Raw genomic sequence first — 121,896 nt, forward strand, 5'->3', positions numbered from 1 at the left:
AGCCTTCTAAGGGTTTCACTGTTGAGGAACATTCTCACTTTTGGATGGGATGCATTCATTGATGTGTATGATCCCTGGATGACTGACAGGGGGCACTGTATTGAAGCCACAGTGCAGCCGTCTTTGCACTCCTCAATTGTAAACAAGTATTTTGGAAGCTATAGAAATGCACTTATTAATGTCTACATTCGTTTTGACGCATTTATTCTATTACAGACAACATAATTCATACTTTTAAATTATATTAGGTGAGCTAAAAAGAATGGAAAAAATATAAACATTTTCCTTAAAGTATATCTTTTTTTGAGATTACTAAAGTTACTGTCCCCAACAAAAATACTAAAATATGTAATTTTGTCCTTGAAACATTTAATTGAAAGACTGTAGAATTCCATTCATTCCTACGGAGGGATTCTCCTACTAGGCAGTGGTGTAAAGTACGTAAGTAAAAATATTTTAAAGTACCACTTAAGTCGTTTATTTGGGTAACTTTACTATTTATATTTTTGACTACCTTTACTTCACTACATTCCCTAACAAAATATTGTACTTTTTACTCCGTACATTTTCCTTGACAACCAAAAGTACTTGTTACATTTTGAATGCTTAGTAGGACAGGAAAATAGTCAAATTCACGCACTCATCAACAGAACATCTCTGGTCATCCCTACTGCCTCTGATCTGGCGGACTCACTAAACACACATGCTTCGTTTGTAGATTATGTCTGAATGTTGGAGTGTGCCCGTGGCTTTCTGTAAATTAAAAAAAAATTAAAAAAATGGTGCTATCTGGTTTTGTCACGGTTGTCGTAGGAAGGAGCGGACCAAAGTGCAGCGTGTGTGTGTCATTCCACATTTTATTTTCACTGTGAAACTATGCAATACATATAAATAAACTGAATAACAAACCGTGGCGCAGAGGTGAAACATACACTAACTCAAAAACAATCTCCCACAAACCCAGGTGGAAAAAACACCTACTTAAGTATGATCTCCAATTAGAGACAACGAGGACCAGCTGCCTCTAATTGGAGATCATTCCAAACAAAACCCAACATAGAAATACAAAAACTAGAACATAACGTAGAAAATCTAAACTAGAAAAAAAACCTGTCACGCCCTGACCTACTCTACCATAGAAAATAACATCCTTCTATGGTCAGGACGTGACAGGTTTGCTTAATATAAGGAATTTGAAACAGTTCATACTTCTACTTTTGATACTTAAGTATATTTTAAACCAAATACTTTTATACTTTTACTCAAGTAGTATTTTACTGGGTGATTTTACTTGAGTAATTTTTTATTAAGGTATCTTTACTTTTACTCAAGTATGATTGTTGGGTACTTTTTCTACCACTGCTACTAGGTAGTGCCAAAATGGCCTACCGGTGGCTTCAAAGCCTCTCAATGGCCAATATACAGCATCAGCAATCCAGGGTTTATATATGTCATTGGATGCATCAGTGCAATTAGTTATTTATCGCAGTAATTAAAGCTGGGATATGTAACTTTTTGGGTGACCTGACCAAATTCCCATAGAAATGTGAGTTATAGATCTCTCATTCACATTGAAAGCAAGTCGAAGAAGCAGTAGATCTGTTCTCTGTTCGCTATTTCTATGCTTCCCGTTCTTAAGGTTTGTTTTCACATCTTTCACTTTCGGTTTTGTACACCAGCTTCAAAAATCTTAAAATACAATATTGTTTGTTATTGTACCATCTAACAGCGGTTTAGATGGTACAATGATTCTCTACATTACAATGATTCTCTACATAAACTGAAATTAGGTGAACTATTCCGCATAGTGCACCTTTAAGGCGTCATGTCAACATTTACCCATCTGTACAACATGCTCGAAATAACTACGACTTTGAACGGGCCCAAATTGGTTGACACTGACATCACGTCAGTGTGCAAAATCTAGACATGAGAGATTGCTGCAAAAGCAACAAAGTGCTGTAGACAAGACACACATGTTAACACAGGAAATAGAAAGTAAGTTTTACTTGCAATTTGTTTAACTTTTTTGTATACATTAATTTTGGACAATTTCACACAGGTAGTTAACTAGCTAGTTAGCATTTGCCAGCTAGCTAGCCTTGTGTTGGCTAGCTAATTAACTGTAGCTAGCTAGCTAACGTTTGTTTTTCTGGCATTTTTGTTAGGCCTACTAACTAACTTTAGCTAGCTAGTTAATGTTAGTTACCATCTACAGAATACACTTTCCATGCAATCTGTTGTGTTTTTTGGGATTAGCAAGTTAAGTAGCTAGTCAAGGTTAGAAAACTAACTACTTAAAGATGGCAAATAGTTATGTGTTAGTAGTGTTAGCAAGCACTATTATTGCTAGCAGGATAACACAACAACTAGCTAAGTAGCAGGCCTAACATATAGCAATCATTATGATGATAACTAGTATAGGGTCATGCAAATTGTCATAGCTACATTCTTCTTTATTTATAACACAAGGTTTCAGACTACAGGATGGGGAAATGCTTACAACAAAGAAACAGTTGAAGACAGAGTTGATTATTTCTATTGTTACTTGTCATGTTAAAAAGGGAAGAAAAAGACAATCCAGAGTGCGCTCAGCTCTGGCCGTTCCTAAATTCAGAGCTTTGTCCGATTGTCCATTCCTAAATTCAGTGTTTCACTCGCGGAGCGTTCTGAGCGCACACTGGATGCTCTGGCCGTATGAATGCTCTGAAATTGGAGTAGATTTTGGGGAATTTAGGAATGCACCCCTAGACTACTACTCACCACCACTATAATAGTTATATTTATGTTATTGAGTAGGTCTATATCTTTGTGTAATCTTGTAATTTTCAAAGAAATATAAGGTCTTGTTACATGTTGCAATAAAGTTGACTAATGGAGAAGCTCACCTTTTGTTTGTAGGTATTTTGACTTGGTAATGAGTAGTAGGTAATTATATAGAAATTGATCATAGGTAACTTTAAAGTTACACTTAACTCTACACAGGTAAATCCTGTGTTACAACTAGCGACAATGCTTTTGTACGTATGCAGATATTATATGTATTCTTGTCATGTACTAGTGTGTTTATTTTCTCACTTGTATGGTGCTTCCAGAAAGTTTGCAATTAGGGCCAGGTTGTCAGGATGGGTAATGTACTATGTAAGTACACATTAATCACAAGTAAGTATTGACTAGCTTAATCCCATTTAACACCTAGTAATTACATTGTACTTACACAGTTTTTACATGTACTCTGTGGTGTACTTGTGTGTTTATCTTCCCACTTGAGGATGACTCCCACTTTCTTACATTGTTAGCCCAGAAAATCTCAAGTGTTATTATATACAGCTGGGAACAACTATTGGATATTTACCAACATTATGTCCAGGAATTAGACTTTCCTGAAGCAGATCCTTTGTTCGGACCTGCACCCTGGACATGGGATCTTATCCCAGAGGCTGACCCAAAACAACGCAGTCGCCGCAGGAGGGGCAGACGGAGCGGCCTACTGGTCAGACTTAGAAGGCGAGCACACCATCCACCACTTCCGAGCATATTACTCGCCAATGTCCAATCTCTAGATAACAAGGTGGACGAAATTAGGGCACGAGTTGCCTTCCAGAGAGTCATCAGAGAATGTAACATTCCCTGTTTCACGAAAACATGGCTCACTCGGGGTACAGCCACCTGGTTTGTTCACGCATCGCGCAAACAGAAACAAACATCTCTCTGTTAAGAAGAAGGACGGGGGTGTATGCCTTATTAGGTACTGAAGTGCATCTCCTCCTCATGGACTGCACCAGATTAGCCAGTTCTTGCTTTGAGGTGTTACCCTACTCTTCCACCAAGGCACCTGCAAGTTCCCGGACATTTCTGGGGGGGAATGGCCCTAGCCCTCACCCTCCGATCCAACAGGTCCCAGACATGCTCAATGGGATTGAGATCCGGGCTCGTCGCTGGCCATGGCAGAACACTGACATTCCTGTCTTGCAGGAAATCACGCACAGAACGAGCAGTATGTCTGGTGGCACTGTCATGGAGGGTCATGTCAGAATGAGCCTGCAGGAAGGATACCACATGAGGGAGGAGGATGTCTTCCCTGTAATGCACAGCGTTGAGATTGCCTGCAATGACAAGCTCAGTCCGATGATGCTGTGACACACCGCCCCAGACCATGATGGACTCTCCACCTCCAAATCGATCCCGCTCCAGAGTACAGGCCTTGGTGTAACGCTCATTCCTTCGACAATAAACGCGAATCCGACCATCACCCTTGGTGAGACAAAACCGCAACTCATCAGTGAAGAGCACTTTTTGCCAGTCCTGTCTGGTCCAGCAACGGTGGGTTTGTGCCCATAGGTGACGTTGTTGCAGGTGCATGTTCGTTAATTGTTTATGGTTCATTGAACAAGCATGGGAAACAGTGTTTAAACCCTTTACAATGAAGATCTGTGAAGTTATTTGGATTTTTACAAATTATCTTTGAAAGACAGGGTCCTGAAAAAGGGACATTTCTTTTTTTGCTGAGTTTACCTGCCCTCCAGGACATCTACTGCACCCGATGTCACAGGAAGGTCAAAAAGATCATCAAGGACAACAACCACCCGAGCCACTGCCTGTTCACCCCGTTATGATCCAGATGGCGAGGTCAGTACAGGTGCATCAAAGCTGGGACCGAGAGACTGAAAAACAGCTTCTATCTCAAGGCCATCCGACTGTTAAACAGCCATCACTAATCACAGAGTTGCTGCTGCCAACATACAGATTCAAATCTCTGGCCACTTTAATAAATGTAATAAATGGATTTAATAAAGTTATCACTAGTCACTTTAAATAACACCGATTTAATAATGTCTACATATCCTACATTACTCATCTCATATGTATATACTGCATTCTATACCATCTACTGCATCTTGCCTATGCTGCACGGCCATCGCTCTTCCATATATTTATATGTACATATTCTTGTTCATCCATTTACATTTGTGTGTATAAGGTAGTCATTCTGAATTTGTTAGATTACTCGTTAGATATTACTGCACTGTCGGAACTAGAAGCACAAGCATTTCGCTACACTCGCATTAACATCTGCTAACCATGTGTATGTGACCAATAACATGTGATTTGATTTGACTTGACTTAATTTGACTTGAGGATGACACCCGTATGTTAGACCCCAGACAGTGAGGTTGACCTACATCTTATCTGTTTCTGTAAATTCAACCAAGTTAACTCAGATGGTACATTTTTGGGGGGCAAGTGCTGGCAACAACATTGAGAGGAAATTATGAAGTGTGCTTTCACAGGAAGATAATTAGAGCCCATGTAATCTCGGAACACTCAGCATATCTGTCCACAACAGATTACAACCTTGTGATAGTTATTACTGAACCAGATGCAGCTGAGTGAGAAATAAAACACTACATTGGTGAATTTAGTGGAAACTTGCCCATTTGTAACAAGCATGGTGACAAGCACTTGTTGTTACACCTCTGTAATTACAGACTGCAATTACCACCAGTTACATGTTATTACAGTGTAACTATGAGTTATTACAATTAACTACAATGCTTGTTACAGTGTTATTATACATGTAAATACACTGTGATAAGGACCCCTTAAAATGAAGTGTTAGCTAAAAATTTATATATGCCTTCATTTAAAACAAATATAGTCTCTTAGCTTTTATTCAACACCCAATTTTAAATGCTCCTATGAACTTCACATGTTGGTGCTCATGGGTCCTTTGGCATGGAAATTACCCAAACTGAAAATATCTAACATGCAAAATATGATTATTCAAAGCCCTCAGCCTCAAACCTGAATCCCTTGACGTAGATTTTTACCTAGTACCTAGTTGAGCCTCAAGCTGGAGTATCAAGCTCTGTACAATCTAAAATACGACCATCCCATTTGTTTTTCTACAAACCAAATCAACAACAACCCTCCATTTTCGAGGATACGACCTAACATCACAGCACATCACATCACATTGAGGAGACGAGGAAAGATAGACGCTTAATAAATAGAGAGGAATGTATTCTGGGTGTATGTTGTCAGAGCAGAGACCAGAGAGGCATTCCTTCACATAGGGGTTAACAACAGACCAAACAAAGTCTTCTACAGTCAACCATCCTTTATCAGGCGCTCTCCGCGGCATTCTTTACATGTGTTGCCACATAAATGGAACCCTGCAGGCTTCAAGTTGTGCCAGAGCCCCTGCGTGATGAACCGGTGAACCCCTCTATCTGCCTGCATATTCCTGTCAATTGGCTGAGTGGGAGCTAAGTCCTTAGTTTAGCATGGCCATAAAGGGCTGGTGTGGATAGTATAGGTCTCCCCTCAGCTAGCTGCGCTAGTGAAAGGCATAATTAGAGAGGATGGTGATAACTGCAGCTATGGGGCAATGGGAGAATGGGAGAGAGTCATGAGGCTGTACAGCTGAGCTAATAGTGTTACTTTATGGATAAAGTGCTACTGATGGCTGTGTGTACATTCACACATACAAACCTACTTATGTGGATTAGTCATATACACATAATACTCACTTCTACACATTAACACACATACAGCTTGTCCACACAGCACAGCTGCCCTGAAAGCAAGGTTGAACAAGGACAAGTCCAATCTTCATATTGTACATGCAGGCTCACTGGGTCCATCCACTCACACATGTTTTAAAACACAAATAGCTACACTGCACACTGCACACATACTAAACACAGGAATAAATTACCAAGGAGATAGTGGACCCTAATTTCCCCTAAAAATTCTCTCTGGATATGAGCTCAAAGGGGGACCATACATAACCCAACGATAGTGTTTGGTAATATGCTCCAAGGCTCTTTCAAGGCTCTTGCTTGTGCACTGTTGAGAAGGCTAAATGTGAGTACAGAGGTGAAAATGGATGAGATTGTTGCTGCCTCAGTTCAACTGCCAATGCTGAGAGAAAGGTTGTTGAAGTTTATTTCCAGGTGAAAGCTGAATTCAGAGAGTAAATTAAGACAATGATTGATGTGGCTTCATTCAGGCATATTCATTCACTCACCTCTCAAAGGCTGTTTATAAATCACTTAAAGGGAAAGGAAACCTTTCATTTCCCCACCAAATTATCATCAATTTCCATCCAAGTCTAACCAAAGCACTGTGGTGTCATTAGGAACTCTTTTCAACACTGGCAGGCTAAGCTACATTTTTTTTGAAACTACCAAACATCCATAAAGTATCCCCCCATAAATAACAAATAACACCTAACGTTTCTTGTTCTTCAAGTCTGGAACCCATTTTTTGGCATTTTCAGATAACAACTTGAGTAGCACTTTAACGTAGTAGCACAATGACTCCATTCATTAACTGGGCCTGAAATACCATTTCACAGCAGATGCCATCTTTCCACCTGCACGCTAGACGTCGAGTCGAGTAACAGCAATAATACGCATTTAATTGTTTGGGCAGCTTTCATCCATAAATGGCTCAGGTATGTATATTTAGGGTGGGACAAAAAATGCAATAGTGAATTGAAGCAGCAGTTGGTCTGAATCACGAAATTGAGGTCAGATTTATTAAGTCGCTCGAGGGACCTTGCGTCGGTTTTCAGATGAATCGCATTCTTCATACCTGATTATATATATATATATAGACACTCCGTCCTGGCAATGCTATGGCAAACCATCGCAATTAGTGAGGAAACATTTCGTAAAAATGTGATAATTGATAGTTTTCATGACTCCTCCTCATATTAGAGATGTCAAAAAGACAGTTGTGTGCAGAGCGGAGCCAACCCAAACACGTCATTACCCAGGCGGACCCATGGCACTGTCTGATGGCCTCGGCTCGGAGCGTGTCCAACGAATTGACCCTAATACACTGCAGCTGCGAAGGCCATTGCATAATTACAGATAAATGAAGACATCATATATCCTGGATTTCCTGGACAGTGATACCCGAGGTCTGTTAGCATAAAGTCCCACCTTAATTGGTATAAATTGCTAATTGAGATGTGTTTGGAAAAGGGATGACGCCCACAGTTGCCCAGTACAGTATTGCCTGTGAGTTTTGCAATAACCAAGGAGCAATGTGAACAATCCCATGGGCGGCATTCAAACTGATGAGGAACTGGAGGAGGAATGGAACGTCTGGGTGATATAAGGCATTAAATCCGGACTATATCAATATTTAGAATTCTTTCACACGCGAGTCGGGATTACATTGGTTGGGCCTTGCATCCGGTTGTTCCAACTTCCAACCTTTTTGTAAAAGGTTTCATGTGCTGGTTTACTGTACATGTATGCAGCTGTCAAGGGGTTAAAAATAGAGGGTGTAAGAGAAAGGGCCGGTGCCAAAATGAAAACGGACCTCGCCCAGGCCTCTCATCCAACACCTTTCAGCAGATATGAGACACTCACAATTAATCGAGCAGTTCGTCCATAAAGGAATTAACCTTTGGCAGGAAAGGCCAGCTAGGTCACCCGTGATACAAGTCAGTATTTGATGTCCATCCATGTCTGAGGACGTTGGGAGATGACGTGGAAACCGGCCCCTAGGAGCAGCCTTTAAGTATGTTTGGGTTTTGCTAGGGCATTGTGGACAGGAATGGCAGATGGGTGTAATGCCTCTGATTCCAAAGGTTGCAAGTTGAAATCCAACGATAGAAAGTTGTTTTTGATATCTTAGTTTTAAGCCTATCCCAAACCTTAACTCTTACCTTAACCTTAAGATTTTGGAGTTAATGGCTGAACTTGACCCTTACAAATTCAGAGTTAATGCCTAAACCTAACCTTAAACACTTCTAAACAACTTTGAAATTTGACGTTTGAGTTTGAGAAACATGGAAGAACGTCTAGTTCTGACGTGAGACTGTGAGAGCTAGTTGGGTAAGGCGGTGTGTGTCTAATCTCGACACACCTCTGTGACACCAGGCTTCAAAGTGGGACTCTTCAACAGTATGGGTGAGCCCTCTCTGGTCTATCCCTTCGTCATTCGATGTATCTTATCCAACACACACACTCGCGCACAAGCATCAAAACACACACTCTCACACACATGCATACGTGCACAAAGGCACACACACACACACACACACATGCACATCGCCAGTCTACAGTACAGGCATGCACACACACAATCTAGTGGCTCCTAAATGAGCTATCTTTTAGCTTACACAGAACAGCACATTCTAAGAAAAAAAAGGTGCTATCTAGAACCTAAAAGTGTTCTTCGGCTGTCCCCATAGGATAACTATTTGAAGAACCCTTTTTGCTTCCAGGTAGAACCCTTTTTGTTCCAGGTAGAACCCTTTTGGGTTCCATGTAGAGCCCTTTCTACATCGGGTTCTACATGGAACCCAAAAGGGTTCTGCCTGGAACCAGAAAGGGTTATCCTATGGGGACAGCTGAAGAACCCTTTTGGAACCTTTTTTTCTAAATGTACATTGCACTGCAGATGCTGTACTTTGACATAAACATGTTCTCTATAAAAATGAATCCACCTAAAAGATTAGCTCACGCTGTGATCAAACTGGATGATACTGTACCACAGCCAGAAGAGCTGTATATAGAGCCACTAACATTGTATATCCTTACTCAACCAAAGCGCCAAATAGTTGGCTGGGGCATCACTGCGTCACAGTTCAGTGTTTCCAGGCAGAAGTTGGATTTCAGTGGGGTGTTTATCTAGTTGTCGAGGGTGAAAGGAAAGCTGTGGTTATATCACAAGTGGGTGTTAGCCACAATGCTAATGCTGGCTAATACACACACGGGCCTAAAGCAGTCTTAGAAAGCCTTCCATGTGATCCTCTGGCAAAAACATTGCCATAGACACAACACAGATATGAGTGGTACCTATAACAATAAATCCAATACTATAGTATTTCAACATGTAATTTAGATTATATACACTGCTCAAAAAAATAAAGGGAACACTTAAACAACACAATGTAACTCCAAGTCAATCACACTTCTGTGAAATCAAACTGTCCACTTAGGAAGCAACACTGATTGACAATAAATTCCACATGCTGTTGTGCAAATGGAATAGACAACAGGTGGAAATTATAGGCAATTAGCAAGACACCCCCAATAAAGGAGTGGTTCTGCAGGTGGGGACCAGAGACCACTTCTCAGTTCCTATGCTTCCTGGCTGATGTTTTGGTCACTTTTGAATGCTGGCGGTGCTTTCACTCTAGTGGTAGCATGAGACAGAGTCTACAACCCACACAAGTGGCTCAGGTAGTGCAGCTCATCCAGGATGGCACATCAATGCGAGCTGTGGCAAGAAGGTTTGCTGTGTCTGTCAGCGTAGTGTCCAGAGCATGGAGGCGCTACCAGGAGACAGGCCAGTACATCAGGAGACGTGGAGGAGGCCGTAGGAGGGCAACAACCCAGCAGCAGGACTGCTACCTCCGCCTTTGTGCAAGGAGGAGCAGGAGGAGCACTGCCAGAGCCCTGCAAAATGACCTCCAGCAGGCCACAAATGTATATGTGTCTGCTCAAACTGTCAGAAACAGACTCCATGATGGTGGTATGAGGGCCCGACGTCCACAGGTGGGGGTTGTGCTTACAGCCCAACAACGTGCAGGACGTTTGGCATTTGCCAGAGAACACCAAGATTGGCAAATTCGCCACTGGCGCCCTGTGCTCTTCACAGATGAAAGCAGGTTCACACTGAGCACGTGACAGACGTGACAGAGTCTGGAGACGCCGTGGAGAATGTTCTGCTGCCTGCAACATCCTCCGGCATGACCGGTTTGGCGGTGGGTCAGTCATGGTGTGGGGTGGCATTTCTTTGGGGGGCCGCACAGCCCTCCATGTGCTCGCCAGAGGTACCCTGACTGCCATTAGGTACCGAGATGAGATCCTCAGACCCCTTGTGAGACCATATGCTGGTGCGGTTGGCCCTGGGTTCCTCCTAATGCAAGACAATGCTAGACCTCATGTGGCTGGAGTGTGTCAGCAGTTCCTGCAAGAGGAAGGCATTGATGCTATGGACTGGCCCGCCCGTTCCCCAGACCTGAATCCAATTGAGCACATCTGGGACATCATGTTTCGCTCCAGCCACCAATGCCACGTTGCACCACAGACTGTCCAGGAGTTGGCGGATGCTTTAGTCCAGGTCTGGGAGGAGATCCCTCAGGAGACCATCCGCCACCTCATCAGAAGCATGCCCAGGCGTTGTAGGGAGGTCATACAGGCATGTGGAGGCCACACACACTACTGAGCCTCATTTTGACTTGTTTTAAGGACATTACATCAAAGTTGGATCAGCCTGTAGTGTGGTTTTCCACTTTAATTTTGAGTGTGACTCCAAATCCAGACCTCCATGGGTTGATAAATTGGATTTCCATTGATTATTTTTGTGTGATTCTGTTGTCAGCACATTCAACTATGTAAATAAAAAAGTATTTAATAAGATTATTTCATTCATTCAGATCTAGGATGTGTTATTTTAGTGTTCCCTTTATTTTTTTGAGCAGTATATTAAATGTACAGGTAACTGCCAAAATAAAATAAACACCAAAATAAAGTGTTTTAATAGGGCAGAGTGCCACCTCAAGCTGCCAGAACAGCTTCAATGCACCTTGGCATAGAGTCTGAAACGCTATTGGAGGGTTGCAACACCATTATTCTGTGAGAAATTCCCTAATTTAGTGTTTTGTTGATGGTGGTGGAAAACGCTGTCTCAGGCGCCGTTCCAGAATCTCCCATAAGTGTTTAATTGGCTTGAGATCTTGTGACTAAGACACACACACACACACACACATACACACCATTTAAACCCCCTATGCTCCTTTGAGACCCATCTTTCAAAGTCAATGTAATTTCTTCTACTAGCCATGGTAGCAAAAATAACGGGCAACTGGGCATTTTTATACATGACCTTAAGCATGATGGGATCTTTTAATTGCTTTCAAAATACTTTATATCCTCATTTACTCAAGTGTTTCCTTTATTTTGTCAGTTACCTGTTTGTCAACGTAAATAACTACTGTCTTCGGCGTCATCAACTCCTCTATCTAAAAAGTGAAGAGAGAGATGTTAGCGTTTGTGAAGTAGCACTCAGCCGGGGCTTCAGTACTCATCCTAATGTCTTTGAGTCAACAACTGCCATCCTACGACCCCGTTGCCAAATGTGGAGAGAGCAGAGTGGCCAACAAGAAAAATAAGGCTAATTTATTAAGGCTCATTGGCCCCTCCTCAACATGTACACACATAAATGCACAAATGTGCGGACACACACACATACAAACACATACAGCCCCCAAGCTCTGCTACTGAGAATAAACTTTGGTGCCCAACTCTCCTATGAGCTCAGCCTCTCTGTCTCCTTAATCTGCTGGGGCTTACAGAAACAATCACAATACTGGTTTATAGGAAAATCTTGTTTGCATTCTCTCAACCAGATACATAAACTGACATCTGAGCAGCGATGCTGTTTGATTGTTAGCGACAGTGGTGGTACTGTTTTGACGTGAGAAGAAAAGGAGCCGCAGTACCCATGACCATTTATAGTAGAGAAATTGTACAGTACATACACAGTATTATTTTTGTAATGAACAGTGGGGTAATATTTCTGTCAATAGAATAGTTTTGTGTTTTATTCTCCTGATCACCATTTCATGGAGAACAACCTGGTGAACACGCTTCCTTTCTTTTCTTTCCCTTCTTGCATGATGGAGGCCTCAGGGGCAGAGTTACTGTCTTGACTGGTCTTTTTCTCATTCTCCTGTGCATCATCACTACTGCCCACCTCTCCCCTACGCCTCTGCTCCTCCATCTCGCCATTCCTCCTATTCTCCTCTCTCACTTTTTCCTCCACCTTCCCCCACTCCGTCCCTCTCCCTCTCCTCTGGCATGCTATCCTCTTCATCCTCACTCCGTTTATATCGCTTCTCAGTTCTGCCCTCACTCGAACCCCGCTTTCTTTATCCTTCCTCATCTCCTCCCTCTCTTTCCGTACTGCCTCAGTGAGCTTTGCTTCTATAGTCAGGCTCAGCTCCCTCAACACCTTCTCCTCCATCTTCCTTTTCTCTATCCCCATATTTTTCTTCTCCAGACTGTCATGCATTTCTTTCTCCATCGTCTTCTGGAACACCTCAACCTGTCTCTTTATTTCTCTCTGCATCTCCTCCTCCCTCTTTCTGTTCTCTCTCTCCATCGTCTTATCGAAGTTCTCCAGTATTTCTTACTCTCTTCCTCAATGGATTTCTCTCTATCCTCCCGACACTTCCTGTGTTAGTGCAGCTCTTTTACGACTTCTGCCACCTCCCTCTTTTCTGGTTCCAATGTTCCTTCTTTGCTCACGCTGCTCACTTTGCTTTCTCTCTCCTCCATCCTTGTCTGATTTCCTGCCGACTCCTTTCTCAACTCCTCTCTCATCTGTCGCTTCCACACCTCCTCCTCTCGCATTCTCTCTGCTCCATAACTCCACATCTTCTCCTTGTCTTTCATCTCATTTGTCCGTCCTCCCTGATTGGACTCCATCCTTCTTTTTTCCTGCTGTGTCCAATCCAGTTGGAAGTCTTTGATTTTGATCTCAATCTTTTTTCTGTTGGACTCGTTTAACCAGTTCCTCTCTTCCATCTGAAATATCCTCATCCTTTCATCCACACACAGTGGGGCAAAAAAGTATTTAGTCAGCCACCAATTGTGCAAGTTCTCCCACTTAAAAAGATGAGAGAGGCCTGTAATTTTCATCATAGGTACACTTCAACTATGACAGACAAAATGAGAAAAGAAAATCCAGAAAATCACATTGTAGCATTTTTTATGAATTTATTTGCAAATTATGGTGGAAAAAAAGTATTTGGTCAATAACAAAAGTTTATCTCAATACTTTGTTATATACCCTTTGTTGGCAATGACACAGGTCAAACGTTTTCTGTAAGTCTTCACAAGGTTTTCACACACTGCTGCTGGTATTTTGGCCCATTCCTCCATGCAGATCTCCTCTAGAGCAGTGATGTTTTGGGGCTGTCGCTGGGCAACATGGACTTTCAACTCCCTCCAAAGATTTTCTATGGGGTTGAGATCTGGAGACTGGCTAGGCCACTCCAGGACCTTGAAATGCTTCTTACGAAGCCACTCCTTCGTTGCCCGGGCGGTGTGTTTGGGATCATTGTCATGCTGAAAGACCCAGCCACGTTTCATCTTCAATGCCCTTGCTGATGGAAGGAGGTTTTCACTCAAAATCTCACAATACATGGCCCCATTCATTCTTTCCTTTACACGGATCAGTCGTCCTGGTCCCTTTGCAGAAAAACAGCCCCAAAGCATGATGTTTCCACCCCCATGCTTCACAGTAGGTATGGTGTTCTTTGGATGCAACTCAGCATTCTTTGTCCTCCAAACACGACGAGTTGACTTTTTACCAAAAAGTTATATTTTGGTTTCATCTGACCATATGACATTCTCCCAATCCTCTTCTGGATCATCCAAATTCTCTCTAGCAAACTTCAGACGGGCCTGGACATGTACTGCCTTAAGCAGGGGGACACGTCTGGCACTGCAGGATTTGAGTCCCTGGCGGCGTAGTGTGTTACTGATGGTAAGCTTTGTTACTTTGGTCCCAGCTCTCTGCAGGTCATTCACTAGGTCCCCCCGTGTGGTTCTGGGATTTTTGCTCACCATTCTTGTGATCATTTTGACCCCACGGGGTGAGATCTTGCGTGGAGCCCCAGATCGAGGGAGATTATCAGTGGTCTTGTATGTCTTCCATTTCCTAATAATTGCTCCCACAGTCGATTTCTTCAAACCAAGCTGCTTACCTATTGCAGATTCAGTCTTCCCAGCCTGGTGCAGGTCTACAATTTTGTTTCTGGTGTCCTTTGACAGCTCTTTGGTCTTGGCCATAGTGGAGTTTGGAGTGTGACTGTTTGAGGTTGTGGACAGGTGTCTTTTATACTGATAACAAGTTCAAACAGGTGCCATTAATACAGGTAACGAGTGGAGGACAGAGGAGCCTCTTAAAGAAGAAGTTACAGGTCTGTGAGAGCCAGAAATCTTGCTTGTTGGTAGGTGACCAAATACTTATTTTCCACCATAATTTGCAAATAAATTAATAAAAAATCCTACAATGTGATTTTCTGGATTTTTTTTCCTCATTTTGTCTGTCATAGTTGACGTGTACCTATGATGAAAATTACAGGCCTCTCTCATCTTTTTAAGTGGGAGAACTTGCGCAATTGGTGGCTGACTAAATACTTTTTTGCCCCACTGTACATCCTCCACTCCTCCATCTTATCCAAATCCAACATCTCCACTCTGGCCTACAAGATCAAGATTTTTCCATTACTTAGTGACAGTATCAAATCCATATAGGTCCCTAATCCGGTAAAAATTGCCACTATACTTACTATCCAGCCACCCTAGTCAGACTGTTCTCTCTGCTACCGCACGGCAAGTGGTACCGGAGCGCCAAGTCTAGGTCCAAGAGGCTTCTAAAAGCTTCTACCCCCAAGCCATAAGACTCCTGAACAGCTATTCAAATGGCTACCCAGACTATTTGCTTTGCCCCCCTCTTTTACGATGCTGCTACTCTCTGTTATTATCTATGCATAGTCACTTTAATAATTCTACTTACATGTACATATTGCCTCAATCGCCTCAATCACCTCAACACCGGTGCCCCTGCACATTGACTCTGTACCGGTTTCCCCTGTATATAGCTGCTCTTTAATTATTTGATATTCTTATCTCTTACTTTTTAAAGTTTTTTCTTAAAACTGCATTGTTGGTTAAGGGCTTGTAAGTAAGCATTTCATTGTAAGGTATACCTGCTGTACTTGGCGCATGTGACAAAGAAAATTTGATTTGAAATTAGATTTTTTATCAGTCACTCTTATCTACTTGGCTTTATTTGCTTCTGGGGAATCAGCCAAGTATAGGTTTCTGGTAAGACCCAAATGCAGACTGTGTTGAATGAACAATGTTGATTACAGCAGCATTGGCAGGCAAACAACAGGTCAAGGCAGGCAGGGGTCGATAATCCAGAGTAGGGGCAAAGGTACAGGATGGCAGGCAGGCTCTGGAAACAGGAGACAAAGGGCTGTGAGACATGGGTTTACATCTAGACACATGAAATGTAGCAGCAGCAGAGGGGGGTGTAGCAGGAACAGGGGGGAAAGGTCTCGGCTTCCGGGGGTGTAGCCGCGGGGCTATAGCGGCGTGCCAGCGCATCCAGCTTAACATCTTTGGGTACTGGTCGGTTGCGGAAGCAAAGTGGCACGGGCCTTACTGAACACCTCCCTGAGGTCCTGGTACTCTGCGGGAATGGCACAGAGGTTTGGGGCAATTTCCAAGCCCCCAGGAAGACGTCCCGGGGCAGGCAGAGCTGATTTCAGGCAATGAGCATGGCAGAATGGACTCCAGCCCATGATGGCACCAGTAGGCCAGTCAATCGAGGGATTGTGCCGCTGGAGCCAAGAGAATCCCAATACCACAGGAACCTGCATAGACTCAATTAGCAGGAATTGGATCATCTCGCTGTGGTTCCCAGACACTCATAGGTTGATGGGGGTGGTATGGTGGGTGACCCAGCCTATAGAGTGCCCGTCCAGCATTCTAACATTCATGGGAATGGAGAGGGGTTGAGTAGGGATGCCCAACTCGGACGCCAGGGAGAACGTCCATTAGACTCATATCGGCCACCAAGTAGATGAGTATCTGGAGAGACTTGAACTGGTCACCCCACAGCAGGGTGGCATGGAGAAGGGGGCGAGTAGGGGGAGAAGCAACATTATACCCGCCAGAGTACTCATTCCTGCAAATGAGCTAAGTCTCTTGAAGGGACAGGTAGACACATAATGACTGGCAGTACCGCAATACAGACAACTCTGGGTGTTAAGTCTACGTATGCGTTCGGCTGGAGACAGCCTAGCCATACCGAGCTGCATCGGCTGCAAGCTCTTCCTTTACTTCCTCCGATAATCCATGCAGAACGTGTCGAACAGCGCTTCCGGGCTCCAGGCACCCTCTGCTGCTAGCATGCAGAAATCCACCGCATAGTCTGCCACACTGAGGGAGTCCTGCCGAAGCTGGAGTAACTTCCGGGCAGCCTCTCTCCCGGACACCGGAGCCTCAGACTTTTCTTACCTCCGCCACGAATACCTCCAGACAGAGGCAGACGGCGGATAGTTGCTCCCACACCGCCGTGGCCCAGGCGAGTGCCCTCCCGGACATCAGCATAATAATGTACGCTATCCTCGAGCAGTCCGAGGGTAATGAAGAAGGCTGCAGCTCGACAACGAGGGAGCACTGGGAGAGAAAGGCCCGGCAGGTTCTGGAATCTCCATTGTAGCCCTCCGGGGGAGGTAAGTGGGGTTTCCGGGAAAGCCGGGGTGACGGTGATGCTACCAGCCAGGTTACTGAGGGGCTGGGAGGTTACCGTTGTGGTAGGCTGCCTACGGAATTGCTCCCACAATGCGTCCAATGCTAGGTTGTGACGTTCGGCCACATCCTGGAATCCTTTCCATCAGACCGCGAAGCCTGCTGGGTAAGTTATGGCCAGTTCAAACTATCGGGTTTCAGGTTAGATCTAAATGCAGACTGTGTTGAAGTAACAATGTTTATTACAGCAACAGGGGCAGGCAAACGACAGGTCAAGGCAGGCAGGGGTTGATAATCCAGAGTAAGGGCAAAGGTACAGGACGGCAGACAGGCTCAGGGTCAGGGGCAGGTAGAGTAGTCAGGACAGGCAAGGGTCAAAGCCAGGAGGGCGAGAGAAAGAGAGACTAGGGAAAAGCAGGAGTTGAGACAAAACCCTGGTTGACTTGACAAACAAGACAAACTGGCAACAGACAAACAGAGAACACGGGTATAAGTACCCAGGGGATAATGGGGAAGATGGCGACACCTGGAGGGGGGTGGAGACAAGCACAAGGACAGGTGAAACAGATCAGGGCGTTGTCACGGATCACCCCGGTACTGATGCTCATTTTGTTCACCAGTTTCGGAGGTCTACGTCATCGGCTTTCTAGGCTTCACTGAAAGGGATTCATTATCATCAACCCCGGACTGTCTTGTCTGATTACACACACCTGGTTCCCATTTCCCCTGATTAGTATGTTATATATGTGCCCTCTGTTCCCTCTGTCCTTGTCGGTTATTGTTCCCATGTCCGTTGTTTACGACTTCTGCCACCTCCCTCTTTTCTGCAGCCCAGTGTTTTTGTATACGTGTTTGTTTGGGGTGTATTAAAAACCCCTATTGTGTATTCCTGCACCTGTCTCCAAAATCCTTCATACCAGTGTGACAGGCGTGACACCAAGTGTAGCAAGCAAATGCATTCTACCTCTGTGAAAGAACTCTAAAGGATTTGAATTACAACCATATATTTAGAATTTAGTATTAGATTTAGCATTCTATTTCCGTTCAAATATAAATACAGTATTTCCATTGCTCAGCCTGACTTACTATTCTTGGCTTACTTGGCATACTTTGTGTACTTCACTAAATAACCACACACACACACACACACACCTGGCTGTGCTGTTCCATTTCTCTCTCACACCCTCACAGCTGGTAATCTTGTTGTCAGGGTTATTATTAGAGCTGTGGCCCTTGGCTAGCCTTTTATATATCGGTGCTGCTTTCATCAGCCCCATCCTCCCTATTGCTGTTTATCTGTTTGCCCTTAACCTTTTCCCCTATGGCTCCGTTGGCCAATGTTACGCTACTGGAGTATAAAAAACGTTAATAAAAGTTTGAATCTAAGGTCTCATAGATCTAGGTCACCAATGTGCTAATCGCAGCATGACATTGCACTCTAACTGTTATTTTACAGATCTATTACATGTACCTTACATCAACCTGAAGGGTTTATTTTATCTCTTTAGATATTCATGTTGGAGTACAGACAGTTCTACATCAGTGATTCAATATTGTTCTTCTGCATGTGGCAATCACTAGTTATTTGTGTCATGAAGAGGAAAATGCCAGTGTGCAAGAAAATGCCAGTGTGCACAGCATGAAAGATATGAGATAATATATCCATAAGGTTAAACTGGGTTATTGGTTGGACCTGGTGCCTAAACACAACCAACTACATGAAATACATGAATAATACAGTAACCAAATAGCCAGTGGAGGGAGTTTAAAATACATGTTCAATGAAAGCTGAAACATAACCTCCACATTTCTTAGATTTTCACCTCTCTCTGTCAACTCTATTCTTAATGTTCCACTTGTATTCTTAAGTCATTTGTACAGATAGATTTCACCTTGCACAATACTAACCAAGCATGCTAATTTCCCGCTAATGAATGTGGATTCATAATGCAAGACCTGGAATCTGAGATGCGGAAGGCTTTCCTTTTGTTTGCCACATATTTCGGTTTGGGCTCTTTCCAATCACTTATTATGAGGATAGTCCGTCGTTGTAAATACAAATTTGTTCCTAATTGACTTGCCTATAGTTAAATAAATGTTGAATAAAAAAATGACCATGTTCTCAATTGTCAAATGCCATTTTGGTGATCAGCCAACAAAGTAGAACTCTAATTATTGACAGCCTCAAAAAAGATAAGTAATAATGACTGTATAAAATAAATAATTCAAATACTGAGCAATATTGTATGCTCAAATAAATGGGGAAATGATATTATTAAATACTAATAAAATAGCTCAGAGAAAGAGATTTTGTTTAACAAGTAATGTTTACAAGTAAAAAATATTTTCGAACCCCACTGTATGTCTCCACGTCAGGCCCCTCCTGGGCGAGCTAGATGCCGAATTCCTCCGAAGGTACACGTAGGGTTTGAGTCGGCCATTTAGACCCTTTTAGATAGCGCTGACAGTTTGTTCTGACCTGGATTTATGTCTATTTAGTGTTGTAATCCCCTTAAGAGCACTTTAATGCTGTAATCAAGAACATATCACTGTGGCGGGAAGGACGGGGGTAAAAATACGGTAGATTTATCATCTCCTGTGATGTCCCTTATGTGGCATTGCCAAAGAAAGTGTCAGCTTATTCTCAGAGTCTGTCGACCCGCCTACCTGTCACGCCGCCTGCTGAGTTCAGTACATGTCATATGGGGACCTTGGTAGAGCCACTCTGTCATACAGTCAGGTGTGACTCTTGCCTTCACCCATTGTCCTCCTCTTCAGTGCTAACGGGGAAAGTGGCAGTGACAGACGAACCCGGACCCTGGTCCAGAGGAGCTCATCGTTCTGGGCCGTTCTCCATGTGTTGAAAGCTAACTTGGCAACGGGCTTACAGCATATGAAGGTGCTTAGCGCAAGACCTCTCCCACTCTCCCTCACCATGGCAGGACAGGAAGAAAAAAGACCTAGCATGTGAAGAGTATCAGGAGTTGGATGAAGTGTTGAAAGGCTGGCGAGTGTCCAACGGAGTATGAAATGCTCAATATGGTGTGATGTTATAGAAATGCTATAGATGATATACAAGTTTTCATTTTGCGCACATCCGCTGATCATTATATTCAAATTGGGCAATAGTATCTCTTTGGCATGAAATAGTATATCTGACACTAAATAATATCTCTGGCACGATCGCATCTTCTGAAAGACTTGTCTTGTGCTGTGTGGTTGGATAATTAATGATTTAAATTAAGATATGGACCTAGATCAGTAAACCACACGCATCTGCACAATGTTCCATCAAATATAATATTTTCAACAGCTTGTGATGGGTTCACAAAATATTCTTGGTTCATATTGTTTGTAACAATGTTTTATTTTAACACAAACTTGGCTCAGAGTAAGCTTCAACATTACCTTCAACCTTCTCAATACTGGCCCCTTGCTTCACGAACCATGGACATTCAGTAGATTTTTTTGACATTCCAGGAGAATTGGAGTGTTGCCTTCACATCAAATATCACTATGTGTTTTTAAACCCAACTCAAGCTTGGAAGTGATAAACAGAAAAACTTTATAGTAACGACCTTTCAACCCTTTTTTGAACATTGTATTTTGGGAGACATTACCTGTGCCTCGAAAGGCCATAACTCAGTTTCAGCACAACAACTTCCATTGCTACTCAAAAACAAACAAGGAAGTTGGAGGTTTGAGATTACCCCTTGTTGCAGTTATTGTATCAACTGTTTTCAGAACATTGACACCCCAGACGGTTGTGTGGTTAGCGAAAACAAAATGGCTGCCATGTTCCATTATGGTGAGTCATGTTCCATGGCAACAATGTATTGAGTAAAAGTTTCAATACACCATTTACATTTCCTTCAAAGGCACCACAACACCACCTTTACACACAGGAGAAGACCATTGCCGACATGGAGACATATGTTTGTGATGGTAATACACACAGCCAGATTCTGGTTTTGGCTGACTATGAAATCCTTGCTGTTCACTTTATTTATCATAATACTGCTAATGCTGTATTTTTTTGCCTGTCCACAGCCTGAGGTTTGGCATGCCAAAGCCTTCAACAAGAAAAAAAGACAAAACATTGTCCACAAAATCACACTCAGTCTCTGGCTGCATTTCTAATATTTTCCTCTCAATCATCTTATTTCCATCTGAAACAGATTGACATGTTTTACATTAAGTTTGCTGGCTTCTAATCATATCTTTGAAAAGAAAGTCTGACAAAGTCACGAGAAAGTATACAGGGAATTTAAATGATCTGTTTGGAACTTTTTTAATAACTTACTTATTACTACAACTCACCTCCGTCGTCAGTAGTCACAAATCCACACAACCATATGCTGCCCACTGCTTTACTACTTGGCCTAAAAAGGATCTTGAATTTGACTTCACATGGGAATAGAATTCCAGTTGTAACATGCTACTGAATATATTATTAATGGATAGCTGTCTTAATTTAGAAGATCATTATAACAGGCTGATTACAACAACCCAGGGTAATTACTCATAAAGAGCATATTAGAGTTGGAATCCACACTTCTGGCTTTGTCAAATGTTTTCCATGTTAAGTACACATGGGCTTCACTCAGTACAGAGCATCGGGTGGCTGTCACTCAGACACGGTTGAACGAGCAGAGAATGTGCACTCAAGCAGAGAATGTGCGCTAGCCGTGCCCGCCGTCTGCCCATCTGTGAAAACGGGGAAACGACACTGCATGACCGGTCCCCAGTTCTGTAAACTGTTAAAAAACTAGGATCAACAAACAGAACCACCACAGTCAGCAAGCTGGTCAAACCCTGGGTCAGAAAGGTTGCACACCATGTGCTGGTGCTTTTGGCCTCCCTTTATGGAATTTAGTTCTCGTTTTTTTTCTACAAGCTAATAGTGACTTCAGTGCATGACAAGTACATAGACATACACTCAAAGAACCGCTGAAGCCCTTACTCGCCTATCCTGAGGCACAGAGAGAGAGAGGGAGCTCCATTGATTGTGTTTATTGTTGGCCTCCTGACCCATACAACAAAGTGACGTGATGTAAACCATTGGACCACTTCTGGTTTTATTTGATGTGACAGTCTTACAGTAAACATATACTTAGCTTGACAAAGCTTATTCTTGTCCTCCACTTTCCACCCTAAAGACTTGACATGAAATTGATTAGTGCAAATTAGCAACCATGTAAACAGAAATTACATAGATCAAAGTAAAAAATAAATGTGCTTTGATGGGGAAATTGGTGGATTCATTTTTTGTCAGTATGTGAAGAATCGAACACCCCGAAATTGCCTTTTTTCATGTACTACAGTTACTTCACATCGTAAAGCAAAGTGTGGTGGAGGATAGCGAGGTCTGGCTTGTACCACGTTTCAGTGTTCCTGACAGGTGATCCCCTCATATCAAAAAGAGGATAACTTGCTGTTGGCTGAAGACACGTCGAGCTGACTGTTTTATTATTTGCCTTTTTAATACGGAGCTTATGGCCCTACATCAGAAAAGTGTTTAAGGTCCTCGCTAAACTCTGTCACCTCATTGTGTTGCAGATCAGAGAGGCACGCGTCGCCAACCATGACACAATGATCCTTTACAGACCCTTTCCATATTCAGGGACTAAGAGAAAGCAGCTCGGACTTCCCTATGTGGAAATACTGGACTTATGGTACACTTGGGCTCAATGTCCGCCATCTTCTTCTCATCATTTTTAGTTGGGGTCCATAAATGTCTCCCATAATCAGGAAGTCTTGTCAACCTAAGGGAGTGCTGCTGTCAGCAGTGTGTTACAGCATTTATTTATATTGCTTTGACATTACACAACCCGCACACAATCTTAAAGAAGCCTAAACTTAACCTCGCAACAAGAGATAAAAATAATGACTTTGGCTTCTTGGCAAAGAGCTTTAGGAGTACAAGTAGAGATGTGGTCATACCGTATCTAGGCTTTTTTTTCATGAAGGTCTTATCATAGAATAAGCTCATGCCATATCTCTCCTAAATGCATTTGAAAACATCACAGTTTGGCATAGTCCCATGCTTGGCAGAGGTTCTCGGACTATCAGTGCTGTACAATCAGAGATTCAATAGGTGGTCACCACTTCACATGCGTACAAGAAGATAATTCGGTGCAAGAGAGCTTAATTTGGATTTTGCTGAGCACAATTTATCTCAGCAATTGAATGTTGCTTTAATGTTGCTAATCTTGGGTTGCTTTTACACTTTCTGTGTGCTTTTCTGAGAAGTACATGTCCTTTTTGAGGCAGATCAGCTTTTGCTTGTACATATCCAGTTCAAGTGTGCTTCGAGCAGCTTGAGGTTCAGAGCGAGGTTTGTCTCCATTATAATACTGTAGTTTCAGATTTCTGGCTTATTTGGCAAAAGCACTAGAGCTAAAACAATTTATTTTCTCGAAACCTGGTCAGGTCTATTACAGGGCGGGTCATCGATCTGGTGAAGAGAAAGTGAAAACAAAAGCAATACAATCAAATCACTCCGAGTTAACTGCAAGAATGCACAATCGAATTGAAGAGATGTGGAGGAGATGTCAAAAGAGCTCGAGGTAGTGTCAATGATAGCTCACATTGACCGGTGCACGTTTGTAGGGTTACCGTTGTAGATCGGTTCAATGTTACATCAACTGACAAAAAGCACAGTCAATGCAATGAAACTTTCAGAGATCAATCAACCTCAGATGGTAACAGTATAGATGTAGAATCTCAATTTGAGCCAGTTTGCTAACGCAGGAAAATAATCCTGCAGCAACAGGAAATGTGAATTATTATGTGGATTATAATTAATGGACATTTTTGGTAGGGATTGATACATTTTAGTTAAGGCAAGTCAAATCAAATCTAGTCTCTCAAACACACACACGCGCACACACACACACACACACACACACACACACACACACACACACACACACACACACACACACACACACACACACACACACACACACACGTGTGTGTAGGTGGTGTCTCCTGACATAACAGTGTGACACTAATCATTTTCTGCTGTAGGCTTCAAATAAAGGCATGCCATTGAAACGATCCGACGTGCCAGCCAGTCAGCCTTTTAGTGCCTACTCCACCTGTCCCCCTGTACATGGCTATCTAACTGGGTACTATTTTTATACCAGTAGCTATCTCTAATATCACACAGGAATTCGCAGGTCTGGTGCCAGTGGATGGAAAATGTCCAGGCAGGGGAAATAGGAGAGTGGAGGGCCATAGTCTCTGCAGGTGCTTCTATGGATTTAGATCTAGATACAGGAAGAGAAATGCCAAAATAGACTATTGTGGTGAGGACATCTTGGTAGTTGATAAATGTACATGTTATGAAATAATTTGTTCAATTTTTTATGAAAATCTAAGGAATAAGTCATTTGTGCATCTCATAGCCAAAAGTATACCAATAGAGCTAAGGGTTTCTTTATTGTGGCATGTGAGAGTGAGCGGATGTGAGCACAAGCACAATATGTTTTCCACCTTTAGTGAGGCCATGTAAAATAGTTGTTGTGTAAGCAACTAAATATTATAAACAATGAGTTCCACTTTACCTATATATTAATTTGCATTGTATTACCTGATATGTGCCTGTATTCTTCTCTAATTTACCACAAAAACCTTTAAAGAATCCTTCCATTACCCTCATTTCCAGACTACTGCTTCACTATTTCAATGTTTCTACAGTGAGCCATTCAAAAGCAGGTGGGGGTGACTCAATACTACTGAGGATTTGTAAAGTAAGTCAACTGTAAATGGATACAGGATTCATCATCCCACTGTTTGTGTCTGAAAACATGAAAGAGGCTGGCTTTAATTTTATGGGTCACATGGGACTTGGTTGCCATACATGTCGGTCGCCATTTTTTTTCCAGAGAGCAAATATTTACATTTCCAGTCCATAAAACATGATATAAAACAGTAGGTTGTGGTGAGCATTTATCATTTATCTAGCTGGATTACAAGTCACTCCACAGGTGTTTTAGCCTTTGTTTCATACGCAGGTGATTTTGTTTTGTTCACTAGTGAGAAGGGATTGATTTACTGCATTTTCCGTGTTTATGTAAAATTGTCTAAATGTCCCCATTTTTCTTTTTGCATGTCATTTTGTTAAACAAGACATGAGACATGTAAACAGATGTGAACTATATTATCATAAATGAGGGGCTTTGTAAATTAATGTTTCGGGAAGGCTTAACTCGTGGCATTTCAAATAAAAGTTTATTGATGAACAACAACATAAAAACTCCAGAAGATGAATATCATAGCCCTTTGGAAACATTTAATCACATGAGAAAACAAGACTGGAACATCTTACATACAGTGTTTTAATAGAATGATTTTTGAATGAACGTCTTCTTTGGCTTTGCTACAAGAAGTACATTATCTATCGAAGTAGAAGGTATGTTTTCATCAGATCCAAACAGATCTCCAGCAACGTAACCTGGGTAGATGTTACATCAAGCACAAGTAAGATTCATCTGTTGTACATGAGTCCTCATATTGTACGTTTCCTGACAATAAAATAAACTCAGCAAAAAAAAAATGTCCTCTCACTGTCAACTGCGTTTATTTTCAGCAAACTTAACATGTGTAAATATTTGTATGAACATAAGATTCAACAACTGAGACATAAACTGAACAAGTTCCACAGACATGTGACTAACAGAAATTGAATAATGTGTCCCTAAACAAAGGGGGGGGGGTGAAAATCAAAAGTAACAGTCAGTATCTGGTGTGGCCACCAGCTGCATTTAGTACTGCAGTACATCTCCTCCTCATGGACTGCACCAGATTTGCCAGTTCTTGCTTTGAGATGTTACCCCACTCTTCCCCAAGGCACCTGCAAGTTCCCGGACATTTCTGGGGGGAATGGCCCTAGCCCTCACCCTCCGATCCAACAGGTCCCACACATGTTCAATGGGATTGAGATCCGGGCTCTTCGCTGGCCATGGCAGAACACTGACATTCCTGTCTTGCAGGAAATCACGCACAGAACGAGCAGTATGGCTGGTGGCATTGTCATGCTGGAGGGTCATGTCAGGATGAGCCTGCAGGAAGGATACCACATGAGGGTGTCTTCCCTGTAATGCACAGCGTTGAGATTGCCTGCAATGACAACAAGCTCAGTCCGATGATGCTGTGACACACCGCCGCAGACCATGACAGACTCTCCACCTCCAAATCGATCCCGCTCCAGAGTACAGGCCTTGGTGTAACGCTCATTCCTTCGATGATAAACGCGAATCGGACCATCACCCCTGGTGAGACAAAACCGCGACTCGTCAGTGAAGAGCACTTTTTGCCATTCCTGTCTGGTCCAGCGACGGTGGGTTTGTGCCCATAGGCGACGTTGTTGCCGGTGATGTCTGGTGAGGACCTGCCTTACAACAGGCCTACAAGCCCTCAGTCCAGCCTCTCTCAGCCTATTGCGGACAGTCTGAGCACTGATGGAGGAATTGTGCATTCCTGGTGTAACTCGGGCAGTTGTTGTTGCCATCCTGTACCTGTCCCGCAGGTGTAATGTTCGGATGTACCGATCCTGTGCAGGTGTTGTTACACATTGTCTGCCACTGCGAGGACATCAGCTGTCCGTCCTGTCTCCCTGTAGCGCTGTCTTAAGTGTCTCACAGTACGGACATTGCAATTTATTGCCCTGGCCACATCTGCAGTCCTCATGCCTCCTTGCAGCATGCCTAAGGCACATTCACACAGGTGGGCAGGGACCCTGGGCATCTTTATTTTTGTGTTTTTCAGAGTCAGTAGAAAGGCCTCTTTAGTGTCCTAAGTTTTCATAACTGTGACCTTAATTCTGTTCGTGTCTTAACGATCGTTCCACAGGTGCATGTTCATTAAATGTTTATGGTTCATTGAACAAGCATGGGAAACAGTGTTTAAACCCTTTACAATGAAGATCTGTGAAGTTATTTGGATTTTTGAGAATGGATGTTTCTTTTTTACATTGTTTACATTGTGAACATTATTGGACTCCCATTCCCTTCATTAAAATACTACCACGGTGACAGAATCAACAAAACCCTACTCTGTCTGGTGTTGGCTGCATCATACCTCATGATATCTGTAAACAGCCTCCCAACAGGTGATGGCTGGAGCGGATAGGCGGACAGAGAAACAGACTCTGCCCTGTTTAGGCCTTATCAGATTCTCTACTTCCGTCCTTCATGCGTTGGGAGCCAGAGAAGGGAAGTGTACTGCAAGTAAACCTGAAATGTACCTATCCCTATCCCCATTCATCTCAGGGGGTTGATAGACCACCATGTATCATCCTGTGTGTTATGAAAACACAGGCCAGTACTGTCAAGAAAACCAATGCAAGGGTTAACTAGAAGAGGATGAACACACACATGAACTCTATCTGTGGCTAATTGCGTGTGACTTCCATGTTTCAGCACCACTTTGGCGCTTTTATATCCCAGTAAGTGAACCTGATAGGGAACTACATTTGAGTCAGGAACGGTTGGATACTGATTGAATAGACGAAAGACAAAGTACCATAGGTGAACACATTTATTGCTCTCACGTGGGTGATCTCATCCACACTCACACACACACACACACATTCTCTTTGACTTGATGTGTGTTGTTGATTCCACAGGCAGTGTGAGTCCAGAAAATAACCGTGCGATGATGTCATGCTCTTTTCCCATGTTAGAACGACCAGTCCCATTACCGCAGATGAAAATACAACATGACAAATGGCAGCATGCTGGCTGCATTCGAGATTAAGAGTGCAAACATGGCTTGCCATTGGGGAAACTAGAAGAGTAAGTAGAAAGATAGCTGGGCTTGCTGCGTCTGTCTGATGTACAACATCGGCCAATGCTGACGACGACAAAAAGCTTCCTGTCAGTGACTTTGGGGCACATACATCATGACTCGTGTCAAACAGTGGTCCAAGTAGCCAGCTAAAGGAGTTGGGGCTAATTACTGCTGCATTGCTATCTTTTCCCCATAGTGGATCGGGTTGCAAGTTTGACAATGTTGTGGAAGGCTGACAAACACCAGGGACGAAGTATAGTAAGCTACGTAGACACTCACACAGAAGAAACTCGTTGTATTGATGAAGTGGATGAGGTATTTATTCATAGAAAATAATTGATGTTGAAGGTGCACTGAATGAATTCCTACAATTAGGCGGCTACGATTAGGATTTCTTTGTTAGATAAAAAAAAATGTACAGGCAAATTAAGTCTGTTGCGATCAACTGGTTTCAGCTTTCAACAGATGTCAGTTGCACCTCGTGCATGCGGTCCACTACTACAGTAGAATCTTGGGGATGTCTTACCCAAAATGTCACTCCCATTTAATGACAGAGAGCAACAGATCTTAAATGGGACGTTAACTCAATGCAGAGGTATGGGGTGAGGTCCTCTTTACGCAGACCTAGACTGTTGGAGTGTAATCTTTAGAGATCGTCTAATCCATCTTTATGGCCAGTGTATTTGATAGGTCTGCATTAGTTTAGGCCACTGAGCACAGACGCCAGTTCAACGTCTAGTTTTGATTTACATTTGGATAAGTTGTCAATGTGAAATCAACCAAAAATGTAGCCCTGTCATTGGATGTAGGTTAAAAGTTGGGTAAAAAAAAAAACATGACATTCCCTTACGTTGATGACTTTTTGCAAATCCAATCAGTTTTCCACGTTGCTTCAATGTCATCACATTGAATTTTTGGGTTAAATGACACGGAAACAATGTTGATTCAACCAGTTTTTGCCCAGTGGGTGGAAATGGAAGTAAATTTTAGGGGGACATTATTTGCCTTGTTAGGGAGAATGGAGGAGTGTGATTATAATCTTCCGTAAACACTTCTGAAGGGTCTCTCCTCCCTTTGCTTGCCGAGACAACAGCATAGCAGCATTGACCACTTGTTTAAGTACACGCCAGATTAAATAGATTGCAGAAGCTAATGGCCTATAGGGGATCTAAACAAGTTTGCTCTGGAAAGCCAATCACCCTGGAAATGCAGTGATTGTCCACACTTCAGTGAAACACCTTGAGCATTCTCCGACCAAGCAGACCTGCAGACACACATTGTTTAGTGTTAACTCTGTTTTTCAGATTATGGAGCAAAGGAAAGGGTAGCTAGCTGTATGACATGACAGATATCTCTAAGTAGCGCCAAATTCTGCTTGCCTCGCAACAAGCAGCGAAGATCATGTTCTTTGTTTACGCGTTCGTTGGTGCGCAGGGTCAGGCAACCTGTTGATTGCAAATGAAAAGCCAGGCTCGTGTTGCATAAGGTAATTCTATGTGACAAACCTGATCAAATTGATTTGTAAAGAGTCCTATGAATGCTGCAAAAGTTGAAGTATTCAGAGATATGCTTTAGTGTGATAAAGTAGGTACTTGCTCTGTATTGTGAGGGTACATTGCAGAGTGTTGAAGGTGTTGTGTGTACAGGTGCTGTAACAAGCAAGAAGTATAGTTGAATTGGCATGTTAGCATTAGCATGCAAAATTCTGTAGGCTTTTGTAACTTGTTGGTCCTGAAGATGAATGACTACTCAAACTTTTGCTTGCTTTAGCTACAATGCTAAACTGGTTAGCTGTAGGGGCAAGTACGCATGAGGTGACAACTTTTATTTTTACTTCACTACATTCCTAAAGAAAATGATGCACTTTTTACTCCATACATTTTCCCTGACACCCAAAATTACTCCTTACATTTTGAATGCATAGCAGAACAGGAAAATTGTCTAATTTACACACTTATCAAGAGAACATCTCTGATCATCCCTACTGCCTCTTATCTGGCAGACTCAATAAACACATGCTTCATTTGCCAATTATGTTTGAGTGTTGGAGAATGGCCCTGGCAATCTGTAATTTTAAAAAAAACAAGAAAATGTTGCTGTCTGGTTTGCTTTATGTAAGGAATTTGAAATTATTTATAATTTTACTTTTAATTTTAATTTTAGCAATCACATTTTCTTTTGATACTTAAGTATATTTAAAACTTTTACTCAAGTAGTATTTTCCATTCTATTGTCACTTCTAGATTAGACTACTGCAATGCTCTACTTTCCAGCTACCCGGATAAATTAACTTCAGTTAGTGCTGAACACGGCTGCTAGAATCTTGACTAGAACCAAAACATTTGATCATATTACTCCAGTGCTAGCCTCTCTACACTGGCTTCCTGTTAAGGCTAGGGCTTATTTCAAGGTTTTACTGTTAACCTACAAAGCATTACATGGGCTTGCTCCAACCTATCTTTACAATTTGGTCCTGCCGTACATACCTACACGTACACTATGGTCACAAGACGCAAGCCGCCTTATTGTCCCTAGAATTTCTAAGCAAACAGCTGGAGGCAGGGCTTTCTCCTATAGAGCTCCATTTTTATGGAATGGTCTGCCTATCCATGTGAGAGACGCACACTCGGTCTCAACCTTTAAGTCTTTATTGAAGACTCATCTCTTTAGTAGGTCCTATGACTGAGTGTAGTCTGGCCCAGGGGTGTGAAGGTGAACAGAAAGGCACTGGAGCAATGAACCGCCCTTGCTGTCTCTGCCTGGCCGGTTCCCCCTCTTTCCATAGGGATTCTCTGTCTCTACTCCTATTACGGGGGCTGAGTCACTGGCTTACTGGTGCTCTTCCATGTCGTCCCTAGGAGGGGTGCGTCACTTGAGTGGGTTGAGTCACTGACGTGATCTTCCTGTCCAGGTTGGCGCCCCCCTCGGGTTCGTGCCGTGGGGAGATCTTCGTGGGCTATACTCGGCCTTGTCTCAGGGTAGTAAGTTGGTGGTTTAAGATATCCCTCTAGTGGTGTGGGGGCTGTGCTTTGGCAAAGTGGGTGGGGTTATATCCTGCCTGGTTGGCCCTGTCCGGGGGTATCGTCGGACTGGGCCACAGTGTCTCCCGACCCCTCCTGTCTTAGCCTCCAGTATTTATGCTGCAATAGTTTGTGTCGGAGGGCTAGGATCAGTCTGTTATATCTGGAGTATTTCTCCTGTCTTATCCTGTGTCCTGTGTGAATTTAAGTATGCTCCCTCTAACTCTCTCTCTCTCTTTCTCTCTTCTCTCGGAGGACCTGAGCCCTAGGACCATGCTTCAGGACTACCTGGCCTAATGACTCCTTGCTGTCCCCAGTCCACCTGCTGTCCCCAGTCCACCCCAGTCCATCTGCTGCTGCTCCAGTTTAACCTGTTCTGCCTGCGGCTATGGAACCCTGACGTGCTACCTTGTCCCGGACCTCCTGTTTTGGACTCTCTCTCTCTCTAGCGCACCTGCTGTCTCTAACTCTGAATGATCGGCTATGAAAAGCCAACTGACATTTACTCTTGAGGTGCTGACCTGTTGCACCCTCTACAACCACTGTTATTATTATTATTTGACCCTGCTGGTCATCTACTGTATGAACATTTGAACATCTTGGCCATGCTCTGTTATAATCTCCACCCGGCACAGCCAGAAGAGGACTGGCCACCCCTCAGAGCCTGGTTCCTCTCTAGGTTTCTTCCTAGGTTCCTGACTTTCTAGGGAGTTTTTCCTAGCCACCGTGCTTCTACACCTGCATTGCTTGCTGTTTGGGGTTTTAGGCTGGGTTTCTGTACAGCACTCTGTGACATCGGTTGATGTAAAAAGGGCTTTATAAATACATTTGATTGATTGAGGGTGACTTTCACATTTACTTGAGTCATTTTCTATTTAGGTATCTTTACTTTTACTCAAATCCAAAAATGTGATACTTTTTCCAGCACTGCTCATACTTTACATTCCTCCTGTGACATTGCCACATCTGGTCACCGCCAATGACGACGAGAGGAACTAATGCCTCAATCAAGAATTACAATAAAAGACCGCTTTGCGAAAATTGACAAGCATGGACTTTCTTACTTTCTTACCTTTCTTTAAACTTGACCTGAACTTTGCCATCTGGGGAGGATAGAAAGGGAGAACCGGCTGCTCTGACTGCGGACAGCGCCCAGTGCCGGTGTTGAGTTCGGGCTCAAGAGTGGAGGGGATAACTAGGAATGGCAGCCCGCTCGAGTTAATGGCTTGGGGGTGTCACTCTTCGAGCCGTCTCACCCTGATGACATCATCCCTCCAGACATGTGCCATGTTAGGCTGTTTAAAGAATCAGTCAATTCATCTGCTGCAGCAGGAATTAGTCCAAGGGGCTAGGAGGCAGACTAAACATGTTGGTCGGTCTGTCTGTCTGTCACTATCTCTCGTCCGGGGACATGTTATCCATGGTGCAGGCCCAACCTGTGACAAGACGCCCACTTTGTCTCTTGGCTGGTCTTTTCTTTCCGGTGTGTTGAGTGTGTATGCTTCTATTCTTAAGTCGTTTTTTAAATGCACTGCCTTGCAAGGAAATCCGTGAGAGATTGAGCAGCTTAATTCTTTGCCTCTAGGATCTTGGTAAATGAGCTTACATTGTGAGCTCATTGAAATGTAGGCCTTGTTGAAGTACCCCTATGGATTTAGTTGTAGGTGAACAGCTCTCCTCTCTCAGCCTACCACCTTGCATCCCACTGCTGGCTTGCCTCTGACGCTAAGCAGATTCGGTCCTGGTAGGTCCCTGGATGGGAGACCAGATGCTGCTGGAAGTGTTGTTGGAGGGCCAGTAAGGGACACTCTTCCCTCTGGTCTTATGATTGAATCCCAGGGCAGTAAAGGGGACATTGCCCTGCTCAGGGTGCTGTCTTTCGGATGGGATGTTAAACAGGTGTCCAGACTCTCTGTGGTAAAAAAATATCGCATGGCATTTATTGCAAGAATAGAGGTGGTAACCCCGGTGAGTTTCCCCCTTTTTTTTCACCTTTATTTAACCAGGTAGGCTAGCTGAGTACAAGTTCTCATTTACAACTGCAACCTGGCCAAGATAAAGCAAAGCAGTTCGACACTGTCACAGAAATCTTCGTCGTCAGACGATATAGCGAAATCATCGTCGGAGAACGTGGACCAATACGCAGAGGAGTTAGTGCTCATCATCTTAATTTATTAAATGAATGTGAACACGGAGAAAAAACAAGAAAACGAATAAAGACTACTGACAGTTTTACAGGCAGAATAAACGCAGTGCAAAATACAACTACCCACAACCTACCAAACAAACACACACCTACTTATAGGACTCCCAATCAGAGGCAACTAGAAACACCTGCCTCCAATTGAGAGTCCAGCACCCAAAACTACACATAGAAAAACAAACCTAGAACCTATACCAAAACGAATACACCCCACTACACCACACACAAAACCCCACAATACAAAACAAATATACCTCTGCCACGTCCTGACCAAATATAATACAAATAATACCTAAATATTGGTCAGGACGTGACAGACACAAACAATAACACAGAGTTACACATGGAATAAACAAACGTACAGTCAATAACACAATAGAAAAAATCTATATACAGTGTGTGCAAATTAGGTAAGATTAGGGAGGTAAGGCAATAAATAGGCCATAGTGGCGAAGTAATTACAACTGAGCAATTAAACACTGGAGTGTTAGATGTGCAGAAGATGAACGTGCAAGTAATTCATTTTATTGCCATTTACTTTACTATGTAAAGCACTCAGAGTACCTCAGTCGGTAGAAAGGCACTATATAAATCCAATATTATTATTATTATATACTCAAACACATAGCGACTCCCACACACACACACACACACACACACACACACACACACACACACACACACACACACACACACACACACACACAGCTTCATTCCCTAATTCTCACCTCTCAACCGTCAAGTTTGAAAAGTAAAGTCATCACGATGAGGCGTGTTAACACAGCCATTGTGTGTATGCTTTACGGTCCCCTGAGACCACGGTGGGACTCAACTGTGGGTCATTCAGTAGGAGCTCAGAATATGACAGGTCTGCCCTGGACTCCAAACTCCAAACTGGAGAATAATACACTGCTATGACCCGCATTAACACTTGCAATGAATGGCATGGATGCTGGCGCAGGTTCAGCATTGCCATGACAAACCTGGGGATTAGGGGATAATGCCTCTTCAATGTCCTCATAGTGTCAGCACCACAGTGGAGCTCTGAAAGGATTGCGCAACCATGTAATTAATTCAAATTTTCCTTGTTATATACGAAGGGTGTTAAGCTATTGAAGAGGGTCTGAATAAGTTGCTTAAGTCTGTATTGGGCGATAACTCTGAGTTAAATTAAACTCACTTTGTGCATTTTGTAACGGTTATCTTTCTATCATAATATGCCAAGAAAACAATGTGCTATTTATCTATGTAAGAGGCTAATGTGATTTACAGTTGTCATCTGGTCATATGGAGACAACGTAATAATTTTATGGCAATTGAGACTTGTCTTCTACGTATAACCATACTTTTTTATGCAATTTGTACATTTTTCAATCTTGATATTTATAGACAATTCAGTAGTCTCAATGTAGTAATTGTCTTGCATGTATAGTTGTCTTGTGTATGTACACATGCAGTGAAGAAATCAACTGACAACCAATAAATGTTGCTAATTTATTTTTCAAAAGCACAACAGGAGCCAGATTCCAATTTAGAAAAGCTGTATAGCAGCCTTGAAAAACTGACATAATCCAAGCTGTGCTTCATTGTCACAAGTTAGCCGATTATCACATTTTGTCAAAGAAAGTGTTATGTCGAAAGACCCACTTGGGACCGCATCAGTTAACAAAAATGACTGTCGTCCTGTAGCTTTGAAACTGCGTTTGTTTTCTCAATGTTCAATGTTTACATTTCTATGAGAATTCAGATGTGAGATTACACAACTCATTTAAGATGGTGTAAGTACGAACAGCTTGTGTGTTTCCTCCTGTACAACTGCTGCTTGTTGTGAAAAGACACAGACTATGCCAATATGAGCTTAAAGGAGGTTGTTGCTGATATGACAATGTATTTCTGCTTCGTAATTTGATAGTACAAATGTATTGGCATGTAGGCTCACGACTACGTGGCCGCGCACGACTCCAACATCATCAAATTTGCTGACGACACGATGTTGGTTGGCCTGATCACCGACGACGGGACTGCCTATAGGGAGAAGGTCAGTGACCTGGCAATGTGGTGCAGGAAACAGAGGGCGGGGCACACCCCCATCCACATCGAAGGGGTTGCAGTGGAGCGGGTCGAGAGCTTCAAGTTGCTCAGTGTCCACATCACTAAGGAATTATCACGGTTCACACACACCAACACAGTTGTGGAGAAGGCACGACAATGCCTCTTCCCCCTCAGGAGGCTGAAGAGATTCGGCATAGGCCCTCAGATCCTCAAAAGTTCTACACCGCTTGGTATGGCAACTGTTTGGCATCCGACCACAAGACGCTAGAGAGGGTAGTGCATACAGCCCAGTACATCACTGGGGCAGAGATCCCTGCCATCCAGGACCTCTACACCAGGCGGTGTCAGAGGAAGGCCCTACAAATTGTCAAAGACTCCAGCCACCCAAGTCATAAACTGTTCTCCCTGCTACCACATGACAAGCAGTACCGGTACACCACGTCTGGAACAAACAGGACCCTGAACAGACCCCAAGCCATAAGACTGCTAAATAGTTAAATAGTTAAAAAATAGCTACCCGGATTATCTGCATCGACCCTTTTTGCACTAACTCTTTCCTGTATGTACAGTATATAGATATTTTTTTTGATATTTTCCGCTAACCCTACCACCCCTCCCCTAATTGGAGTAAACTAATGGACAACAACACTTAGGCTTCTACTTCCATACATGCTATATACATTTTACGGACACAGTATATTTTACAATAGTTATCTTTTGTTTCTTTTAAAACCCATCCTTCAGCTACCCTCAACCCCTCCCATTTATCCCTGAAGACCATCCAGTTTTGATTTCTATTTACCATATATTTTGCAACTGTGCCGTGATGTTTCACAAAAGTTCTGAACCTTTCTATTCTTATAGTTTCTACAGATTGTACATTTAAGATAAACATTTTTGGTAAGAGTATTGTTGCATTATTGATCAATTGACTATGACTTTTTAAATCATCCAGCAGTGCTATTTGCAGGGTTAGCTCCAGGCAAATGTTGCAATTCTTCAGCCTTTCCTGGACTTGCGAACAAAAACAAGCTACATATGGACAGTACCAAAACAAATGATCTAATGATTCTGTATCTTCACAGTGAAATCTGCAGAGTTGGGGAGGTTGTATCCCCCATATATATATATAACATTCTATTGGTTGCAAGAATGTTGTATAATCATTTAAATTGAAAAACTCAAAGTTTTGTATCCGGTGTCGTTTTGTGTATCAGTTCATAAACCATGTGCCATGGAATCGGTACATTGAAAAACTCTTCCCAACTATTTTGCAATCTATATGGTACAGCTTTTAAAAAAAAATCCTTAAATGAAACAGGTATACTTTTTAATTTGTCACAATTGTTTTAACCACTTTTGGTCTTTAATGCAGGGCCGACAGACAAGTTCCTTACTGTTTCCCTCTTCCAATTTCCTCTTCCATTTTTGAGTAGAGCAGACATTTCCATATATTTTTTATTTTTATCAATTAGTATATTTGAGTTTAACCATAATATTTGTTGTAATATTTGTTCAGTCTTTTCTGTTGGATTCAACTGAAATTGCAACCAACTTTATATGGCTTGTTTTAAAAATAGCGATATTTTGGAGATTATTTCATTTTCAAATAACAGAAAGTAAGAGGTTGTAATATGAATATAGGAAAAAAGGCCAAGTTATGGTACTCATTGTGTATTTATTCCTTGGGTTAATATTTGTTTTATTATTTATATTTTTCTCTCTCTGTGTTGTTGGGAAGGCCCCATAAGTAAGCCTTTCACTATTAGTCTACACCTACTGTTTACGAAGCATGTGAGTAGATTTGATTAGATTAGATTTTAGATGTATGCCTACGTATGTATCAGGGATGGGCTCAATTTAAATTGACGTGAGTCAATTCAGGAACTTAAAATCCCCAAATATTTTTTTGTTCCCAAATAAATAGCTTCTCCTTTTCAATTTATTGAGAAGTTATTGAAAATAGATGACCTTTTTTCTATCATTGAATTGGAATTTCAGTTTACTTCCTGAACTGACTGCCTTCAACCCTGGTATGTATACAGCAGACTGTATGATAGTATATCTTATTTGACAGCATGGCATTTAAGCTAATGTTCATGGCAGTGCAAGTAGTTTTGATTTAATACATTCAATGACTCTCTGCTTCGTTTGGACTTTGTAACAGACGCCAGCAAAGTACGTCAACAGTACCCAGATTTCCCAGAAATGTTTGCACATGCTTTGTGTCTTGGGTAGCCTTGGTTATTCTGGGGATTTGTTATCTTGGGTCTCCTCAATGCATTAATTCACACACCCTTCCTCCCACACTGTGTCCCTACTATGACAGAACACACACACATCACACACACATCGGGGTGGTTTGGACCACAGTGAAGTGATGAGGACCTGGTCATTTGTATCTGTTGATAGCCTGCCCTGAATCCTAGGGATGTCAGGGCACTGTCCATAATAGGGACTTGACTTTTGACCCTGGGCCTTTCACCACAGTATTCCCTTGGCTACCCTTGTTGGCTGCCGATGAAGACATTCCTCCTCTATCTACTCACTCTTGGATTTCGGTTTTGTTTTCCTGAAAACCCAGAGCGCTCTACCAGATTGGAATTTTGACAGCTTTCGCAGAGTTTTGCACCATGTTGTGGCTATTTTTGGTGGGAGGAGAAAAGAACATTAGATATGATATATCCTTTCATTCAATATGATAAAGTATGTAAACATTGAATTCTATTACCACTTAAATGTGATAAAACTACATTTACTAAAAACCAGGGAACGCCTGTGTTATATAGTTGAGGGATGGACAGTGAGAATCCTGTGCTGTCTGTTGTTTACTGTAGTGCAGGGGAGATGGGAACAGACTTGGTGTTTACAGGGGCAGGGCTACCACACAAGCCGCAGGTCACAGAGCTTGTAAACCGATCCTCGCAGTCTGAGCACATCCTCTGTACTGGGGTCCCTTTCTGCCTTACACACACACACACACACAGAGAGAGAGAGAGACTCGTCCATACACACACATTCCTCTGCAGTCTCTGTGAGGGGCAGGCTCAGAGTGTGCTGGAAGCCTGGTGCTGTTCTTTAGTGAGCCTCCCTCCAGTCGTTTAGTCACAGAGGGAAACCAGAGCAGAGACGGAGGAGGAAGAGCAGAGCAGAGACACAAGAGGAGGTCTGACGACACTATCTGTACGCACTGACACTCATATTCAATACATGTAGACATACATGCACATGCTGCGTTGATATAGTGTAAACAAGGATCATCTATATAAACATACAGGTTGTCGTGGTGCAACCCGTGTATGTGGTGAGCCCTGGACGACTGACTTCTGGCTGACTTGTGACCGGACTTATAGCACTCCAGAAGCCCATTACACGCGTGTGTGTGTAAGTGTGTGTAAGCACACCGGCGATGCCCTCCAGACCTTCTCACAGTAGGAGGTCCAGCACGGGGATGGACGACACATGTTCTACATCAACTGGGATCCTTATAGCGCTCTGATTCTACTCCAGCCAAAGGGAATACTGGCCCAAGACTGACCGCTAAACGGAAGAAAATCCAGAATCCAACGATACAAGGACTTTACTTTCAACCTTTCCCCAGGCTGATATGATGTTGTGGAACAAGTTTTCCGGCCACTTGCTTTCCTTGGCAGCCCTGCTGGTGGCAGTAAGCTGTGGTGGGGGGGAGCAGAGAAAAGGGGCAGATGGCAGCGCCAGCAGCACAGGACAGGGTAGCACAGGTGGCATCACGGGTAGCAGCAGTAGTAGTAGTAGTAGTAGTAGTACTAGTAGTGAAAGTAGTAGTGGTAGTAGTAGCAGCAGTAATCGGAGGTACCACAGAGTCCAGCATGGACAGTGCACCTACACCTTTATCCTACCTGAGGGCGATGGCAGCGGAGGGAATTCGTGCCGACAAGGGAAAGCAGCGACGCAGTTTAACAGCGCCAATGCGCTGCAGAGAGACGCTCCACCACTGGAACAGGACTTCGCTTCCCAGAAGATCCAACACCTGGAGCACGTCATGGAAAACTACACTCAGTGGCTGCAGAAGGTAAGTGAGAAGTGGTCACAACTTTAGATGAACACAGGTGTTCTTTTATGTTTACTTTCAGATTTTTCTGGTGTTTTGTGACACCTTTAAAGTTATGTGTGTTTGAGAATGATCTTCTCCGGCTTTCAATTTGAGTTTTCTTGTGGTTGTCTTAATTAATGTCCTTACTGTATTGTCAGGGATACATTCGTGCTCATATTGGCTGGAGCTGTGTTCTACGAATCGTTTAGGGATGGTTTAAGATCTCGGAGAGGATCTTGTATTGATGAATGATCATTATGACAAATGTAAAACGTTGTGAGCAAATCTCATACAGAAGCCTACGATACTGAATGAGGGTCCTATTAATCTGGTGAAAAGCCTTTGTGCGACTGTCACATACCGACAAATAGCCAACATCCATATATAATTTAAATCTACAAAGCTGTTTCATGGCGTAACTGTCTATGTTAACCATTGATCTATTTGTGTAAGATCAGTACTCAATACTTCTCCGAAAATCTCCGTGCTCCCTGAGCAAATTCCAAAGACGTCCAGTTACGTTCCGCGCTGCGTCCGTCAGAAAGTGGTGGTAGTATTATGTTAGTCACCCAGAGTTATCCAGTGTGCTGTCTCTTTAATGACAGGAAACCAATAAAGACCCCTGTGAGAGTGCGAGGGAAGAATGCTCCCTCTATGTACTGCTACCCAGGACTTCTCATTAGTCCAGACTGTAGCATTAGAATACAAAGAAAACAACTTAATGGCATAATCGGATATTTTCAAAGTACATTATATTGATTGATGTACAGAATTTACTAATAGGAAAGACATTAAACTATATATTTTTTATTTTATAAAAGGGGATATTTACTTGTTATTGGGAATGCATCTTCAATTTTCCCTGCTATATCTTTTGCCGTGTATCCATTTTTATTTCAAAGCTCTGTATGCTTTTGAAGGGTAACCTTCAAATTGGATTCTCAACAGGCAAGGGCAGTTTCAAGATTTAAATAGAGGTTAAAGCAAATATGATGTTACAACTGGGTATGGTACAGTATCACGGGAAACATAAATAATGATTTTGCAATGCAGTGCTCAGTGAATACAACTGGGAAAGCAATCAACAAACAAATATACTTCTCATTAGGCTTGCCAAGAATTGTAGACAAGGAAAATAAGCTGCACTCAAATTGAGTGTTGCTAATTTACCGTCTATTAGGGGTTTAAGAGACAGATGCCTGTGGTGCATATGAGTATGTCCAACCTGGTCTCAGAGCATTTTGTATTATTCTGAACGTAAATCTGTGAATTTCATTTAGTATGATATGTTATGTTTGGTATAGTTAACTAAGACAAATGGTTACTTAAGGCAAAAATGAAAGGAGGGTGGTTGGTAGGGGTGGATGGGTTGGTGTACAATACAAATGTCCAGCAACCCAAAGGTTGCGAGTTTGAATCTCATTAGACAACTTTAGTATTTTAGATAATTCGCAACTTTTCAACTACTTACAATTTTTTTTAGCTACTTTGCAACTACTTAGCATGTTAGCTAACCCTTCACCTTAACTTAACCCTAACCTTAACCGTAACCCTACCCTAGCTAACGCTACCTAGAATGTGTAACATATCATACGATTAGCAAATTCCAACATATTGTACATTTTGCAAATTCGCAAGATATTGTACATTTAGCAAATAAGTAGCATACAGTATCAGTCAATAGTTTGGACACACCTACTCATTCAAGGGTTTTTCGTTATTTTTACTATTTTCTACATTGCAGAATAATAGTGAAGACATCAAAACTATGAAATAACACATATGGAATCATGTAGTAAACACAAAAGTGTTAAACAAATCAATAAATATTTTATATTTGAGAGTCTTCAAAGTAGCCACCCTTTGCCTTGATGACAACTTTGCACACTCTTGGCATTCTCTCAACTAGCTTCATGAGGTAGTCACCTGGAATGCATTTAAATTAACAGGTGTGCCTTGTTATGAGTTAATTTGTGGAAATTCTTTCCTTCTTAATGCGTTTGAGCCAGTCATTTGTGTTATGACAAGGTAGAGGTGAATTACAGAAGATAGTCCTATCTGGTAAAAGACCAAGTCCATATTATGGCAAGAACAGCTCAAATAAGCAAAGACAAACGACAGTCCATCATTACTTTAAGACATGAAGGTCAGTCAATATGGAACATTTCAAGGACTTTGAAAGTTTCTTGAAGTACAGTCGCAAAAACCATCAAGCGCTATGATGAAATTGGCTCTCATGAGGACCGCCACAGGAAAGGAAGACCCAGAGTTAACTCTACTGCAGAGGATAAGTTCATTAGAGTTACCAGCCTCAGAAATTGCAGCCCAAATAAATGCTTCACAGAGTTCAAGTAACAGACACAACTCAACATCAACTGTTCAGAGTAGACTGTGTGAATCAGGCCTTCATGGTCGAATTGCTGCAAAGAAACCACTACTAAAGGACACTAATAAGAAGAAAAGACTTGCTTGGACCAAGAAACATGAGCAATGGCCATTAGACCAGTGGAAATCTGTCCATTGAGATGGTTTGGGATGAGTTGGACCGCAGAGTGAAGGAAAAGCAGCCAACAAGTGCTCAGCATATGTGGGAAGTCCTTCAATACTGTTGAATATAATTCCAGGTGAAGCTGGTTGAGAAAATGCCAAGTCTGCAAAGCTGTCATCAAGGCAAAGGGTGGCTACTTTGAAGAATCTAAAATATATTTTGATTAGTTTAACACTTCTTTTGGTTACTACATGATCCCATATGTGTTATTTCATAGTTTTGATGTCTTCACTATTATTCTGTAGAAAATAGCCAAAATAAAGAAAAACACTTGAATGAGTAGGTATGTCCAAATTTTTGACTGGTACTGTATAATAAAAATTGTAAATTGTAACATATCATGCAAAATGGTGGATGGACATCCACAAATGAATACATACCATACGAAACTTACCTACAGAATAATACATACAGAATAATATGAAATGCTCTGAGACCAGGTTGCGCCATCACGTCCTTTTCCTCCAACAAATGAAGACCTGTTATGTATTAGATATTGCAAATAATGAATGAGTCTTTTCATGGTGAGGTGTCATGTTCTTTAGCCTATGAATAATGATTTGTTTGTAAAGTCAGTTAGGTGTTTAAGATCACAAATACGGTTTCACTGTGACGTTAATGAATTGTGAGGTCATCACTGATACCACTTGGCAACTGAATTGCTTTTCTTAGCTTTGAGACTTGAACCCTGTCTCTGAAAAGACAGATTGTCTCTCTGAAATGAATCCATGAATCAAATAAACAAACTCTAAATTCGGAAAAGCAGCTCTGCTGTACTTTTCACAATATTGTGACTCTCCAATGAGATTAGTAAGGCCAATCTATAATGAATTGCTTAAACACGTAATATGTTTATTTTTGTCTGTAAAATGTTGGCACAAAGTGAACAAATAATTTCACATAACACACAGTGGATTGGAGATTACTCTGGAATTGTGGGATTAATTTAAGAGAACGTCATCAATACCCGTTAGCATGCTGTGGCCTCTGCTTATTAGTAAATAGTGTACCCTCTTAAAAGCTATTTGGGAAAGCTTCTCAACAGTTTTACTGCTTTTCATCTAGCTCTGAAACGTTATCTTTTCACTCCTCAGGTTGTGAGAAATAGTCGTTCTTTATAAATTACTCAGCCTTACATTCCAATGAACTGTTGATTGAGTTTGTAGTTAGGAAAGTAGTAGATATGTTATTCCTTCTTACTGTATGCTGTATTTTTTTATGTTTTATTTTTGAACCTTTATTTAACTAGGCAAGTCAGTTAAGAACAAATTATTATTTACAATTTCACTCTAGCAAAGCACAAAGATACAGGTATGTACATATCAATACCCAAAGACATTTTTGGCTTTTGCTCAGAAACAGCACATATCACTATTCATCACTGGGTTTATCTCATATCTGGGAAGAGGAATTTAAATGGTTAAAAACTGCTTTAAAACTTGAAATAGGCTGTGGGTTGTAAATGATTGGTGACCTACAGTATATAAATGAAGAAAAACTACTGGCATGCAAAATATTGTTCAGTGGAGAAAAATCACATCACATACTTAGTACCACGTCTATACATTGTAAAAAAGTATGTTGACTCAAAATACAATTGTAAGGCAACCAGCTGTAATAGGATTGTGAGTTTGCTCAACATTTGGGCATATAACTGAACGAACATACAGTGCCGTCGGAAAGTATTCAGACCCCTTGACCTTTTCCACATTTTGTTACATGACAGCCTTATTTTAAAATCGATTACAGAGTTTTTTCCCCTCTTCAATCTACACACAATACCCCGTAATGACAAAGCAAAAACAGGTTTTCAGAAATGTACTAAAAATAAATTAAATAAATATTACATTTATATAAATATTCAGACCCTTTACTCAGTACTTTGTAAAAGCACCATTGGGTGTGATGCTACAAGCTGGCACACCTGTATTTGGGGAGTTTCTCCCATTCTTCTCCGCAGATCCTCTCAAGCTCTGTCAGGTTGGATGGGGAGCGTCACTGCACAGCTATTTTCAGGTCTCTCCAGAGATGTTTGATCGGGTTCAAGTCCGGGCTCTGGCTGGGCCACTCAAGGACATTCAGAGACTTATCCCGAAGCCACTCCAGCGTTGTCTTGTCTGTGTGCTTAGGGTCGTTGTCCTGTTGAAAGGTGAACCTTTGCCCCAGTCTGAGGTCCTGAGCACTCTAGAGCAGGTTTTCATCAATGATCTCTCTGAACTTTGCTCCGTTCATCTTTCCCTCGATCCTGACTAGTCTCCCAATCCCTGCCGCTGAAAAACATCCCCACAACATTATGCTGCCAGAGCCATGCTTCACCGTAGGGAAGGTGCCAGGTTTCCTCCAGACGTGTCGCTAGGCATTCAGGCCCAAGAGTTCAATCTTGGATTCATCAGACCAGAATATCTTGTTTCTCATGGTCTGAGAGTCCTTTCGGTGCCTTTTGAAAAACTCCAAATGGGCTGTCATGTGCCTTTTACTGAGGAGTGGCTTCCATCTGGCCACTCTACCATAAAGGCCTGATTGGTGGAGTGCTGCAGAGATGGTTGTCCTTCTGGTAGGTTCTCTCATCTCCACAGAGAGCACTGTTAGAGTGACCATCCCTAACCAAAGCCCTTCACTCCCGACTTCTCAGTTTGGCCGGCAGCCAGCTCTATGAAGAGTCTTGGTGGTTCCAAACTTCTTCCATTTAAGAATGATGGAGGCCACTGTATTCTTGGGGACCTTCAATGCTGCAGAAAATGTTTGGTACCCTTCCCCAGATATGTGCCTTGACACAATCCTGTCTCAGAGCTCTACAGACAATTCCTTTGACCTCATGGCTTGGTTTTTGCTCTGACATACACTGTCAAATGTGGGACCTTATATAGACAGCTGTGTGCCTTTCCAAATCATGTCCAATCAATTGAATTTACCACAGGTGGACTCCAATCAAGTTGTAGAAACATCTCAAGGATGATCAATAGAAACAGGATGCACCTGAGCTCAATTTCGATTCTTAAAGCATATGGTCTGAACACACACTGTATGTAAATAAGGTATATCTGCTTTTTATTTTTAATACTTTTTCAAAAATGTCTAAAAACCTGTTTTCACTTTGTTATTATTTGATATTGTATGTAGATTGCTAAGGCTTTTTATTGATTTAATCAATTTTAGAAGAAGACTGTAACGTAACAAAATGTGGAAAAAGTCAAGGGGTCTGAATACTTTCCAAAGGCACTGTACATTCTCATGTTGAATTGAATGTTCACTCAATTTGAGCAGAGCTTGTTGAGTAAACACACTCTAATACATTTGCTCAAATTCTTGTCCTTTTGAAGTCCGCTCAACTCACAGAATAATGCTGATTAAGCAATTGGTTAAATTGGCTTTTTTTTTTTTTACAGTGTAGGCCTACTGTCAGGCCATCCTGTGCAGAAAAGAGTCTGAGTTTAAATCAGACTAAAATTGAATCTCACTGGTTTTTATCTTTGTTCAGTGGACTTCAACACACTATACAGCATACTATAGAAACAGTACTAAATTCTACACTAATGAGACCGTTGGCAGAACTTTTCCACAAATGTAAAAATGTGAGTGTGCGAAAGCATCTGCCATCACCACTAATACCATCGTGTTTCTTCCCTGACACATTTGCGTTCTCTGCAGACCTCTGACATTTTTCATCTGAAGCGGGAAAAATGAAGCGGGAAAAAAAGAAGGAAAAAAACCATGCATCCAGCATGTCTTTAATGCTCTGAAAGAACAACATTCAATAATCTTGTCAACAATAAATCTGATTGATAAGAGAAGTTACAGTAACCAGTTGACACCAACATAAGAAGAATTAGAAGAGACGTTTTACGAGGCAGCCCTAAAGCACACAGTGATAATTCCGCCTAATTATGGACGTGCAGGAACATCAGGATGCAGTTAACATTTTTCATTGGACAGAAGATTAAGTGTCCCAGCCAGTCTATCTATCTTAATCACGTAAGCCTTGACTGCTTGTCGAGAGGAGAGCTGGCCCTAATGCTACACCAGCCACCATGGTGAAAGAATCAACAAAGGATACCACACACACTCCCATGCATGTGCGCTTATGTTGGGGGTAGATGCAGCAAGCAGCTGTTTGGGAAGCATTAGGCTGTCCCAATCATTCCCTCTGTGGAATTATGCTTGGCCCAGGGAAGAGCAGGCACTGATAACATTCCTGCCCAGTCAAAGGTGGCTTCTGTTTGTCCAAATATTACTTCTTCAGCAGACCTGTAAAGAAGGGGGAATTGGATCAGATTGTCTGTGATCTTTGGGTATTTGTTGCTGGAAACTAGCCACTTAATGCATCCCCACTCCAGGCCATTGCTGCAGGGCTTGGGGAAGTGTGCATCGTCAGTTGTAGAGGAAATATCATTAAGGTTGCCTTTAAAAAAACAAAAACATTAAATCATAGTTAAAATTACTTGGGGTGAGATGTTTTGTATCACTCACCTGATCACTTCCAGACGCATTCAACATTTGAAAGATATAAATCACCTACAGGAGAGATACACTCAAGATCCCCTTTCTACTTCCTCAATATTTAAAGGACAACTCAAGTCATTGGAACTTGGACGAAGGTCCATTTTGAGGAGCCAAAAAAAACCTTCTGCTTCTAGGGAGTGAAAGTGATAGATCTTCACACTTTGACTTTAGTGCAGACAGTAGAAAGGGTTTCAAACCAATGTTTCTTCAGTGGGAGGCATTGCCAGAATAAGCTGTTGAACTAAAAAGAGAGACAAAATCAGTGTCCACAGTGCTATCCCTGTGAAATTCCCATTGCTGTGCCTTTAAACTGAACATGGCCATGCTGGTTAGTGTAAATACAGGGGTTAATGGATGTACAACATGGTTAATACAGCAAAAGGCTGAATATTTCTATTCGTATTGCTATTAGAAGGCCACACAGCTTGCCTAAAGAGCCAAGGAAAGACCAAGCTATTTTAGGGGTGACTTCCTCTGTATCAAAGTACATTTTTGCTGATAATGCGGGCCAAAACTAACAATCGGATGATGCATAGATTTAGTGGACATGCAACAGACTGAGAAGCGCTTCCTTCCTGTCCAGCACAAAGCTTGTAAGACCACAAAAATAGCAAAACGCGTTGTTCTATTCTGCTACTGCTTCCATAAATTCATCTTTGCCTCCCTTACACTAGCAGAGAAGGTGAAAAGAGAACAGAGATTTCTTCTCAACATGTCAAGGGAATAAGGAAGTCCATTACGGCAATGCCACAGTATTTCCACATGGATGTGAACACTGAGGCCAACATGGTTAATGTTCTTGATTTTCAGGAAAGGGGCATTTAGTATGTTTGTCACAGTCAATATGGCAGCTCACTTAGTTTCAAACTCTTTTTCCAGGAATCATATTTCATTGTGGTCATCAGCCTCGAAACTGTTAGAACTTTTGATATTGGGCAGAAAAGTCCTTAACTTTATACTACAGTTATGCAACCAAAATTAATGGTGGAGTTAATTTCTCTGTAATGTTACCCACGGTCTGGAGAGGCTCTCTGAGAGGCATCATGGGTACATGTGGTTAAACTTCCTGCATTCGTTTTAATGAATCACTCTCTGGTGGGTACTTTGTGCAGGATTTATCTAGCTTTAATTGCTATATTATTTTTGTATTTGGTAAGGTGTGTCAGGCTTTTGTTATATAACCTTCAAAGACATGTCACTTAGTGCTCTGCACTCACTAGTTTATGTGTTGAATGAATTGAGAATATACTGCATTATGTTTGGGTTTGAATATATTCCTTTCTTAATAATTTCTTAATAATGAGATAAGTAATAAATAATAATATTAATTAATATTAATAATGAGAATATACTGCATTATGTTTGGGTTTGAGTATATTCCTTTCTTAATAATTTCTTAATAATGAGATAAGTAATAAATAATAATATTAATTAATATTAATAATGAGAATATACTGCATTATGTTTGGGTTTGAGTATATTCCTTTCTTAATAATGGAATATTTTTTTCTTCCTGGGATAACCACAGGTATTATAAATAAAGGGCTAGGCGTCCCGTCAGCGGGACACCTGTCGACAATTTCCAGAGAAATTGAAGGGCCGCAATTCAAATAAATAATTATAAAAATGATGGATATTAACATCTAGGTACATACAAGTGTCTTATATCGGTTAAAAGCTTAAATTATTGTTAATCTAACTACATTGTCCGATTTACAATAGGCTTTACAGTGAAAGCATGTCATGTGATTGTTTGAGGACGGCGCCCACGGGCAGATAGGACACTTGGAGGATGAGTCAGGCGCAGGAGACTGAGGTCCGTTTGAACAAACGTAATTTAATACTGCCAAGGGGCAAAATCCACATATAAGGCAGGGTGCACAAAAGTCAAATGACGAGACGGAAGCACCACTCTAAAAGACATCTTAGGAAAAAAAGCACATGGGCGAAGCTTCGGCGGCGCGCCCGAGCGCTGCGACAGCACCGCTCCTACTCCAGCCTCGGACGCGTCCACCTCCACTATGAATGGCAAAGTGGGGTCCGGATGCGCGTCAGTAAACAGAGCCTTCAGACGACTAAAGGCCCTGTCCGCCTCGGCCGTCCACCGCAGCCGCACCGGCCCCCCTTCATCAGTGAGGTAATGGGAGCTGCCACCTGACCAAAGCCCCGGATAAACCTCTGGTAGTAATTAGCAAACCCCAAGAACCGCTGCACCTCCTTCACCGTTCTTGGAGTCGGCCAATTACGCACGGCTGTAACGCGATCACATTCCATCACCACCCTGTTGGTGGGAATACGATATCCCAGAAAAGAGACGGATCGTTTGGAAAACTCACATTTCTCAGCCTTGACGTACAGGTCATGCTCCAGCAGCCGCCCAAGCACTTTGCGCACCAGAGACACATGCTCGGCGCGTGTGGCGGAGTAGATCAGAATGTCATCAATGTAGACCACCACACCCTGACCGAGCAGGTCTCTGAGAACCTCATCTACAATGGGTTGGAAAATGGCGGGAGCATTCTTTAACCCGTACGGCATGACGAGGTACTCATAATGGCCAGATGTGGTACTAAATGCGGTTTTCCACTCATCTCCATCTCGGATACGCACCAGGTTATACGTGCTCCTGAGATTTAGTTTAGTGAAGAAGCGCGCCCCGTGAAAAGACTCCATTGCCGTAGCGATGAGAGGTAGCGGGTAACTGAAACCCACCGTGATGGAATTTAGACCTCTATAATCAATGCACGGGCGCAAACCTCCCTCCTTCTTCTTCACAAAAAAGAAGCTCGAGGAGACGGGTGACTTGGACGGCCAAATATATCCCTGTCTCAAGGATTCAGCGACATATGTCTCCATAGCCGCTGTCTCCTCCTGAGACAGAGGATACACGTGACTCCTAGGAAAGGCTGCGCCAGCCTGGAGGTTTATCACACAATCCCCTCGTCGATGAGGGGGTAATTGAGTCGCCTTCGTTTTACTGATAGTCAAATCGGCATATTCAGAGGGAATGTGCACGGTGGAGACTGGATCTGGACAGGCCGATATGTTCCTCATGACCCCCCCGCGTCACCATGACCAGTGGCACTGTTACCTCCCTCACTTGGCCAGACCCTAGTGGTCGACTATCTAGAGCGTGCACGGGGAAGGGTTGGTCCAGTTTAACCAGGGGAATCCCTAACATATCAGCGACCCTACGGTCCATAAAGCTCCCAGCTGCTCCTGAATCGACTAGTGCCTTATACTGGGAGTGAGGGGAAAACTCAGGAAAACAAACAGAGGCGTACATGTGGTCGACAGGGGGCTCTGGGTGTGGCTGGTGCTGACTCACCTGGGGGGGTCGATGTGGTGCTCTGCCTGCCATCTGAATTCCCGGGAGGACCTCTCCAGCACCGGTCCACAGTGTGTCCTCTATGACCACCGTGGGTGCAGGAGAGGCCCCCCCCTCGGGTCCTCCTAGCAGCAGCCCCTCCTATCTCCATGGGCGTTGGAGTAGGAGGGCTGGGAGGTGGAACGAACAGGCCCCGACTGGAACGTCCCCGTGCAGCCAGCAGGTTGTCCAGCTTGATGGATAAAATCAATCAGCTGGTCCAGGGTGGTTGTATGGTCCCGGCAAGCCAGCTCCCGGCGGACGTCCTCACGTAGACTACACCTGTAGTGGTCAATCAGGGCCCACTCATTCCACCCCGATCCGGCGGCTAGAGTCCGGAACTCCAGGGCAAAGTCCTGAGCGCTCCTCGTCTCCTGCCTCAGGTGAAATAATCGCTCACCTGCCGCCTTGCCCTCCGGGGGATGATCGAATACCGGGTAGTCGTCCTTAGCTAAGTCTGGGCCCTCCCAGACGGTGTTGGCCCATTCCAGGGCTCTACCCGTGAGGCACGAGATGAGGACGCTCACCCTCTCTTCATTGGAGGGAGAGGGCCGGACGGTCGCCAGGTACAGGTCCAACTGTAGCAAAAACCCCTTGCACCCGGTGGCCGTCCCATCAAACTCCCTGGGAGCCATGATCCGGATCCCACTTGTACTGGGTTCGGAGGGTGCCGGTAGGGGCGCAGGGTGATGACTTGGCACTGGTGGGGGTGAGAGAGCGACTCTCTCCCAGCTCTCCAAACGGGCCAGCACCTGGTCCATGGCCGTGCCCAGTCGGTGGAGGAGGCTGGCATGTTGGGAGGCTTGTTCCTCCATTGAAGGTGCTTCGGCTCCTGCTGACTCCATATTTTGGTGCGGGATTCTGTCACGGGCAGATAGAACACTTAGAGGATGAGTCAGGTGCAGGAGACTGAGGTCCGTTTGAACAAACGTAATTTAATACTGCCAAGGGGCAAAATCCACATATAAGGCAGGGTGCACAAAAGTCAAATGAGGAGACGGAAGCACCACTCTAAAAGACAGACGGGGAGCAGCCCGGCAACCCTAATGCCTAAACGATACGTAGCAAAAGCAACTACGTTAAATAATTACAACCCCTACCACACGTAACATAAAACAATCCCGCACGAATCCTAACTAAACACAGACAATCTAAATACCCCCCCACTAATGACAAACACGAAACAGGTGCAACCAAAAACAGACATAACTAACAGACACTGAAACATAGATCGGTGGCAGCTAGTAGGCCGGCGCCGACGACCGCCAAGCACCGCCCGACCGAGGAGAGGCGCCACCTTCTGTGGACGTTGTGACAACATCAAAATAATATTCAACCAGCACAGGCTTCGTAAAATCACAAATAGCGATTAAATATTCATTTACTTTTTGAAAATCTTACTCTGATTTGCAATCCAAAGGGTCCCAGCTATAACATGCACAGTCGTTTTGTTAGATAAAATCCTTCTTTATATCCCAAAAAGTCAGTTTAGTTGGCTCCATCAATTTGAGTCATCCACTTGTTCAACCTGCTGTCACGTTCGTTGTACGAAGGAGACCAAGGCGCAGCATGTGTATCGTTCCACATTTTATTTTAACTGTGAAACTATGCAAGAAATACAAATGAACTACTAAACAAAACAACAAACCGTGATGAAGAGGTGCAACATACACTAACTCAAAATATAATCTCCCACAAACCCAGGTGGGAAAAACAACTACTAAAATATGATCCCCAATTAGATACAACGATGACCAGCTGCCTCTAATTGGAGCTCATCCCAAAACAAAAACATTGAAAAACAGAAACTAGAACCACACAACATAGAAAATGTAAACTAGACAAAACCCTGACCTACTCTACCATAGAAAATAAAAGCTTTCTATGGTCAGGACGTGACACCTGCAGAGAAAGGAATCCAAAAAGCTACCGCTAAACTTTGTTAAAACAAGTCAAAATACGTTTGTATTTAATCCTCAGGTACCCTAAAATGTAATTAAACTATAATACTAAGTATGTTCAATAGAAAAGTAAAATAAGCAAGTGCGCGTCACACGCGCACAGACTGATTTCCAACTCGGACTCCCAGTACCAAAACTCAAAATTATTCCTAGTTTGGGAAGAAACAAGCCTGAAACCTTGAACAAAGACTGTTGACATCTAGTGGAAGCCATAAGAATTGCAATCTGGGAGCTGGAATTGCATATGACCCATAGCTTTCCATTGGAAGAGCATGGGCTCTCTCAACAATAATTCCGTTTGGATCTTCTCCTACCATATCAATTGTATTATGGTCTCATACATTATTTTAATATTTCTGCAAACTTCAAAGTGTTTTCTATCCAATGGTACCAATTATATGCACATCCTGGCTTCTGGGCCTGAGTAACAGGCAGTTTACTTTGGGCACTTCAGTCAGACAGGAAGTGGAGAAAAATAGACCCTAGCTTGAAGAAGTTAAAGTGAGTGTGCTGCAGCATGTCACTCAGGTGATATGGATAATTTTACCATATAGGCCTGTACTGTATATCAGGTAACTAATATTTTCAAACACTTAGTGGCATTTGACCTTGTTTTGAATAAGGGTTAAGTATGACATGCCTGTGAAAGGAATTAACATAAATAATGTTGGGCAAGCAAGTGGAAGTCGTTGTGGTTGTGTTCAGAATTAATACTGTAGCTTGCAAGCATTGCCGAACGTAGTCCATAGTCCAATGCCTTGGCAAATGCCTTTCTATGGCACGGGTGAGTGATTTTGACCCAAATAAAAGATAGTTGACATTTTTATATTGTGGAATTGGAATACTATACAATACTATAAATGTGATTGTTCGGGTCAGTGGTCAAATAAATTCTGCTATCACAGTTTACTACAACATATCATTACTGAATTTGGAATCCAGCTGTGATAAGAATGGCGTATCACTGGTTTCTATTATTTATATATGACATAGGCTATAACTCATGTCAAAATGTTTCTGCCTTGTTAAGTTTCTGTCATCTTTCTCAGAACTTATCCATCGGGTAGCCCGTTCTGGTTCATTTCAGTCCTGTAGAATTCCACCAGGCCCCACAAGAGTCTGCCTTTATATAAATGTATACAGCTTTTTTTCTTCGAGGGACAGCTATCACAGAAAAAAAACATGCAGGCCTATGCTTTCTATTTCTGTTTTACGGCAGGCGGCAGAAAAGAACGAGACCGTTGAGCCGTTGTTTCTTTGTATCTCTTTTCGGGTTCAGCCAATCTTTAAGTTCACTGTAGAGTTTCATCGTCTAGAAATTCCATCGGAATTCTCTTCCATCTGACAATGATTCATCTGAGAGATAAGGCTGACTCCGAGGAGTTGGGGTAAATTCCTGAAGCATCCCCATACACTGCCATTGAGCTCTAATCCCCTTAGAGGTTGTGTCCTACAGATGTTCCATTGTGAGTGGCTGCCTTTGTCTGTCAGCACTGTAGCCACTTGCCAAAGTTCCAAAGGACACCATTTCACCTTATCTGAGAGTTCAGCTTCTTAAACTTTTCCATGATTACAAATCAAAACATCACAATTGGGGATGAAAGAGGGCAATAGAATAGTTTCAGTTGAAGCGGAGAGGCTTTGAATAAATGAACAGAACAGCAGATAAATATCAAGTCATAAAAGCACCCGCCCTGTGGGAAACCGAATGAAGAGAAGCAAGTGAAGGTGGGGAGAGAGGGAAAGAGTGTGGGAGATACTGGGCAACAGATAAACATGTTCACTCCCTCACAACCAGAGTTGGATCTGTAAATGATGAATAGCCGAGTTTTCCCTCTCTTACTCTGCTCTTGTGCCGTTGTTGTCGTATAGTACGTCAGACTTCCATGAGTACTATTTGCAATGACCTCACAAATGTATTTATTCCATGTCTTTGGTGTGGGTGAGGCTTAGGGAAAAGTTGCTTGATGAAGAATTGTTTGTAGTCCATATCTTATGATATATTAACATGCGGTTTGAAACTGCACAATATGGTAGGCCACTCACAACTCCTTCCAGTGCGGTGGGTGGTTTTGTCTTATGTGTGGGACGTGTTTGGGTTTAACAGTTTAAGGCTGTGATCGGCGTGACACCTCATCCACACCTCACACACACACACACACACACACACACACACACACATTATATTAACAGCTCTGGAGAACATCTTAACCTTGTAGAGCACTGTGTTTGCCTTGTCTGGGACCCAAGCCAGGCTTCTCACATTCCACACAATACCAGGGCTGTGGCAGGCAGAGTCAACTGGAGATCGTGTGCTTGCCCCATTCGCTTTTTTTCTCCCCTTATCACATAATATCAGACCTCTGCTTAAAATAGGAGTCAAAGGTCAATCCGCATTACACCCCAATTTTTTAAAGAGAAGAACTGTACTCAATTTAGTCTCAATCACCCTTATAAGAGAGCCCTAGCAGGCTTTGTTGGGTCAGGATAAGACTCTTGTACTATAAAACTGTACGTGTTTTTTTACCTTTATTTAACTAGGCCGGTCAGTTAAGAACAAATTCTTATTTTCAATGACGGCCTACCGGGGAACAGTGGGTTAACTGCCTTGTTCAGGGGCAGAGCGACAGATTTTTACCTTGTCAGCTCAGGGATTCGAACTTGCAACCTTTCGGTTAAGTCCAACGCTCTTACCACTAGGCTACCCTGCCGCCCCTCAGGGATCAACAGATAGTTTCAACAAGAGGTGTAACAGTAGTCGAGGGTAGAAATTCAGAAACTACCAGACTGATGCAGACCACCACCAGAGAGTCACTCAACGAGACAGCCCCGGAACACACGTCTGCAGCTGGAAAACGAATGGAGCTCTAAGCCTGTTAAGTCATAAATGGGTGCAGATGTTTGTATGAGTGGACATATCTGCCAGAGGGAGCTGCAGGCTGAGGTTGTGGGGGTTAATCCTCAGCAGGTCTGGAGGTGCTGTGCTTGGATAGACTGGAGGAGCATGGGATGGGATTCAGTCTGACTAATGGTGGTTTATACTGTAGGTCAGGTGGGATCTGCCTCTGTTACCCCTCAGAACTCATTCACCGAGTTTGAAACGTTATGCATTAAGTTCTCAAACTTCTTAACATATAGTAGTATATGTCATCGTGTCAATCTGCCTGATAATTTACTTTTGTTTTACTTTATTTTACAATTTCTTTCCTTTTTTACTGTTCAGGACATTTCAATAATGTTATATTGCAGGTGACCTCTGCAAGTCACATGTTCTCAATTTAAGAGGAATCTAAAGCATTCAAAAATTGGACTCTCAAATATTACATAATGATGTTGGAGTATTATATTATTTTGCATACTATAATATGGTAACCATAGTCTAGTGCAGGGGTCTCCAACCTTTTCCAGCACGAGAGCTACTTATGTAAAATGAAAAGTAGTGAGCTACTAATTTTTTTCTAGCTTTCAAATAAGCACATTATTTTCTTCTCCTCTCCCCTGCAACTCCTCCCCAGGTCCTTAGTGCACTACTTTCTCTTGTACAGTATGTTTTCTGTCAATATACCTGGTAAAATAATGGTTAATAAACAACTCTAGCCAATAGCATCCATTTTCCCTTCGTTACACTGGTATGAGCTAAGGTCAGCGGCCCTATAAAATCGGAGATTTCTTTTCCCAAATGATACTTTCTCAGTTTAATTTTTACACTCAAAATTACAATTGTTCATACAGAAACAACACAATTGGATGTTCTGAGTCCCTGCCAATGCTTAAATCACATCGGTTTTTATTTAGGTCTGGAAGAAAACTAACACATTTAGATTTTTGAGTGTAATCGCCCTTTAATTGCACATCTGGCCCTTTAATTGTGCATCTAGTGAGTGAGGAATGTGCCTTCTAATGTGCAGGTCTACCGATGGTTCTGTACTGCTGCTGCTCATTTCAAGGTTTGCAAATAACAAATTATATACTTCTGCCAGGTAAGTCTACTTTGCCATTTCATTGATACGGTTTTGGGGAAAGTATTTCTGTCAACCAACCCACAAGAAAGTTGTGACTACATGGATTGATAGACAAACGCGTGCACCACAGACAGACAGGGGCAATATTGCTGTAAATTAATGAGCAAATATTGTGTTAGGTTTGGCTTTTTAAGCCAATAGTGGCAAATCAGGGGTGGGATAATGTCAAAGTTGCGTTAATTAGATAGAAGCTGGGTGCTTGCGGTGTCTAATACTTGTGAGATTTGTTTATGACAGTTTGCAGAGGAACACGTGAAATGGCATGTACTTTCAGAATTGCTTGGCGAGCAAGGCAACTCAGACTTGGGCTGAAAGATACTGGTAGCTCGCAATTGACCTGTTGGAGATCACTGGTCTACTCTAGCGGAAAGAATCCCTACGCATCCCTTATCCTTCAGCTCAGCCTGGGGATAATGCACCTACCCTACTTGTCTTTGGGGTACACTGGTTTCGATCATCTAATCTCTCCCCTACTTGTCACCATGTGTATACACACTTCTTCTGCACTTCAGTCTCAGAAAGCAAAAATAAACAGAGATCCAGCCAGATGAAAGCCTGGGATATGGCGACATTGTGCTGCGTATCCTCTGGGTGTCTGCTGCTCTGCTCTGGGCCCTCAGAGGAGGCAGAGTTGTAAGAGACTGGAGAGGACCACGCTGGGTTATGATGATGTTACAGGGTTCAAACAGAGCTCTACTGTGCAGGTCTGGTTTGGTCTGCCTGGGGATCTTCCATATGATATGACTATGAGATTCCACAGCTCCAAGGGTGGGGTTTTGCTTGAAGGGAACTGCATTCTCTCCATGTTGACATGTAGATTGTAGGTTAGCCAAAGGAAAGTGGGATGAATTAGTCAGTGTTATTACTTTGCAAGACTTGACCTCTGAGTTGTTGGTTAGGATGTGAAACTAGCTATAACACTGCAGAAACATTGGGATATGTGGGATTTGTGACTTTTTTATTATTATAGACATTTCAATCTATGAAAGAGACACACTGCCTCAGCAGTCATTAGCATCCATTTTCCCTTCGTTACACTGCTATGAGCTGAGGTCAAACCAAAGCAGTTCCATCTGGCGAGGGCTACTGTACCTCTTCCTGCTGCTTTGTTTTGATTCCACTGTTGTTCAGCATGCACCGTAACTGAGGAAAAAGGGGCTGTTCCGAGCCACTGCCTCTGCGGCCTCCATGCCATTGACCCCCTGTGCCGCCCCCCCCTTCCGCCCCATACTACCCCGGGGCACGATGACTACCGCTGTCAGCACAGATGCTGGATATCAAAGCCCCCTGTCCAGAGTCCAGACCCACACAGCTACAGATGATACATGGTCCAGTCTCACCCACACTGTGAGATGAGGCAAAGAAGTGCCTCATAATTTAGACCTGATGTAACAGTGTGGCTCGTTGTGTGATGTATACATAGAAAAGAAAGGGGGGGCTTGGGTTTGACTTGGGAGCTTATATAGGTTTTTGGTTTTTGTGAGGGTAACCCTGGATGACTAGAGAATGTATACACTTTCGCCTCTTTAGCGGGATGTTAGTGGGGAAGATAAACATGGACGTGACGCTGAATGTAACAATCGCTGTCATTAAATGGCCATTTATTTGATTAGAAGAGGCAGCATTTCTGATAGATGTTTAGCTGCCTCTGGTGGTGAGGGAATATAGTAGTTATTATTATGTTATGAGAAACCCCTACCATATTCACAAACTTTGAGATTACACACATACAAAATGTATTATGGCTTTCTGGCTATCTTGAGGCAAACCAATGTCTGAAATGTGCTGGAAGAGAGCGAGATACTTTGAATGTTTGGATTTAATCACCCACCTCCCGTGGGTTGGTATTCCTTTGTGTTCTAGGGCTAGGAAGATTGAAACGGCAGTGCCGAAGGGATTACTCAGCCATTATCGGCCACAGTCCCACTTGGATTGAAACCCAGTGGAAACTCTCCCATGTTTGAGAGAATCACTAGCTCAATTCCTCGGAAAATTGCCCTGATACTGGGGGTCCAACTCCTCCGAGCAGAGTTAAATTTGTTTGGTTGTTTGGTTCTCATTCCGCATTCCCATGTCTTGGATGAATGCGTGTTTCCTCTCCCAAACGTCCAGATACACATAATTAATTGGGGTAATTTGAGGGCTTGCTTTGACATAAGAGAGCTCCTTGTAACTCAAGGATTTGTGAAAATATACATCCCTACACAATCACAGCTGCAAAATATTTATTTTCACTCTCGATGAATTCACATGAATGATGCTAAGTAACCTGAGCTCAACAGAAGGAAGCAAACCAGTAAAATATGGTTATTAATATGATAGCCTATAATTCAATTATATGTTGATTAATACACATAGTGAAAATGTTAGACGTATTAATAGACTATTACTGTTCTTAATCTAGTTTTCGGACGGGGTAAAAACACCAATTTATTCCCATTTTTGAGATTCATCAGTGTGTTGCCACTAGAATATGGTCATATAAGATAGCCAAATAATCCTTGTCTAGACCAACTCTACAAATTCATTTTCAGAGTCTTGATTGTAATAACAAACAAACCTTCCACATCACAGTACCCAAATCAAAAAGAGAAAAGTCAACATTTCTGTTGGACAAGATCCCTCCGGCTGTTCGGAGAGGAGAGCTGAAATTCAAAGCAAACACTTTCTCCCTACCTCTTTTCATGTTTTGAGTAAGTTCATGTTTATAAGGCAGGATATCAAAAATTAATTGCTTCTTGGTTATGTTAACTTCTTCTTGTAAAATTGGCTCTTATTTTTGAAGTTTTACTTATCTGTCATTGCCTGTGAAGTGATAGTAGCTTGTTACCTTGGTTGCCGAGGATGTGTTTCGTTTAGTACATGATGCTGACTGTTGAAGACCTTGAATTGATGTCTGAGATTTCTATAAATAGATTGGGATAAATTATTCCAATCACATAAGAATAAATGTAAGACCATATTTCCCAAAAGGAACAGAACAATTTTGGCCATCAGTTTTACTTTTCTCTGGCTTTTTTCCATTTATAAATGTTTCAGCTTTGTCTAGGCTTTATAAACTTTTGAATCTTTAATCTGATTCAAGTTGCGCTAAATGTTACTGTCCATCTACATGATCTATATTTTGTGTTACTAAAACTTACTAAAACATAAATAAATAGCTTTGACTTAATAGTTTGTATTAAGTATTTCACAATCTGCCCTAAAATCTGCCCTGAAATCCTTCAGTCCAAAGAGAAAAAATGTGTTGTCTGATTGATATTTTGATAAACAGTGCTACAGTGTCTGTACTTTTCTCATGATCGTTTTGTTTACATAATTGCACTAACGGATTTTATGTAGGATCTCTCCAGGTATTCCAAGATGCACTGGCTCCTCTGTGCTTGTCCTTCACATAAAAAATGTAAAATGATTCAGGTGCGAGTTGTTACACAACAGTGATAAGTTCCAACCTACACGCACGCCCCATTCCACCACGGCAGGCCACCTTTCCATTCCCAGGTTCAAGCTCCAGAGCTTTGGCAACAGGGCCTTTTCCAGGGTTGCTCCTAGGCTCTGGAACTCCCTCCAGCCATCCGTTACTCTGAGACCATCACCATCTTTCAGTCCCTCCTAAAGCCCCAGCTCTCCCCAATTTTAAAGCGATTCGGTCTTATGTAGCAAAATTTGAAATTGTGTTTTTTACATTGTATAAAGGTAGAGGCTCAGACCTAGAAAAGGGTATATTATACATTACAGTTGAGGAACAATGGCAAAGTAATTCTGCTTTGACCGTTGTTAAACTTGTAACCCCACTTTTGAGAAAATGGACCTTGAATGTTTTGGTACATTTACTGGAGAGCTCTTCTTTGTCACCTATTCAGCATCCTTCACATGCTCTTAAGCCTTAGCCCTCACCCATCTCTTTAAGGATTCACATGCATGACATCAGCAGCCTGGTGGTCCAAAATAGCATAACTGGTGTATTTTAACACCAATAAACCCATCCGTTTAAAAATACATTTTGTATATATCAATCTAGCAAACCAGGCGACTAAACAATGTTTTGGTTTGTTTCTAGCTTGTTAGCTAGCTAACATTAAATTAGCTGACTAGCCAGTTCAAATAATGACCACATCATATAGCTGAAAACATCTTAACTTTCGCTAATTTGTATTCATTATTACAGGAAAATAAACTCACAACAAGATCGTTCTTTACAAGTTAACGGCAAGCCAATTACAAAAAAATAGCTTAACGAAATAAAACCAGGGCATTCTACCAGAAAGTTTTTGAATTTGAACACTGTCTCATTGGCCTAACTTTATATTCTAATTTGACTTTGGTGTGGGTCGTGTTGTTCTTCACATTACCTGTCACGACTTCCACCGAAGTTGGTACCTCTCCTTGTTCGGGCGGCGTCCGAAACAATGTAGCTAACAATGTAGCTAATGTAGCTAATATTAGGCTATAATTAGCAATGCAAATGGCTCTGAGAAACGAATAATAATAATACTACACAGATCATACATGTAATGTTAGCTATCGAGCCAGCTAACATTAGCTAGCTAGCTAACAGAATGGTTTAACTGGCAATGAAAACGACTTTGACAAAATCAGAAACTTATAATATCTGAAAATGTAGCTAGCTAGACTCTCTTACCCGTGGATGAATGCTTCTTCCTTTCTGTCAAGGATGCCATAGTTGCACGGCCTTAGTTTGAAGATGTAACACGGAGACAGGTGTGTTCTTTTTTCGACTTCCTCCGCATATTTGCAATCAAACACCAGAATTCTTTCCATCTCCTTAGCTATCATACTCTGCTTCCACCGGGCATTCCACTAGTTTCAAACCTGTCCTCCAGAAAGTGGAGAGCAACAAAGTTATTCGCAATATCTTTCAAAAAAGCTGTGTTAGAAAGGATTACCTACACATACTGAGTAGCCCTTTGTTATAGACAGAAGCGCGCTACATGGTAGACCAATCCGAACTAATCTCTCGGCATGTCCAGCCCATCCATTATCTCAGCCAATCACGGGAAGGTTCCTATCTTTTTCCGTGGCTAAACCAACTAGGCTTGTAATTTCAACAATTTTATTTGTATTAACAGATGGCATACAAGTTTGTTGTTAAGGCACATAAAAGTTAACATGTTCCATAAGGCATTTCTGCCAAAAAATTGATTTTGATAAAACACATAAATATTTACGTTCAAATGCCTCTCCTGTGAAGTAGTGACGTGTGACATACGCCTAGTTTCTTGAAACGAGTCATATATAAGTCCAATGTATTATTACAATTATTATTATTAAATAAGGTGACAATTTAATAAAGTGAAATAAACTTTATTTGGATGTTTTGTTTATGCATTACATTTTTTAATGTCTGGTAAATGGACCCTGTAAATGGAAGAGAGATGTAGTGTGTTAAATCAAATTGAGAAAATTCTGAAAATGAATTTTCCAAATTAGTTCCTGAAAATGTCAGATATTTACCTATTTCCTTACATGATTTGGGAAGGAAATAATCTTATTAGATTAGTAAATTAAATTGGATAATCTGAATTTGCCAAAACGCATAAAAAAATAGCAACCAATAGGATTTGGAAATTTGGAAATCCTTATTTTCCTTACTGCACAAGAACCTAAATCAGATAGATTTTAGGGAGTTTTGTAAACAAAAGAAAACAGCAAATCTCTAGAAGTCTTCACCAGTGGGCATGATTTTCACTGTTGTGAAAATTTTCAGCCTAGGAGCCTTTGATGGATGGAAAGGGGTGTATGGGCTCTACAGTACTTGCCAAATTACTTTGGGCACTGGTTTTATATGCAATGATTTGGGTTGGGGATGGTTGGTTTGGTTTCAGGTTGTGTACACAAGACTAATTATGTCCTTGGAATAGGATAACGAAACAGCATCCTGACAGAAAGAGAGAGAAGCACAGATGGGAGTTGTGTATCCTGGCAGTAGACTGGTTGGATAGAGTGTGACTCCCATGGGGCTCTGGTCAAAAGTAGTGCACAAACAGAGCGAGAGGCATTGCGTCGCGATTTGATAAATGCCTGGTAGCTAGCCGTGAGGGTAAAGGTTGTAGAGGTTAACTGTGAGTTCAGCCTGAGTTTCTCTCCTAATTCGTATCGTCTCAGTGTCTCACCCACTGTCTCATAGGGACTTACTCTGCCTTCAGAAAGTATTCACACCCCTTTGACTTTTTTCAGATTTTGTTGTGTTACAGCCTTTTTTTGTCACTGGCCACCATTGGTCGGGGGAAATCCAATACATCACATTACTGAGTAACAATCTCCATATTTTCTAGCTTAGAGTGGTGGCTTCATCATGTTATGGGTATGCTTTTAATTGTTAAACGACAGGGGATTTTTCAGGATAAAAAAAGAAACTGAATTGAGCTATGCACAGGCAAAATTCTAGTGGAAAACACGGTTCAGTCTGCTTTCCACCAGACACTGGGAGAATAATTCACCTTTCAGCAGGACAATAACCTAAAACACAAGGCTAAATCTACACTAAAGTTGGTTTAACAAGAAGATAGTGAATGTTCCTGAGTGGCCGAGTTACAGTTTTGACTTAAATCTGGCAAGACCTGAAAATGGTTGTCTAGCAATGATCAACAACGAATTTGACAGAGCTTGAAGAATTCTGAAAACAATAATGGGCAAATGTTGCATAATCTAGATGTGGAAAGCTCTAAAAGACTTACCCAGAAAGACTCACAGCTGTAATCGCTGCCAACGGTGATTCTAACATGTATTGACTCAGGGGGTTTAATACTTATCTAAACAAGATATACAGTATGTGTTTTATTTTTCCTTTTTTGATTTTTTTTTTTACAAATGTTCAAATTTCTCTTCCACTTGGACATTACAGAGCAGTTTGTGTAGATCGCTGACAAAAAAATGTCAGTTAAATCTATTTTAATTCTACTTTGTAACACAACAAAATGTGGAAAAAGTCTAGGGGTGTGAATACTTTCACAAGGCACTGTACTGTACGAACAACCGACTACATTTAGGCTGAAGCTGGGGCAATGAGACAGAGTTCTATCCCATATGTATGCTGTCTATTCAAAATGATATGCAACCTCAATTTACACAACCCACAAAAGTCCTTGGCATTGAGTGAATTAATACCACAGGTTTCAGAGAGCAAATTAATATAGATCCATCTGCACTGACTCCATCTTGCACTGACCCTACACACACTCACTAGACTATATATACACACCATGTTCACATGAACTCACACACACTACATTGACACTCCCACACGAAACCCACACACATTCAAATGCACTACATACGCACACACACACACATAACAAGCACACGCATCCTGACAATACAAATGCACATACATACACATTACACACGCACACTTACACACTTTTACACTTGTCATCTGCTGCTGCTACTCTTTTCTTTATTTTACTCTTATTATTATCTATCCTGATGTCCTGTCACTTTACCCTGCCTTCATGTACATATCTACCTCCAATACCTTATTTTTATCTATCCTGATGCCTAGTCACTTTACCCTGCCTTCATGTACATATCTCCCTCAAATACCTTATTATTATCTATCCTGATACCCAGTCACTTTACCCTGCCTTCATGTACATATCTACCTCAAATACCTTATTATTATCTATCCTGATGCCTAGTCACTTTACCCTGCCTTCATGTACATACCTACCTCTAATACCTTATTATTATCTATCCTGATGCCTAGTCACTTTACCCTGCCTTCATGTACATATCTCCCTCAAATACCTTATTATTATCTATCCTGATGCCTAGTCACTTTACCCTGCCTTCATGTACATATCTACCTCAAATACCTTATTATTATCTATCCTGATGCCTAGTCACTTTACCCTGCCTTCATGTACATATCTACCTCAAATACCTTATTATTATCTATCCTGATACAAAGTCACTTTATCTTGCCTTCATGTACATATCTACCTCAAATACCTTATTATTATCTATCCTGATGCCTAGTCACTTTACCCTGCCTTCATGTACATATCTACCTCAAATACCTTATTATTATCTATCCTGATACAAAGTCACTTTATCTTGCCTTCATGTACATATCTACCTCAAATACCTTATTATTATCTATCCTGATGCCTAGTCACTTTACCCTGCCTTCATGTACATATCTACCTCAAATACCTTATTATTATCTATCCTGATACCCAGTCACTTTACCCTGCCTTCATGTACATATCTACCTCAAATACCTTATTATTATCTATCCTGATACAAAGTCACTTTATCTTGCCTTCATGTACATATCTACCTCAAATACCTTATTATTATCTATCCTGATACAAAGTCACTTTATCTTGCCTTCATGTACATATCTACCTCAAATACCTTATTATTATCTATCCTGATGCCTAGTCACTTTACCCTGCCTTCATGTACATATCTACCTCAAATACCTTATTATTATCTATCCTGATGTCTAGTCACTTTACCCTGCCTTCATGTACATATCTCCCTCAAATACCTTATTATTATCTATCCTGATACCCAGTCACTTTATCCTGCCTTCATGTACATATCTACCTCAAATACCTTATTATTATCTATCCTGATACCCAGTCACTTTATCCTGCCTTCATGTACATATCTACCTCAAATACCTTATTATTATCTATCCTGATGCCTAGTCACTTTACCCTGCCTTCATGTATATATCTACCTCAAATACCTTATTATTATCTATCCTGATGCCTAGTCACTTTACCCTGCCTTCATGTACATATCTACCTCAAATACCTTATTATTATCTATCCTGATGCCTAGTCACTTTACCCAGCCTTCATGTACATATCTACCTCAAATACGTTATTATTATCTATCCTGATGCCTAGTCACTTTACCCTGCCTTCATGTACATATCTACCTCAAATACCTTATTATTATCTATCCTGATGTCTAGTCACTTTACCCTGCCTTCATGTACATATCTCCCTCAAATACCTTATTATTATCTATCCTGATGCCTAGTCACTTTACCCTGCCTTCATGTACATATCTACCTCAAATACCTTATTATTATCTATCCTGATGCCTAGTCACTTTATCTTGCCTTCATGTACATATCTACCTCAAATACCTTATTATTATCTATCCTGATGCCTAGACACTTTATCTTGCCTTCATGTACATATCTACCTCAAATACCTTATTATTATCTATCCTGATACCCAGTCACTTTACCCTGCCTTCATGTACATATCTACCTCAAATACCTTATTATTATCTATCCTGATGCCTAGACACTTTATCTTGCCTTCATGTACATATCTACCGCAAATACTGCACCTCGTACCTTAGCACATTGAGCTGGTACTCCCTAGTTCCATTCTTGTGCATTTTATTTTATTCCTCTTGTGTTACTATTTTACCAAGTTGTATACGGCGCATGTGACAAATAATATTTGATTCAACTTTCGCTGTCGTTTTGGCGATAAGAAGGCGTTAGCACATTTGCTGGCACCGGTCTCAAGATGCCATGTGTTATAGAGTGAGGTGCTAATCGCCGGTAATAGCTCCTTTACCGTATCCATTAAAGGCTTTTCAGATGGTTGGGTCCCGTCAGTGGGAGAGACTACCCCAGACCACCACAGAGCCAGAGATAAGCTAGGCTACAACAGAGCACTACCAGGAAGTTTAAAACAGTCCAGGCCTACTGTCTGTCTTGTAGCGCTGCCTGCAGTGGCTCCCAGCACCACGGCTGTTTAGAAAACAAGCTCTCAAGTCTAACCATGTCCATCCCTCCTCTTGGCTAGAAAGCCTACAAATGTCAACTGTCAGGAAAATGGTAAACATTTTAGCAATCCGTTAGAATGATGTAAGGGAGTATCAGGTTATTTTGCTTCTAGGAACAGCTTGGAAGCCTCTGCTACGATATCAAGAACTTTATGGTCACGTATAGCCATGTGATTTTTTTTAATTTAATTTTTTCGTATAGTCATGTATTGTCTTATGAAACAATAGTGTTCTACTTCACAACATAACCGGTACAGTGGATTGTTTCCTAAATGTTTGCCCTTTTTCAATGATAAACTGTCCCTCTGGTCTGAGCCTCATGTTCCTTGCTTTCGCGCCGTCTTCATTCTGTTCCACACAGCTGAAAACGGAACGTTTTATCATTAACTGTGAGCCGTAGCTCATTTCCCACAGCTCATAAAGCTGCTAAATGACTAAGGCAGGCCTGTACACACAGCTACAGTGGCTTTTGCGACCCACTTAATGCCGCAAAGGAGCCTTGGACGCCGTGGCGAGGGGGTCAGCGTGTCAGGCAGTGTTGTTAGTGAAGCTACGGGCGGTCTAGACGTACCCAAGGCCCTCCAGACCAGAACTCCTTAAACCTTTATGCGTTTTTGTAAAGTAGCAGTTTGGGAAACATAAAGTTCTGTTTATGTGGCTCTCACTTAGCTAACGGCGATTATGTAAAAGGAGGGCAAGATTTAGTGGTTCTCAGAGCAAGGCTATTGTTATTGCACCTTCTGGAATGTCACAAAGAATACATCTTACTTCGTCACCTCGAAAAGCGACGGGAAAAAGAGTTTAATATATGATGTGTCGTTATTTTCATGGGAAGTGGTGTTACATTTGAATTTCTTTCCGGTTTCAAACTGTCAAATGTTTGCGTTTGAACATAGTTAAAGACAGCAAAACGTAGATGCTGTATGAACTTGACAAAGTTTCAGATTGTCTAGATTCGGACACAACGATGAATGGGTTTTTGATAACCCTATTGAGGCAAGAACTTGTGATGATATATTGCTCAAACTGGTCTGCAGGGGAACGAAACATTGCACATAGCAAAATAAAGAAAACAGGCTTGTAAATCTGCTCTGTTTTTCCTTATTATAGATGTACTAACATTTATAACATGTTACGGTAATATAGCATATGTAAGCAATAAGCAATGCGTAAATCAGTCACACAACCCCCATCACCTTTATGCTCAGTGGCTCTGATAATGATACACAGTCTAGGTAAGAGGTTAAACCTGACACCATAGTTATGGCTGACCTCAACTTATTTGGACTGACCCCCAGCTGGTGGGCTGTGTGTGGAGTTTAACCAAGTGCTCCGGCTGCTGCTAAGCCAAGTTGTACCGGTCCCAAACATGGTTCCCCTGACTCGGATAATAGCCCAGATTCCTCTCTATCAAATGTGAATTTCTATTAAAGAATCAGAATGATTAATTGGCCAACAGCTATTTGTATGTTGCATTTAGATGGAGCACGGTGGGTTTCTTTGAGTAGTTTCTATTTGAATTACATTGCTGAATTTGAGTGCATTTTTAGGCTAACTTGTGTTTCTTGTCTGGTCAGATGTCAAGGAGAATCAGACTTTGGCTTTTGGCCAGCTCCGCCTACATATCATGCACTTTTACTTATTTCATCATCGCTTTCCCAATTCCCGACAAGTGTGTGCCTCTCTACTCACTTTCTACCACTGGCAATGAAAGATACTATTTGCTTTATCCTGCTTTCTAATCCTGTGCTGTTCACTGTCTGGAAAAGTTTAGTCAGTTTGCGTTGTGCGAAGAACAGCCAAATAACTTGACACCCACATTGGACTATTTTACTGCTTCCTAAGTGGTATTTTTACATGATGGGGCGTGTTTGTGTAATCTTGTTTCTCCTTGGTACTTTCCGTTTATGACCCTCGCCAGATTGATTCGTGAGTCAAGCACATTCCCTGGGAGACTGGCCGTGAGCGACGAGCTCTGAGTTTTAAGTTTCTGAAGGGCTGCCGGTGTCACTTCCAACGTGGACCTTCCAAGGTGACTTACGTTAGGTGCAAGCAAAGCATATCAGGCAACATTTACACAGGCTGGTATTAACGGATTGGCAAACTGATATAAAGAGTACAGGCTGCATTGAAGCATTGGAGAGTACTACAGTATATCACCACTAAAGGTATAGGTCTCCAAAGATAAATACTTGAATTCTAAGTTGCGCAATGAGCCTGAGGTTATCGATTCAGACTGTTTATTAGCCAGTTCAATACGTTCTAATATTGGTGTTCCTAACTGTGTGGGTTCCAGACTATTCATGTTCCTTCAAAACTTCTTGAACGGAGGTTGGAGGTTTTGTGGGAGGTGAAACTTAGTCTGCTGTACTTCACCACCAAAGGAGCTCTATTGTATCTGAAAGCGGGCCTGAAACAATGCTACGCTTAGCTTTTCTATCAATGCCAAGACAGGGATATTACACCGAAACACTGATTCCAAGTGACAGAGATTTGCCGATGGCTGCTGGGTAGAACGCTGTCACAGTTGTAGAATTGAAAGGAACTGTCTATGCTCTGTCTGTGTTATTGTCTGTTCGCTCTCGGGTTGATCGAAACGTTGAAATCCATTCTTTATATAGGCAAGCAATATGACAGTTGAGTGTTTCCCGTTTTTTGTAAGTGCCAATCTTTTGAATATGTTATACACATTAAAATGACTTCACTCTCCCAGCTCTAATGACCTTGGTCTTCTAACTCTACTGATGCAGGTTCAGCCAAATATATGTATGTTCTTTAGCTTTAGAAAGAGTTTGGTCAGAATTATTGTGTCTAAACCAAATACATCTTCTCCATTTTGTCTCTATTTTGTCATGGGATTGACTTGGCAATTCATTTACTTTTTTGTTCCTCTGCAAACCATTTGTTTTTTTACAACCGTGGGATTAAAAATATGTCAGTTTTGTGCACATGACCCTAAATACAACTGTAATGGAACACATGCATAATAATCATTTAAAGTGGCAATCTGCAGTTGAAACAATAACAAAGCGTTTCCCCCAGCCCTGTTTCAGTTAAAAGCTGAGGGATGGGGCTGGACAAATGTAACCATACGCAAATTCATATACAGAGCAATGGATGCAAGGACTGACCATTCATGATATCAAAAATATAGTTTTAACCATGTTTTGAGGCTATATATGGTGTTTGTCTACATTTACTTTGTTGACAAACATTGGTGTAAAACAAGCTTTCCGGTTCTGATTGGGCATTTTATAAGTTATAATCTTCAAGGTTTAATGGGTACATATCATTAAAGAGTTCAAAAATGTATATACTGTAGCAACTGCTGATTACCACTTTAAGGCTTTACAGTCCGTAAAGTTCAAACTTCCAGAGTCTTTAAAGGTTAAACTAACACTCATACCCTAGCTATAATGGGCGTGATAAACAACAAACCCATCATTCTTCCACTGAAATCTAACATAAGGTTCTGGCATGAGCATGAAAGACTTGCCTGTCCCAGAGCCTGTGCTATCTATGATCGGACTGTGAGTCACTCAGTCATAGCGCAAGCCAGGTCCCTGGGGGCCCCACATGTAAGGCTCCTTCAACCATGTTGTCATAGGGTATCACCGGATATCATTGCTAACGTGACAATTACGAGCGATCTGTACTTTCAGAGGGATGGGAAAATGGAGTGACGTCACAAATGGTTTCTTGAAGCATCTCGCATCAAAATATTTTCCTTCACACTCCACTGAGTAGTGGAGCTTGACTGGTGACGTCTCCATGTGTGCTGTTCTATTCGTTCAACAAGGTGCCTGTGCGCCAGGATTAGTTGCTAAGGGCATTCACAACTAATGTTTGGTACTGGTTGATGCGTTCCTGAAAATGCCCTAGTAGAGAGTGAGCTCAGAAGGGCTAATGTCAGATTGATGTTTGAGTAGATTACTCATGTGACGGGCCGAACTTCACAGCGTGTGCATGAACCGATGCTGATGGTTAATTTGCGTGAACAATCTATTCAGACACTGCCTCGGCCTTGTCATCCGTTCACTTCTCGAGATAAGGGATGAAAGAGTGCTTTCAAGATTAGCACCAGTGAGTATCGGGCCATCTCTGTCTCCTCCTTCCTTAGCTAATGACCTACATCTGGATCCACCTAGATTCTGAAGCTCATTCTTCACTGGGGATTTTTTGTTCACATTATGTGGTGGAAAGACACAATCAACTCAGTTGATCTACTGTATGACATAGAGATGCTGATAAGAAAGCCTTTGAAATGTCCACCTGAGGGAATATTACAATGATAACAGAACATATGACATTTTTATCGTGATCAATGTCGAGGGTATCCATTTGTCATGGATGTTCTTTCTTTCGACTATAGAGTAATTGAATGCTGATGTGTCATTTCTTACGAGTGTTACCTGTTTTCACGTCTTGAATGTGTCCGTGTCGAACAACTCCCTTGTTCAAGTGTTGATTGTTATGACCCGTCTCTCAATTGTCACTGTTTTCAACCGTATCTCTAATTTGTGGTGTATGTATGATTTGTAGCGTCTGTTAATCCTCTGCTGCTCGTGTTTTTTTCAACCTACCCCAGTTACTGGCCATCTGTTATAGTCTGTTTCATGCTCTGTGTCTCATCCATCCTCTCACAAATGATCTCTATACGTTGGGTGTTTCAGATTGAGAACTACATCAAGGAGAGCATGAAGACAGAGATGGCCCAGCTGCAGCAGAGTGCCGTTCACAACCACACGGCCGCCATGTTGGAGATGGGCACCAACCTCCTATCCAAGACGGCCGAGCAGACGCGCAAGCTAACGGATGTGGAGACGCAGGTAATATATCCCTCCCAACCTTATCGCACTCCCATTGGGATCCATCTCACGCACCGTTGACTCAGCTATTCCACATTAAACCGCCCCAAAAAGGCAACGGGGGAACTGGCCAAAGAAAATATGGATGACGCTCTCTTTATGTGATACAGTAAGCATACTGTATGTATGTTTAAGTTTTCAACGTCTCTTGATATCTGGGGTAGCTTTAGAAGGAAGAGAACAAGAGTAGCACTTGTGGGGGTTGATTTTTGCTGATGTGCAAAAAAAAAGAAAGGTGCACTAAGGAAAATCACTGCCTTCATATATGCAACTGAGTATTACCATGTGTCAGAAGAACAACCTCTCTTTATGCAAAACCTATACTTTATTACCTCTTCCTAAAGAGGACATGATGATTTATAGTTTACCTATATTTTGTTTCGCTGGAACACCTCTATGAGGCCGGATACCGCTAACCTATTTCTGTCTTGGGACAGGTTCTGAATCAAACCTCCAGACTAGAGATTCAACTGCTTGAGAACTCCCTGTCCACCAACAAGCTGGAGAAGCAGCTCATGGTGCAGACCAATGAGATCAGCAAGCTCCACGACAAGAACGGGTAAAATGTGCAATAAGACACCCCATCCCCTGATGTATAACAGTATGAAGTGCATGAGGCTATATTTTCCTACATAATCTTTTCTTTGAAAGTTGCACTTTAATGATGTTGCAATGGGAGCAATCGAATGTGGCTTTTGGATGACTTTTCAGAGTCCTGTTTGTTGATTGGTCCGGTGGGACTGTCTCTCATTGTCCGTTTAAAAGCTCCCTCCCGTCCCCAGTGCTCACTGTAAATACAGTAACACAGCTGTACTGAATTCTTCCATTAATATGCCTTCTGAAAAAAAAACGACCTCTACTGATCCCTATGTTTGAGAGCTGCACTCAAAGTTCATAGACATGGATTCCTTTACTGAGAGAAATTTGCAAACGCTTGTGCAATTATGAAATCACCGACCATTTAATTTTCATTTAGTTCTGAATTTGTTAATCAATTCCACGTAAGACTATATTATAATAATTATAATTTTAAAATGGAAGACCATTGGATACAGTTAAGGTTTACGTTAATCTACATAGTGTATGATAAAATGTATGTATGTGTATTGTCCGTATACAACTCATGGTAACTGAATCCACTGACATAAACATTTGCATTTCCATGACAGTCTGGGCGTAATATATATACAATGCATTCGGAAAGTATTCAGACCCCATCACTTTTTCCACATTTTGTTACGTTACAGCCTTATAATAAAATTGATTAAATTGTTTTCCCCACTCATCAATCTACACACAATACCTCATAATGACAAAGCAAAAACAGGTTTTTAGAAATGTTTGCAAATGTAGAAAAATTAAAATAAACTGAAATATCACATTTACATAAGTAATCAGACCCTTAACTCAGTACTTTGTTGGACCACCTTTGGGAGCGATTACAGCCTAGTCTTTTTGGGTGTGACGCTACAAGCTTGGCACACCTGTATTTGAGGAGCTTCTCCCATTCTTCTCTGCAGATCCTCTCAAGCTCTGTCAGGTTTGATGTGGAGCGTCGCTGCACAGCTATTTTCAGGTCTCTCCAGAGATGTTAGATCGGGTTCAAGTCTGGGCTCTGGCTGTCCCGAAGCCACTCCTGCGTTGTCTTGGCTGTGTGCTTAGGGTCGTTGTCCTGTTGGAAGGTAAACATTCACTACAGTCTGAGGTCCTGGGCGCTCTGGAGCAGGTTTTCATCAAGGATCTCTCAGTACTTTGCTCCGTTCATCTTTCCCTTGATCCTGACAAGTCTGCCTGTCCCTGCTGCTGAAAACCATCCCCACAGCATGATGCTGCCACCACTATGCTTCAATGTAGGGATGGTATTGGCCAGGTGATGAGTGGTGTCTGGTTTCCTCCAGACGTGACACTTGGCATTCAGGCCAAAGAGTTCAGTCTTGGTTTCATCAGACCAGAGAATCTTGTCTCTCATGGGCTGAGATTCCTTTAGGTGCCTTTTGGCAAACTCCAAGCGGGCTGTCATGTGCCTTTTACTGAGGAGGGGCTTCCGTCTGACCACTCTATCATAAAGGCCTGATTGGTGGAGTGCTGCAGAGATTGTTGTCCTTCTGGAAGGTTCTTCCATCTCGACAGAGGAACTCTGGAGCTCTGGTAGAGTGACCATCAGGTTCTTGGTCACCTCCCTGACCAAGGCCCTTCTCCCCCGATTGCTCAGTTTGGCCTGGCGGCCCCAGTTCTGTGCCTCGACACAATCCTGTCTCGGAGCACTACGGACAATTCTTTCGACCTCATGGCTTGGTTTTTGCTCTGAAATGCACTGTCAAATGTGGGACCTTATGTAGACAGGTGTATGCCTTTCCAAATCATGTCCAATCAAATGAATTTACCACAGGTGGACTCCAATCAAGATGTAGAAACATCTCAAGGATGATCAATGGAAACAAGATGCACCTGAGCTCAATTTTGAGTCTCCTAGTAAAGGGTCTGAATACTTATGTAAATAAGGTATTTCTGTTTTCATTTTTATTTGCAAAAATTTCAAAAAACCTGTTTTCACTTTGTCATTATGGGTTATTGTGTGTAGATTGATGAGGAATCTTGTTTTATATAATCCAGTAACGTAACAAAATGTGGAAAAAAGTTCATGGGTCTGAGTACTTTCCAAGTGCACTGTAGTTGGGTTCCCATTCCACATGTTACCGCTGTTACAATTCAGAACAGGTTTTGGGGTAGGGAGAAGGGGATATACTGCAGCGGATTTAGAATGACAATTCACTTGCTTGATCTGTCAAAAGGAGGCATGTGGAAAGTAACATAGAAAGTGATGGAATTCCACTGTTTTTGACAAACACAAAGAAATACCACTATTTATTTGGGAACTATTATGTAAATTCCATACAACCATGTAAGCACCATATTACGAATAGAGGACTAATCCGATAAAGAAAAATGAGTTATAGCTTTAGATTACAGTTCTCTATAAACTGAAGCTATATGCATAACTAACTTTCCTATGCCGGGTCTTCTGACTCCCAAGGTTCCTGGAGCAGAAGATGCAGGAGATGGAGTCTCGTCACCAGGAGGAGTTGGAGATGCTGCGGGAGGAGAAGGGCAGCCTGCAGGCCCTGGTGGCGAAGCAGAGTGGAGTGATCCGTGAGCTGGAGACCCAGCTGACCAGGGCGACGGGCAACAGCACCGCCATGCAGAGGCTGCAGCAGGAGATGATGGACACCGTGCACAACCTCATCAGCCTCTGCAACAAAGACGGAGGTAAGTAGCTAAAGGTCTCGTGTTGCCAGACATGATACTGTATTCTCTTTCAAGAAGATGCCTAGTTGGGGGCTCGACCCTGAGGACAACAGTGAAATGCATGCATATGTGTTGCAGATAGATTTATTTGACAGCTTAAAACACAGTGCTTCTACACCTGCATTGCTTGCTGTTTGGGGTTTTAAGCTGGGTTTCTGTACAGCACTTTGAGATATCAGCTGATGTAAGAAGGGCTATATAAATACATTTGATTTGATTTGAATGCAACCACACATGTGGATAACACAAAAAAACTACATAAAGTATTAGGTATACTTTGGTTGCACATATAACATGGCGCCGGAGAAGATGGCAGACATTTTACGTGCCCCCAGCACTGCACTGTTGGTTAGGGGCTCGTTAGTAAGCATTTCACTGTAAGGTCTATCTATACCTGTTGTATTCGGCGCATGTGACTAATACAATTTGATTTGATTTGATAACACATAACAAAATAAAGGACAGGACGACATTGCCTTCAAACTTAACCCAGACCTCGAAGCCAGTTCCTCTGCGTTTTTTCATTGTTCCCCTCTAATCAGGGACTGATTTAGACCTGGGACACCAGGTGGGTGCAATTAATTAGCACGTAGAAAAGAAAACCAGCAGGCTCCGGACCTCGTAGGGTAAGAGTACCTCTGGCCTAGAGCATTACATACAGATATGAAGAAGAAAATGTTTTATATTGCTCGATCATTAGCCAGCTTTTGACATTCTTTTTAAATTAAGTTATGGTCGGCATGGCGTTGAGTTGCTGTGGTAGTTTGTTCCACTCGAAAGCTCCGGTATATAAAAACGTGTTCTTACCAGATAGACTCTTACATTTAAAACAGGCAAAATCAGTCTCTGGTGTTGTATTGTTGGACATTCCTAATATAAGTAAAATAATTTGATAGGTTCCTGGGGCCTGAGTCAGTAATAATTCTATGGACCAGACCATGTTGAATTAACATGATCCTGTTCTCTACAGATAGTCAGCCAAGCTGATTAAAGTGCTCAACCTCCAGATGAGTACGATGGGGAGTTTAAGTACAACTCTCACCGGCTTGTTTTGGCTGGTCTGTAGCGTATTCATGTTTAGGGATGCTGGTGAACCATGATGTGCACGCATAATCAAAACTGAACTAGTGCACCTGTGCACCTTTAGGGTGTCACTATCAAGATATATTTTGGTTTATCTTTGTTAAAACCTTTAGGGCCATAGTCTCACCAGTCAGGTGACTATCCAATTCACAACCAAGGTAGCTGACAGAGTTTCATAGTGTAACCACTGAGTTGTCCACTTTGACACTAAAACCAGGGGACCTTGCAAGCTGCAAGATGCAGAGAAAGTTTGTTATCTGAAAGCCATTTACTGATATTGGATAACTCTGCACGAAGGATCTCTTCTACTGAGAATTTGTTCTTATGGGACACCTGTAGAGCAGAGTCATCCGCATACAAAAACAAATTACGAGAACATGTTAATTTCATATCATAATTTCATAGGAAGATAAGTGGGCCATGGATTCTCCCCTGCAGGACCCCACAGCCAATCACCTTCGGCCTAGAATGTTTTCCATTAACGTCCACCACATCCACCATTTGAACTTGTAGAGCATGATACTATGATCAGCCGTGTCAAACGCCTTCTGCAGATCCAGCATAACCATTCCACAGAAATGTCCCTTGTCAACTTCTTTCCTGATACAGTCAGTTAAAAGCAATACACGTGTCAGTAGAGTTGGACTTTCTAAAACCAGACTATAGTTCGTATATATATATATTATTTATTGCTACTATATTCCTCTGTTCATAAGACAGCACAGTCAAAAAAGATACAGGTCTGTAGATGCCCTTGTCTGTTTTGCTGCCCTTCTTGTGGATAGGGATCACTCTAGCATGTTTCAAATCCATGGGATCTCTATCCTGCTCAGAGATGTTGATTAAATGGGTGACAGAGGGGTCAATACGCTCAGCACCATCTCTTTAAATCCTGTCAGGGATATTGCCGAGGCCTGTAGCTTTGGAGCAGTTTTAGTTCAGACAGTCTCTTGACAACTTCCTTTGATTGCGATAGAACAATACATGTTTTGACCAGACTGTACAGTCATATCATGATGCCAATACCATAAACATGGTTCCATACAGGGAGGCAGGGGGATACCTAGTCCCTTAAACTCTGCTTGAGGGAGAAGCCACAGTGGTCATTCTTTTTCAAGAAGCACCCGTTACTCAGTGTGGTGCTCTCTTTACGGTAATGGCTTATCATACTTCACCATAACAGCCTAGGCTGTGGTTTCCGCTTATGTGAACTGTCAAACAGCCACCGTTTTGAGTAATCAACTCTCTTCTTCCTTTGTGTCTCCCCACGGCGATAATTAGGAGGAGCAGGGATTTCGATTCGGCCAACCGTTTGACCCCGTCAGCAACACGATCCTCAGGTTTAGTCAATGCAGTGAACTCATTACCCCCTCCGTCCGTCCGTCTCAACACAACAGCAAAACCCACTTGAATCCAAGTCTGCCCTCCGTCACATTCAGTCACAGGAGATTTCAAGTAAAAGTGTGTTCTGGGATTGGTGGAGTTGTGTAGAGAGAAACCTTGCACCCTGTTCATGTTCGCTACTTCCTGCTGTGACGGCCTAGACCCCACACTGTTTCCTGTGGCTGTTCACCCATCCAACAGGAAATGAGCAGGCATGAATGGATATCTGAGCCATGGTGAGTGGATATGTGTAGGACAGGGTTAAGACGTGCTTTGTATTAATCATGCTGTTCTACTTCATAGCTTTAATGTTCCATGCAAAATGGATTACCAGCGGCCTCTTTTCATAGCTCTGACAGTAGGAACACTTTATGGCAGGAGGTCCTTTGAGTGTCATTAAAGCTCTCGACTGATTGGCTCATATTAACCAATCACTGTGACGTGCCATGTTGTGACCCAAATATGTCATTAGGGTTTACTAAGTAGCTAAAACAAGTCGCTAACTGAAAAACAAGTCACTAACTGAAAAATAAATCACTAACTGACCTGGCAAGTAGTCTGCCATGTTCCACTTTGTCACGTAGTCAGCCATGTTATCTTCCTGTCAGCTCAGGGTGTTTCTGGGGTCACAGGGGCATCCAGCCTTCCGCCGGGATTGGTGGCTGCTTTAGCGAGAGGAGAATGAAATGGAACATTGACGTCTTGGCTCTGTGGTTGGTCCGTTCCTCCTTCACGGTGGCGATGAGGGCCAACCAGGCACTGGGGTCACCCGATTCACCCCTGCCAAATAATTCAACCTATAATGGTTCCTAGGGGATGTCCTGTCCAGTGGAGGTAAAGGGGTAGGTAGATCTCAACTGATTGCCTGTTGCAACACTCCCGTTCCCAAACAGTGTCTAAATCTAGATGCGATGAAGCTCAGTTAGAAGGGAGGTTTTTCGGGGGAGGATTTGTTTGTTTACCAAACGGATTTGTGTTTTTGTTCGGGGAGGGTCAGCTTTTTGTGCCATTGGATGGCGTCTACTCGAATTAAGCTCTGTTTTGAAAACTGAGCCCTAGAATTTCCTTTAATGCTCGGATTCAAATCATCATTGACACTTACTATGTGGAACAGTTTAAAAAGGGAGTTCGGATTCTAAAATGCCATAAACATTGTTACTGAAGTTTGTTCAGAAACGTACTTCTCCTTTATTTATACTTATTTACATTTTCAATGCCTTTTCAACTTTTGTACTAGTTCAATCATCTTTGATGTGGCCAGATGCCACTGAGCTCAGGTTTGGGTCGTGATTATTACCGAAACCTTATTATAGCGCAATGAGCCAAGGACCGTTATTAATGGTAATTGACCTCAGTGTTGGAACACTTTTTAAAATCTCTGGCCGCTAAATACGATTTTCTTTCACAGTATTCTGTTATCCCATCTAATGAAAGGCATCAATCATTTTTATAGCCGGGATAGCCATGTCTGGAGGGAGTAGGATCTTATTTTAATTCCCTGCATTTAGCTCAGAGTTCTATGCATTGCTTCAAAATGGCATTTATGGTGAGAGTAAATCATCAGGTGGCTTCTATTAAGGCCTTTTATGATTGAACTTTACTCATGTTTTAAGCATACTCATTTGTCTTGATGTGACACCTGACGCTGCAAAGATACTCTGGAGGAGATAGAGAGAATATCCATAAGGTGTGTAATTGCACCATCTATCATGGACTTATCCCAGACTTATATTGACCCTATTTGGGTTTGCTTGTCTTTCACTCAGGTCTTTGTTTGTGGGTTTGAGTCAATTTCATTTTATTTTTAACATCCTTTCAAATTCAATTGAGTCTGTCCATTTTGGTTCCTTTTCTTGTGTTTGTGTCCACGTGTGTCCATTTGACTCCATGGGGTGCCTTCAGGGTCCACAGGGAAATGCATAAGGGACCTATTCAATCCTCAGGGGTCTTTGAGGGGCCTCTCGGGTCTGCTTGCGTCCATGTAGGTTCATGAGAGTCCTTTTAGCTCTGCGTCTCGGCCTCTCTGGGTCCATTTGGGCTCATTTGGCAAGGGTACTGATTTATGCAAACACCCCAGCCCTGCTGTTCTTTTCACATGAACCCCCCACTGAATACGAGTCCCCACTGAACCACAAAATATTTGTCTGTAAATAAATATTGGGACATAAATAATATTTTCAGAGCCAGGCTGAAAGCTGTTCAATGGTGCCGCTCCTATAGCAGGGAGTCCCCAGTCTCTGGTAGACTTCGACCACGCCGTTGATTGTGAAATTTGTCCTCCCTGTGACGGACTGTGAGTCAGAAGGTTCCCCTTTGACACCGACCTCTCCCACCTCTCCAATGCATCCTGCCATCTCCCAGTATGAGGTAAATTGAGGCACGACAGGGACGGCCTTTTGTTGTGTTAGACTATGCAGCGCAAGGTCCCACTCCATCAACCTGTCACAGCAGGATATTCTTGTCGCTGACACTCAATACTTTGTCAAAATGGCCGAAATAATACGCCTAACGGGCAGCCTGTGTCTCCACTGACCGTTCAGCTGAGAGGGGAGGATCAAAGTGGAGTCTAAGGATCACTGACACATTTCACCATCCAGTGACATCCCCTTTAAGTAAACAATCCCAATAGTAAAAACAATGGTGCAAAAACTGAGATGCTCCCCCTCATTTTGGAGGGGGGAAAATGGAATTTCCATCGATATAACAAGGGCTAGGAGGGTAAATATAAACCACTTGTTATAACAGGAACTTGAAATGTATAGCTTGTAGTATTTTGTCCTCAGCCCCTTGCTAGGTTTCAAAATATTGCCGCCATAATTATCTACAGATGGAAATAGACACAGCTGCCTCTTTGAACAGGCCTGTCAAAGGCAGACACCATCTCTCTCTGGGCGGGAGACCATCCACTTGACAAACTGCTTTTGTCTTGCTAATAAGCCATCCAGTCACCCTCTGATTTTATCATGAGCTATATGGATATCCACACAGAGACCTTGTAGTTCGGCTTCTGTGTCACTTTTCTAAAATATTAGTTTTCTGGAATGTCAAGATGGTAATCATGATAAATGGACACTGTCAGTTTTGATATTACAACCCCCCCCCCATGCTTGATGACTCATATGTGACATGAACCTAAAGGTAGTTCATTATTTCTTTAAATACTGCGATCATAAATTACATACCAGTATAAAACGTCAAAAGGCTCAGTCACTGGGTATAGATTTATATTACTCTGTAAACTCAGCATCAAGGTCATTCACATTTTTACTGATACAGATACACAGTACCTGAAATTAATTTCAAAACAGTGTTACTGCAGGCTACAGTTTGATTTGAGCATTGCACAGCATGCTGTCTTGGTTGAGACAAGAACAGTCGATTATTGACATCGTTATACTCTCATCAGCATACCCCCGCCCCCCCCCCCATTTGACTTAATCTCTTTTTATCGCTTAAAGCATACATAACTATGTTGGATGACCTTTCAACATGGAGCTCTTTTCAATATATTCTAACTCACACTGTCACGGCTTCTGCCGAAGTCGATGCCTCTCCTTGTTTGGGCGGTGCTCGGCGGTCTTCTAGCCATCATTGATCCATTTTTCATTTTCCATTGGTTTTGTCTTGTCTTCCTACACACCTGGTTCCAATCCCATTCATTACATGTTGTGTATTTAACCCTCTGTTTCCCCTCATGTCCTTGTCAGAGATTGTTTGTTGTTATGCTCGTGATATTCGATATTCGACACGGCATGACAGAATCTCTGACCAAAATATGAAGTTAGCAGGAGAGCGCATCCAGGAGCATACGGAGCTAAAAGGACTCTCATGAACCTACATGGACGCAAGCAGACCCGAAAGGCCCCTCAAAGACCCCTGAGGATTGAAAAGGTCCCTTATGCATTTCCCTGTGGACCATGAAGGCACCCCATGGAGTCAAATGGGCACACGTGGACACAAACACAAGAAAAGGAACCAAAATGGACAGACTCAATTGAATTTGAAAGGAAGCTTTACCATCTGGGCGCCGCCATGGATCGCGTTGTCCAGAATATGGACCACTGGGAGAGACAGGGAGTTCTTCCAGTGCCTCCACCAGCACAACCGGGGTCTATCCTGAGCGCCCCTTTTCCGCCTGAACCCAGTGGGATCCGTCTCTCCATGTCACAGGGGTATGACGGAAGTGCTGCCAACTGCCAGGGTTTCCTCCTCCAATTAAACCTTTATCTGTCCACGGTCCACCCAGCTCCATCGGACCGTGAGAAGGGTTTCACCCTCATCTCGTGCCTCACCGGGAAAGCCCTGGAGTGGGCCAGCGCCGTGTGTGGAGAGGGAGATGCGGCATTGGACCATTTTGAGGAGTTCACCCGCCGGTTCCGGGCAGTCTTCGACCACCCACCCGAGGGCAGAGCGGTGGGTGAGCGCCTCTACCATCTAAGGCAGGAGACGAGGAGCGCCCAGGAGTTTGCCCTGGAGTTTAGGACCCTGGCTGCCGGCGCGGGATGGAACCACAGGGCCCTGATCGACCATTACCGTTGCAGTCTGCGTGAGGATGTCCGTCAGGAGCTGGCCTGTAGAGACACCACCCTCACCTTCAACCAGCTGATGGATATGTCCATCCGGCTGGACAACCTGCTGGCTGCTCGCGGACGTCCAGATCGGGGTCTGGTGGTTCCATCCTCCCGCACCCCCTCTCCGATACCCATGGAGCTGCACAGGGAGACCGGAGGAGGTTCCCGCTCGTGCACCATCTGTGGCCGCAGAGGTCACACTGCTGGTCGGTGCCGGGTTGGACGCTCTGGCATCACCCCAGGTGAGCCGGCACTATTCTCACCCAGAGCCCTCTGTCGCACATATATTTGTGTCTGTCACTTTTCCTGAATTTTCCCCGCGTTCCCAGCATAAGGCGCTAGTAGATTCAGTCGCGGCTGGGAATTTTATTGATAAAGCGTTAGCTCATAGTTTAGGGACCCCCATTGTACCTGTGGATGTGCCTTTCCCCGTTCACACCTTAGATAGTGGGCCATTAGGGTCAGGGTTTATCAGGGAGGCCACCACTTCTTTGAGTATGGTGACGCAGAGGGTCACACGGAAAAGATTAGTCTTTTCCTTATTGACTCTCCTGCGTATCCCGTGGTGCTGGGCCTACCCTGGTTAGCTTGTCATAACCCCACTGTTTCTTGGCCACAGAGGGCTCTCACGGGGTGGTCGCGAGAGTGCTCAGGTAGGTGTTTAGGGTTTTCCGTTTGTGCTACTATGGTGGAAAGTCCAGACCAGGTCTCCACCGTGCGCGTTCCCCCAGAATTTGCCGATTTGGCTCTCGCCTTCTGTAAAAAGAAGGCGACTCAATTACCACCCCATTGACGGGGGGATTGTGCGATACATCTCATGGTAGACACTGCACTTCCCAGGAGTCACGTGTATCCCCTGTCGCAAGCGGAAACGGTGGCTATGGAGACATGTCTCCGAATACCTGCGCCAGGGGTACATTCGGTCCTCCACTTCACCCGTCTCCTCGAGTTTCTTTTTTGTGAAGAAGAAGGATGGAGGTCTGCGCCCGTGCATTGATTATAGAGGTCTCAATCAAATCACGGTGAGGTACAGTTACCCGCTACCTCTTATCGCCACGGCGATTGAGTCAATGCACGGGGCGCGCTTCTTCACTAAACTGGATCTCAGGAGTGCGTACAACCTTGTGCGTATCCGAGAGGGAGACGAGTGGAAGACGGCATTTAGTACCACCTCAGGGCATTATGAGTACCTCGTCATGCCGCGCGGGTTGATGAATGCACCATCAGTCTTCCAATCCTTTATAGACAAGATTTTCAGGGACCTGCACGGGCAGGGGGTAGTGGTGTATATCAATGACATTCTGATATACTCCGTGACACGCGCCGAGCATGTGTACCTGGTGCGCAGAGTGCTTGGTCGCCTGTTGGAGCATGACCTGTACGTCAAGGCTGAGAAATGCCTGTTCTTCCAACAGTCCGTCTCCTTCCTAGGGCATTGCATTTCCACATCAGGAGTGGAGATGGAGAGTGACCGCATTGCAGCTGTGCGTAATTGGCCGACTCTCACCATGGTGAAGGAGGTGCAGCGATTCTTAGGGTTTGCCAACTACTACCGGAGGTTTATCTGGGGTTTTGGTCAGGTAGCTTCTCCCATTACCTCACTGCTGAAGGGGGGCCCGGTGCGCTTGCAGTGGTCGGCTGAGGCGGATGGAGCTTTAAGGCACCTGAATGCTCTGTTTACCTCGGCTCCTGTGTTGGCCCATCCGGATCCCTCTTTGGCGTTCATAGTGGAGGTGGACGCATCCGAGGCTGGGATAGGAGCTGTGCTCTCTCAGCGCTCGGGTATGCCACCGAAGCTCCGCCCCTGTGCCTTCTTCTCTAAGAAGCTCAGCCCGGCGGAGTGAAACTATGATTTGGGGGACCGGGAGCTGTTGGCTGTCGTCAAGGCTTTGAAGGCGTGGAGACATTGGCTTGAGGGGGCTAAACACCCCTTTCTCATTTGGACTGACCACTGTAATCTGGAGTACATCCGGGCGGTGAGTAGAATGAATCCTCGCCAGGCAAGGTGGGCCATGTTTTTCTGCCGACCAGGCTCCCAGAATGTTAAGGCAGACGCACTGTCCTGGCTGTATGCCATAGAGGAGAGGTCCATGGATCCCACACCCATACTCCCAGCCTCTTGTTTGGTGGCGCCAGTAGTGTGGGAGCTGGACGCGGACATTGAGCGAGCGTCACGTGCAGAGCCCGTTCCCCCTCAGTGTCCAGCTGGGCGTCTGTACGTTCCGTCTGCTGTCCGCGACCGGCTGATCTATTGGGCCCACACGTCACCCTCTCTGGTCATTCTGGGATCAGTCGGACGGTGCGCTGTCTTAGTGGGAGGTACTGGTGGCCCACTTTAGCTAAGGATGTGAGGGTTTATGTTTCCTCCTGCTCAGTGTGTGCCCAGTGCAAGGCTCCTAGACACCTGCCCAGAGGTAAGTTACAACCCTTACCTGTTCCACAACGGCCATGGTCGCACCTGTCGGTGGATTTCCTGACCAATCTTCCACCTTCACAGGGTAACACCACGACCCTAGTCGTTGTGGATTGTTTTTCTAAGTCCTGTCGTCGCCTCCCTTTGCTCGGTTTCCCTACAGCCCTACAAACTGCTGAGGCCCTGTTTACACACGTCTTCCAGCACTACGGGGTGCCTGAGGATATAGTGTCTGATCGGGTCCCCAGTTCACGTCAAAGGTCTGGAACGTCTGGGGGTCTCAGTCAGCCTTACCTCAGGTTTTCACCCCGAGAGTAACGGGCAGGTGGAAAGAGTTAACCAGGATGTGGGTAGGTTTCTGAGGTCTTATTGCCAGGACCGGCCAGGGGAGTAGGCGGCGTTCGTGCCCTGGGCAGAGATGGCCCAGAACTCGCTCCGCCACTCCTCCACTAACCTGTCTCCCGTTCAGTGTGTATTGGGGTATCAGCCGGTTCTGGCTCCTTGGCATCAGTCAGACTGAGGCTCCTGCGGTGGACGACTGGTTCCGGCGCGTGGAGGAAACATGGGACGCCGCCCACGTCTACATTCAGCGCGCCGTACTGTGCCAGAAAGTTGGTGCAGACCGTCACCGCAGTGAGGCAGGGTCTGGCTCTCGACCCAAAACCTGCCCCTCCACCTGCCCTGCCGGAAGCTGGGTCCGCGTTTGTGGGGCCGTTTAAAGTCTTGAGGAGAGTGAACAAGGTATGTTATTGGTTACAGCTTCCCCCCGATTACCGCATTAACCCCTCGTTCCATGTGTCTCTCCTCAGGCCGGTGGTGGCTGGCCCGCTCCAGGAGGCTGAGGTGCGGGAGGTTCCTCCACCCCCTCTGGACATCGAGGGGGCCCCGGCGTACTCCGTTCGATCCATCCTGGATTCGAGACGTCGGGCGAGGGGCCTTCAGTACCTCGTGGACTGGGAGGGGTTTGGTCCGGAGGAGAGATGCTAGGTTCCGGTGGAGGACGTGTTAGTTCCTTCCCTGCTGCGAGAGTTCCACCGTCTCCATCCGGATCGCCCTGCGCCTCGTCCTCTGGGTCGTCCCCGAGGCCGGTGTCGAAGCGCTGCTGGAGCCGCGCGTCAGGGGGGGTACTGTCACGACTTCTACTGAAGTCGATGCCTCTCCTTGTTCGGGCAGTGCTCGGCGGTCGACGTCACCGGTCTTCTAGCGATCATTGATCCATTTTTCATTTTCCATTGGTTTTGTCTTGTCTTCCTACACACCTGGTTCCAATCCCATTCATTACATGTTGTGTATTTAACCCTCTGTTTCCCCTCATGTCCTTGTCAGAGATTGTTTGTTGTTATGCTCGTGATATTTGATTGGTGCGCGACGGGTTCTTGTACCCACGTTTATTTTATTATGTACTTTGGTTTTGGAGGTTTTGTTTTACGTTATTAAACTACTCCATTTATACCAAGTTTGATTCTCCTGTGCCTGACTTCCCTGCCACCTACACACACGGCATGACACACACCTTATGTAGGTTACCTGACAAATGGATGGGTGGACGTGCAGAAAAAAATGTCAAGCGACAGCTCGGCTGTCATACAGTTTATTTTGGTAATGGATAGAAAGCAGCGGCCCAGTGCTGAGCACAGGGCTTTAAAAGACCTCATTGACATCTGTCAGTTAAATATGTCATTTGAAAATGATGGCATAAGGAAGTTGCTTGTTGATACTTTGAAAGTAAAACTCAATTTAACTGTGACAGTTTAAAAATGCTAAGTCTGATACGGCTGATGTTTGTTTTGCTTAGAAGTACAATAGACGACACTGTCTATTTTCTGAAGTCTTTTTAGTACCCGTCTGAATTTCCACAGCCTGAAGTTGTGAGGCCAAATATGTGTCCCATGTTTCCTCAGTAGTCCCAAACAGCACGAAGAGGGTGGACGAAGAGAAGAAGTTTCGGGACTGTGCCGATCTGTACCAAGCTGGCTTCCACAAGAACGGGGTCTACACCATAAATATCAATGCCCAGGAGACCAAAAAGGTGGGCAGACAGAACTTAATATAGAGACTGCCATGTGAAAAAGGCTACCATTTTATTCAATAGCTATCAACACTCTTTGATGGGTGTTTAATGGAGTTTAGTGTGTTTTTTTTACTAGAGCAAGCTTCAACTCTCTCCAAGAAAGCCAAAGATATTGACCCACTGGAGAGCAGCCAATAGAGGGGTGCTATGATAGTTATTGGCTGCTTCAGTGCTTCAGGAATAATCAAAGGCTCAAAATATACACTTGGTAGCCTGATGAGAGCAAGGGTACAAAAGAGGTTGGCGGGGGATAAGGTGGGGGGTGAAACAGGTGTTCACCACCTCAACAGGGTGCTGCCAGACCTCAGACAGATGGCAGGGAGGTTCGAGGGGGAAGGTTGGTGGAGGAGTGAGCGATGAGGCGGAGATTAAGGAGAAAGCATCGTGTCTGGTTTCTGAGAATAATTCTGTCAGGCGGGGTACATCTCTTAATTATACCCAGACTGGGCGCTGTGTGTTCAGCTGGGGTCTTGGCCGAGGTGAGAGTCCTCCTCCAGACCTTCTCCCCTCCTCAAACAAAGAGCACCACAGCAGATAGATACCCCTGTTATCAGCTTACACAGGACAGAGGCCAGGGTTAAGGGCCATGTTCCACCCAGGTGTCCGCTGGGTGGAACATGGCGGACTCCACTGGCCCCCTCCACTTTAATCTGAACCAGGCCTGGGATTGGGATCACCTCCTGGGAGTTGTTAGAGGATCAGGAGACATTTATTAAGCTTGAGGAGGACTCAAAATACCTCAAATTCCCCCTGATGATTCATGAGAAGGAATCTAGTTAGGCCCGCTGTATTTCAGAATGATGGTTCACAACAGAAAGTTTAACCTACCATGTGCTCTAAAACGTAAGATAGGAGCACATAGAATGTGTTTGTAGGCGGTCTGAGAACTTAATGAATGTCCGTGTGTGTGTATGTGTGTGTGTTTGCAGGTGCATTGTAACATGGAGACCGCTGGCGGCGGATGGACGATCATCCAGCGACGAGAGGACGGCAGCGTGGACTTCCAGAAAACGTGGAAGGAGTACAAGACGGTAAGACAAGAAGAATAACACACAACCCAAATCTACAGCACCACACCCGCAAGATACAGCCATGCATTGATGTGGAGTCTGTTTCCAACACACATCCTCCGTCACAGTAAATTATGACAAAATGGGATTCTCTTGTATTCTCAAGAGTGGCCAGGCCCATGTGGAACACTCCATCCACATGTGACCTAACCGGCAACCCCCGGCTGTACCTCTAGAACATCTGCACACTGAGAGGGATTCCCCAACCCCTCACATTAGAGACTTACGTGTCGGAGGCTGGCGTGAAGCCCAACCCAACCCTGGGCCTGACACACTGTTGTTCTTCTTTTTAAACAGGGAAGCATTAGTCCGAAAACAATACATTTGTTTAGTCTTATGTAACCGGGCCAGGTGTTGTGGTCATCATCTATTGAATAGGGAATGGATAGCGACTGGTGGGCTAATAGAGGCTCTGTTTGGCTTCAGGCACGATGAATGACCCCATTGCCGTTCCTATTAGCTGTAGTGTATGCTACCACAACGTAGTTAGAATAGCAGCTGGACACCAGATTCAATATGGAGTGTCTTTTAATGACCGATCTGGGCAGATGGTAATAGATGATCTGCAGAGGGTAAACATAGATTTGGCAAGGGTGAAAAGGTTGGGCTCGTTTGGAGGGTAAAGAGGTACGGACAGAGAGTACAGCTAGTTAGAAGCCATGAGGGAGCCATGGCACCCCTCCAGCCAAGAATGGAGAGCGTGGAATACATGTGGCAATGGAATCAGCACGGACCCTGGCACTGCCACCGAATACCCGGCACACCATCGGTGTGGTCCTTTGCCTCCCTCAGAGTTCCTCCTTGAAGAGATTGATAGTGTTTTATTGTGTGATTAAATGAACTGCTGTTGGTCTCTGTGGGCTCGTGCGAATAAATTCAATACACTTGAAGGATTCATAAATATTAGTCAAACTTCGATGGGCTATTCCCATTTTGTGGGAGGATGGAAAGCACTCTGGTAGCGTTCCCTACTATTAGTATGTGATCTTATGACCGTAATGTTTATAATTACAAGAGCAATGCTGATAGAGTATGTGTAGCAGGAGAATAAATGTTGCATGCATTCTCTAACCAGTATGAGACACAAATCAATTTGACAATTTGCATACCTTATTAAATACGTGTTTGTCTGTATAAGCATTTGTCAGAGTGTATGGCACACTTTATGAAATCAAACTTTCTATCAGTCTGTCATTTTACAAAAAAATTTACTTCTCTACCCAACAATACTTCAAACCTCCTCTCTTCAAACCGATAGATGCATTCAGCCAGGTTTGCGTGTGTATGAACACTCTAGTGTGGAACAATAGGAGGGAAGCACTAGCACCATCCCTGCCTTCAGCCAGGTTTCCAGAGATGAAACGGAGTCACAAGGGGTGGCATTGGACAGCGCTAAAAGGCAGATCTTTCAGAGGAGGGAGTCAGATTGAGTTAAGGTCGTGGCCCAGCCACTTTCTAATTCCACCCACACAGCAGGACGTGTCTCAGGCTGGAGGAATGCCCAATATTTACTTTCCCTCTTCCACTCTCCTAATCACCACATGCTCTCGGCACAAACACAGGCATCTCCGCCTTCAATCCACCCCCAACCCTTCCCGCCAATCATTAATGGAACAGTCCAGAGCTCCAGACCAGTCTCTAATACTCCCCATTGCAGGTTAGTTACTGCTGCTGCTGTCAAAAGCACTTTGTCTACGATGGGAGTCATTGTGATCACATATAAACGTGGTAATTGTTGAAATGATATGAGAAGGCATGCATGGCATTGCGTGCGTCTGTTGTCATTCTTCTGGACTGTGTAATAAAGAGGGTTTATTACGCGTTTGGTTTGGGTGGGGAGAGGAAGGGTGGAAAAGGTGCTTTGTGTGCCTTTTATCAGCTGGACCCAGTTTACGCTGTCATAAACAGGTAGGGCTATTTATGTGCGGTTTCATACTCTGTGTTCCACTGTATGAAATAATCCATGTTATATGTTGTAATATGTACCTGGTTTCCCATTATTTCGCTCGGTTGAGTGAGTCTCTCTCATGGCAGTCACTATTAGTGAGACCAAGCCAATGTGCATGAACAGAAAAGTGTGTATAAGCATTTATATGGTCTAAAGGGACATTTTCAATGGTAGACACGATAGCCCAGTCTGAAGTCAACATTTTTGTTCGCTTTGGCGTCAACCCTGAAGCTGTCATTGATGATGACATCAAAAAAAGGTCTGAAATAATAACTGACAAAAATGTTAATAGAAAATGGTGGAGAGATTGCATCTTTTCCAGGAAGACCTTGGAAGGGATCGGGAATTACTTATATCCTGTATCCCGGATTTGACAGTAAGATTCCTTATGGGCCTGAGTGATGACTCTGGCCTCCTCTTCCTCTTCTTCCTCTGTTGCAGGGCTTCGGGACGGTTTCTGCAGAGCACTGGCTGGGGAATGAGTTTGTATACCTGCTGACCAGCCAGAGGCAGTATGCCCTCCGTGTGGAGCTGACCGACTGGGACGGACACCAGGCCTTCTCCCTATACGACCGCTTTCACATCGACAGTGAGAAACGCAACTACAGGTACTGTTAACGAGCTGTATCTACAGTGCCATCAGAAAGTATTCATACCCCTTGACTTATTCCACATTTTGTTGTGTTACAGCCTGAATTCATAATGGATTAAATAGATTTTTCCTCTTGCCCATCGATACATAATGACAACGTGAAAACATGTTTTTAGTAATTTATGCAAATATATGAACATGAAATACAGAAATATATAATTTACACCCATGAGTAAAAACCTTGAAGAAGCACATTTGGCAGCGATTACAGCTGTGAGTTTTCATCGGTAAGTCTGTAAGAGCTTTCCACACCTGGATTGTGCAACATTTGCCTATTATTCTGAACCAGGTTTTCCTCTTGGATTTTGCCTGTGCTTAGCTCCAATTCCATTTCTTTTTTATCCTGAAAAACTCCCCAGGCCTTAGCGATTACAAGCATACCCATAACATGATGCAGCCACCACTATGCTTGAAAATATGGAGAGTGGTACTCAGTAAAGTGTTGTATTGGATTTGCCCCAAACATAACACTTTGTATTCAGGACAAAAAGTGAATTGCTTTGCCACATTTTTTGCAATATTACTTTAGTGCCTTGTTGCAAACAGGATGCATGTTTTGGAATATTTTTATTCTATACAGGTTTTCCTTCTTTTCACTCTGTCGTTTGTTAGTATTGTGGAGTAACTACAATGTTGTTGATCCATCCTCAGTTTTCTCCTATCACAGCCTATCAAACTCTGTAACTGTTTTAAAGTCACCATTCCTCTCCGGCAACTGACTTAGGAAGGACGCATGTATCTTTGTAGTGACTGGGTGTATTGATACACTATCCAAAGTGTAATTAATAACTTCACCATGCTCAAAGGTTATTCTGTCTGCTTTTTGTTTTACCCATCTACCAATAGGTGCCCTTATTTGAGAGGCATTGGAAAACCTCCCTGGTCTTTGTGGTTGAATCTGTGTTTGAAATTCACTGCTCGAGTGAGGGACCATACAGATATTTGCATGTACAGAGTTGAGGTAGTCATTCAAAAATCATGTTAAACACTAATATTGCACACAGAGTGAATCCATGCAACTTATTATGTGACTTGTTATGTAAATATTTACCCCTGAACTTATTTAGGCATGCCATAAGAAAATGATTGAATACCTATTGACTCAAGACATTTCAGCTTTGCATTATTTATACTTGATACTTGGTTCTTGAATAAGGGGTGCAACTTTTTGCTTCTTTAGAGGGTTAAATATGCTTCAAACTGTGGCAGATGCTTGGATTCGTTAGATGTGGAAAACTACTAGAATATTACAGAAAGTTCCGAGCAATCAAATGTCTCTGAGAGGAGATGGTCTGTAAATTCCAATTGAGGTGATTCACCGGATTTGTTGTCCCTTCTGATAAGAAGCTACTTCAGTTTCTAAATGTCCTCTTTTCAACTTTAGATGGACTTCTGTTTGTTTTCCAAAGACATTATAGCCATTTATTTTGCCGGGAAGGGAGACACTTACAGCTTGGCTGAAAAGCCTATACTTCAATGGTGTTTTGCAACGTCGGGTAGAGAGTGAGGCGATTGTCATATCTAATTTGTGGAAATGTCTTGGATTATATGACGACAGGATTTACTTTTAAGAAGTCTGCCTCTTAAAGAGTTAGGACCTGGTGCGCACACTCTCTAGGTTTTCTCTGTGGGCTACAGAAATGTTTTTTTTACGAATAACGCTATTGGGAAAGGTCAACCAATTTGTTTTGATTTGCTCTGAGACTAAATTCGGGTTTATTTGTCCCATTGTGAGGATTGGATAACTCCCTTTTTACCTCTCAGCATTTGATACTGACCGCACAGGCACTGACTTCCTTCTCCCTATGGCATGGTGTTTGGCAAAGGGAGATTTGTTAAGTGCAGAGGAGGACAATGTAGGATACGGTTCAAGGGGTGATAATTCAGGTGTGTTTATCTATGTAAAAGGACACTTGAACAGGGATAGTGATTTATTTGCACTCAAAGTAGATTATTTTGGACGATGTGGTCTCCCTTCCTCCCGCTCTCTGTTTCTCTCTCTCTCCCTCTCTCTCTCTCTCTGTTTCTCTCTCTCTCTCTCCCTCTCTCTCTCTTTCTCTCTGTTTCTCCCTCCCTCTCTCTCTCTCTCTCTCTCCCTCACACACAATAAATAAGCAAAGAGCCGTACACATACTGTAACCTCTTTCTATTTTGATGGGGGAAACTGTGGTTGTTTGTGTCTTCGGGGCAGCAAGAGGCGTCTTTGGGACAAAATTTTGGTTTTAGGGAAGGAAGGCTCGTCTGAGCTCGGACTGTTCAAGACTGAGTGGAGCAATCTAATCGGCCTGCTGATCACTATAAATAGATTTGTTCTCGCAACTAGTTGTGGTATGATAATCACTCATTGCTTCTCAGGAACATTGGCCAAAACAAACCAGAGGTCCAGGCCTCAAACAAACTGGTTGGAGAGGGCTGCCATCTATGTTCGGTTCTCCTCGGCTCTGGCACCTCCCCTTCGGAATCCCAAACAATCTGCGACAAGTTCTTCAATTAGCATTTGTTGTACGAGATTGTAGCGAGAGATACCATGACATTTTGTTTTGTTTTTGGATTCTTTTGGGCACCGGTGGTGGGGCTTTACTGGAATAGCACAATCTACACCGAAGCAGACAGACACATTTGTTAAGACACATAAACAAAAATAGTACGGTCATGCACACTCACACACACATACAAACACATACCGGCCCACAAACCCACACGCAGCCATTGGAATCCGTAGATGGTCATTTAAATATGTAGTCCACCGGTGCACAAGCGTTGCCCATTTATCATAAACAATGTGAAGCTTTGCCAGGAAATGTTTGCTTTACTGCCAGCTCCTTCGTTGTGTCTTACTCTCAAGGCAGACAAATCGGTCTTGGTTAGAAAGAAGTGAAATTATTGCCCAGAGAAATATAAGATTCTAATCCTTAATCTAAATCATATACAGCAAGGGATAACTGTCACGTCTTACTGTTCTCCCTATTTTAATGATTTCCAAAGCACAGAGGCTGAGTAAGACTCTGCAAAACTGTTTTATTCAGTATCCAGCCAGCATAATAAATAAAATATAATAAAGATATTAAATCAATACATCGTAATGTAGATCTTGGTTATTCAAAGCATATTTGTGAGTAGGTAGTTGGAGAAGTAAGTCATTTAGCCTGGTTCTCTTCTCAGGGTGTGACATAGTCATTTCCAGATGACACAGTAGCAGTGCATTATGGGATTGATGCAGACGTCTTGGAGAGTCTATGCAACTCTTCCCTTTACATTGTGTTGAAGCTTTGGTTAATAATGATGTTTGTGCTGGCAATAGCTTGCATCCATATAAACATGAAATCATCTGAGGAAACAGTATCAGTATCTCATCCATATTACAGCAAGGGAATACGGTGTTTGTGAAAATATTATCACTTGTTCTGTCTTTTAAATATGAAGCAGTGTGTGCAGCTACTTTTCGTCTTAGCGATTGCTTTCCTCCACCATATTTTCCCATTATGCAATGTCTTATTTCACCCCAAAAGGACAATGCCTACCATGCCCATATTACAATATACTGTAAACTGGCGTCAACAATACTGCTTAACGTCACTGTACAAATACTGTTGACATTGTTGAAAGAGTATTTACGGGCTGACCTTGTAGCTCAGAACTACACAGCTCCCACTGAACCATGACCACACAGGCTTGAGAAATTTGCTTTTTGGTTTTCGCTCCATTGTGAATCAGGTTACCATAATTGCTGAATGTTATGTCTCTCCGTAAACCATACAAAGGAGCAATCTATATAATGGACTGAAATTGTTAGCTTGGTGAAATAGCGGGTTGCAATTGAAATAGTGTGTTGTACAGTAATTTAGTCATGACCCACAAATAGCATTGTAGTTAACTCCATTGTATCAACACATTAGTTTGATAACACTCATGTATCAACATTTACAGAATGGGTCTCAAAATTAGGTCTTAGACCCTGTGAGGTGTCTTTTTAGAGAAAGATGGAGGGAGGAAAGAGCAGGAAAGGAAATAAAGACTGATAGAGAGAGAGAGAGAGAGAGATATATATATATAAAAGAGAAAGATGGGAAGAAAGAAATTCTTACCGCAGAGGGGCAGGGAGGGGAAATAGATGTTAGATGTCCATAAAACAGCCAAAATTTGTGGGGACCATCATTCAAATGACAGAATACATGAATTTAGTTACTCATCTGTTTACACATTATCGATGTCTATAATTCCTAAGAATGTAACAATCAGCTCAATGGATTTGGGTTCAAATTGTAATTTACCTAAGAGGATCAATACTGTCCAACAACAGCATTACTTACTGTTGTTGGTCTCATCAACCATTCACACTGCCAATCTGTGGACAGATCTTATTTCTAATCATTTGTGTCTAATCTTGTTTTACTAAGTTTTGTATAATCATATTCGAAGAAAATGATGGTTGTAAATTGTTTAGAAGGTGTGCTGTGAACCAAAACATCAATGTTGTTGCAAAGTGACTAACAAATGGATGGGGCCTCACATGAAAGTTTTTCGTTTCCAGGATATGTTTTGTGTGTGTGTGTGTGTGTGTGTGTGTGTGTGTGTGTGTGTGTGTGTGGACTGGGAGGTCAGGGAGAGTGTTTCCGGGGGTCGGCCGGGCATGAGATAGCTCCACATACATGTTATTCCTCATGGGACGGGGTCAAGTAGACAGCCATCAGTCAGGGGTCAGAGTTGATAACATGACACACGCTACAGAAGGGCTCTGACCCATGTCTAACATCCTTTTCAACATAAGTCTGAGAAGTGGCCCTGTACCACAGTTGCCCAAGGGAGACTTCTGACATATTAACAATGCATATTGAAGTACTAAATTATGGAACTGTTTAGGCTACTCGTTAATCCTTTATAAGCTATTTGGAGTTTCAATAAATATAAAATACTAACTACAATAGGAGTTATTTAGGATGGTACATTTTTCTACATTATAAACAGAATATTTCTTGCTTTTTAAAATATTTTTTCCCCCTTTTCATGATATCCAATTGCGATCTTGTCTCATCACTGCAACTCCCCAACGGGCTCGGGAGAGGTGAAGGTCGAGTCATGTCTCCTCCAAAACATGATCTTAACACCCACTTGCTTAACCAGGAAGCCAGCTGCACCAATGTGTCAGAGGAAACACTGTTCACCTGACGACCGCAGTCAGCTTGCAGGTGCCTGGCCCGCCACAAGGAGTCGCTAGAGTGCGATGATCCAAGTAAAGCCCTCCCCGGCCAAACCCTTCCCGAACCTAGACGATGCTGGGCCAATTGACTGGGATCGAACCCCAGGCTGTAGTGATGCCGCAACACTGCGATGCAATGCCTTAGACCGCTGCGCCACTCGGGAGGCCTATAAACAGAATCTTTGCAAGGATTCACATGTTATTTTGTGCTTGTATGCATGTACCATACCGTATTTGGGTCAGGGAATGTGTGTCTGAGTATATTTTACTGCATTTATGCTTTAATGTTACATGTGAGGATTTAATGCAGCACCCTAGGCATTGAATAAAACCATCAACTCTGGAACATTTTAAAATAAAACTATGTTAAAAAGCTGTATGGGAGTTGCTAAACGTATGCACAAGTGAGGTTTACAGCTGAACACTCTTCTTCTTCGCATGTACGCCAAAATCCTCTCCGTTGGAGAAAAGCACTATATGTTTACTCTTCAACTGACTGTTACATCTTTATTCAATATCCTTCCTCTCCAACCAGCCAAGTTCCCTAAATCCCGGGATTTCTCCATATGTTAATGGTAAGATCCCGGGTGGAATCAGACAATCCCCTCAGATGTATTTGATGTAGGGATTTGGAGGAGGACTTGGCAAAGGGGGGATTCTCTAGCTCGGCTGTGACCCCTCTGTCCTAGCCTCGCACTGAGATGGGATCCCTGATACCCTTAACTCCTAGAGCTCAGTTTACTCATCCAACACTCATCCGCACTGCAGTCTGCCTGACATCCAGAGTACAGTGGGGAGGCAGCAACGCTGAATACTGTCTGTCTGTAAATCAAATGCTAAGGTAGCTGTGTTCAACGTTATGTTGTAAATATACAATTCAAAGATGATTTAAGTGAGAAGCTGTAGTACTATTCTGATATTTTATTGCCCTTCCTGTTGGGTTGCGGTTTAAGGTTCTACTTGAAAGGCATTAACAGGGCATGCATACAGTATTATCTACCTCAGTGATTACAGTTGGTGTCAACTTGGCAAGTAAAAAATGGTGAGTGTGTGTGCACATACGTCTGTGTCCGTATGTCTGTCTGTCTCCATGGTGTTATTTGACACCCAGCGGCAGGCGAGCGAATGGGCTACAGCCAGACACCTCTGGGTAGAAAGTGATCCATTGAGCATGGTGATTAACCTCTGCTATGAGCCAATCAGGCTGCGGTTTAGCAGGCTAATGACTGCCAGGTGTGCAACAACCCGCACTGCCTGGACCTCAGCAGGTTTGGTCGTCTCCAACCTCCTTCTCAGACAGATAAAAGGAAGGAAGCCAGCAGGCTAGGTTGAACTGTGTCAGTCAAGAGATGAAAGACGTAAATTTGAAAGACTGCCACAATTAGTGTTATGTTACACACATAAAAGGAGAGAGAAAAATACACTTAAACCAGTATGTAGTGTAGGATAACGGGCTTTAGAGTCATCAAAATGTATCAGTTGTAGTCAGCCAGAACATGTTCTTTTTTCCCTCCAAATATTTAAGATATTTTCCCAAGTTGAGACCATCTTTTGTACAGGCATACATAGTCTATATAACAAAAGTACACGTGGTCTCCCGAGTGGCGCAGCGGTCTAATGCACTGCATTGCAATGCTAGAGGCATCACTACAGACCCGGGTTCGATCCCAGGCTGTGTTGCAGCCGGCCGCGACCGGAAGACCCATGAGGTGGTGTACAATTGACTCAATGATGTCAGGTTAGGGGAGGGTTTGGCCTGCTAGAATGTCCTTGTCCCATCGCGTTCTAGCGACTCCTTGTGGCAGGCCGGGCGCATTCATGCTGACTTCGGTCGTCAGTTGTACAGTGTTTCCTCTGACACATTGGTGCAGCTGGCTTCTGGGTTAAGCTAGCAGTGTGTCAAGAAGCAGTGCGGCTTGGCAGGGTTGTGTTTCGGTGGACGGATGCCTCTCCCGAGAGGGAGTTGCAGCAATGGGACAATATGGTAAGTACTAATTGGGGTAAAAAGTACAAAAAAATATATTAAAAAGTAAATGTGTATGCTACATGTTATGATGTGCTTCAAACATCTCTGGAAGAATCCCTTCAGAATGTCAGTACATACTATATAATCAAATATGACACTGATACTGTATGCTCTCATTGGCTGGCCTTCACTACATATCCATCACCAAACCCACTGGTTCCAGGTCATTTATAAGTCTTTCCTAGGTAAAGCCACGCCTTATCTCAGCTCACTGGTCACCATAGCAACACCCACCCGTAGCACGCGCTCCAGCAGGTATATTGTACTGGTCATCCCCAAAGGCAACACTTCCTTTGGCCGTAATCAAACTATGATAATTCCTATGGAAAGAAGAATGTTCAATAGGAAACCGATTTTAGCAGGTGCGTCTTGTCTTCATGGCGCACCCAAACACGAATTTCCAAGACTGTGTCCCTGTACTAAAACCGATGAAAAAAAGGTGTAAAAAAAAAAAAAAGGTGAAACCAAGTCTGGGGTGAACCAAGGGCTAAATCTGTTCTTAGTTCTACATTTTTTTAATGGAGCATGCTTATTTAAGATGTTAAGGAAAGCACCTTTAAAGAGCAACCAGGCATCCTCTACTGACAGGATGAGGTCAATATCCTTCCAGGATACCCGGGCCAGGTCGAATAGAAAGGCCTGCTCGCTGAAGTGTTTTAGGGAGCGTTTGATAGTGATGAGGGGTGGTCGTTTGACCGCGGACCCATTATGGACGCAGGCAATGAGGACGTGATCGCTGAGATCCTGGTTGAAGACAGCAGAGGTGTATTTAGAGGGCAAGTTTGTCAGGATGATATCTAAGAGGGTGCCCATGGTTACGGATTTAGGGTTGTACCTGGTAGGTTCCTTGATAATTTGTGGCACGTCCTGACCATAGAGAGCTCGTATTTTTCTATGGTAGAAAAGTATGTCAAGGCGTGACTGGGGTGTTTTGTCTAGTTTATTTATTTCTATGTTTGGTTCTAGTTTCTTTTTCCTATGTTGTTTTTTTTGTCTAGTTCGCATTTTCTATGTTGTGTTCTAGGTTCTTTTTTCTATGTTGGGTTTTTTGTCTAGTTTACATTTTCTATGTTGTGTTCTAGGTTCTTTTTTCTAGGTTGGGGTTTTTGTATGATTCCCAATTAGAGGCAGCTGGTCATCGTTGCCTCTAATTGGGGATAATATTTAAGTTGTTGTTTTTCCCACTAGTGTTTGTGGGAGATTATTTTGAGTTTATGCATGTAGCACCTCTTCGTCACGGTTTGTTGTTTTTGTTTATAGTTTATTGTCTGTCTTGCATAGTTTCACATAGAAATAAAGATGTGGAATGATATGCACGCTGCGCCTTGGTCTCTTTCATACGACAACCGTGACACTTTGTGTGAGATTGAGGGCTTCTCGCTTAGATTGTAGGACGGCCGGGGTGTTAAGCATATCCCAGTTTAGGTCACCTGACAGTACGAACTCTGAAGATAGATGGGGGGCAATCAATTCACATATGGTGTCCAGGGCACAGCTGGGGGCTGAGGTGGGTCTATAACAAGCGGCAACGGTGAGAGACTTGTTTCTGGAAAGGTGGATTTTTAAAAGTAGAAGCTTGAATTGTTTGGGAATAGACCTGGATAGTATGACAGAACTCTGCAGGCTATCTCTGCAGTAGATTGCAACTCCGCCCCCTTTGGCAGTTCTATCTTGTCAGAAAATGTTGTAGTCAGGGATGGAAATTTCAGGATTTTTGGTGTCCTTCCTAAGCCAGGATTCAGACATGGCTAGGACATCAGGGTTCGTGGAGTGTGCTAAAGCAGTGAATAAAACAAACTTAGGGACAAGGCTTCTGATGTTAACATGCATGAACCTAAGGCTTTTACGGTTACAGAAGTCAACAAATGAGAGCGCCTGGGGAATGAGAGTGGTGCTGGGGGCTGCAGGGCCTGGGTTAACCTCTACATCACCAGAGGAACAGAGGAGGAGTAGGGTAAGGGTACGGCTAAAGGCTATAAGAACTGGTCGTCTAGTGCGTTCGGAACAGAGAGTAAAAGTGATCGCCGAGTGATCATAGGGTCCAATGAGTTGCAATAGGTGAGTCAAGGAGCCGATTCAGTAGTCTCTACTACACTAGGCGAGCTGGAGACACGGCGATTCAGACAGCTAGCGGGCCGGGGTTAGCAGATGGGCCTTCGGCGACGTCGTAACGGAAGAGCCTGTTGAAACCCCCTCGGACGATTACGTCGGCAGACCAGTCGTGATGATCGGCGGGGCTCCATGTCGGCACTAAAGGGTCCAGGCCAATTGGCGAAAGAGGTATTGTAGCCCAAGAATTAGCTGGTGGACCTCATTGGCTAGCCGGGAGATGGGCCTAGCTCGAGGCTAGCTCATGGATAACTGGTGCTTGTTTTGGGACAGAGACGTTAGCCAGGCGTAGGCACTCGGATTGCAGCTAGCTAGCTGCGATGATCCGGTGTAAAGATTCAGAGCTTGCGGTAGGAATCCGGATATGTGGTAGAGAAAATAAAGTCCGATATGCTCTGGGTTGATATTGCGCTGTGCAGACTGGCAGGTATTGACTGAGCTGAGGCTGACTGGTGTCCGCGTTAACAGTGAAGACCGCTAGCAGTGGCTAACTGACTACTAGCTAGTTAGCTGGCTAGCTTCTGATGGGGGTTCCGGTTCTAAAGTATAAAAATAGCAGATCCTTACCACATTGGGTGAGGCGGGTTGCAGGAAAGTATATTCAGTCCATAGATGCAAAGTGAGAATTAAAATATATACTAAATATATCAAGAAAAAAACGAGGAAAACGATATTTACACAGGACAAGACAAAACACACATCCGACTGCTACGCCATCTTGGAACAAATCTGTGAAGTCTTGGAAATGGGCTGTGGCCCTTGCCTATCCACAGGTTGTTTATCTGCAGTCTGACATGTCTCGCCCGTGTGGAGGGGAAAGACATATTTATGTTTTTTATTTTGCAGTGTTTGGGGAGGAATGCCGCCTCCACTGAGCACCCCTGATGTATGGACCTCTATGGCACGCGTGACTTATAGCACTTTGGGGCTGTGTTTTTTCCCCCAGCTAGAGTGGAAGTCTCTGTTAAATGTAACTGTAGCTGAGCATTGGTGGTTTGATAGAGCCTTACAGATACAGGAACTCAATTACTGCTAGCTTCATTGCAGGCAGAAGGGTGAATTCAATCCAAACTGCTCTGTGAAATATGCTGCATAAATGCAGGTTTTAGGTAAGCCTAATGCAAGTGGTTGAAACAGAAGAGAAGTGAGATAGAATTGCTGCAATCTATCTTGATGCAGCATGATGTAATTCAGCCAGCCTACATACTTTGTAGGACCAATATGGCCTAGCTGTAAAGTGTTGTTCTGTGCTTCTAAACATGGTGTTGTAGTTTTGACTTTACACTAATGATAGTGTTGCCCTAATGCATTTCATCATGCATCTTGGAGTGGGCTTTAAAAGCATTGTTAAAGACTGCAGGCAGGTTGGTTCAGTGGACTAGTCGATGCATACCGTGTCATTTGGCGCAGTAGAATACTCTATTTGGTTCAGCAAGGATGTGCTGACTATATTTTGGGAAAGCTTGGTTATTGTTGTCCCTTCAAGTTTCAAATGATCACTTAGTTTCATAAAACAACAATGCTCAACTGACCCCAATTCTGGTCACAAGGTAAAAATCTGTCATTCTGCCCCTGAGCACGGCAGTTAACCCACTGTTCACCGGGCGCCGAAGACGTGGATGTTGATTAAGGCAGCCCCCCGCACCTCTCTGATTCAGAGGGGTTGGGTTAAATGCGGGACACATTTCAGTTGAATACATTCAGTTGGACAACTGACTAGGTATCCCCCTATCCCCTTTGCAATACTCCAGAGTCCTTTCCTTATTGCGATTGAAATCAAATCTGCAACAAAGAGGTAATAATGATGTGTAGTATTAATACTATTACCATTTGTATTCATTTTGAATATATCCTAATACCCAACATCCGGCAATGAAAGAGCACTAACAAACCAGCATCCCCTTTAGACATTAACAGAATGAGATGGCAGGACACCAACACTTCCTCCCTCGGGGTGTCATTGAGAAAGCCCAAATCAATCTCCCACAATCCAACATTGTGTTTATTAATGAGCCTTGGCCAATCTAATTTGCTCAAGAGCCAATCAGATCGGCTCGGTTGGCCCTCAGAGGCTTTAAGGTCCCGCATCGGTTGCGCAGATGTTTGACACTAGAGATGAAATACAGCCTGTGACATGACACGCTAAACGTTTCTGCCGAGAAACAGAGACGGCAGAACAACTGTACTCACACAGGAAAACCGTCTCTTCCTCTTGAGCGACTCTGTTACTGCTGCCTCGGATCGCCCTACTTATCAGTTGAGTACATAATAGACACAACATGACAGGACGCAGATGTCAATTGAGTTGGATTCGCTGGTAAACTGTCTGGTAAATACACAACACACCCAATCAATACAGATCAAAACGATTTAAAGGTCAGACGAGTGTCATGCGGAGAATCCTTCTTCATGGCGTGTCTTGGCGATGTTTCTGTGTGCGGTCATAAGGCTGTGTAAATGTCTTCTAAATACACAACTGTGTCTGTTCTTTATCAGAGCAGTAGCAAGCTACATCCTGGATTGTGTGGGTCAGGAATTAGCAGAAGTTACACTGCCAGGAAATAGAGCGGCGTTTTGTGATATGAGTAGTATAGGCCCTACGGTAGAGTATCTGTGAGGACTTCTGTAGTCTTGAAGGGTCAGAAGACTCACTACTCCCATCACACACACACACACACACACACACACACACAAACACACACACACTCAACTCCGACCCCCCATAAATGCACACTATTTCATCACCTCACTACCATGTTCAATTCATCCAACCTTCCTTTGATTCAGATATAACCACTAATTAGAGCCATGACTCTCCACTACATAGTGGAGAGTCATGGTTTGGTTTAGTGCATGGTATTGGTTTAGTGCATGGGTCGGCAACCCAAAATGTTGAAAGAGCCATATTGGACCAAAAAAACAAATCTGTCTGGAGCCACAAAAAATTAAAAGCCTTATATAAGCCTTATAATGAAGGCAACACATGCTGTAAGTGTCTATATTAGCTAAATTAGCCTACTATCAAAATGATAAGTAGGCTACAAATACATAATGAGCATTCATGATTAAACGTTTATTTTACCTGCAGCGCATCCTGGAGAGAATGACGCACCACGTGACTACTCTGCTGTACGATGGTGCTTTAAGTTTAACTTCCATTATAATATTAATGTATTATGTTTCGTTGCATTGATGAAATTATAGAAATACAATACAGAAATCAGATTTTTGATGTCATTTTTATTTTAGGATTCGAAAAAACAACAAAATGTGCAACGTGCATAATAGGCCTCCTGTAATTTCAGACCTCCCCATGGAAATAAAATGCAGTCCTTTTCAATCCTCAATAATACGATACAATCCTCTTCTCTTTTCCCCCTTATCTGGGCAACAGACAGAGTGCAATAAAACAGCAGCCTTTTGAAAAGGTAAAGTATATCAAATTAAAATAATACAGTTTAAGTTCGATTTCTGTGCATTATCCTCTTCTCTTTAGTTTTCTGCAAATGTGCAGCAGCTCCTCTTCTCTTTTGACACGCACAATACAATGCAGCCATCCTCGGACCTGAGCAACAAAACACAATAATATCCCTATGTGTCATTCCAAATATATACTGACAAAAATCAGAAATCACTTTATAAAAACAGCCCCTTTGTTACTAAATATGTGCCTATGACAGGATTGTGTTCTTACCCGTTTAATGTGACTTCTGTTTTTGGACATCACTGGACAGCTTCTCAACATCGGGCATGTAAGATGTAACTTTAATCTTCACGCAGGACTGCAAGCTCTCATCTGTGAGGCGGGTGCGGTATTTGGATTTTATGTAGTTCATGTTTGAGAATATCTGCTCGCACAGGTATGTTGATCCAAAGATGGATAATACTCCAAATGCATATTTCTTCATGTTCCTATAACTGTCAGGAAGAATGGAAATGTCTTTCCACGTTACTCTTTTTGTTATTTGACAACTTCTCATTACAAAGCAAACATGCAGGCAATCCTTCCGCATTGGCAATGAAAGCAAATGATTCGGTCCAAGAACTGTGGAATCCTCTGTTCTCCTCAGCTATCTTTCTCTTTTTCCCTTTGGGATCCATGGCCCATGACACACCCGCCGGTTTGTTTGCAACAGCCACCTGTCTGGCACTACGCCGAGCTGAAAGAAACGTGTGTCGCAGGCTATGACGTAAATCTTCATTGACTGAAATGTTGAAATTAAAAATTTATTATACACATTTTTACAGCATTGGATAATAAATTATATTAAAACAAAAAATATATTCACACCATCTTTTTCCATTTTCATATTTTTGAAAAAGCTCCAGGGAGCCACTAGGGCAGCGCTAAAGAGCCGCATGCGGCTCTAGAGCCGCGGGTTGCCGACCCCCGGTTTAGTGGCTTAGTTGAATTCCCAATGACAATGACATAGTCACTTCTTTCACCTCTCTCTGTACAAATCATCCATCTACACAGCTGTCTAAAGACTGACTCCAAGAATACACACCACTGACCGTTGTCTCCACTTCATGAATCTAACCTGAAACCACATAGCTACAAGCAGAAGTGTCAGTCAACCACATTTTGAGGGGCAACGGAATTGATCTTTGCATTAATTCGTTGCACATAGATTTTGTAAGATATATTTTACCGCCCTTCGGTTTCATTGGGCATGATGTCTCTGGCTACACACTTTTCTTATCCACAACATTGCCACCAGTTCGAGGTGCATATTGCAGGTAAAGAAAAACAGCCTATCCAACCTTTCTTATAGGAAAAAACACAACTTGACTAAGACTTGTTACCCGCCTACTCCCCTGTCCATTCCGATTGACGGCAATGGATCTCAGGAAATTATTTTGCTCAACAGAACATGTTTCAGAGTGCAGAGCAGACACATTGGCAAGGTCCTCTAACAGTGTTTCTTGGCTCTGAGAGTCCATCTTTGGGGAGAGAAAGCTCTTAGGCATGTGATAACGTGGGTTAGAGAAGGGCAGGCCAAAGAATGAGCTCCTAATGATGCAGGTCACCGCAGGATAGAGAAGACCCACAATACAGCATTTCTGCTCTCATACCAAGAGTGATTTTACAATTCGCAACGACAAACCCTCAAGTGTGTTTAGACACATATAGTCCCTATTCGTTTCCAGTTGAGGAGAATTGTTAGGGGCTGAGTGGCGAGAAAGATCGAGTCGGATCTGAGAAAGGTAGTCACGGAGTGGGTGGATCGATGAGGAAAACTCTGAGGTGTATGGATTGGAGTCATTGACTCTATTGGATAATTGAATCAATAGTCAGCGAGCTTCCAACGTTAGTCGATGTCAAGTATCCTAATGACATCGTAGCGCAAATCTCAATTTGAGATGCAAGAGTACGCTTGTCAATCACCTCCTCAATCGACACTGCCTTGTGGCCTTGCAATGCCAGTCACTCAACCTAAAAATAGAACACCACAAAACGCATTGTTCTGGGGACATGGCAGATGTCCGTGGATCAGCATGAGACAGCAGCCCAACCCCAGCCACAGTGCCCCCATACTGGGGCTCCCTCATGCTGGTCCCGCCTCCCCATCCTGTATGTTGCCCACTGGTTCACTGCGTCTCTCACCAGTACAGCTGGAGCCCTGGTTGATTTACAGGTTCCACATGTGCAGGTTAGACTGAGCCGCCCTGCAGACAGCAGGCCTGCCATACTGTAACATGCAGTGTCTTAGGGTTAATATGCTTTCTCTCCACAAAAATAACCTGCTATACGGTAATAGTAATCGGCCTGTCATAGTAAGCGCAGGAGGCCTCTGTGATCATTCTGTATGAACACAGGAGGGAAGGGAGTGGGCATAGTGCATACACACAAGGAGGGACATTATGCATCTGAGACATACAGGACTAGGACCAGTAGGAGGAGAGTAACAGTATGTAGCCTACTTGGTGGTATCTCAGTGGGCTGTACCTGGGTCAGCCCTTAATGACTTGGTCTTTGGTCTCTCTGCTCCTGTTATACTATAAATGGCTGCTCTGAGCCCTGCAGGTGAAAAACGTACGTTCCAGACAACTCTGTCGACCCTTCTCCCTCTTTTCTCTCTCTCTAATGCGTTTATGTTGACTCAGGTGAAGAGACTGTTTGCAGAGCACATGCACACAGTCAATCACTGCTGAAAATATAACTCTCTCAGGAGGTCTCTTACAGTGTGTTATGTCTTCTCTCCCTCTAAACCCCCTCTTCTATTCCGTCCTCCTCTTCCTGTATTCTTTCCCACTCTCCCTTCAATCCCCGTATTCTGTCCTCCTCCTCCTCTCAGACTGTTCCTGAAGAGTCACAGTGGGACAGCGGGCAGGCAGAGCAGTATGGTGATCCACGGGGCAGACTTCAGCACCAAGGACATGGACAATGACAACTGCATGTGCAAGTGTGCCCTCATGCTCACAGGGGGTAAGTACCAGTGTCCCCATAATGCACCACACTGCAGTGTTGAAAATATAGTTTACCAAGCTACCAGTTACGTCACAATGGAAGAAGATAAGCTACACTAAAGCTACCCTTAAAGTTACTTTGAAAAAGTAGTTTACTACATCCAAACTACCTAGGGATAAATAATCATATGTAAAATCTGAAATGTCATAGACTACAAATTGAAAGAACAGGTCACTCTGGGGTCATATGTTAAAATAATGTGTCATTTAGCCTAATCAACACAAAAAACGATGTTTCAAGTGAGAATTAGGCAGGTCTGATGCCGAAAAAGAAAGACAATTCTTGCCTACTTCACCCATAATGCACTATTTAGCAGTAGAGGCTGCTGAGAGGAGGACGGTTCATTATAATGGCTGGAATGGTGCGAATGGAATGGCATCAAACACCATGTGGCATCAAACACCATTCCACCGATTCCGCTCCAGCCATTACCAGGAGCCCGTTCTCCCCAATTAAGGTGCCACCAACCTCCTGTGCTATTTAGTGATCGGGCAGGGGAGACCACATAATGCACCACACTGAGAGATGGCACAAGAAGAGTCCCCACAAACCACCACGTCATGGCAGAAAGGAAGATTCATCTTACACTGAACAATAACATAAATGCAACAAGCAACAATTTCAACGATTCTACTGAGTTACAGATCATATATGGAGATCAGTCAATTGAAATGAATTCATTAGGCCCTAATCTATGGATTTCACATGACTGGGCAGTGAGTGAGTGGGTGAGTTTTTCCCCACAAAAGGGCTTTATTGCAGACAGAAAGACTCAGTTTCATCAGCTGTCCAGGTGGCTGGTCTTTGACGATCCCGCATGTGAAGAAGCCAGATGTAGAGGTCCTGGGCTTGGGTGGTTACCTGGGGTCTGCGGTTGTGAGGCCGGTTGGGCGCACTGCCAAATTCTCTAATATGACATTGGAAGCGGCTTATAGTAGAGAAATGAACATTAAATTCTCTGGCAACAGCTCTGGTGGACATTCCTGCAATCAGCATGCCAATTGCATGCTCCCTCAAAACTTCAGACATCTGTGGCATTGTGTTGTGTGACAAAACTGTGCATTTTAGAGTGGCTTTTTACTGTCCCCAGAACAGGGTGCACCTGTGTAAAGATCATGCTGTTTAATCAGCTTCTTGATATGCCACACCTGTCCGGTGGATGGATTATTTTGGCAAAGGAGACATGCTCACTGACAGGGATGTAAACACATTTTCTGAATCTTTTATTTCAGCTCATGAAACATGGGACCAACACTTTACATGTTGTGTTTATATTTTTGTTCGTATAGTAATGCATCCTGGTCAACTGTCTAGAGAACTTGGTTCTACTACAAGACCAGCATGACTCCGCCTAGCTCAAACCCTGACACTTGGTTGGGTTATTTTGGCACGGACCTGTGCATGTGGCATTGTACCACAGTACAGAGTAATGAGGCGTGTGTGTGTGGAGCTTACTGCATCCTCTAACTTCTGCACCCACCACTCCACACAACAGCACATTAGGGGTTTCAAATGAGCACCACAAATGTCCATGAGCCGGGCACCAAGTGTCAGGGAGATTTCAAAATGTCAGTGGAGAGTGGGGACCCTAGTCACTGTATGACAGTTCCCCAGTGGAGGTCTGGGCTTGTAGACCGCTTATGGTCGATGGCAGGAGAAGCAAGACAACATTGGTGATCGGGCAATTCTATCCACCCCGATCTAAGGACCGCATATTTTCCTCATTCAACCAGCCAGTCTCACAATCCAGCAGTGTGCTTAGCAGAGCAATGACTTAGATTTTTTTAACCATATTCACTCTACTAATATTTACATAGTATCAGTGCAGTAGTAAGCGGTGGGGGAAATAGACACATTGAGAAAAACATTAGTAACCAAAGAGGAGGAAAAGATTAAGAAAGTAAGGTCAGTCTTAACAGGGTCTGTTGAAGTATGGTAATTACTTACATCAGAGGAGGTTGGTGGGAGGAGCTATAGGAAGACGGGCTCATTGTAATGGCTGGAATGGAATAAATCAAATATTATCAAACGCATACACCAAATGGAAACCACATGTTTGACTCCGTTCCATGTACTCCATTTCAGCCACTAAAATTAGCCCGTCCTACTATAACTCCTCCCACCAGCCTCCACTGACCTACATACAGTGTATTCGGAAAGTATTCAAACCCCTTGATACAGCCTTATTCTAAAATTGATTTACTCATCAATCTACACACAATACCCCATAAATGACAAAGCAAAAAAAGGCTTTTATACATTTTTGCAAATGTATAAAAAAAACGTAAATATCACATTTACATAAGTATTCCCCTCCCTGACCCTTGTCCCCCGATTGCTCAATTTGGCCAGGCGGCCAGCTCTAGCAAGAGTCTTGGTGGTTCCAAAATCCTGTCTCGGAGCTCTAAGGACATTTCCTTCGACCTCATGGCTTGGGTTTTGCTCTGACATGCACTGTCAACTATGTGATCTTATATAGGGTCTGAATACTTATGTAAATAAGATATTTAAGTTTTTAATTTGAAATACATTTGCAAAAATTTAGAAAAACCTGTTTTCCATTTGTCGTTATGGGGTATTGTGTGTAGATGAGGATTTTTTTGTATTTAATCAATTTTAGAATAAGGCTGTAATGTAACAACATGTGGAAAGAGTCAAGGGGTCTGAATACTTGCCGAATGCACTGTACATACATACAGTACAGTCATACTGAACAGACCTAACCCAGACCTACTGAATGTTCACTAGTGTACTGAGGTGACAATGACAAAAGACTATCCGGTTCTGGAAACAGATCACCAACTGTTTCTAGCAGGGGCAGCTGTTTTTACAAGATAGTAAAAGCTCGGCCCTGGAAACACAAGTCACAGGGAACCAATGGGAAACCTTTATCAACGTGACACCCATGCTAAAGACAAGGACAGCGGTACTAACTGTGGGACTCAATGGTAGGTCTTCTGTGAAATGTCACAGCCCAAACTGGCACTGACATTTAGGCCTGAGGGAAGGCTATGCCCCAATCTCCGATTGACACGTCACACCAGCCACACTATGCCTCCCTGAAATGGAAAGATTTGTGTTGCTCATTTTCATGTGCTATTTGGTGCTAGCAATATATTTTGCTGAAATTAGTAAGAGGATAAAAAGTACATGCAAAGGTTAAGCAAGAAGAAGAAAGGGGTGCAACAGCATCATATGTAGGAAATGCAATTCTTACAAATGCCATTCACAACAGAGCCTATTTGAGCCCATGCACCTTTACTCTTTCTCTAAATACCATTGGGTGTAAACAGATCCCAAAAGTGGTTAACAACCGGTATCGGCATCCCCTGTGTACCTACACCACAGTGACCCGATACCTTTGTGATTATGTCTGAACCACTGCTAGTGTTGGAGTTCACATTGGCCCACTGTCAAGGTTCAACATTACAGAACCAGAACAGAGAAATTCAATGTGAAGTTTACGGTCCTTCTTTAAGCGTTTCATACACACTAATGTCTGTTTTTGTCATAGGGGTTTAAAAAAAAATCTCATTCTCTCCCTCTGCATCCCCCCCGGCCCGCCCCGTTCTTACTCTGCCCAGGTTGGTGGTTCGACGCCTGTGGCCCGTCCAACCTCAACGGAATGTACTTCACCAAAGGGCAACACGTCGGGAAGCTAAATGGCATCAAGTGGCACTACTTTAAGGGTCCCAGCTACTCGCTACGAGCAACAACCATGATGATTCGACCACTGGACTTCTCATAGACATCAAGTGCATCTGAAATGGCACCCTATTCCCTATATAGTGCAATACTTGGTTCAAATTAGTGCACTATATAGGGAATAGGGTGCCATTTCAGATGTAGTGTTAGACCTTCTGCCCACGCTCTCTGCTAGACCAATGGGACAACTATATTGGGAGGAACACTTCCTGCTTTACCCTGTTACTATTGTCTCACCGTAACGATTTTGGAGTTTGTGCGGAGGTGAACTCTACACCACCTGGCTGTTGCTTGGTAACTGTACTCCAGGAGTCAGCCTGGAAGTGTGGTTGGAGAGAAGAGGGCTTGTGGAACGAGAGGGGTCCCGTCTTATCACATAGCTGAACTGTGAGTGTTGAACTTGCTGCGGTTGGAGGACATACTGCTTTGCTCTTTTTTATATTTGAGGCATAAACTCAAGTAGAGTTCACCTCTCAGCTCTCACCCCAGGCCTGTGGACTACTGGACTTCTCTCCTTTTTGGGAACTAACTGCAACATCGCAGCTCTGTCTGTATAAGTAGACTACCCATAGACTACATGAGAGACTGCATAGACTCTTTCACACTACATGACTCCCTATGAACTCTGTGCATCTGGAATGTCCTCACAAACATATGGGAGATAGACACATTTTTATAGAGGTGTTGCACAAAGACATTGGAACAATGAACAATTTTGTATTTCATGCTTTTTATTCCTATATAGCCTAATACATTTGGAATGACGTGATGTTTTTTTTTTACATAAGTCTCTCTGGATCGTTTCTGGAGAGGAAAAACCACAAGCTTACAGCTTACAAGGTCACTTTCAATATAAAATGTTGATCTTATATGTATTGCGGTCGCCAAAGGCAGTTCTGAGAAAAAGTATGGCTCAGTATACGGTTTTGCTGCCACTTATATAGTTGTTGTCCTGACAGAGTGCAATGATTATCCTCAAAGTTCAGGTTGCCATGTTATTATTGGATTTGGCCACGGATGGGGATTTATCTGCATTTGCTATTGGCTGACAAACAACCAATGGTTGCCAAGGCTCAATATTTGTTGATCGTCATTCCTCACTTAAGTACGAAAAAGAACATACTGTAATGAATGCAGGTTGCATGTAATATTAAGGCATTGCCATACAGCAACTGGTAGAACTGTGTATGAGAAGGACAACATTATTTGTTATACCGAACCAATTGAAGGTAGTGTATATTATCTCATACTTATCTTTATCTTATGTATATTTGTATGATAATGTTCAGTTTGCCATCTCTAGTATTGTTATATATCTAGCCCCCTAAAACATATAGACATAGATGGTGTAATTCTTACTTTCCTGAGAGATTTGGAATCCTTTGGTCATCAGATTTGGATTTTACATTTGAAAACACTATAGTATTGTGCAATAACAAAGTGTAGATGATTTGGACCATTCCGACCACACATAAAACCCTACCTAGAAATTGTGTGTGCTTGGATCGGCGCCATTAGAGTAAAATATACTCATCTACTCAACAAATGTGTTATCGGTTTAAATGTTATGCTGTCTACAATGACTCAATCCACAATTTCATAAATGTTCCCTTCAAATGGTACTCCTCAGTTTGCTTTGCTTTTGCAATCCTATGGTTTTAAAAAGGGGAAGAGGTTATGTTATGAGTAATCACCTTTTTATGACTTTGGAGGTGCTATAGGGCCTTGACAGAAATGTGGTCTGTCCATATTTTGAGCTCTAACCACTGACCAAAAGACAAGTCCTGTTTTATTGGAAACACCCCACAATGTCCCTCAAATGTTTCTTTGCTTAGACAGACAACCGCACTGAACCCTGGATCCAGACAGATCTCTCTCTCTCATCAATGCAGCTTAGAAACGGTTGTTTTAATAACGCTTAGCCGAGGCGTAAAATGGATGACTCATTTAAGTGTAGTGTGTGTACTTGTACTGCATTACTACCAGCATGAAACAAGAAATAATGTATGGTTTAATATACAGTATTACTAAGGGTAGGCTACATATACATGTTGAAGAAAGACACATGGTATCTGGAACTCATTACTATGAAATTACATGTTTTTTAACATACTCAAATTGTATAATTTAATGAGTGCATATGTAAAATTACTTTCCTGAGGAAAGCTACTCCTTTTCGTTTTTTGTTCCTCCAGAATCACTGTGGTGTTTGAAGTTGAGCATAAAATATAGAAGTAATAATAATAACAGTTGAGAAACGTGCCTTAAATGACTCTGCTTTTACCTCATTAAACTGTAGATTTGCTATTTTATTTAAACTACATTTTTTTGTAACAAGTGGTCAAAATGCCATGTTTTTGGACGAAATAAAAAAAGCATGTGATGCACTAATGTTTTCAATCTGGTTATGCATTGGGTGTTTTTTTATGTACAATGTGTTGATTTTGAAACTGACCGCTTTTGGAGTCACATTACAACGTATTCATTCACATGTCTCTTTCACCGCAAGTTCCCACTGGGCACACACTGGTTGAATCACTGTTGTTTCAAAGTAATTTTTCAAAGCATTGTGACATGGAATCAACGTGGAAAATACATTGGATTTGAAAAAAGTTATCAACCAGCACTGTTTTCATCTATTTTCAACCAGCATTGTAAAAGTTGAGATTAGGGTAAAACGTCAATTTAAATACATTGACTTAACAACCTGTTAGTCAGGTTACATCAATCTAATTTCAACATAATCATAAGAACTATGTATACGTATCACGACTCAGGATAAGACCCAGATACAGTCAGTTCGAATCACAGATGTTTATTGACCAAACAGGGGGCAGGCAAAAGACAGGTCAAGGGCAGGCAGAGGTCAGTAATCCAGGGCAGAGTCAGTAAGGTACAGAATGGCAGGCAGGCTCGGGGTCAGGGCAGGCAGAGGTCAGTAATCCAGGGCAGAGTCAGTAAGGTACAGAATGGCAGGCAGGCTCGGGGTCAGGGCAGGCAGAGGTCTGTAATCCAGGGCAGAGTCAGTAAGGTACAGAATGGCAGGCAGGCTCGGGGTCAGGGCAGTCAGAGGTCAGTAATCCAGGGCAGAGTCAGTAAGGTACAGAATGGCAGGCAGGCTCGGGGTCAGGGCAGGCAGAGGTCTGTAATCCAGGGCAGAGTCAGTAAGGTACAGAATGGCAGGCAGGCTCGGGGTCAGGGCAGTCAGAGGTCAGTAATCCAGGGCAGAGTCAGTAAGGTACAGAATGGCAGGCAGGCTCGGGGTCAGGGCAGTCAGAGGTCAGTAATCCAGGGCAGTGTCAGACAGGTACAGAACGGCAGGTGAAGCGATGGAATTCACACTTCTCTGCTTTCACAAAAAGCTGGTTCTCCAGGAGGCGTTGGAGAACCTGTCGAACGTTGAGCGCGTGTTCTTGGGCGGAGTGGGAAAGACGAGGATGTTGTCGAGGTAGACGAAGACGAACCGGTTGAACATGTCGCAGAGAACATCATTAACCAGAGCCTGGAACACAACTGGGGCGTTGGTAAGGCCAAATAGCATGACCAGATACTCGTAGTGACCGCTGGCCATGTTGAAGGCAGTCTTCCACTTGTCCCCTTCCAGTATCCGCACCAGGTGGTAGACGTTCCATAGGTCCAGCTTGGAGAACACGGTGGCCCCCTGGAGCTTATCAAAGGCCAAGGAGATGAGTGGTAGCGGATAGCGGTTCTTCACCATGATGACGTTGAGGCCCCGGTAGTCAATGCACGGGTGCAGGGCTTTGTCCTTCTCCACAAAGAAGAACACTGCGCCGGAGGGGGAGTCCTTAATGTACAGTAGGTCTCCATAGCCTTGGTCTCCGGACCCAGTACAGTCGTCCCCGGGGTGGAGTGGTGCCTGGAAGAAGGTCAATCCCGCAGTCATAGGTTTGGTGCGGCGGAAGCGAAGTGGCCGTGCCTTAATGAACACCTTCCGGATGTCCTGGTACTCCTCGGGAATGACGGAGAGGTCCGTAGCAACTTCCAAACCCCCAGGAAGACGTCCCGGGGCAGGCTGGTCTGACTTCAGGCAATGACCATGGCAGAACAGGCTCCAGCCCATGATGGCACCAGCAGACAAGTCAGTGAGGGGATTGTGTCGCTGGAGCCAAGAGAATCCCAATACCACGGGAACCTGAGGAGACTTAATAAGCAGGAATTGGATCGTCTCGCTGTGGTTCGCTGACACACGTAGGTTGATGGGGGTGGAATTGTACATGCGCCCGTCCAGCGCTCTAATGTCCATGGGAATGGAGAGGGACTGAGTGGGGTTGCCCAGCTCGGACGCCAGGGTAGCATGCATAAAGCTCTCAGAGTCGATGAGTACCCAGAGAGATTTCGACTGGTTCCCCAACAACAAAATGGCATGAAAAGGGGTGTGAGTAAGGGGAGAGGAAAAGAAATGACCAGTAGTCCCGCAATACAGGCAACTTAATGTGAAGCCTGTATAGCCGTTCGGCTGGATACAGCCTTGCTCTGCCTACTTGGATTGGCTCGGGAAGAGGTGAAACGGCAGACTATGGAGACTCTCGGGGGAACTCGGGTAGCCTCGGGTTCTCTCGGCAACGGAGCCTTCGGGGACTTCCGGGATGCCTTGGAGGCAAGGTGGACTCCTTGGGCGGGCGATTGAAATCGAATCTCCTCTCCTTCCTTCGTTCCCGTAGTCACCCATCTATCCGAATGGTCAAGGCGATGAGCGAGTCGAGATCCGTCGGTATTTCCCGTGCTGCAAGCTCGTCCTTTACTTCCTCCGATACTCCGTGCCGGGAACATGTCGAACAGCGCTTCCGGTTCCAGGCACTCTCAGCTGCCTACGTGCGGAAATCCACCGCATAGTCTGCCACACTGCGGGAGTCTTGCCGAAGTTAGAACAACTTCCAGGCAACCTCTCTTCTGGACAATGGAACAAAGTAGCCACCCTTTGCCTTGATGACAGCTTTGCACACTCTTGGCATTCCCTCAACCAGCTTCATGAGGTAGTCACCTGGAATGCATTTCAATTAACAGGTGTGCCTTGTTAAAAGTTAATTTGTGAAATTTATTTTCTTGTTAATGCGTTTGAGCCAATCAGTCATGTTGTGTCAAGGTAGGGGTGATATACAGAAGATAGCCTTATTTGGTGAAATACCAAGTCCATATTATGGCAAGAACAACTCAAATAAGCAAAGACAAACAACAGTCCATTGTTACTTTAAGACAAAGGTCAGTCAATACGGAAAATGTCAAGAACTTTGAAAGTTTCTTCAAGTGCAGTTGCAAAAATCATCAAGTGCTATGATGAAACTGGCTCTCATGAGGACCGCCACAGGAAAGGAAAGCCCAGAGTTCCCTCTGCTGCAGAGGATAAGTTCATTAGAGTTACCAGCCCAAATAAATGCTTCACAGAGTTCAAGTAACAGACACATCAACATCAACTGTTCAGAGGAGACTGCGTGAATCAGGCCTTCATGTAAAATATATTTTGATTTGTTTAACACTTTTTTAATTACTACATGATTCCATTTGTGTTATTTCATAGTTTTGATGCGTTCACTATTATTCTACAATGTAGAAAATAGTAAAACTAAAGAAAAACCCTTGAAATAGTAGGTGTCCAAACTTTTGACTGGTATTGTATGTAAAAGTGATATTTCATTTATTTATTTTTTTATACATTTGCAAAAATGTATAAAAACCTGTTTTTGCTTTGTCATTATGGGGTATTGTGTGTAGGTTGATGAGGATAATTTGTTTTAATCCATTTTAGAATAAGACTGTAACGTAACAAACTGTGGAAAAAGTGAAGGGGTCTGAATACTTTCCGAATGCACTGTATACCTTTCATAATATTTCCCCTAATGTTATTAGCCTACCTCCTCTTTCTCTCTCTATTGTTGCTTCATTCCTTTCTCTCTTTCAACAGTTAAATGAAATACGTTGTGTTGTCCTTATCATAGCATAGACTATGCTGCAGCAAATGCAGGCCTACCTGCCACAAGAAAAAAAGTCGTTCTGAGATGAAATGCAGCACTAACCTTTGATGATCTTCATCAGATGACACACCTAGGACATTATGTTATACAATACATGCATGTTTTGTTCAATCAAGTTCATATTTATATCAAAAAACAGCTTTTTACATTAGCATGTGACGTTCAGAACTAGCATACCCCCCGCAAACTTCCGGCGAATTTACTAACAATTTACTAAATTACTCACGATAAACGTTCACAAAAAGCATAACAATTATTGATTGTCTGATTATTTCTGGCTGGGTACTCTGCTGACATAATCTAATGTTTTGCTTTCGTTGTAAAGCCTTTTTGAAATCGGACAGTGTGGTTAGATTAACGAGAGTCTTGTCTTTAAATAGCTGTAAAATAGTCATATGTTTGAGAAATTGAAGTAATAGCATTTCTAAGGTATTTGAAAATCGCACCACAGGATTCAACTGGCTGTTACGTAGGTGGGACGATTTGGTGCCACCTGCCCTAGAGAGGTTAAAATACATTTTTATGCTATGTTTCTCGTAAAAAAGCGATAATATTCCGACCGGGAAACCCTGTTTATGTTCAAAGACAGAGAAAATAAAAACATGGTGTTGCCTCGTGCACGCGCCTCAGTCTCATTGTCCTCTGATCGACCACCATCCAAATGCGCTAATGTTTTTCAGCCAGGGCCTGCAAAGACATCATTCAGCGGTTTGCCGCCTTCTGAGAGCCTATGGGAGCCGTAGGAAGTGTCACGTTACAGCAGAGATACTCAGTTTTCAATAAAGAGAGTGTAGAAGCCCAATAAATGGTCAGAGACGGCACTTCCTGTAAGGAATCTTCTCAGGTTTTTGCCTGCCATATGAGTTCTGTTATACTCACAGACACCATTCAAACAGTTTTAGAAACTTTAGGGTGTTTTCTATCCAAAGCCAATAATTATATTCATATTCTAGTTTCTGGGCAGTAGTAATAACCAGATTAAATCAGGTACGTTTTTTATCCGGCCGTGCAAATACTGCCCCCTATCCCCAACAGGTTAACTAGTCAAGTCAGTTGAGAACAAATTCTTATTTACAATGGTGGTCTACACAGGCCAAATCTGGACAACCTTGGGCCAATTGTGCACCGCCCTATGAGACTCCCAATCACGGCCGGTTGTGATACAGCCAACCTAACAAAGAAATACATTTGACGATACAATTCTCCCCCTACCCTCCTTCTTGGCAAGAGCCTATTGTCCTGCTAATAGCCCATAATGGCACTGTACAACATGACAGGTTGGGAGTAGGCTACAGTAAGAGCAAAATAATCCTAACATTTCCACACCCTAATTGTAGTCTAACCAATACCCAAATGGAGATTCAGTGAAAATAATAATCTCATTGATTTATCAAGACCAATCCCCATGCTTGTCTCAGAGCAGTGCGTAACGGTGCTGAAATAGTTGACCACACGCGGGTAGGCTATTGCTTCAAATCCTTTTGCTTCTATCTTCAATATGCTTTAAATGCCACAATGTCACAAATAATTGAACACACACAATTCTTAAAACTCTGAGAAGGGTAATAGGAGGTGATCTGCACTGCATATTAACATTCGTATTGCTATATTCCACGTGTTTTGATTCTCTCTCTCTCTCTCTCTCTCTCGACCTCTCTCGACCTCTCTCGACCTCTCGACCTCTCTCAACCTCTCGACCTCTCTCTCTCTCGACCTCTCTCTCTCTCGACCTATTTTCAAAAATACTGGTAGACTTGGGGATTTTGGTCACGAAAGTGCTATTCGCAAACACTATCATCAGATGCCTGTGTTACGTCAAACGTGAAAGCCCGGGGAAATTAACAGGTTCAGTAGGCTACAATACTGTAAAGTAGGCCTAATAATGCTAAAAATAATGCTTAAATCAATCGACTGCTGGTCTTTACTGTATGCTGCACATTTTTACATTGTATTACATTTCCAGTAAGACTATTCAAGCGATCGACTCACTGATGGATGAAGATGATGAGCACTCAGCAAAGGCCATCTGTAATCTGCAGTCATCACGGCACAACATCAACATCGCTCTAATCACAGAAGACAGTTAAAGAAACTTGTGTGGACTTATGGAATAGTCCACACAATAGTCCACACAATAAGACATTTAATATATATTTTTTCAGATCATTAACCATGTGTGTTCTCTTGTTTTGTACTGTTCTGTAGTTTCGACCAAATGATTCGTCTGACAAAGACCTTCACCTCCTGCAAGCCCAGGCATGGATCAAAGCTGGTGAGACATTCAATGACACCATCTTCACAGACGAATCAACCGTGGCCCTTGAGCAATTTGCTCAAAATTGCTACAGAAAAAAGAAGATCAAGCAAGAAGATCAAGCATCCCCTCAACCTCCATGTGTGGGAGGCAATTTCTCGCCAGGGACCAGGCTGATATTTGAATTCTGGTGGTAAATGTATCTATTTGCAAAGCAAAAGGCACATAAAATGTTGTATCCTACACCTTATGGACTGCTATGTGTTCCACAATAATTCACTGTTGCCTCCTTTTTCAGGTATCATCGCTCGAGATTTCGTTGAGGAAGAAATCATCAAGAGATATGCTGGAACCTATGTCAGTGTCAGAACGTGTGTGCAACTGGTCAACTAGAGCCAGGTGCAGGAGAGCAGAGATGAGTGAACAGGCACACTTTAATTGGCAGAAGCAAAAGTCGGACGCAACAGCATCACAGTGAAATAGCGCACTGGTCACAATTAATAAAGGACAACAATACAATACCACAGGTTGAAACAATACCCGGAAAAACCCATCCTGACGTGTCACACAATAAATGTAACGAACAATTACACTCACAGACATCGGGGAACAGAGGATAATATACACGTAGATGATAAGGGAATGTAAACCAGGTGTGCGGGAAAACAAGACAAAACAAATGGAAAATGAAAGGTGGAGCGGCGATGGCTAGAAGACCGGTGACGTCGATCGCCGAGCGCCGCCCGAACAAGGAGAGGAACCGACTTCGGCGGAAGTCGTGACAGTCAGAGAGATGTTTCTGGAACCACATCCTTTCTTTCAAGGTAGGATTATAGTAATATTTTGTAATGTTTAGGCCTATTTACATTTATATTCCTAGTATTGTACCTAATGTTGGCTGTTATGCTAAATACATTTTTTCATTTTCCAAATGCAGACAATGACCCAAAACATACTGCCGCCCTGGTTTGCGTTGCAAATGAGGGCATAAAATGGGTCAAGACACAAGCAGAATAAGTAGACCTTTATGTCGTAAAATAAATATAAATAAATAAATGACATACAACACCTAGGGTAGGCCACAGTATATCTAAAAATATATTTTTCATCTCTACCTGTAGGTCTCCTGATTTAAACCCGATCGAACTTGTTTGGCATCAACTGAAAACATTCATCCGTAACACTGCCAAGCCTACAAGCAAAGATGAACTGGTGAAGGCCATCAAGATGTTTTGGCTTGAGAAATTGACGATACAACAATACAACAAATACATTGATCATCTCAGCAAGGTTTTACCCGTGGTCGTGGAGCTGGGGGGAAGCGCAACTAAAATATAGTTTAAATAAACATCTGCATTTTGAATGTCTTTTTTCTCGTTATTTTGTTAATGAAAGCATAAAGATGTTGATGAAGAACTGTTAGTGCCAAATTGGGTCATTTTCACACCTACAGCAGCCGGGCTATGAAAGGTTGTGTGTCAATTGATAAACCATGTGCCATGGAATCTCTTCCCAACTATTTTGCAATCTATATGGCTCTCCGACATTTTGCGGTTGCCTGAGGTCTTGAGTTAGAAATGTAACACCTTAGAGTACTTAAGCATCGAATACATTGCAAATTTGGGGATTTTCACACCTACAGTAGCCAGACTATGAAGAGCCTATTGTCCTGCTAATATGAAATATTGTATGCATGATAGGCTACACCTGCTACAGTACTACAGTACACTTGTGGAAAAACAAGTGTTTGAAAACGTGTTTTCAAAATTCTTCCAGCTGTCCATCACTACTGTAAATAAAAACACAATATCTTGTTTACATTCTTTATTGTAACCACAATGTCACAAATAATTTGTATCTACCTTTCCAATTACTTTTAGTTTGGGATTTACAAATGTACGCTTTTCAAGTCATTTTTCATTAAATCCAGTTCGGATTTAAGTATAACTTTTGTATGACTGACGCCTTTAGTGAGAGGTCGAATCAAGACAGTTGTAAATCATGCAGCGCCTTGTGGCACGAGCAAACATTTTAGAGAAACAATAAGTGTCTTATATCGGCTGAAAGCTTAAATTCTTGTTAATATAACTACACTGTCCAATTTACAGTAACTATTACTGCGGAAAAAATGCCATGCTATTGTTTGAGGAGAGCTCCTAACAACAAAACACTTTTTTCACCGCGATAGGTTTGATAAATTCACCTCTGAAGGTCAAATGTGTACTTACATTCTGAAATCTTGCTCTGGTTTATCATCCAAAGGGTCCCAGAGATAACATGAAGTGTCGTTTTGTTAGATAAAATCATTTTTCATATCCTAAAAAGGTCCATATAGCATGCACGATCAATTTTTAATTTCCACTTGTTCAATTTGCAAAGAAAGGAATCTGTAAAAATCTAACCCTAAACGTTGTTTCAACCAGTCAAATCACGTTTGTATGTATTCCTCAGAGATCCTAGAATGTAACCAGACTTCACTATATCATTAGGGGGTGTAGTATATCCTATAGGACACTAAATTTGGTCAGAGAGCGATGCCTTCATGGCACGCTAATGACGTGGCCGGTCTTCATTTGATCGACTGTATCTTTGTCAAATAAGCACCAATCAGGGTCAAACAAAGCTAGCTAGATAGCTAATGAGCTGGGCTTTGTGGGAGTATAACCCTGTATCTGTAACAAAATGTAGATGCTAACCTTTTACGACAGCATGCCTTTTCCTTTTGGACAAAAATTATAAGAATATTCAGAGATATGAAGTTATGAAAACTGGTTGTTTTGCAAATGTTGAACTTATAATATGGCTACTAATACTGGAAAAGCTAAATCAAAGTCCAAGTATACAGATTTGACGATATTCTTGCAAAAAAATGTAATATGAATGCAAATGTCTCCTTTAAATGTACCTGGGTGACTTCACACTAAATGTCATGTAGTTCGCTCATACTTCAAGTTATCCATCTGAAACTTTGCACATGCACTGCTGCCATCTTGTGGACACCATCGGAATTACAACCAGAGTGATGGCTGGAACTGGGACCTTTCTCTTGCATTTCAAATATGGTGGTAGAAAAAAAACAGTTGTTTTTTTCTTTGTATTTTCTTCTACCAGATCTATTGTGTTACATGCAATTCACATTTCTTCAAACTTCAAAGCGTTTCCTTTCAAATGGTACCAAGAATATGCATATCCTTGCTTCAGGGCCTGAGCTACAGGCAGTTAGATTTGGTATGTCATTTTAGGCGAAAATTTGAAAAAAAGGGGGCTATCCCTAAGAAGTTTTAATATTTAATCATTTCTGCTCTCCGAATTCATACAGTATCTAAGGGGCATTTTTCATTAGGGCAAATCTGCTCTATGAGAATATCTAATAATAATAATCGCTTTGTAAATAAGGATGCATTATGAAAGGAAAATGACATGCACAAGAGACGGTGGTAATATTTTTCATTTTAGAGACTATAATACATGGCATCCAGGTCAGGAAAACGAAAAACATTTCTTTATTAAAGACCATCAGAAAGAATGTTGGTACTTATTTATTTTGATCCAAAGCCATGAATGAGTGAGTCACTCAGCTTTATGTAGGTGCCGAGATAATATAACTGCGCTTGATTATTTAGCAGACTTGCTTATATTCTTGCTTATATTCAGTCAACACATATATCTTAAGAATATCATGTAATATAATTGAACATTTTCGTTTCTCTTAGAATAAAAACCTTAGTGTAACAACAGTTTTAGTAAGTAATATGCTACAGTCCAGTTACAGCTTCTTCTGACCAAGTAGAAACAAAAAAATATGTGGCATTTTTCGTGTGTGCGTGCAGAACAGAGGAATAGCAATTCTTACACTATTATTCTAAATTCAATCACATTCTTCGTCCTCATCACTCAGTTCATTGAAATGTTGATGTCGTGCACAATTATCAGTTTCTATTTGGTTTATATCGCCCGTTCATTGTCAGGTAAAGAGACACATTAGGCCTTTGGACCCAAAAGCAAAATCAGTTCTCTAACTCCCCCTTGTAGTCGTCTGGAGCAATGAAGCAGTGACACAGGGTAACGTACTAAACCACAAAGTCCTGTAGTATGCGTACACTTTCAGAGTTACAGTTACTTGGTTATACCATCCTAAATGACATCACAAAATAATAAACCATATGACAGGACTTATCCTTTAGATCCCCACAGACCATTCTTAATATTCATCTTATGAATATTGTGCCAATGTTCATTCTTTGGCCGTTAGAGTTTTTGGCGGCAAAGGTCTTCTGTAGACAAAGGGATTTCTTTCCCAATACTGCAGGGCAAGAAAGAGAAAGATGTCTCTAAATTTATGACCCAGTGTTAAGGTGTCAAGACTGGCACAGCCCCCCTTCCCCTCTTCTGTGGGAGAGAGGAGGTCTGGCTATCTTCAAACATTTGCCTAGCTGATGGGTCTTTTGGTCAACTGTCAGGAGTCATGACAATGTATAGAGTAAAAAGTACATTATTTTCTTTATGAATGTATTGAAGTAAAAGTAAAAGTTCCCAAAAATAGAAATAGTAAAGTAAAGTACAGATAGCCCAAAACATTTCCACTGCTCCAGTACTTTAAACCCCTGCCAGAGCGTTGATGATTCATCATGCAGAGGCCATAGAGAAGCCAGATTTAGACATTGAATATAATTTAACAGTTCCATTTTTATTTATTTATCCCTTTTCTCCGCAATTTCGTGGTATCCAATTGGTAGTTAGTCTTGCCCCATCGCTGCAACTCCCGTATGGACTCAGGAGAGGCGAAGGCCGAGAGCTGTGCATCCTCCGAAACACAACCCAGCCATGCTGCACTGCTTCTTGACCTAATGCCCGCTTAACCCGGAAGCCAGCCACACCAATGTGTCGGAGAAACACTGTGCACCTGGCGACTGTGTCAGCATGCATTGCACCCGGCCCGCCACAGGAGTCGCTAGTGGGCGATGAGACAAGAACATGCCTGCCGGCCAAACCCCCTCCTAACCCGGGCGACGCTGGGCCAATTGTGCGCCCCCCCATTGGTCTCCCGGTCACGGCCAGCTGTGACAGAGCCTGGAGTCAAACCAGGATCTCTAGTGGCACAGCTAGCACTGAGATGCAGTGCCTTAGACCACTGAGCCACTCAGGAG

At 42.9% G+C, this 121,896-nt stretch overlaps 1 protein-coding gene and 1 long non-coding RNA gene across 6 annotated transcripts; one reads left to right on the top strand and one right to left on the bottom strand.

Annotated features, from left to right (window-relative positions):
* The first annotated feature begins 38,292 nt into the window (after nucleotides 1-38,292).
* On the top strand, nucleotides 38,293-118,350 carry LOC115175995 (angiopoietin-1). Of its 5 annotated transcripts, none has more exons than XR_003872136.1 (12): nucleotides 38,293-39,429; nucleotides 70,305-70,460; nucleotides 70,937-71,058; nucleotides 73,534-73,766; nucleotides 85,160-85,284; nucleotides 86,256-86,357; nucleotides 88,786-88,952; nucleotides 104,628-104,758; nucleotides 108,385-109,734; nucleotides 116,701-116,942; nucleotides 117,048-117,573; nucleotides 117,687-118,350. XR_003872136.1 is itself a non-coding variant. In XM_029735704.1 (9 exons), the coding sequence occupies exons 1-9, from the start codon at nucleotides 38,986-38,988 to the stop codon at nucleotides 108,546-108,548; spliced, it is 1,647 nt and encodes a 548-aa protein (XP_029591564.1). In that variant the 5' UTR covers nucleotides 38,295-38,985; the 3' UTR covers nucleotides 108,549-110,905. The 5 variants fall into 5 exon arrangements, 1 of the variants encoding a protein (XP_029591564.1); XR_003872134.1 differs by having other exon boundaries at nucleotides 38,295-39,429; nucleotides 85,157-85,284; nucleotides 116,701-116,948; XR_003872133.1 differs by having other exon boundaries at nucleotides 38,295-39,429; nucleotides 85,157-85,284.
* On the bottom strand, nucleotides 101,801-102,110 carry LOC115175996 (uncharacterized). The gene is made up of 2 exons (XR_003872137.1): nucleotides 102,023-102,110; nucleotides 101,801-101,893 (listed from the first exon to the last, which is right to left on the bottom strand). It is a non-coding gene; the product is annotated as an uncharacterized LOC115175996 (long non-coding RNA).
* Nucleotides 118,351-121,896: the final 3,546 nt, after the last annotated feature.

Source organism: Salmo trutta, chromosome 36, assembly GCF_901001165.1.
Source record: "Salmo trutta chromosome 36, fSalTru1.1, whole genome shotgun sequence".
In the NCBI taxonomy this organism is placed as follows: Eukaryota; Metazoa; Chordata; class Actinopteri; order Salmoniformes; family Salmonidae; genus Salmo; species Salmo trutta.

Excerpts from the sequence above, each read along its gene's own strand:
- LOC115175995 (XM_029735704.1), top strand. The coding sequence starts at position 38,986 with ATGATGTTGTGGAACAAGTTTTCCGGCCACTTGCTTTCCTTGGCAGCC. Across the intron at positions 73,767-85,156 it reads CCTCTGCAACAAAGACGGAG|TAGTCCCAAACAGCACGAAG; the intron begins GTAAGTAGCTAA and ends ATGTTTCCTCAG. Across the intron at positions 88,953-104,627 it reads AGTGAGAAACGCAACTACAG|ACTGTTCCTGAAGAGTCACA; the intron begins GTACTGTTAACG and ends TCCTCCTCTCAG.